The sequence below is a fragment of the Macaca thibetana genome, chromosome 3 (genome assembly GCF_024542745.1).
Source record: "Macaca thibetana thibetana isolate TM-01 chromosome 3, ASM2454274v1, whole genome shotgun sequence".
In the NCBI taxonomy this organism is placed as follows: domain Eukaryota; kingdom Metazoa; phylum Chordata; class Mammalia; order Primates; family Cercopithecidae; genus Macaca; species Macaca thibetana.
The window spans coordinates 150,583,923-150,726,244 of record NC_065580.1 but is presented as its reverse complement, the minus strand read 5'-3'; the positions used below and the strand labels follow the sequence as shown (position 1 = coordinate 150,726,244).

General features: G+C 46.4%; 2 protein-coding genes and 1 non-coding gene across 10 annotated transcripts in view; all 3 read left to right on the top strand.

Annotated features, from left to right (window-relative positions):
- Positions 1 to 15,992, top strand: part of PCNT (pericentrin) — a 142,007-nt gene extending 126,015 nt beyond the window's left edge. For 5 of the 6 annotated variants that reach the window (XM_050784313.1, XM_050784318.1, XM_050784315.1 and 2 more), the window contains 12 exons: positions 102 to 324; positions 601 to 751; positions 1,569 to 2,255; positions 6,226 to 6,470; positions 7,275 to 7,377; positions 8,410 to 8,583; positions 10,381 to 10,500; positions 11,153 to 11,382; positions 12,801 to 12,877; positions 14,038 to 14,176; positions 14,925 to 15,052; positions 15,521 to 15,992. In XM_050784313.1, coding sequence (XP_050640270.1) covers positions 102 to 324; positions 601 to 751; positions 1,569 to 2,255; positions 6,226 to 6,470; positions 7,275 to 7,377; positions 8,410 to 8,583; positions 10,381 to 10,500; positions 11,153 to 11,382; positions 12,801 to 12,877; positions 14,038 to 14,176; positions 14,925 to 15,052; positions 15,521 to 15,564 — 2,321 coding nt within the window. In that variant the 3' untranslated portion in view covers positions 15,565 to 15,992. The remainder of the gene's footprint in view (positions 1 to 101; positions 325 to 600; positions 752 to 1,568; positions 2,256 to 6,225; positions 6,471 to 7,274; positions 7,378 to 8,409; positions 8,584 to 10,380; positions 10,501 to 11,152; positions 11,383 to 12,800; positions 12,878 to 14,037; positions 14,177 to 14,924; positions 15,053 to 15,520) is intronic. The other variant, XM_050784317.1, reaches the window with a different exon arrangement.
- A 12,762-nt stretch (positions 15,993 to 28,754) lies between these two features.
- On the top strand, positions 28,755 to 139,216 carry DIP2A (disco interacting protein 2 homolog A). 3 transcript variants are annotated; one of them, XM_050784322.1, is made up of 39 exons: positions 28,755 to 29,076; positions 59,519 to 59,590; positions 65,245 to 65,364; positions 71,788 to 71,907; positions 73,359 to 73,610; positions 78,987 to 79,115; positions 84,505 to 84,624; positions 86,694 to 86,891; positions 97,459 to 97,550; positions 100,818 to 100,928; positions 102,224 to 102,347; positions 102,701 to 102,810; positions 103,261 to 103,363; positions 106,042 to 106,106; positions 106,261 to 106,354; positions 107,297 to 107,416; positions 108,861 to 108,975; positions 110,742 to 110,881; positions 114,001 to 114,137; positions 114,806 to 114,886; positions 115,772 to 115,899; positions 118,660 to 118,774; positions 119,430 to 119,631; positions 120,577 to 120,686; positions 120,767 to 120,847; positions 123,057 to 123,180; positions 123,463 to 123,584; positions 123,710 to 123,821; positions 124,840 to 124,949; positions 125,795 to 125,925; positions 126,431 to 126,599; positions 127,046 to 127,216; positions 128,629 to 128,658; positions 129,513 to 129,574; positions 130,437 to 130,494; positions 132,687 to 132,761; positions 134,574 to 134,748; positions 135,434 to 135,557; positions 136,244 to 139,216. In XM_050784322.1, exons 1-39 carry the CDS (start codon positions 28,986 to 28,988, stop codon positions 136,494 to 136,496), a joined length of 4,746 nt encoding a protein of 1,581 aa, XP_050640279.1. In that variant the 5' UTR covers positions 28,755 to 28,985; the 3' UTR covers positions 136,497 to 139,216. The 3 variants fall into 3 exon arrangements, with proteins under 3 accessions (XP_050640279.1, XP_050640281.1, XP_050640280.1); XM_050784324.1 differs by lacking the exon at positions 73,359 to 73,610; XM_050784323.1 differs by lacking the exon at positions 128,629 to 128,658.
- LOC126951783 (U6 spliceosomal RNA) lies at positions 93,627 to 93,731 on the top strand. The gene has a single exon (XR_007724645.1). It is a non-coding gene; the product is annotated as a U6 spliceosomal RNA (small nuclear RNA).
- Positions 139,217 to 142,322: the final 3,106 nt, after the last annotated feature.

Genomic DNA, 142,322 nt, shown 5'->3' with positions numbered 1-142,322 from the left:
ATAAACCCCACGTCCCCATAAGTCTGTCTCTAATCAGGTGTCACGTGTGCAGCATGGGGAGCTCATGGGGTCCTGTGTTTCTGTTCTTTCGTCTTTCTCAGTTGAACTGCTGGTCTATAAAGTAGAGCAGGAGAAGTGCATCGCTGGCGACTTGCAGAAGACGCTGAGTGAAGAGCAAGAGAAAGCAAACGGCGTGCAGAAGCTCCTGGCGGCGGAGCAGAGTGTGGTGCGAGATTTGAAGTCCGAGCTCTGTGAGAGCAGGCAGGAGAGTGAACGGCTGTCCCGGTCCCTCTGCGAGGTGCAGCAGGAGGTCCTCCAGCTGAGGTGCGCCTGATCCACCTTCCCTGGACACTGGCAGGAGTCTCGCCGTTGTGGCCACGGTTTTCTTGACGATGAAGGGAAACAGAACCTCTGGTGGGCCGTAGTTGGGCAGCCCCAGGGGCACCACGCCCTGCTGTGCCTGGGTTGATAATCCTGTGGTGGGGGGTGAAGCACATGCGCGCGACCTGGCAGGGCTCTGCCTCCCCTGCTGGAGCTCCCAGCCCCCGGGAGCACACTCTCGCCCATGTGGTCAGAGTGTTCTGTGACGTCTCCACGCAGATCCATGCTGAGCAGTAAGGAGAACGAGCTGAAGGCCGCGCTTCAGGAGCTGGAGAGTGAGCAGGGGAAGGGGCGTGCCCTGCAGAGCCAACTGGAGGAGGAGCAGCTCCGGCACCTGCAGAGGGAGGGCCAGAGTGCCAAGGCCCTGGAGGTAACAGGGCGTCAGGGCAAGGCAGCCGGCATGGGCCGAGTCCACTGGAAGCCTGAAGCCATGTTCCTCTTTCCTCCTCCTTTTCCTGTTCTTCATGGCAGTGTGCCCAGTTGACAGCAGTGTGAGGTAGCAAGATAGGGCTGTGTTTTCAGGTAAAATTGCACCTTGGGGTAGTGGCAGCGACCACAGGGCATACTGTGCGATGACCCGTGATGGCACGATACCCCTGCTCAGAGCCCCCACTGTCCCCGAGCACTTGCTGTGGAGATGGACACAGCCTCCTCGCTGGCCATCCAGACAGAGCGCAGCCTCAGAGGTCTGTGCACTAGGCGGGCTGGTGGTGGGGGCCCTCTGCTTTGTATGGCAGAGGCTCAGCAGGCATCCTGTGGCTTCCAAGCAAGTCTGTGCCAGTTCCGTGGGTTATGACTTTCAACAGCATGGAAATGGTGGTTCCTAGCAAGCAGGGTGTGCATCTCTGAGCCTCTTTGGTGGAGCGATTTTCTGGAGAGGGGGCGGGCAGGGGACATCTCTGAATCATTTTCTGGAGAGGGACAGACAGGGAACATCTCTGAACCCAGGACGCGTATGTGCAGCTACTCAACACCACTTCCAAAAAGAGTATATCATCTCCGCAGTCAGGGTTTTTTGTTACTTGATGAACTAACAAAAAAATCTTATCCCTACATATGGCTAATAGGGTGCATTTCAAAAGGTAGAACTGCTGAGCTAAAGTATATAAACAAACGTGGACAGGAAAACCATGTAGACGCTTTCCCGCTTGATTCGGTGTCTTCCATCGTGTGTGTTTGCTGTCTAGGAGCTGCGGGCGTCTCTGGAGAGACAGCGTGCTCAGAGCAGTCGACTCTGTGTGGCACTGAAACACGAGCAGACGGCCAAGGACAACCTGCAGAAGGAGCTGCGCATCGAGCACTCACGCTGCGAGGCTTTGCTGGCTCAGGAGCGGAGCCAGCTCTCCGAGCTCCAGAAGGACCTTGCGGCTGAGAAGAGCCGCACCCTGGAGCTGTCAGAGGCCTTGCGGCACGAGCGGCTCCTGACTGAGCAGCTGAGCCAGAGGACGCAGGAGGCTTGTGTGCACCAGGACACACAGGCCCATCATGCTCTGCTGCGGAAGCTGAAGGACGAGAAGTCCCGGGTGGCGGACTTGCAGGCGATGCTTGAAAAGGTGCAGCAGCAAGCCCTGCGTTCTCAGCAGCAGCTTGAAGCTGAGGCTCAGGAGCACTGTGAGGCGCTCAGGAGAGAGAAGGAGGTAAGTGCCACCCTGAAGTCGACGGTGGAAGCCCTGCACACCCAAAAACGAGAGCTGAGATGCTCTCTGGAGAGAGAGAGGGAGAAGCCAGCGTGGTTGCAGGCAGAATTAGAGCAGTCACACCCACGGTTGAAAGAGCAAGAAGGACGCAAGGCTTCGAGGAGGAGCACGGAGGCCGGGCAGAGCCCAGCGGCTGCGGAGCGGTGGAGGAAGTGGCAGAGAGACAAGGAGAAGCTGGTGAGAGCCGCCTGCCGGCGGGGCGTCCGCATCTAGAAACGATAAGCAATTGGAGTTAGGATGGTTCACGTGGGGGACGTGAGATGGATGTCTGGCCCTCTGATCTGGTCTGCCCTGGCCTGTGTGCCCCGACGCTGGCACCACACTGCTGTCACTGTAGCTTTCTGGGAAGTATTGAAATCAGGAAGTGATTCCTCCAACTTCGTTCTTCCCTTTCAGGATAGTTTCAGCTCTGTGGGGCTTCTTGCTGTTCCACAGGAATCTGAGGAGTGGTGTTTGTGTCTCTGCAGAACCTGCCACTGGGACTTTCTTAGGGACTGTGTTAAATGAGCTGATTGCTCTGGATAGTATTGACATCTGGACAGTATGAGGTCTTCTGATCCAGGGTTACAGAAGGTGTCTCTCCATTTAATTAGGTTTTTTTTTTTTTTTGAGATGGGGTCTGGCTCTGTCACCCAGGCTGGAGTGCACTGGTGTGATCTCAGCTCACTGCAGTCGCCACCTCCTGGGTTCAAGCGATTCTTCTGCCTCAGCCTCCCATGTCGCTGGGACTGCAGGCGCCACCACCGCGCCCGGCTAGTTTTTGGATTTTTAGCAGAGACGGGGTTTTCCATGTTGGCCAGGCCGGTCTCAAACTGCTGACCTTGGGTGATCCGCCCACCCCGGCCTCTCAAACTGCTGGGATTACAGGCGTGAGCCGCCGCGCCCAGCTGTTTACGTAGGTCTTCTTTAGGTTATTTCAGTAGTGTTCCATTGCTTTCAAAATACGAGTTTTATACTTTTGTTAAATTTATTTACTTATTTTTTGAGGCCGAGTCTCATTCTGTCACTCAGGCTGGATTGCAGTGGCACAAACTCAACAATGTTGAATAGAAGTGATGACAGCAAGCCGGGCGCGGTGGCCCACGCCTGTAATCCCAGCACTTTGGGGGGCCGAGGTGGGCGGATTACTTGAGGTCAGGAGTTCGAGACCAGCCTGGCCAACATGGCAAAAGCCTATTTCTACTAAAAATACAAAAAATTAGCTAGGCATGGTAGTGTGTATCTGTAATCCCCGCTATTCGGGAGGCTGAGGCAGGAGAATTGCTTGAATCCGAAAGGTGGAGGTTGCAGTGAGCTGGGATTGCGCCACTGCACTCCAGCCTGGGCAACAAGAGAAGACTCCATCTCAAAAAGAAACTCTTCGGAGTAGTCGTCGTTTTTTACGTCCAGAGGCCCTGGAGAGCAGGGAGGTGGTTTGGTGCTGCAGACAGTGCGGAGAGCGTGGCAGGGGCGTCTACACAGGACCCCGGCTGAGGGTGAGATGGCGTGTGTGTGTTTGCCTTTCTCCTGGGCAAGGGCTCTGCCTTTCATGAAATGCTCAAAGGAGTCTTTACTTTTTGAGAACTTTCTGAAACCACGCCTGAAGTTTCCAGCCAAAACTTTTAATTTAATTTTGATTATTTATTAAAAAGAATAGTAACACGAGTGCTTAGAAAATGTTTTCTAAGTTGCATTAGTAACTTGCTTTTAGGATGCACCTTGACCTGTATTTTGAGTGAGGTGGCCTTTCCAGAGTATTTGTGGGTTTTTTTGTTTGTTTGTTTTTTTGGTTTTTTTGAGGCAGAGTCTTGCTCTGTCTTCCAGGCTGGAGTGCAATGGCACGATCTCGGCTCACTGCAACCTCCACCTCCCGAGTTCAAGTGATTCTCCTGCCTCAGCCTCCTGAGTAGCTGGGATTACAGGGGCCCGCCGCCACGCCCTGCTAATTTTTGTATTTTTAGTAGAGACGGGGTTTCCCCATGTTGGTCAGGCTGGTCTTGAACTCCTGACCTCGCGATCCGCCCACCTCAGCCTGCCAAAGTTCTGGGATTACAGGCGTGAGCCACCATGCCCGGCCTCCAGAGTGATTTTTACTGAGGATAGTGAATTTGATCTGGATTATAGAATCCTTCTCTAGCTGTAGCCGTAGAAGCCTCCCAAGATAGTGGCATGCCAGAGACAATTCCATCTTTTCTAAATGATGTAATCTCATTAGTTCCTCTGTATCTTACTTTCCTTACTAGAAAATAGAAAAGATAATCATTCCCGTTTAAGAGGCCCGAGCGTCGAGTGAGACGCTGTCAGGAGGGTTGAGTCTGAGCTGCATCCTGGTCACCGCGGTGGCAGGGACGCTGGTGCCACACAGCGCAGGCTCCGCTGTGGGTCCTCTGGGCTGGGGTGGCCTCAGCTCCGTGCTGGGGTTCCCTCCCTGACACGGTGACCGCCTCTGTGTGTGCATCTGGGGCCTCTTCCCGCTGGGTCTGTGTGTATTTTGTCACAAGGAAGCCCCAGCGGCGCTGCTGGGAATCCGAGGCCCTTCCAAGGCTGCTTCGTCCCTCCCTGCCCCATCGTGCAATAGACCTTCTCTCCCGTGGCTGGCGGGAGTTGTGCTCTGGGCAGGGGCTCAGGCGCTTGCTGACATGCTTCTCCCGGGCACCGGCCATGGCCCGTGCCCCCATCCTGCAGAAGGGAAGGCTGCTGCTCCTTGAGGTCTGGCTTAGGAGCCCAGGCCCACGTGGCCACTCAGGCTCAGCCCCAGCGCTGCACTCAGGCTCATGCGTGTGTGCACGTTCACATGCACAAATGTGCCTGTCCGTGTCTGTGTTGGTCTGAACGTCTGGACGTGGGCATGTTTGGGGCCAGGGGACCGGGAAGCGTCATCCTGTCTGGTTCAGCTTCTCAGGCTCCTCTCCTTTGGACCCCGCGTGCTTGCCCTGGGCCTGAGGAAAGCCTGATAGTTTTAAAAACTACAGTGAAAACGCTTACCACTGAATCACTCTGGGGCGTGATTCAGCTGCCTCCGTGCTGGAGGCACACAGAGCAGCACAGCACGAGGGTGTGCAGTGCATTAGGCCGTGGGTCCCAGTGCAGGACCACACAGAGGCCGCCTGCCCGAGGGCCTGTTTCTGGCCTGTGAGGGGCCTCCCCTGTAACGCGGCTATGTGTGTTTTTTTTTTTGAGACGGAGTCTCACTTTGTCGCCCAGGCTGGAGTGCCGTGGCGCGACCTCGGCTCACCGCAAGCTCCGCCTCCCGGGTTCCCGCCATTCTCCTGCCTCAGCCTCCCGAATAGCTGGGACTACAGACGCCCGCCACCTCGCCCGGCTAGTTTTTTGTATTTTTAGTAGAGACGGGGTTTCACCATGTTAGCCAGGATGGTCTCGATCTCCTGACCTCGTGATCCGCCCACCTCTGCCTCCCAAAGTGCTGGGATTACAGGTGTGAGCCACCGCGCCCGGAGCGGCTGTGTGTTTTGGGCTTTTGCCTGGCAGGTTTTTTTTTTTTGGAGCCGGAGTCTCACTCTGTTGCCAGGCTGGAGTGCAGTGGTGCAATCTCGGCTCACTGTAACCTCTACCTTCCAGGTTCAAGCGATTCTCCTGCCTCAGCCTCCCGAGTAGCCGGGTTTACAGGTGCACGCCACCACGCCTGGCTAATTTTTATATTTTTAGTAGAGATGGAGTTTCCCCATGTTGGCCAGCCTGGTCTCAAACTCCTGACCTCAGGTGATCTACTCGCCACAGCCTCCCAAAGTGCTGGGATTACAGGCATGAGCCACCACGCCCCGCCGGCAGTTTTTTTGTTTGTTTGTTTGTTTGTTTGTTTGTTTTGAGACGGAGTCTCGCTCTGTTGCCCAGGCTGGAGTGTAGTGGTGCGATCTTGGCTCACTGCAAGCTCCGCCTCCCGGGTTCACGCCATTCTCCGGCCTCAGCCTCCCAAGTAGCTGGGACTACAGGCGCCCACCGCCACGCCCAGCTAATTTTTTGTATTTTTAGTAGAGACGGGGTTTCACTGTGTTAGCCAGGATGGTCTCGATCTCCTGACCTCGTGATCCGCCCACCTCGGCCTCCCAAAGTGCTGGGATTACAGGTGTGAGCCACCGCACCCGGCCAGCAGTTTTGTTTTTGGACACTGACGTGAACGTCTTCTCTATCTTTTTTCTGCTAACAACAGCGAGAATTAGAACTGCAGCGTCAGCGTGACTTGCATAAGATCAAGCAGCTTCAGCAGACGGTGAGAGACCTGGAGTCGAAGGACGAGGTGCCTGGCAGCCGCCTCCACCTGGGTTCTGCCCGCAGGGCTGCTGGCTTGGATGCGGACCACCTCCGAGAACAGCAACGAGAGCTGGAGGCGATGAGGCAGCGGCTGCTCTGTGCTGCCGGGCTTCTCACCAGCTTCGCCAGCCAGGCCATGGACAGGTGTGCACCTGCGCCACTTGGTGCTTGCTGGTCCCTTGCAGCCACGCCTCTGTCAGAGACCCCTCCCGAGGGCTTGGGTGCGTCTGGTGTGAGGCCCCTGCTTCTTTATACTTAACGCTGTAGTCCTCTTCCTGGGACTTTCCTGAGGGATTCCAGATTGGCAGGATGGCATGTTCATATTCTAACGTTAGAGAAAAAATTCTGTGATTCAAACTACGCCTGGTGTGGGGCGTCCATGTTTCTTTGAGGGTTGGCTTGGTTCTCTTTACACTGTGCAGTTACTCACAACCCACAGGGTTGGGTTTGGAGCCTCCTGTGCCCCCCCCGGCTGGCGCTGCCCAGTGTCACTCAAGGCCACTCACACCCAGGATGACGATCGTGATATTTCATATGGGCAGAAAGAGTAATGCTAATGTTCATCTTTTTCCCTATACACAGAAACTCAGCAAATACAGTTCTCCTTTCTATACTTGGACTTAATGTATAGAGCAGCATGATTTCCCTTAGGACAGCATTTTAAATCATTAATTCCAGAGGAAAGCCGCGGGGCCTGGCAGGCGGCGGCTTCCCGTACTCAGTGGTGAGTCTCCTGGCTGGAGGTTTCTGAGCTCTGCAGAAGCGTCCACCCACAGGCCTGTTCCCCCTGGGCCTCTGGCTCTGCCTCATGGACGAAGTGATTGACACACAGGCTCTTCAGGAACCTGTCTTCTCCTTGTTTCTCTTGAGCCAAGAGTTCTTGTTTAGTTTTGGATAATGGTCACTTGGGGTGCATATGAACCTTTAAGTGCCCATTTATTTTTACAGGACAGTTAACGATTGGACATCATCCAATGAGAAAGCAGTGGTGTCGTTACTGCACACGTTGGAGGAGCTGAAGTCTGACTTGAGCAGGCCCACCTCCTCCCAGGTAAGGGGTGAGCGCCCCCAGGTCCCTGCCCCGGCTCCTCCCGCAGAGGGGCCCTCTCGGCAGCTTTGTGGTTTCTTTTTCATGCCGCCCAGTTGTTCTTCCTCCCTTGCTGTCTTCTCTAAATTCATGGTTGCTATCTGGGTGAGTGGGTGGGATCGACCCTGTGGGCCGAGTGGGGACGGATGTCCTCCATGTCCTGGGGCACTTGTGTGGTCTTCGGGGGCTGAGCCCTGCTGCCCATGGAATGCTGTGTGACTGTGTGGACGCTCCCCAGTGCTGCTCACTGTGCATGACCTGAACACTCCGCCGGCTGCAGTCAGGAGGGGCTGTGGTTCTGCTCCGGTGCTGGGCTGATGTTCACCTCCACCTGGCCCTGCCTGCTGGCTTTGTGTTTGTGTTGATGGCCTTTGCTAGAAACAAAAACCCAAGTCCTCCTTGGAAAGTCTGAGCTCACCGTAAGCTGCCTCTGAAGGAGGTGGGAATCTGGCTGCTGGTATCAGTTCCTGATGCGGGTTCTGTGGCATTTATGAAATCATGACTTTTATCATGGAACCCACGCATGTGAGGTGCAGGGGAGCTGCACCACTTACCCTCCAGCCCCGCCAGCCGAGCGTCGTCATGGGTGGTGTGCACCCTGCCCCTGCGTTGGGCCCTGGTGACCTTCCAGTGTGCCCACCCTCCGTAGGCTGAACGTCCTTTTGAGGGGAGAAGTAAGAAACCTGTTTTGAGGGGCTTCACATCCGCCCCCTTGGGATGAACTAACAGCGATCCAGCCACCTGTCAATTACAGTGCTGTGAGAACAACCAAACGGGCTGTGCTTTGTGACAGGCCTGCATTGTTCATACAGGCCAGCTTTATGCAAAGTCTATGATTCTAGGACTTCTACAATTTTCTGCCAGCCCCACAAGCTTCTTATTGAACCCCAGACACATTAATTACAATCCCTAGAAATAACTGTTGACAAAAAAACACAAATAATGTGCATGGCCTTTAACAACAAATTCTTACGAATTTATTTTTTTTTCTCCAAGAAAAAAATGGCAGCAGAGCTGCAACTCCAGTTTGTGGACGTCCTGCTGAAAGACAATGTTTCCCTCACGAAAGCCCTCAGCACGGTGACCCGGGAGAAGCTGGAGCTGAGCAGGGCCGTGTCTAAGCTTGAGAAGATGCTGAAGCACCATCTGCAGAAAGGCTGCAGCCCGAGCGTAGGTGTCTGTGCTTAACTCTCACCTGCCTCACCCTAACCCGCCATGGTCCAGAGCAGCTCCACCCCACAAGAGGCCAGGCTCCGTTTAGGGATCTGGGGATGTGGGCGTCAGCTTCTCCCTCACCGCCGGGCTCCGTTGCCTCTGTCTGAAGCCTTGCTAAATGTTGTGGGATGTTTGACCATCTCAGCCGACTTCCAGCTTCACCACAGACAGCGTCCTCACTGACCCTGACCACTACTGGATGTTTGGTGCATGTTCATAAAAGAGTATTTTGACTAAAAATATTATAATCTGATTGAATTTAGAGTTTTATTTAAAGTGACTTATAATTTTTTTTTTTTTTTGAGACGGAGTCTTGCTCTGTTGTCAGGCTAGAGTGCAGTGGCGTGATCTTGGCTCACTGCAACCTCCGCCTCCCAGGTTCAGGCAATTCTCCTGCGTCAGCCTCCCTAGTAGCTGAGATTACAAGTGCCTGCCACCACACATGGCTAATTTTTATATTTTTAGTAGAGATGGGGTTTTGCCATGTTGGCAAGGCTGGTCTCAAAATCCAGACCTCAGGTGATTCTGCCTGCGTTGGCCTCCCAAAGTGCTGGGATTACAGACATGAGCCACCGTGCCCGGCCTAAAGTGATTTGCAATTCTCCTAATGGTATAGTTGGATAGAGTTATTTTCTGGAATGCCTGATTTTTTTCTTTTGTATTTAGGCTGTTTTGTTTGTGATTTGCTTTTTTATAACTTTTTAAAAAATTATTTTTAAATTTACATACAGTAAAATTTGCCCCTTCCTGGTGTAGTGTCATACAAGTTCACACACGCACACATCCCTGTAACCTTCATAAGTAACCACCATTCACAGAACACACAGCAATGGCCCCCTCAAAAGAGCAGCAGGCACCCCCGCCTGCCGCAGGCCCTGGCTCTTTCCTAGAAAGGTGTGTCAGTGGAACTAGAGCATCTGGGGCCTCTTCAGCTGGCTTCTTTCACTTTTTGGGTTTTTTCTGAGACAGGGCCTTGCTCTATCTCCCAGGCTGGAGTGCAGTGGAGCAGTCACAGCTCACTGCAGCCTTGACCTCCCAGGCTCAGGGATCCTCCTGGCCTGAAGTGGTGTTAGCAGCAATCTGTGCACATCCTCCTGTATACTCTTAAGTCATCTCTAAGATCACCTGCAGCACTTGATTCGGTGCTTAACTCTCACCGGCCTCAGCCTAACCCGCCATGGTCCAGAACAGCTCCACCCCACAAGAGGCCAGGCCACGTAAATAGTTGTTGTGAATAGTTGTTATCCTGTATTGTTTAGGGTGTAGGGGCAAGAAAAGAAGTGTATGTGTTTGGTGCAGACACATCTTTTTTTCTGAATATTTTTCACCCACAGTTGGTTGAATCCATGGATGCGGATCCCACAGCTGTCGAGAGCTGACTGTGATTGTAGTTATCAGTGGCTGGCATTTCTAGGACCAGAGAATATGAGTGTTTAAGGCTTAAAGCTTTGAATTTGGGGTGATTTTACAAATAATTAGTTTTCTGTTTCTACTAAAATGTACCTTTTTTGCAGTCATACTTCAGCAAGTGGCATGTCGTAATTACTCCATGTTAATTCTTTGACTGATCACAGCACGGCGTAACCTAGGCCCTGCTGAGGGGGTGCTGAAGATGAGGAGGGCCCAGTCGTGGTGTGGTCAGCCTGGCCTCCCTGCACACGGCATTCTCCCTAACCTGCCCCTGGCTGCCTCTCTAAGATATTCTTGTTGACGAGCAGCTCTGTAGACAGTGTGGGCTGTGCTTCCTTACAGAAGTCGGAAAGGGCTGCTTGGAAGCCAGACGAAACGGCTCCACAGAGTTCCCTGAGGCGCCCAGACCCTGGCCGGCTTCCACCGGCTGCCAGCGAGGAAGCACACCCCAGCAACGTCAAGGTAGGAACAGTGCCACGAGTATAGAACTTTGGTGCTTTTTAAAGTCCTGGGTTTGTAAATTGCAGGCAAAGTATTTTGGGGACCACAAGGTTCTCGTCTGCCGGTGTAGCAATCACATCACTAAAGGAAAGGAAGTTCACAGAATAAACTTCAGCTTGAATTTTGGTTTAGTTGTGCACACGTACTGAGTTTCTATGCTTGTTAAGTGTGGAATGTGGAAGGCTTTGACCAAGTCAGCAAATGGCAGCCTCTGCAGCCTGAGGGAGGCCTGGCCCAGGGACTTGCCGGGATTTGGCCCAAGCTCTGCTGCAGTCTCCTGGTGGCACACAGGCCCCACCCTGTGACGTCCATCCCATGCCCAATTTGGACCTTACCTAAGAGGTTAAATTCAAGAAGCCTTCATAGGGGCCCATTTGATGATGCTGTGGAGAGAAGCTTGTGGTTCTAGATCTTGTCTGACAAACACAAATTGGTCTTTGAGCAGAACAGCAACGTTGTTTCTGGCCACAGATACTGTTGCAAGGCCGATGGCCTCTGTGATGATTTGCTGAGAAAAAACAATCTGGCTCTTTGGAGAGAGCTATGGTGTAAATGTGCTTTGTCAGCAAGACAGGCGTCTTTCCTATGGTAAAATCTGTTTTTTTTCTTTTAGATGGAAAAATTGTACCTGCATTATTTGAGAGCAGAGAGCTTTAGAAAAGCTCTGATTTATCAAAAGAAGTATCTTTTGCTGTTGATTGGTGGATTCCAGGATTCTGAACAAGAAACACTCTCCATGATTGCCCATTTGGGGGTATTTCCTTCCAAAGCGGAGCGGAAAACCACATCTCGCCCTTTCACACGGTTCCGCACGGCCGTCAGGGTGGTTGTTGCCGTATTGAGGTAAATGCCATGACATCCAATCAGCACGTCCGCGTCTGTCCCCGTGAATGGGCAGCACGCTGCATGGTTTTTTGGTGATTTTATTCCTTGAAACTCTATAATATGTTCTCTTTTTAAAGATGAATGGCATTTGAGGCCTTAGAGAAAATACAGATGATGAACTTGTCTTCAAGAAGTCATGTGTATGAAGCTGTCACCTTCTGAAACTAAAGATTTAAGGGCACCTTTGTATTACAGAGGAACATCTTGACTTTTAATGGGTTTCGTGCCACAGTTTTTTCCATTTCATAGTTTTAGAATGTGCTGAATTTCGAAAACTGCTTTTCCGCCTAAACGCTGTGTGGCTGTGCCTGCTCCCTGACGCCACAGTGTTCCCTGAGGCCACACACAGGCCTGTCTGGAGGAGCAGATGCAGCAGAGAGTAGCTAGGAGTCCTGTTCCTTTCAGAGACCAGGCGCCAAGAAGTTCCGTCATCGCAGCTGCGGGCTGGGCTGAAGTGGGGTGCAGGCGAGGCCTCCTGGGGTGCTGTGCTCTCAGCTTCTCTGGTCCTGGGGCACTTTTGTCTCCTCGGCTCTGAGCTCCCCTGACCGTAGGCCTTCACTGTCCATCCTTTCATCCACCCATCTGTCCATCCTGTGTTCGTGGGGAGAACACCCTGCCTGAGGAAGCATTTTAGGCACTAGATGGGGGAGGTAAGCGGACCCAAGTCCTACCTCCAGGGTCTTCCTGTCGAGGAGGGATCATTTGAAGGCAGCAGTGTCCCAGACAGGAGCAGTCTCTGTGTACCTGTGAGAGCACTGCCTAGGGTAGCTGCCACCAAGGGGCCTTCACGGGTCTCATGGAGGAATCGGCAGCGTCTGCTGTGCCTCAAAGGAGGGAAGCCGCAGGCATGATGCTTGTCCCGAAGGCCATCCTAGCAGGACGTCTGGGGCCGTGCACCCTGACCTGCATGCCCTCGTCACCTGCACCCTGCGTGCTTACCATCTGACGGACTCCTGCGAGGGCTGGGGTGTCCGTGTTATGAGCCTGTCCGCTGGCATCTGTGACAGGATGAAGACGCGAAGGTCCTGCACACCAGGCCGGAGCAGTGTGTGTTTCCTAGTCACTGGTGTGGCTGCTGACTTTGAACTGGAGTCGTCCTGAGCTGGGCCACGGCGGGTGTCTGGGGAGCCGGATGGTCCGTGGTGGGGCTGCAGTGAGGCTTCGTCAGGTGGTCGGGCGTGGGAAGGTCTCTGCCGCCAGCAGCCCTGCAAGCACTTTGGATGTGTGCACCCGGCGTGCAGGGCCCAAGTCCACAGACTGGCCAGCCTTAACGTCAAGGCCCCATTCTGCTTGTTTGATCACAGTGGGGTTTTCATTGCTCTTTCCCTTCCTGTTTTGCCATACTTTTAAGTGTGTCTTGTCTCCTTTTTTTGTAGATTACGTTTTTTGGTTAAGAAATGGCAAGAAGTAGATCGGAAAGGAGCTCTGGCACAAGGCAAAGTCCCTCGCCCAGGTGGGATTCCCGCTGCCGTTGGCCGCTGGACTCACAAACTTTTCTTCCTACTGTTTGTAGCTTTTTCATTCACCTTTGGGTCATTTTTCAGTGTTGATGGGGATGTAATAAAGCACAGTAAGAAAATCCGTGAATTCCGTCAGGGCAGTCGTTCAGAGGGAGGGTGCGCCCAGCACAGGGAGGTCAGAGCTCACGTTAGCTATGAGCACAGTTCACAGGGGCATATGGTGATGGGAAATGCTGAGATGCTCAATATATTGATTCTTTAATAGTGTTTAGCAAAATGGTCTTTTTTATTCCCCAAATCAACTGAAACTCACTTCACGTCTCTTTCCTTGTAGAGCATCATGCTTATTTCTGGCTCACTCCCATCTTTGTCTCAGGAGTTCTCTGCCGTGCCATTGCCCCCCATAGCAGAGAGCACAGCTGGCTGCACTTAGCACTGAAGGAGCCGGCCCCAAAGCAGGGCATTTCCAGGGGCTCTTGTCCCAGAGTGGCAGGGGATGGGCCTGTGGCTCCGGGCCTGTGGGGCTTAGGCTGCCTGAGCCACTGCTGACCAGCACTGTAACTGGGCATTCCTGGAAGTGCCTTACCAAGTTGTTGTTTTTAGAGACAGGGGCTTGCTGTACCATCCAGGCTCGAGTGCAGTGGCACAGTCACAGCTCACTGCAGCCTTGACCTCCTGGGCTCAAGCCATCCTCCTGCGTCAGCCTCCCCAGTACCTGGGACTGTAGGCGTGAGCACTGTGCCTGGCAGCTATGTCAGCGTCGACTCCACATTTTAATAGTTGCTTCTTGAAATTAAAATGCTTTGATTCAGCCATCAGGAAAGTTTGCCCTTCTGAGTCATACCTGGTGGTCTCCAGGGTTCCTGCCCCTCCCTCCTGAGCCAGCTCCTCAGAGCTGATAGAGGCGAGACCCCCACCCAGGTCTTGAGACCCCCCCGGAGATGGGCTGCTCCTGCGGATGCGGATAATCAAAGCTCAGGTTTCTTCCAGAGCTTTTAAAAAGATACTGTAACTCGAGTACTTTAAAAATGTCTTAAAATTGCCATACAGACTCTTAAAAGCTTATACATTTAAAATTTTGATAGATGGGCCTTTACTAAAATGCATCCATTTCTTTTCCTAATCCCTTTGTTGTTAAATAATTCTGGGGAAGGGCCCCGAGTACGACGGCCGCAGTCTCCACCCAGAACCAGAGAGTCCCCCCCAACCCGGGATGTGCCCTCAGGCCACACGAGGGACCCCGCCAGAGGTCACGGACTGGCAGCAGCAGCCTCCCCACACACTGGGGGAAGGTCAGTGTGACGCCTTCAGGCCCTGTCTCCTGCCAGGGCTCTCCTCCCAGCCGACATAGGGCCTCAGAGAAATGCATTTTTAGTTCTGGCTTCGGCCCAGCCCAGAGCAAGGCAGGAAACTCTCCAGCATGAGTCCATGAGGGCCTAGAAGTCCATCCCCATTTTGGGGGAGGGCCTGCTTCTCTGGTGGCTGTGGTGCCCCAGAGCCCGGTCCTGCGATCTTTACTGAAAGAGTAAATGGTGGCCGAGGGCCCCTTTTGTGAGGGATGTGCCCAGGTGAAGAAGGCATGTTGCCTGCCCTGAAGATACTTGGAAGCTCTGGGCGGAGGGAAAAGGGATACCCCTGGTGCTCCCTGGGCCTGGTAGAAGGCTAGGAGGAAGGACGGCTGAGGTGAGGACTGAGCAGGGCAGGTATCACCCTGACAAACAGTTTGGGAAGATCAGGAAAGGCAGGTGAGACCTGGTGCAGAATCCAGGTTGGGTAATAGATACATTATCGAAGATTTAGCAAATAAAGTAATATACAGTAATCTTGACTCAACTCTGGAACATTGCACAGAAGCCGTTAAAGCACTCTGTGACACTTTTTATAAGGAAGGATCTGAAGGAGACGGCCCTGAAGTCACCCATTCCCATGGGTCTGGTTGGCGGGGCTGGCCCCTTTCTTCTCTGTACTCACTCACCCTGGCTCCATCTGTCAAACTCAACTTTTTTTTTTTCTTCTCTTGGTGTGCTAATTGGTTTGAAGAGCCACTCCATCCCCAAATTCAAGATTAGAAAGATCCCTGACTGCTTCTCAAGATCCAGAACATTCCTTGACAGAGTATATTCACCATTTAGAAGTGATCCAGCAAAGACTGGGAGGGGCTCTACCAGGTAATGCAAGTCCTCGCCAAGTATTTATTAAGCTGGTTATCACTGTACCCTGGAAAGGTAGGGTCTGTCAAAAGATGGCTGGTATTCAGCTTAGTAACTCAAGTTTCAGTCTGAACAATCAGTGTCACTAATAGTATTAGCATAGAGGTTATAAGTGAAGATTCTCACAGAAGTCTAAGCCGATGTACTCAGCGATACGTGCTGGGGTCAGTTTGACTTAATCACCGTCTGGACTTCTTTGTCCTTTCTCTTACATTGATAGCGAACATAAAGATTATATTTCGACCAGGATATAATTTGTTCAGTGTTTCTTAAATATCATAATTTAAACCACTGTATATTATAATTCATATTTTTACCAAAATTTACATGAATTCAGTGATAGTGTTTCAAAATTGTGAAATTCTTTTTCAAAAAATCTGTGAAGCCTTGTAACCAATTTGCTGCCTCATTTTTATTTATGTGCAGATTCTCCTTCAAAGAAATCCTGCCACCAGAAGATTAAACAGTGAATAAAATGCCATGGCTGTTACCTGCGACAATTCTATCTGAGGAAAAGATTTGTTTTTCCCTTTTCCCAAGGAAGCTCATGGGACAGCATGGGCACTACTCTTCACATGCGGTGACAGCAGCCCCAGATGCCTTCAATTTAGTGTCCTCACCTTTATGCATGACTGCAAAGCCAGATGGAGCATTTTCTATGGAGCCTCTGTATGTTTTAGGCCTGTGACTTTCGTGAGGTGACAGGTACTCACTCCAATGAGCCCTGGCTGTGTGCTGTTGTGTGTCTATCAGCAGATCCATCCTTCCTGGATACACAGAGAATGGCTTCCTGTTGTTTTGTTTATTTTCTTAACGTGCACAGATGGAAACTTCATTTAAAAATAAAAACAAAACAACTCAAAAAGGAATAAAATGTAATCACTGTTTTGTTTGTGAATAGCCCTTGTGTTTTTTCCATTTTATCCATTTTATCAGTTTGCCCTTCTGACTAAAAAATTGAGCAGAGAGTTTATGTCAAACTCATGGAAGTCAAAAAGTTTCAGTGGAACTCAAAGCATTCTTGAATAGCCACTTGACTGTTGTTTACTCTTAATTGGTTTCTTATTTTCTTAAAGATGCTGCCACTATGTATCCACCTCTCATGGCCATGCCATGCTTTTTTTTTGAGACGGGAGTCTGGCACTGTCACCCAGGCTGGAGTGCAGTGGTGCAATCTTGGCTCACTGCAACCTCCACCTCCCGGGCTCAAGCAACTCTCTTGCCTCAGCCTCCTGAGTAGCTGGGATTACAGGCACCCACCACCACGCCCTGCTAATTTTTGTATTTTTAGTAGAGACAGTTTCACCATGTTGGCCAGGCTGGTTTTGAATTCCTGACCTCAAATGATCCATTCTCCTCGGCCTCCCAAAGTAAGTGCTGGGATTACAGGCGTGAGCCACCACGCCTGGCTGGCTGTGCTTTTTTATGTTTCATTCATACTCGCTTAGACTAGACAGTAATATCTAGCCAAGGACCCTTTACCCAAAAATGTACTAGGTGGGTATAATTATTTTTAGAGACAAGGTCTCACTCTGTCACCCAGGCTGGAGTGCAGTGGCGCAATCACAACTCACTGCAGCCTTGACCTACCGAAGAGCCCAAACGATCCTCCTGCTTAACCTCCCAAGTAGTTGGGACTATAGGTGCGGACCACCACGCCTGGCACTAATTTTTGTATTTCTTTTAGAGACAAGGTTTCACTTTGTTTCCCGGCCTGGTCTCATGCTCCTGGCTCAAGCATTCCTACTGCCTCTGCCTCCCGAGTAGCTAGGACTACAGGCAAACATTGCCACATTCAGCTAATTTTTTTCTTTTTTTTAGTAGAGATGGGGTCTCACTCTGTTGCCCACACTGGTCTTGAACCCCTAGCTTCAAGTGATCCTCCTGCCTTGGCCCCCCAAGGTGCTGGGAATACAGGCTCAAGACACTGTGCCCTGCCCTAACTTCCAGTTTATTGAAGGAGAAATAAATGAAACTATGAGGAAAAAGATGAACGTGGGCTATTCTACAGTTAACTGCCCTCATTTCATCAAAGAGACAATGGGATGTCAATGTGAGGAACCTGTTCTAGGTTAAAGAAGCCAAGAAGCTGTCAGCCGGGCGTGGTGGCTCACACCTGTAATCCCAGCACTTTGGGGGGTCGAGGCGGCCAGATCACAAGGTCAGGAGTTTGAGACCAGTGTAACCAACATGGCGAAACCCCATCTCTACTAAAAAAACAAAAATCAGCTGGGTGTGGTGGCGGGCTCCCATAATCCCAGCTACTCGGGAGGCTGAGGCAGGAGAATCACTTGAACCCGGGAGGCGGAGGTTGCACTGAGCCACAAGTCCTCAGTACCAAAAGGTGCCAGTGAAGACACTAGATTGCAGATAGAGATGTTCCTGTTTTGTGTATAAGCCACCCAGTTTCACTCAAAAATTGGGATCAGTAGCACCAGCTAGTACAGTAACCCCATCCCTGGGTGTTGGCTTAGGCAGCAGTCTCAACTGCTAGTTCAAAGTTCAAAATATCACCCTTGTATCTGGTAGAAGCAGCCCTCCCTTGGGACAGCAGAGTTCAGAGTTACAAGATGAGAAGCAAAAATTCCTTCTGGGGTTACCTGGCATAACAGGAGGAGGGGCCATTCGTATCTGCAGCCCTTAGGTTTCCAAGCCAGCATATGCTGGCTGTGGGAGAAGTAGCACTAGGTATTGTTCAGTCAAAGCCCATACCACATCCTGTGTTACAGCACTCCATATTGACGGTATTGTCTCCAATCTGGCATCATAGTTGAGCCTTCGGGAGGCCTTTCCACCATCCACTAAGTGAGCTACTTCTGACTGATAGGAGTTTGGGGTAAGATGAGGGCATCGCACAGCCACATGCTCAGAGCCACACTTACTGTCAGAAGAGTTTTCTGGTTAGAAGCGATGATGAATTAGGAATTTGGGAAGTCTGCAAATGAGTGTTGGGCAGAAAAGCAATTCATATGCAGAATAGGAATGAATAGATGCAGGGGGACAGCAGAGCTGGAGAACTGCATGGGAGCCTGAGGTACCTGTTCATGCTGCCTGCTGCCACCTCCCTGACCTGCTGGAGGTTTGTCTCCTTTTCCGACACCATTCTCTAACACCAGCTGCCTGTCCTACAGTTCCATTCTGACACTACCTAGAATCAGAATGGACAGAGTTTCCACAAGTTAAGGACAAAGTCCTTCAATTTTTATTTTATTATATTTGTAGAGATGGGGGTCTCCCTGTTGCCCAGGCTGGTCTCGAATTCCTGGGCTCCCAAAGTGCTAGGATTACAGGCGTGAGCCACAGTGCCCAGCCTAAAGTCGTTCAATTCTGATACTACCTGGAGTCAGCACAGACCCTAAAGGCTAAGGACTCAGTCTCCACTTCAGACATCAGCCACAAGTGGTGTTCCCAGGCTACTGCAATTCTGCCCAGCCAATTTATAAGTTTGTGGGGTTTTCACCCCCACCCCCGTAGGTTTAATAATTTGCTAGAATGACACAAAGTACTATTCTTGGGATTACCAGTTTATTATACAGGGTACAACAAAGGAACAGCCAAATGGAAGAGGTGAGCAGGACAGGTATGGGGCCCAGAACTTCTGTGTCCACTGCAGGCGTGCTGCCCTCCCAGCATTATTGGGGGAACCCACCCCCAATATTTCAACATAGGTTCTTTCTATTTTTCCCTAAGGGTCGGCTGGTCTGAGAAATAGAACAGAGAGAGGAATTTTACAGCTGGGCTGCTGGGGGTGACATCACTTGGTGGTAGGACCGTGATGTCCACCTGAGCCGCAAAACCAGCAGGTTTTTATTAAGGACTTCAAAAGGGGAGGGGGTGTGTGAACAGGGAGTAGGTCACAAAGATCACATGCTTCAAAGGGCAAAAAGGAGAACAAAGATCACATGCTTCTGAGGCCAATAAAGATCACAAGGCCAAGGGCAAAACCAAAAACTGGTAAGAGTCTATGTTCAGCTGTGCATGTATTGTCTTGATAAACATCTTAAACAACAGAAAATGGGGTTTGAGAGCAGAGAACCAGTCTGACCTCAAATTTACCAGGCAGCATTTTTTTTCCCCACCCTAAGCCTGAGGGTACTGCAGGAAACCAGGGCGTATTTTCAGTCCTTATCTCAACCGCATAAGACACACACTCCCAGAGCGGCCATTGATAGACCTTCCCCCAGGAATGCAATAATTTTCCTAGGGTCTTAATATTCCTTGCTAGGAAAATAATTTAGGGATCTCTCTCCTACTTGCACGTCCGTTTATAGGCTCTCTGCAAGCAGAAAAATAGGGCTCTTTTTGCCTGACCCCGCAGGCAGTCAGACCTTATGGTTGTCTTCCCTTGTTCCCTAAAATCGCTGTTATTCTGTTCGTTTTCAAGGTGCACTGATTTCATACTGTTCAAACACACGTTTTACAATCAATTTCTATAGTTAATGCAGTCATCACAGTGGACCTGAGGTGACGTACATCCTCAGCTTACCACGATAACAGGATTAAGAGATTAAAGACAGACAGGTGTAAGAAATTATGAGTATTACTAGGGAAGTGATAAATGTCCATGAAATCTTCACAATTGATGTCCCTCTGCCGCGGCTCCAGCCAGTCCCTCAGTTCGGGGTCCCTAACTTCCTGCAACACAGCACAACCCAGAACCTCCCTAAGCCTCACTGTCCAAGAGTTTTTAATCAAGGCCTCATTACACAGTCATGATGGACTGGATTACTGATCACATGATTGAACTTAAACTCCAACCCTCTCCCCTCTCCAGAGGTTTGAGGGTGGGGCTGAAAATCCTAATCCTCCAATCATGTGGTTGGGTCCTCTGGTGTCCAGCCCTTATCCTGGAGGGGCCCCACCACAATCACCTCAAAACCCTGAATAGAAAACTTTTACTGAATGCACCTGGGATGGTGCCTGATATGGTTTGGATCTGTCTCTGCCCAATCTCATGTTGAAATCTAATCCCTAATGTTGTAGGTGGGACCTGGTGAGAGGTGACTGGATCACGGGGACAGTTTCTCATGAATGGTTTAACACCTGGGTGCTGTTTTCAGACAGTGAATGAGTTCTCACGAGATCCAGTTGTTCAGGTGTGTGGCACCTCCACCCTCTCTCTTCTCCTAATCCAGCCATGTGAAGTGCCTTGCTCCCCCTTTGTCTTCTGCCATTATTGGAAGCTTCCTGAGGCCTCCCCAAAGAAGAAGCCACTATGCTTACTGTACAGCAGAACCGTGAGCCAAATATACCTCTTTTCTTTATAAATCATCCAGTCTCAGGCATTTTTTTTTTTTTTTTGAGACAGAGTCTTGCTCTGTCACCCAGGCTGAAGTACAATGGCACAATCTCGGCTCACTGTAACCTCTGCTTCCCGGGTTTAATCAATTATCCTGTCTCAGCCTCCCGAATAGCTGGGACTACAGGTGCGTGCCACCACACCCAGCTAATTTTTGTATTTTTAGTAGAGATGGGGTTTCACCATATTGGTCAGGCTGGTCTTGAACTCCTGACCTCAGGTGATCCACCAGCTTTGGCCTCCCAAAGTGCTGGGATTACCGGCCTGAGCCACCACACCTGGCCTCAGGCATTTCTTTATGTGAGAACAAATACAGTGCCTCACAGAGAGATGCTGATTCTCAAAACCCAACAATACCACCTTAATTGCCTGCAGACCCCTAAGACTCTGATCCCAATACAGCCCACAGAAGTATGAGGCATACTATAGGAGGAGATAGCCTATACAACAAATCATTAAACTGGACATAAACAACAGCATTCCACTGAAACTGGAAACAGTATACACAAAACTATGCCCAAACAGATTCACAAGGCGTAAGTGTGTGACCCAAGTGAGTGGCCAAATGCATGGTGCCACCTTTTCTACTTCACACCCCCTCAGTCTACATCTGTGGTTTCATGGGATGCTCCCTATGACCAGTTGACAGAAGAGGAAAAAATACAGGTTTGTTTTACCAATGGATTCATACCGTATGGTGGCATGAACTATAAATAGCTGCTACACTAGTGGCTCACACCTGTAATCTCAGCACTCTGGGAGGCTGAGGCAGGCGGATCACGAGGTCAGGAGATTGAGACCATCCTGGCTACCATGGTGAAATCCCATCTTTACTAAAATACAAAAAATTAGCTGGGCATGGTGGCGAGCACCTGTAGTCCTAGCTACTCGGGAGGCTGAGGCCGGGGAATCACTTGAACTCGGGAGGCAGAGGTTGCAGTGAGCTGAGATCGCACCACTGCACTCCAGCCTGGAAGACAGAGTGAGACTCTGTCTCAAAAAACAAATGAACAAAAAAATAGTTGCTACACTAGTTTAGGGTTGGATTTTTGAAGATTTCCAGTTGGCAAAACTTGGGAGGGTACAGCTGGTGGTCCATCTTATGTGGAAAGGAAGGTGTCTGAATTTACTGATCCACAAGCATTCCTGTGCAGTTACTGACTGTCCAGCTGGTCAGTAACAGAAAAAGATTGCAAAGAATGGTTTCAAGGAAGGCTTCAGTGCCAGGCTCAGTGGCTCATGCCTTTGGGAGGCTGTGCCTTTAGCATGTTGTCCCAGTGCTCTGCCAGGCACGGGGGCCCATGGACACTACACTTCCTTGGCTATAAAGTGAATCTCATTTGAAATGTTACGTGATTGTGTCAGTGAAACAAACACTCCTTAAGCCTTGCTGGCTGACACTTGTGAGTAGGAGAAGACAAGCCTTGTATCTGGAATATGAGACTATTCTTGTGCAAGGTGAACCACCAGCCCTTCCAGGATGGGAGAGTTCCAATACAGTAAACTCTCCTTATAAAACGGGACTCTGTCTGAAGACCTCTGTAAACCTGGATGTTTGTGCTCCTTGATGAAGTGACCCACAATGGGAGTTTAGCATTGGTCTCTTTTGCTGGCAGGTTAGATATTCAGGGGCAGCGAGATATTAACCAAAGCAGGGTAGATCGGCTTTGGTTAGAGAACCCATGCTGTTAGGCCCATGAACAGCCTCCAACTCCATCACCCTGGCTACCTTGTCCATGTGCCCATCATGCCAGTACTGCAGTGGCCAGTAAGAGATGCTGTCCAGTATCAACTAGCTGAGTCAACTGTATACTTGGTTGCATAATGCTTCTTCCATGGATGCTCTCTGGTGGGCATTAACATTATATACAAAGAACATCATACTTCGTGCCTATTCCGACCACATAAACCGACCACACACCTCCTTATCTCCAACTTCCAATTGTTTTCTTTCCAGGCCCTCTAGCACTGCCCATGACCCCATGTATATTCTCACCTTGGGCCACTTCTTCCACAGACAAGTGGATGACCAGGAGTTCTGCCTGAAATGCTGCCTACTAAGAGGATACGCCCTTATCACCATTTTTCAAGGTCACCCCTGAGGAGGCTATGATGTCGCTATTTTCATTCTGAACTCATACTGAGCCAACCCATTTATACACCATGCTCACAATGTTTACTCCTGTCAACCGGTTGTAAGGGCCTCCTCACACGGTCACAGGTGTGAAATGACATTGTGGCTGATACAACAGTTCTGGAAGTCATGTGCATCTGTGCTCTACAGCTCCTTTGGTAACCTCTGTACATTCTCATGCTCAATCTTGAACATACTACTTCCATATTATGAGGGACTGTTGCTGGTCCCAACTGATGTTATGACTTGGTAGTTTAACACGTAACAGGCAGTTCTGGCTGCATGGTCATCTGGTGGCTTATGGTCCGGTGTTCCATCTCTGTCAGAGCCAAGTAGCACGCCAGAAGATAGATCTACATCCCCCTGCCCCCAGACACACAGAATTCTCTGCTCCAGGTGGCATGACAGAACCTCAAGAGTTCTGCATTGTGAATTTCCCACTGGGCATGTCAGAAACTCTACATTGCATCATTCTGCACCATTAATAATGCCAAAACCTTACCTGTTAGACTATATGGCCCAGGCAATAGCATTACTTCATCACAACCCAGAGCTACTGTACAGACTTTTCCAGTCCTGGGCTCTTTCCAAAACTGGCAATCTCCCAATTCCACTAGTATTTGGACCAAAGCAGTATTCCCAGGTGTGGGGTATGCTGCCTCCAGAACCTAAGGCAAGAACTAGTTCAAGAACCAACAAGTGTTTTACTTTCTCAATGGCAGGAGGTGCAAGAAGCAATAATTCATTAGCTTTTGGAAAGGATGCCCTAGAGCACCCCTGACCAATGGAGTCCTAAAAATGTTAGAATGTAGGAGGCTCCTAGATTCCTGTAGGGTTTATATGCCACTCTCTGGAGCAGCTGTCTCCAGGATCTTCTGCACTTCTCATCTGGCTGATCAACATGTCACCGATGTAAAGGAACAATGTAATATTCTACAGGATATCTAGGTGGTCCAGATCTCTTTGGATTATTACAGAGAACAAGAGAAGTAACATAACCTTCAAGCAAAACTGTATTTTAATTCCATGCAAATGCAAAATGTTTTTGATCCCTGACAGGTACAGAAAAGAACAAATCCACCTAGTCAACAACTACCTACCATATCTGGCAGAGAGGCTATTAGGGATCCTTTTTTTTTTTTTTTTTTTTTTTTTAAGATAGAGTCTCACACTGTCACCTGGGCTGGAGTGCAATGGCATGATCTCGGCTCACTGCAACCTCCACCTCCCAGGTTCACAGGATTCTCCTGCCTCAGCTTCCCCAGTAGCTGGGATTATAGGTGCACACCACCACACCCGGCTAATTTTTCATATTTTTGGTAGAGACAGGGTTTCACTATGTTGGCCATACTGAACTCCTGACCTCATGATTTGCCCACCTTGGCCTTCCAAAGTGCTGGGATTTCAGGCGTGAGCCACTGCGCCAGCCAGGGATACTTCTTAGATGAGTTTGTAGCAGTGTACCCAAAACAACTACTGGTTGACAGCAAACAGAGTAGGCTGTCATTCTCCAGGATCCTTGTGATTTCTGCAGGGGTCACGCTGGTAAATTAAACAAAAATGCTGGTAACCACCACTTGCATCACTTGAATCCTTAAAAGTGGCACTTATCTCTGCCATTCCACTCTGGGATAATTGTTTTATAATCGTGGTAGGGGATGGGGCAGTTTCAGGTTTCTGTTTGGCTTTTTCCATTTTATCTAACTCTACAGGTCAAGGACCTGGAATGAGCATTAACTGCCAAGTATGTCAATGTCAATTATTCACTGGAAGGCTAAGAAAATGATCACTACATCAGTCCACTAGGTCTATGGGTCCGCTGTAAGCTGGACCTTTAGCAGGACTCCATCAATTACCTGGCCACCATACGCAGCCACTCTAACAGAAGGGGATGATGCTCTAGGTGTCTGGACATCAATTTAGACCCTGTGTCCACAAGTCTTCCAAATGTTTGGCTAATCACTTTTCTCCAGGATGTAGTTATCAAAAGAAATTGCTATCAGACCCTTTGGAAAAATACCTGGGGATTCATTTCTGTGTATACTTGTACAGTTATAAGTCCTTCTTCTTGGTTATTTGGCCACCTCCCAAGTAATGTTTCCATTTCTGAAAACTGGCTCAGTTCCAGAAACTGGACATGGAATCCTGATTTTTTAAAACTGGGACAAGCATCTTGATTTTTTTATTTTCTTCAATTGAGACAGAGTCTTGCTGCGTTGCCCGGGCTGGAATGCAGTGGTGCAACCACAGCTCACTGTAACCTTGAACTCCTGGGCTCAAGTGATCCTCCCACCTCAGCTTCCCAAAATGCTAAGATTACAGGCACAGGCCACCGTGCCTGGACTGATTTTTTTTTTTTTTTGCCAGCTGAGTAGTACCCTCCTTAGCTGCCCATCTATTTTGCCTCCAGGGATGCCATGTTTATTAATCAGTTCTATAACCATACAAGTGAGGCCCCCTTGGCTGCCGCTCAGACCCTGCTGGCTACTATAATTGCAGTCCTCTGACTTCTATCAGCTAAGTGTTGCCTTTGGCTTCTTGGTTTTTTTTTTTTTTTTTTTTGGTCCCCATTATGTCCCAGAATGGCTTCTTTTGTCTTAAGATCCCATCATCCCCAATGCTATCACCCAGCCAAGTTCTGGAACAGCCTTTCTATTGTCATTCTTGCCTACAGAGATGAGCCATCACCGAATATTTTAGTGACATCAGTGCCCCTTTCATCATCCTATGCCTAATGATCTTTATAAATGATGTGTTATTTACACCTTCATGTGGAAAATGATCATCTGGAATGTCTTCTAGACGCACGGAGTATATAAATTTCAGCATGCCACACTCCTTAACCTTTTACTGCCTTCCACCACTGTCTGCCATAGCAATTTTGCCGTTTCAATTTTGCTTACCATGGCCCATGGTTTTTTCCAAGTGTAGTGTTTTAAAAATACATTGGCAAATTTTTTTTATATTCTTCCCTTTAGAAGTTGAAGCCTAATTCCTCTCCCTTTGAATATGGGTGATTTAGTGACTCATTTCTTCCAAATAGGAAGTATCCGCAGTGATGGTATGTAACTTCTGAGAATGGTTCAGAAAAAGGATACAGCTTTCTTTTGTCCTTTGTCTTTAGATTGCCCTTGGAATCCAGCCATCATATTGTGAGGAAGCCTCGGCCACAGGGACTGGCCACGTAGGGGTGGGCTGGCTGACATCCCAATCTGGGCTGCAGCCAATCTCCAGTATCAGCTGTCAGACATTCGAGCAGATGAACCTTCACTCACTCCAACCTCTAGCCTCTGAGCTGCTCCAGCTGAGGCCTCAGACACCATGAATAGAGACAACCAATCCCCACTATGTCTGACCCACAGTAACCTAGAGATAATAAACGATTCTTGTTTTAAGCCACTAAGTGTGGAGTAATTTGTTAGGTAGCAATAGCTATACCACCATTCTAGGACCTATCCTTGCAGGAAGTCTGCAGCCAGTCTTTGCCAAGGTGTTAAATCACATATTTCAATAAACACATCTAGGCAAGTTTACATTCCAGCTCCCTTCATCAAGCACCCTCATAATCCAGCCCCAAACTCTCCCAGCTCCTGTCAGTACATGTTGGCTGGGTGGTACAGCTTGTTATGGGCTGAAGTGTGTCCCCCTCAAAAGATGCTGAAGCCCCCTAACCCCTGGTAAATCTGAATGTGACATTATTTGGAAATCGGTCTTTGCAGACAGCTTAAGCTAAGATGAGCTCATTGGGGGGGCCCTAATCAGTATGACTGGTGTCCTTCCAAAAAGAGGTCCATGTCTAATGACCTTTGTCAATGATGTGTCATTTATGCCTTCATTTGGAGACACACACACACAAGATGACCATGTGAATATAAAGGCAGGACTGGGGCAACGCCTCTATAAGCCAAGGAACACCAAAGACTGCCAGCAAACCACCAGAAGCTAGGAGAGAAGCATGAGACAGATTCTCCCTCCCAGCCCCAGAAGGAACCAACTCTGTGAACACTTTGATCTCAGACTCTAGCCTCCATAACTCGGAGACTGCCTAGTTTGTCTGCTAGTTACTGAAACCCCAGCAAATTAGTAACACAGTTCTTTTGAGGGGGAGGGAGCTATAGTCTCTTTTCTATCTCATTGTTTCCAGCTGAATAATGCAAAAGAAACAACCATAAGTATATATCTACTGTGCAGTAAGTGGTGGGAGGGAGGAGGAGGAGTGCCAGGTTAGTAGGAGAGGTGAGCCACCCCGGCGGGCTTCAGGTTCAAGGCAGGCCAGGTGTGATGGCTTACTGGAGCCAAGGAGTTTGAGACAAGCCTGGGCAACATAGCAAGACCTTGCCTCTACAAATAATAAAAAATGTATCTGGGCATGGTGACAGGTGCCTGTAGTCCCAGTTACTTAGCCTAAGGTGGGAGGATCGTTTGAGCCCAGGAAGTTGAGGCTACAGTGAACCATGATCCAGCAACTGCACTCTAGTCGGGGCAACAGAGTGAGACACTGTCTACAAAAAAAAGGTTTAAGGCAGTTTGGGGAGTCAAAATCTTTGAAGGCATCTACACGGGTATCTCCAACCCATGTGTGATGTTTTATTTTTTTTAAAGACAAGGCCTCATTCCTGTTGCCCAGACTGGAGTGCAGTGGTGCAATCACAGCTCACTACAACCCTGACTTCCAGGGCTCAGGTGATCCACCCACCTTAGCCTCCCATGTAGCTGGGACCACAGCCGTGGCCACCATGCCCAGCTAGTTTTTTGTGTTTTCAGTAGAGACGGGGTTTTGTCATGTTGCCCAAGCTGGTCTTGAACTCCTGGACTCAAGCGATCTTCCCGCTTCGGCCTCCCAAAGTGCTGGGATTACAGGTGTGAGCCACTGTGCCCGGCCTCATCTTTTCTTAGCAGGGCTCCAAACTTAGTGGAAGAGGATTGCCTTGTTTGGGTGTTTTCCTATTTTTGGAGTTCAGTCAAACAGGGATGTTAATTCCTGGGTCTGGTTCTTGTCTTTGGCCTGCTGCAGTAAATGATGCTTCTCTGTATGCAACAGGACAGACTTACTGGCTTACAACTGTATGTTGCTTGCCTTCAGCTGACCACTATTCTTAAGCGACTCGGTGGCACTAAGCAATAGCTATCCAATCCCTTTTTCCTTCTTTTTACCACGTTCAGCATATATGAAATGTCTGACACTTCACCCACTCGTGCATTCCATTTCACTACTTCACCCTCCTACTTCACTACTGGTGAGTGAGTGATGCAGCCTCGAATCCCATCTTCTCACCAGCTTTACTGTTGCAGAATGGTTTCTCCAGAAGCAGATGCCGCGACTGAGCGTGGGGTACGAGAACGTCGACATGGTATCTACACCTGTGAAAGGAAGGGGAAGGAAGCAGGACTGGACGGAGGAAGAAGGGTATGCAGGTCCCGCAAAGCTTTGGCCAGCCTCGTGCGGAGCTCTGGAACAAGAACTGCTGAAGTTGGCAGACTCGGACACTCCTGCCTCAGTAACAGGCGGGCGGCACCGGGGCACGGCCACGGCCACGCTCGCACCGTCAGACACACCCCCACACATTCGGGGAGCAGGGCCTTCAGGAGGCGGCGGGGCCCTCTCAGTCTAGCTCTGCCAGGCCCCTCGTCCGTCCTCCCGCCCTCCAAGGTCACCTCGCGGTCCGACATGGCTGTTGGGGCTCCCTCGGGGCCAGCGACGTGTCCTTCTAGGGCTATTTTTTAAAACAAAGCGTGAACACAGGCAAAGGCACGAGAAAGGTGCCTCGCCGCCACCACGGACTGCGCAGCGTTTGCGGTCAACACAGCCCGAAAGCGAAGACAGCGGTCAACGCGGATGCGCCACGCCGCGAGGACCGAGGAGGAACCCCGGGAGGGGCGGGTCGGGGGGAGGACCAAGCGCGGGGCCACCAGCGGCGCCGGGGAGGTCAGCGCCAACGCCCACGGGCTGGTCGTCCCCACGCAGGCGCCTCGGGCCGCAACTCGACGGCCCGGCCCAGTCAGACCAGCCACCCTCACGCCGGCCCAGCGCAGAGCCTGTCGGGAGCGGCGCTCTCCCGCCTCTCCCAATGGGAGCCCGGAGCGGCATCGACGCGTCTTCGGGCCAATGGAAGCGAGGCTCTGGTGTTGCTGGGCGGGGCCGGGAGGGCAGCCCACGCGCGAGACCCACTGCGCACGCGCCCTCGCTACCCGCCCTTCCCGCCGCGTACGCGCTCCCGCGTAGGGCCGGCCGGGCGCTCAGGAGCGCGCGGGGCGGCGGCGGCGCGGAGGAGCCATCCGCGCTCGTTCCCGGGCGGGTGCGTTGCCGCTCTGGGCGCGCCCCTGCCCCTCCGCCTCCCGCTCTTCGCCTGGCGGATGTAGGTTGTTGGCCTGAGGGGAGCGACGTAGCCGTGGTGTGCGCTGCCGCCGCCAGGCCCGGTCCGGTTCCAGCCTCTGCCCGGACGCTAGCCGGCCTGGCCATGGCTGACCGCGGGTGCCCGCTGGAGGCGGCGCCGCTGCCTGCAGAGGTGCGGGAGAGCCTGGCTGAGCTGGAGCTGGAGCTGTCTGAAGGTGAGCCGGACCCCGCCCTCAACCCCCACGACCCGCCCTCACCCGGGACCCCCGCGCAGCCCCTCGCTCCGGGACCCCGCCCTTCACCCCCGGGACCCCCACGCGGCCTCTCGCCCCTGGGACCCCTGGCCCTCAACGGAACCCCGGTTCCTGTACCCCGGGACCCCAACCCTCGCCCCGGAGACACCGTTCCTCAACCCCGGGACCCCGCCCCTCACCCGGGACCCCAGCACGGCCCCTCACTCCGAGACCCCTGCCCTTCACCCCCAGGATCCCCGCCCCTCACCCCCGGGACCCCAGCGCAGCTCCTCACGCCCGGGACCCCACCCCTCCCCCCGGGACCTCCTGCCCCTCACCCCCGGAACCCCGCGCGGCCCCTCACCCCGGGGACCCCACCCTTCACCCTGGGAGTCCCGCGCTGCCCCTCCGGACCCCCGACCGTCAGCCCCGGCACCCCCGCGCGGCCCCTCAAACCAGGGACTACTGTCCCGCCTCTCATCCAAGGACCCCACCTCCCCCTGGCCCCTCACACCTGGGACCCTTACTCCTCACCCCAGGACCCCAAAACGGCCCTGCACCCAAGACCCCCGACTGGACCCCCACATCGGGACCCCTGCCAAACTTCTGGAGACCTTTCCCTATACCCAGCTGCTCCCCCCATGGGATCCGACCCCAAGGACTGGCTTTGACTAGGTCGTTTGGACAGTTGTGAGAATCTTGAGAGGAATGACCACTTTTGCCCCAAGGTGTGAGCCCTGCTTTTCTAAAGGTTGTAGGTCTGGGCTTGGTCTGGGCTTCACTGGGGTGACTGCGCCCGTTGTCTGCAGGCAGCTACTTCCCTCGGATCTGGGAGCCCTTGCCGCGCACCTGATACTCTAGGAGCTGCACCCTGTGCCTCATTTTATTATCTATAAAGCGGGGTTATAACAGCACTTTCCATTTTGGATTGTTATGAGGCTAAAATACTTTAATGTATGCAAAGCACATAACACTTAGGAGTTGTTAGCCCCCTCATGGAATTTTTTAAAGTAAAAAAAAAAAAAAGTCCTATAAATGGTTGGTTGATAAAAATAGACTGGAGTAATCTGGCTTCAGAGGTGGTGGGTGGCATTTCCCATTTGGATGTTATCCCTTTCAAGACCTGTGTCCTGATATTCCTTTTGGCTGTCATTAGGAAAGAGTTAAGTTCTCCAGTGTCAGAAAGGACTTGCAGTCCTTGAAGAAAAGCATGTAATTGATTCTTACTCTGTTTTTGAGACCTAAATGCATTTTCGGCTTTTAGAATCCATTTTTTAAATAATCTTATTATTCTTAATTTAAGTTTCAGATTGATAACATTTTGCTGGGTCTGGGGTAGTTATTTCTCAAAACATCTAATTTATATGCACTAGCATATAGTTAGTCATTTAATCCTTACCAACCTTAGGGAGGTAGATGCTGTTGTGATCTTGTTTTACATATAATACAACGTATACTTGCAACTATTTTGAATTCAGCATTCAGCTTTTTAAAAATGTTGTGGTATGTGGCATGTTTTTTTTTTTTTTTGAGATGGAGTCTTGCTCTGTCGCCCAGGCTGGAGTGCAATGATGTGATCTCGGCTCACTGCAACCTCTGCCTCCCAGGTACAAGTGATTCTTCTGCCTCAGCCTCCCGAGTAGCTGGGATGACAGGCGCTTGCCACCATGCTAGGCCAATTTTTGTTTTTTAGTAGAGTCAGGGTATCACCATGTTGACTAGGCTGGTCTCAAACTCCTGACCTCAGGTGATCCGCCTGCCTCGGCCTCCCAAAGTGCTGCCTCGGCCTCCCAAAGTACAGGCATGAGCCACCGTGCCTGGCTTGTGGCACATTTTTAAAAATGGAAGTACAGGCCGAGTACACAGTGGTTCATGCTTGTAATACCAACACTTTGGGAGGCCACGTTGGCTTGGAGACAAGAGTTCAGAACAGCTTGGGCAACATAGCAAGACTCTGTCTCTACAGTATTAAAAAAAATTAGCTGGACGTGATGGTGTGCACCTGTAGTCCCAGCTACTTGGGAGGCTGAGGCAGGAGGATCACTTGAGCCCTGGAGCACTCCAGCCTGGGCAATAGGACAAGACCCTGTCTCTCACAAAAAAAAAGGAAAAAAAAGGAAAGAAATGGATGAATTTGAGAATTCTTGGTGATTAGATGCTCTTTAGGCAGTCTGGCAAAATTAAATTAGGAATGGGTTTGACAGGATCTACTGTACCGCATTTGTTAAGGCTCTTTAGGGAAAATCACATATATGCGGTTTAGATTCTATAGATTTCAAACATATTTTTGCATATTGCTCCTAATTTCTGCTCCAGTGTATTCGTTATTCCCTCAGTTTTTCGTTGTTTTGTAGTCGTGTTTGAGTGCTTGCTAGGCATGGACAATTGAATCCTTTCCTCAAAGAACTTTATAATTTGTGCGACAGAACACAGGTACTTAAATGAAAGAAATGTTTCCTATCTGTTGGATCCATTTATGCTCTTGTCATCTTAGAGATATGTAGGGGATGTATAGATAAGTAAAGGTATAAGGTTATGTAATGTGGAGAGGAACCTGGAAAAGTAGCGTAAGCTGAGAAAGGGGGTAAACAAAAAAAGTATAAGGCCCATAAATAGTGGCTCAGTCCTGTTATGTCTGCATATTGGGAGGCCGAGGCAGGAGGATCACTTGAGCCCGGGAGTTTGAGACCAGCCTAGGCAACACAGGGAGACCCTGTCTCTTCCAAAAGGAAAATGAAAATAAATTTGCTGGACATGGTGATGTGTGCCTGTAGTCCCAGCTACTTGAGGGGCTGAGGTGGGAGGATCACTTGACGAGGTTGTGAGCCTTTTTAGTGTCACTGCATTCCAGTCTAGAAGACAGAGTGAGACCTCATCTCAAAAAAAAAAGTGTTAAGGGGAAAAGACAGCAGAGAGCAGAGTAGTAGAGTGGCAGCCGAGGAGGTGGAAGCTCTGGCTTCTTGGCTTCTTTCCCTGCTCCTAGACTGGCCTGACATTTTCTTTTGGCCACAATAGGTCAGTGATTACTTAGGCGCAGTCACACGTGGACCTGCTTCCAGGGCGCTTCCACAGGTTAATGCTGGCTTCTATAGTTTATATTGTGGTGGTGGTTGACGTGGGGTCTCCCTGTTGGATTTGGAGATGCTTACTGATAAGGACTTTGTTTTAGGCAGATTTTTGGCATTTTCACACAGTGGTGGGCATCTGGTAAAATGTCTGTGAATCTCCAATGAATTATAATGTCTCTAAACTTGGGTTTAGTCAGCTGTAAAAGGGGGTGAATATCAGCTTTATTGACATTCCAGGTTTACTGTCGAGATTCAGTCAGATAATGTATGTGAAAATGCTTTGAAACTGGTAAGGTGTCTTATTTATATAATTAAAGGGAGATATTAGTAATAAGTTATAGTGCTGAAACAACCAACGTTAGTGTTTCATTGTTACTATTTTTATATATTGTCAAAATAGTATAACTTTTTTATAGCATTCACATTTATCTGAGAAATTGCCTAAAACTTAGAGTTGTCACTGTGCTGGTAGGTTGGAAGGAAGAAGAAGCTTAACAGTTACAAAGATGCTGTCTTCAACAGAACTGGTAATGAGTGATACCTGAATAATCTAGAAAATCCTGCATGCCTTCCCCTCAGCCTGTTGAAAGTATCCCCTGCCTTTCTTCATACCTCACACCTGGCCTTATTCTCCAACATCCTCACTCATTCTCATCATCAACCATTGTGATTGGCATTGGCCCTGAGGGAAAGTTCTGGTAGAATGCTATGATTTCTTTCTATAGGGCAAGTTTGCTGAATTTCTGTTATAGATTCCCAAGAGGGAAATAAGGCATAGCTGTGTTCGTGCTCCTTAACTTTTCTGGCTGTTTGCCCTCTTGACTCAGGAGTCTGCTTCAGATTAAGATGAAGATGAAGAGTAGAAGTACATGGAACCCGGCCGGGCGTGGTGGCTCAAGCCTGTAATCCCAGCACTTTGGGAGGCCGAGACGGGCGGATCACAAGGTCAGGAGATCAAGACCATCCTGGCTAACACGGTGAAACCCCGTCTCTACTAAGAAATACAAAAAACTAGCCGGGCGAGGTGGCGGGCGCCTGTAGTCCCAGCTACTTGGGAGGCTGAGGCAGGAGAATGGCGTAAACCCAGGAGGCGGAGCTTGCAGTGAGCTGAGATCCAGCCACTGCACTCCAGCCTGGGTGACAGAGTGAGACTCCGTCTCAAAAAAAAAAAAAAAAAAAAAAGTACATGGAACCCCACTCTTCTTAAACCCCCTGCCCCCTCAACCATGAACACATAGAGAAGAATTCTTACATGTGATTCCTGAAAACCTATCAGGATGTTCATTGATGAAAGTGAGATCATTAGAGGCATAACCTTGGTATTTAAAGAAGAATTAATTCCAAAACTTTTGTGCTTTGCCTGTTACTGTAACAAATTACCTTGGACATACCTCACAGCTGATTTTGGCACACCAGTGCTGTACAGTGTCTTGGAGCTATTGCTGTTGAACTGCTTTTAAAACATGGACAGTGGCATTTTGTTCTTTGTTTTAGTGGACTGCAGTGGGTTAGAGAGGAAATTTCTACACAATAGGCTACCTTTATCCCGTTCCGATTACTTTATTCAGGTTAATAGGTGTATTCCATAGCTTTAACTTTAGTCTTTTTCTTGATTTCTTATATTCTAACAATGCAGGACTTCCAGTCTAGATGGAATAAAATAAAAAGGGGGAAAAACTCTGTGGGTATACAGTAAGAGACTTCTCTCACAAAGCTTTTTTCCTCTTCAACTGTCTTTAATTTCTAAAATCTGGGATATAATTTTTTTGTTTGTGTGTGTGTGTGTGTGTGTGTGTGTGTGTGTGTGTGTGTGTGTGTGTGTGTTTTGAGATAGAGTCTCACTCTGTTGCCCAGGCTGGAGTGCAGTGGCATGATCTTGGCTCGCATCTTCCACCTCCTGGGTTCAAGCGATTCTCCTGTCTCAGCCTCCCAAGTAGCTGGGATTACAGGCACGCGCCATCACGCCTGGCTAATTTTTTGTATCGTTAGCAGAGACAGGATTTCACCGTGTTGGCCAGGCTAACCTTGAAATCCTGACCTCGTGATCTGCCTGCCTCAGCCTCCCAAAGTGCTGGGATTACAGGCGTGAGCCACTGCACCCAGCCCATAATTCTTAATTTTCAGAATGACAGCCTGTCATTGCCTTTGTGTTAATAAACGTTTGTTGTGCTTCTTAACTATTTTGTGGTATATAAAAGTTCTCATGTTCAGCCAGACGCAGTGGCTCAAGCCTGTAATCCCAGCACTTTGGGCGGTTGAGGCGGGTGGATCACCTGAGATTAGGAGTTCCAGACCAGTTTGACCAACATGGCGAAACCCCTCTCTACTAAATACAAAAAATTAGCCGGGCGTGGTGGCACACGCCTGTAATCCCAGCTACTTGGAATGCTGAGGCAGGAGAATTGCTTGAACCCGGGAGGCAGAGGTTGCAGTGAGCCGGGTTTGCGCCATTGCACTCCAGCCTAGGCAACAAAAGCGAAACTTTGTCTCAAAAAAAAAAAAAGGGTTCTCATGTTCTAATTCTACTCATCTGTCAAAGGCCAGCCCAAATGCTCTCTCAGTCTATTTTGTGTTGTGTTTGTGTTCTGTAACAGAACTCCACACATAGGTAATTTACAAAGAAAATTTATTTCTCACAGTTCCAGAGGGCGGAAGTCCAATATTAAGGTACTAGCATCTAGCAAGGACTTTCTTGGCGTGTCGTCCCATGGTGGAAGGTGGGAAGGCAAGAGAATGTGTGGACGAGAGAGGAAGGGAGCCAAACTCATCCTTTTGTCTGGAACCCATTCCTGATAACTAACCTATTCCTGCGATAACAGCATTAATCCGCTAATCACCTCTGTTCTGCCTCTCAACACTGCAGCATTGGGCGTTTTCTTTTTTATTTATTTATTTTTTGAGACGGAGTCTGGCTCTGTCTCCCAGGCTGGAGTGCAGTGGCGCGATCTCGGCTCACTGTTGGTATTCATGTCTTTCTTTTTTTCTTGAAGAAAACACACAACAAATGTCAGAATATGAGATAGGGAATTTCTCCTGGAACAACATCTAGATTATTTTCTAGAGCACTTTAGTTACGTGGTACGTAATGACGATAATTCTTCTGAACACAATTCAGAATTTGAACCAATATTTGTTGTTTGAGGAAAGCAGAATTTCCCTTGAATGATGGATAAGAATGGTGAGGATCTTTATAATATAGAATAAGTTGCTGAAAAAAAACTTTGAGGGAATATTCAAAGCACGCTCTTATTTTGAACCTTCCTTGATCATCTCTAATGTGACTGCTTTCTCAGAACTCCCATGTCATTTGTCCCCTCTTTTGGAGTTCTTGCTGCTTTTTGTTTTTGCATTTGTTTTCACTTATTCAGTGTCCACTGTGTTCTAGGTAATATTTCAGCTGTCAAAAGTCAGATTTACGGCTGGGCATGGTGTAATCCCAGCACTTTGGGAAGCTGAGGTGGGTGGATCACCTCAGGTCAGTAGTTCGAGATCAGCCTGACCAACATGACGAAACCCCGTTGCTACTAAATAAAAAAATAAAAAAAAAAATTAGCCGGTCATGGTGGCACATGCCTGTAATCCCAGCTACTTGGGAGGCTGAGGCAGGAGAATCACTCAAACCCGGGAGGCGGAGGGAGACTATTTTTATAATAATACTAAGATGCCATTTCTATTTTGATTGTGTTGACACGTGTACTGATGGTCCAAAAGCAATCGTAGGGAAAACTGCTGGCACTTTAATGTAAATTGAGGCAGGGACTCCAAGTGGCACTAACAGTCATTATTCACTACCTGTCCACTTGCAGTTTTAAAAAAACAAAAAGGGCTGCTTTCACTTAAACATACCCTGATGAAGCAGTAAACATTTTAAAAAATTTTGGCCTTTTGTCTTTACATGAGGAAATGGGAAGTACGTGAAGTGCTTTTTTTGCTGCACAAAGAGGGACAGTGCCTGTTTTGAGAAACAGCAGTTCTCTAGTTTGAGTTGTAAAGCGAACTAGCTACTTTTATTGTGAAATGCCATTTTTGCTTGAAAAAGTTGGTAGCAGACAATCTGCAGTTATTGAGACTTGGGTATTTGGTGGACATTTTCTGGAAAATAAATGAAAGAAAATAACTGACAATTTATGACCAATGATAATATTTGTGCTTTCAAGCAAAAATCAAAATTTTGAAACACTTTTATCTGCTACCTTGAACTTGACAGTTTCCCAATAGTTAAGGACTTCTTTGATGAGATTGGTGACAATATAATGAATATTTGATATTATATAATGAAATGTGTCAACATTTGGAAGAGCCACATAATTCTGTGAACTGATATTTTCCAGCTCACCATCGCACCATGTTACAAAGTCATAGTGCATGGGTAAAAGATTCACTCAAAAGATAGACCAATGGATTTTAATGTAATGATACGAAAAGTTCACTGATAGAGTTTTAGATTCTACATTACAACTTTTTTTTTTTTTTGAGATGGAGTCTTGCTCTGTTTCCCAGGCTGGAGAGCAGTGGCGCGATCTCAGCTCACTGCAACCTCTGCCTCCCAGGTTCAAGTGATTAGCTGGGACTACGGGTGCGTGCCACCAGGACTGGCTAATTTTTGTATTTTTAGTAGAGATGGGGTTTCACCATGTTGGTCAGGCTGGTCTCAATCTCCTGACCTCGTGATCTGCCTCCCTTGGCCTCCCAAAGTGCTGGGATTACAGGCGTGAGCCACCGCACCGGGACCCAACTATTTTTTTTTAAGAGACTATCCCTTGCCTGGTTTTGGTGTTGTATCAAGGAAAAGTGTCCACAGTGATCTGAAAAGGCTGCTGAGACACCCCACCCTTTTCCAAATGCATGTCTGTCTGAAAAAGGCTTTGATTCATAGACTTCAACCAAAACACCACACAGTGCAACAGATTGGATGCAGGAGCAGGTATGAGAACCCATATTGTCTTCTCTGAAGCCAGAGTTAAAGTGACTTGCAAAAATGTGAAATAATACCTCTTCTCACTAAATGTTTTTGTTTTCAGAAATCTTTTATTTTTAGTAAAAAATATTATTTACCGGCCGGGCGCGGTGGCTCAAGCCTGTAATCCCAGCACTTTGGGAGGCCGAGACGGGCGGATCACGAGGTCAGGAGATCGAGACCATCCTGGCTAATACGGTGAAACCCCGTTTCTACTAAAAATACAAAAAACTAGCCGGGTGAGGTGGCGGGCGCCTGTAGTCCCAGCTACTCGGGAGGCGGAGGCAGGAGAATGGCGTGAACCCGGGAGGCGGAGGTTGCAGTGAGCCGAGATCCGGCCACTGCACTCCAGCCTGGGCGACAGAGCGAGACTCTGTCTCAAAAAATAAATAAATAAAAGTAAAAATTTAAATGAGGTAAGTATTTTAAAAAATTCACAGTATTAGTTTTTTGTGTTTTTTTTTTTTTTTTTTTTTTTTTTTGAGACAGAGTCTCGTTCTGTTGCCCAGGCTGGAGTGCAGTGGCGCGATCTCGGCTCACTGCAAGCTCCGCCTCCCGGGTTCACGCCATTCTCCTGCCTCAGCCTCCTGAGTAGCTGGGACTACAGGCACCGCCACCACCCCCGGCTAGTTTTTTGTATTTGTAGTAGAGACGGGGTTTCACCGTGTTAGCCAGGATGGTCTTGATATCCTGACCTCGTGATCCGCCCATCTCGGCCTCCCAAAGTGCTGGGATTACAGGCGTGAGCCACCGCGCGCGGCCATTTATTTTTTATGTTTTTTTTAAGATAGTGTCTTGCTCTGTTGCCTAGGTGCGAGTGCAGTGATGTGAGGATAGCTCACTGCTGCCTTGAACTCCTGGGTTCAAACGATCTTCTTGCCTCAGCCTTTTGAATAACTGGAACATAGTAGCTGAAAGACATGGATGTCATCGTCTATTTCTTTATATATTTTATAACATTTTAAAGCTATTGCTTAGTTTAATAAATATTTCAGTTTGTGTATGTAAGGACAATCAGGCATTTCGATTTATAAAACATGTTTGAAAATCTTTAAAAATTATACATACTGACTAGTTGACTTGTATGTTACACTAGCAAAATTTATTATTCATGATATGGGAATACCCTCTTTAGAGTTTTTTTTTTTTTTCATAGTAAATTATCCCAGTAAAAGTGTCTCTTTACAAAAGTTTGATTTCTAAGTTTCTTTAAAAATATCAGCACCAGCTGGGCACAGTGGCTCACACCTGTAATCCCAGCACTTTGAGAGGTCGAGGAGGGTGGATCATTTGAACTCAGGAGTTTGGGATCAGCCTGAGTAACATGGTGAAACCCCATCTCTACTAAAAAATACGAAAATTAGGGCCGGGTGCAGTGGCTCACGCCTGTAATCCCAGCAGTTTGGGAGGCCGAGGTGGACAGATGCCTTGAGTCCAGGAGTTTGAGACCAGCCTGGGCAACATGACGAAACTCCGCCTCTACTTAAAAAAAAAAAAATTGCCTGGCATGGTGATATGTACCTGCAATCCCAGCTACTCGGGAGCCTGAGGCAGGAGAATCTCTTGAACCCAGGAGGTGGAGGTTGCAGTGAACTGAGATTGTGCCACTGCACTCCAGCCTGGGTGACACACAGAGACTCTGTCTCAAAAAAAAAAAAGCCAGGTGTGGTGGTGCACACCTGTAATCCCACCTACTCTGGTGGCTGAGGCAGGGAGAACTACTTGAACCTGGGACTGGTGGAGGCTGCAGTGACCTGAAATTGCACCACTGCACTCCATGAGACCCTGACTAAAAAAAAAAAAGAAAATCAGCACCAGAACAAATCCTACACAAGCCCACTTGTATCAGGAATTTAAAATATTCAGACTCATAGAAGCAGAGAGTAGAATGGTGGTTGCCAGGGACTGGGGTGGTGGGAGAATCTGGAAGGTGTTGATCAAAGGGTATGTAGTTTCAGTTATACAAGATGAGTATCTCCTAGAGAGCTGCTATACAGCTAAGTGTATATAGTTAACGATATTGTGTAATTAAAAATTTGTTAAGAGAGTAGATCTCATGTTAAATGTTCTTATCACAAACAAGAAGAGAGGAAGAAACTTTTAGAGATGATGATTATGTTTATGGTGATGGTTTCACAGGGATATACTTATCTTTAAACTCATCAAAATTTATACATTAAATATGCACAAGTTCTTATAGGTTAATCATATGTCGGTTTAAAAAAGAAATATCAGTGATTTCCATTTTAATATCCTAAAACTTTAAACATGCTTCATTGCCAGCTATTCTGTACCTGTTTAGTTCCTGTCTTTCTTTCACCGCTTAAGGTTAAACTTCACTTTCTGTTTGAGGCTCTGCCTTCTACTAAAGCCCCCTTCTCCCCTATCTTCACAGAATAAAGTGCCTGTGCTCTGTATCCTTTTAAAACTTGTTGTATCACTCTTGTAGGATCATAATTATTTGTTCATGATTATTTGTTTGCCTGTCTTTTCTATACTATTTTACAGGGAACATTTCAAGAGGAAGGTTTGATCTGCTCATCTTTCTGTCTCCAGCACCTTGCACATTTTAGGCATTTCAATGGATGCTTATTGAATTAATAAAAGTGAAAACCTCACATGGTGTTTATTCCATTTCAAATAAAGAATCCTCTGTAAATGGTTTAATACTTAGCTTTTTTTTTTTTGAGACGGAGTCTCGCTCTACCGCCCAGGCTGGAGTGCAGTGGCCGGATCTCAGCTCACTGCAAGCTCCGCCTCCCGGGTTTACGCCATTCTCCTGCCTCAGCCTCCCGAGCAGTTGGGACTACAGGCGCCTGCCACCGCGCCCGGCTAGTTTTTTGTATTTTTTTAGTAGAGACGGGGTTTCACCGTGTTAGCCAGGATGGTCTCGATCTCCTGACCTCGTGATCCGCCCGTCTCGGCCTCCCAAAGTGCTGGGACTACAGGCTTGAGCCACCGCGCTCGGCCAATACTTAGCTCTTTTACAGCAGTTTTTCTAATTCAGTGAACCCATCAGCAGGATAGATGTGTGCCTCAGGGAGCCGTTGAATCAGAATGTGGTCTTTGTTGCTTTAAATGACCAGAAAGAAAAAAACTTAGGGGAGACTGAGATAAGTGCACTGTTGCTCCTGTCTTCCTGTAGGATCCAGGCTAAGCTGGAGAGGCCTCACTGGTGTGGAGCTCGATGACTTACATCTAATCTATCATTTGTTTGGGGCCCATGAGGGCATAATCCACTGATGGCCTCATCGCTGTGCTGTGGGTCCACACTGCCCTCAAGCTGAGGCTGTGCTTCCTATAGCAGGAACACCAAGGCTGTTTCTCAGGAGTCCTGATGATAGTCCTGATGAGAACTTTGTCTCGAGGACTCCTCATTGACCTGGCCGGAACTTTCTTAGTGCTGCCTTTAGTCTCAGACTTTTTCTGTCCGACCTGCCTTCCTTTCCTCCTCCCCTGGCAAACATCTACTGGTTCCCTCCCCATTTGCCCTCAAGGGCGTTTTCCCACATAAATCTCTTTCACATCTAATCCTGTGATAGCATCTGCTTTTCAGAGGACATGAACTGCTACAGGGGGTCACTGATTAGACCCACGCTACAAGGGCTGATTTATATCTGGCGTTGTAGGTTTAGATGTTTGTCTCCCTTATTAATAGTCTGCTCTTCAAGGCTGTACCTGGCACACAGTTGTTGGTCAATATGTATTGAATTATTCACTCTTCTCAGGATGCTGTTGCCTGTGTCTGACTCTGGTTTAGTTACCCATTGTGAAGCTTCATGAGAGCAGGGGCCAAACCTGCCTTGTTCCTCTGAGTTTCAGGCACCAGAGTAGGCTTATGCATTGTCCATGTCCAACTCCTCTAGCTTGCTGAGTCTCCCTCTATATGACTTAGCACCATCTACTTTTCTTTAGGAGCACTTACTGTAAGGAGTGCAATAAATAACTGCAATAAGTAATTATCCCAAGTATTAATACTTCTGATATTTCTGTGTCTTGTGTTGATCTTCCCCACTTGGGGCAGTCCAAAGGACCTTGAAGAGAGTGACATTGCTGTTCTGCTCAGTGCTGGCCAGGCCTGTAAACTGCCTTGATCTCTCATACCATGCACTTGTTGACAGAGAGTAAGAAACATGCTGTCTTTAGGTGCCTTCTTTCCCAGGGGCAGGCCCTCAGCCAAGATGTATAGGGTGTTTGTGTGTCAGGATTGTGCAGTCCGAGACAGCCAATAAATTGGTCATTTAGTTCCCTTCTCTTTGACCTTTAGTCTCACAAAGTGGAGTGAATATACGTGCAGGACTTAGAAGTTGGAAAAGAGATTCAGAGATGGGGGCACTGGTCTGCTGGAGTGCAGACTCTGCCTGATGATGTGCCTTCACGGAAACGAGCATGAGGGAGTGGAGTCACCCCCGTGCCTTGTGTTCCCTTTCATGTAGTGTGTCCTCAGTGAGCATTAGCCATGTGTGACTGCTTCTCTCATCATCAGGGCAGGTCAGGGGCCAGAATGCGTGTTCCATCTTTTCAGAAAAAAGATCGAATTCAAGAGCTGCAGTTTTGTTTTTCAAATCACATATTTAATCTTTTAATGTATTATTTTGGCTGATGGGATATACATTTATTGAGTATAAAAATGAATTCAGGCCGGGTGTGGTGGCTCACACCTGTAATCCCAGCACTTTGGGAGGCCAAAGCGGCCGGATCACCTGAGGTCAGGAGTTCGAGACCAGCCTGGCCAACATGGAGAAACTCCATCTCTACTAAAAATACAAAAAATGGGCTGGGCTCAGTAGCTCATGCTATAACCCCAGTATTTAGGGAAGGCCGCGGTGGGCGGATCGCCTGAGTTTGGGAGTTCAAGACCAGCCTGACCAACATGGAGAAACCCTGTCTTTACTAAAAATACAAAATTAGCCAGGTGTGGTTGCACATGCCTGTAATCCCAGCTACTCGGGAGGCTGAGGCAGGAGAATCGCTTGAACCCAGGAGGTGGAGGTTGTGGTGAACTGAGACTGTGCCATTGCACTCCAGCCTGGGCAACAAGAGCGAAGCTCCATCTCAAAAAAAAAAAAGGGGGGGGCGGGTCAGGCGTGGTAGCTCACGCCTGTAATCCCAGCACTTTGGGAGGCTGAGGTGGGCGGATCACGAGGTCAGGAGTTCGAGACCAGCCTGACCAACATGGTGAAACCCTGTCTCTAGTAAAAACACAAAAATTAGGCAGACGTGGTGGCGCGTGCCTGTAATCCCAGATACTCAGGAGGCTGAGACAGGAGAATCTATTGAATCCGGGAGGTGGAGTGAGTGGAGATCATACCATTGCACTCTAGCCTGGACAACAGAGTGAGAGTCTGTCTCAAAAAAAAAAAAAAAAAAAATTAGCCAGGCATGGTGGTAGGCGCCTGTAATCCCAGCTACTCGGGAGGCTGAGGCAGGAGAATCGCTTGAACCCAGGAGGCGGAGGTTGCAGTGAGTCAAGATGGTACCACTGCACTCCATCCTGGGAAACGAGCGAAATTCTGTTTCAGAAAAAAAAAAGAATTCATGTTATTTGGTCACTGTTCTATGGTATAAATGAAGACAGGAAAGAAGTGAATTAGGGTTAAGCTAATGGGAAAATTTTATTCTGCCAGTAAATATTTTGTTTATTTAGTCTCGCTCTGTTGCCCAGGCTGGAGTGCAGTAGCACTATCATAGGTCATTATAGCCTCAAACTCCTGGGCTAAGCTATCTTCCGCTTTAGCATCACGAGTAGTTAGGACTACAGGTGCACTCTATTGTGCCTACTTTTACAGTTTGTTTTTAGATTCGGAGTCTCACCACATTGCCCAGGCTAGTCTTGAACTTCTGGTTTCAAGCGATCTTTCCACCTTGGCCTCCCAAAGTCCTGGGTTTACAGGCATGAGCCACTGTGCCTGGACTTGTTTTTGTTTTTACAGATTTTTTAAGAACAGTCTTAGTTTCACAGCAAAATTGAGAGAAAGGTATGGAGCTATCCCATATTCCCCCTACTCTTATATGTGTATAGCCTCCGCCATTATCAGCATCCCAGTAAATCTTTTAAAACTCATTTTTGCTGTGCAGTGAGCTTGCTTCTGTGTAGGACTAACATAATCCTTGTGGTTCAATCTTTACACTTTAAATTAGCTGACATTTTCAGTATTGCACTTGCTGTTAAAAAGACTAGGAAATTATACACTGCTTAGCAAAGAAAACTGTATAGTCAATGAAGACACAACACTTAAAAATAGCTGTTACTTCTATTGTGTATTGATAGATAATTACTTAGAGTAATGTACCCAAGGGTCTCCCTTCCCTTTTCACACAGGAAATGCATGGCCTCTGTTCTTCGGATTTCCTGGGTTCTTGAAGGCAGCAGCTAAAATTATAGCTGGGAGACGGTGATCATGTGGGGGTTTCCTTTCAGACTTTGTATTAATCAGCTGTAAAGAAAGAATAGAAATCCTGTGTCTTTCTACACTGAACTGTTCATAATTTAAGAGTACCATTTTGGAAATAGCAGAAAAAGAACTTTTACACTCTTTCAGATTTTAGAACTTTCTCTGCAGTATCTTTAGTAAAGAACCTTTAAATTAAGTCTCTGAAACAAAAGGACACAGTTGTTGGTATGCTGAATCCCTAGCCCCAGTGGATTATATTTGAAGATAGGACCTTAAGGAGATATTTAAGATCCAATGAGGTCAAGGGGGAGGGCCCTCATCAAGATTGATGTCCTTACAAGACAGGGAAGAGACACCAGGGATGTTTGTGCATAGAAAGGCCATGTGAATACATAGTGAGAAGGCAGCTGTCTGCAGGCCAAGGAGAGAGGCTTCACCAGAAATGAACCCTCTGGCCCCTTGATCTTGAGCTTTCAGTCTCCAGAACTGTGAGAAAATAAATGTCTGTTGTTTGAGCCGCCCACTCTGGTATTCCGTTACGGCAGCCTGAACAGACGGGACACTCAGTGTGTCATCCTGTTGTTTAACAACATTCAACAGACTGAGTGCCAGGAGGCTTACAGTCTCGTGGGGGCTGAAAGACATGTAAACCGTGGCAATGTCGTGAAATGTGTAGAGGACCCAGTCCGCCCAAGGGGAGGTATCATCAGCCCTGGGTGAGCTGGGCCAACAGAGGAAGTAAAGTTTCCTGGAACTCTGTTTTGAAAGCATGTGTGAGAGGGTGGAGAAGGAGGAGCGGGGATGGACATGGAGACAAAGGAAGGTGAGCTGAAGTTGAGTGGGCCAAGGAATTCCAGGCAGTGTTCCATAGGCAGAGGAGGAAAGGCAGGGGCTAACTGTATTACAGCAGGGCTCACACGTCCTAGTAAGGAATTCGGACTGGATTCTCTGGAGCCTAGACAAACTGGTTGAAACAAACTTAAATTCCTCCCTGTAGCTGGTTGGGTGTTGTGGATGTGCGAGGTGACCAAGAGTAAGGCAGGAGGGGTGCTGGTACCTGTTGCCTCTAGAATGGCACTGTTTAGAGCTTTCTGCAACGATGGGAAAGTTCTGTGGTGTCCAGCATGGTGACCACCAGCCACATGTGGCTACTGAACACTTGAAATGTGACTAATGGGACGAGGGAACTGATTGTTCAATTTAATTTACTTTTAATTAACTAAAATTTAACCATGCATGGCTAATGGCTACTGTATTGAATGATAGCGAAGTGTATGCTCTGCATAAAGGCTTCCTATTAACAAGAAATACCATGAAAATATATTATATTCCTACCACTGCTCTTGGTAAAGGGGAGAAAATGAGCAAGATGAAAATATGTGTGCACATTGAAGAACTCCGTAAATCTTGAAAACAGACGACCAATTTCCTATTTTTAAGTAAAGGCTATGGGGCAGGAGTTTGAGACTACCCAGGGCAACATAGGGAAACCCTGTCTCTACAAAGAAAAAAAAATTAGCAAGGCGTGTTGGTGCATGCCTGTAATCCCAGCCATTTGAGAGGCTGAGGTGGGAGGATTGCTTGAGATTGAGGCTGTAGTGAACCATGATTATGCCACTGCACTCCAGCCTGGGTGCCACAGTGAGACCTTGTCTCAGAAAAAAAAAAAAAGAAAAAGGCTATGGGGGTAGTTTTTGTTGGGTGCTTTATTTATTTTTATTTATATTTTGTATTTTATTTTATTTTATTTCAATTTTATTTCAATTTTATTTTAGAGACAGAGTCTTGCTCTGTCACCCAGGCTGGAGTGCAGTGGTGCAATCTCAGCTCACTGCAACCTTCACCTCCCAGGTTCAAGAAATTCTCCTGCCTCAGCCTCCCACGTAGTTGGGATTACAGGCATGCACCACCACGACCGGCTAATTTTTGTATTTTTAGTAAAGATGGGGTTTCACCACGTTGGCCAAGCTGGTCTCGAACTCCTGACCTCAGGTGATCCACGCACTTTGGCCTCGCGAAGTGCTGAAATTATAGGCATGAGCCACTGCGCCTGGCCAGGTGCTTTACTTTAAACAGATCTTCTTTAATAAATGATGGAGCCAGCAATCCTCCCACACCCCCCCCCCTTTTTAAAAATATATATTAACAAAACATTTCTGCGTAATCTCTTTTGTCTCTTTCTGTCTCCCTCTTTGATTTAGAAAGATTGTTCTGCAGTGTGTGAAAAGTAGATTGGAGGAGTCTGAAATTGGGGGACAGAAAAGTTAGCTTGAAGAACCCATTGCAGTAATCCAGGGCAAGAGATTTTGCTGGTCTGGATAGGGCTGAGCCAGTAGGATGGAGAGGGCAATCAGAAGTAGAACCAGCAGGCTTTTGTGTGAAGTACACAGTAAAGGAGGGCCTAGGGTGACTCTGAGGTTTGAAACACCTGCCTGGGAGATGATGGTGCAGTAAAGGAGGGCCTAGGGTGACTCTGAGTTTTGAAACACCTGTCTGGGAGATGATGGTGCAGTAAACGAGGGCCTAGGGTGATGCTGGAGTTTCTGAAACACCTGTCTGGGAGATCGTGGTGCTGCTCATGAAGACGTGGAACACAAAAGGAGTGTGAGGCTGCTCTGGGAGATCTGAGAGGTGGGACCCAGAGTGCATTTGGATATATGAGTCTAGTACTTTGTAGAAAGCTCTAGCCTTGGCTAGTAATTTGGAAGTCATTGGCACATAAATAGTAATTAGAGTGAATATGATTACCACATGAGGAGAAATGAATAATGCCAAGAGAGCCTAGGAAAACACTCCGAGGAACCCAAATCCATACGGGAAAGGCAGAGAAGGGAGAGACTACAGGGAGGACTGAAGACGGAGACAGAATGTGTGTGTGGGCATCTGTGCAGCTGAGGCAGGGGAGTGTGTGTGGAGGATTTTCTGGGTCAGTATTCATGACCAATCATCAGGTAAAGATGACTGTACTTCCCCAAATCTCACTGAAATGGTTGAAGAGGTTTTTTTGGTTTTTGGTTTGTTTTTTCCTAAAGACATGAGATCTCACTATGTTGCCTAGGCTGGTCTTGAACTCTTGGGCTTGGGCTCAAGTGGTCATTTTGCCTCAGCCTCCCAAGTAGCTGGAACTATAGCTGCCCACCCCCACATCCAGCTAGGTTTTCAAAATTGAAAAGGAATTCATAGTCTAGATTCTGGGAAATCAGAACGGTAGATCAGAACAGTGAGGATTATCTGATAGGGAGGATAGGATTGGAGCAGATCTGAAGCAGATGGACAGTACATCCTTTGAACAAAGTTGTCGAGGAGGATAGGAGGTGGTAATGAAGAAGGGATCTGGTTTTCATTGGTTTTCCAGAGTCTGCTAATATATTCCCGTAGAAGGTACCACCGTTGTTTGGGGGAAGTGGGCACTCAGAGAGCAGCCCTACGTGTGCCTCAACCAGAGACACTTCTCCACTTACCCTCCTCCTAAGAGTTCAGTTGAACAGAAGATGTGCAGCTGAAAGGTTGGAAAAACATTGAAGTGGATAATATCTAAGTTCTCCTTTCAGTTGCAAGGCTAGTCGTCTAAGTTTTCTAATCATGAATGTTTAATAAGAATTATATCACCATGTGGCTGTAGCTCACCAAGTGATGTTTAAAAGCATTCTTCCATTAAATACCTGCTATTTAAAAATGTTTATTATCTATTTACACACAAACTTGTTAGCCAAGAGCTGTATTTTTATGGAAGAGTCTTGTTGCCTTTCACTGACATTGTTGTCTACCTGTATGTCCTGAACGCATGTTCAGGGTCTTACTTCAGTTAAGAGGGATAATTTAAATAAGCTCATGAGTACTGTAGAAAATATGGCAGATGTTCATATTGAGCAAGTACTCTCTGGTCCTTGGAAAGTGCAGTATAGCCAGCCACAGGCTTCAGTTTGAAAGTCTTTTAAGAGTTAGAAACTTCTGAATGTGGATGACTGCTTCTTGTTTGATTTTTTTCTAATTGTGAAATATTTCAAACATACCAAAAACCTGTGTGAGTCGTGATATACATACCCATGTACCTGCCACCCAACTTTTAAAAAAATGAAGATTTTGACACATAAGCTTCATTTATTTATTTATTTATTTTTTTTTTACAAAGAACCATTATAGAGAGAGTTGACTCCCATTCACTCTCTAATTCCATTTGCCGTCTTCCCAACTTCTCTCCTGAATTTGGTATTTTATCATTTAATTGCATTTCCATATATCCTGAAACAATCGATAGTGTTTTTGCATATTTTAAAACTATGTAAATCATCTTTATAAATCCTTCTGAAACTTGCTTTTTACTTTAATATTATGTTTTAAAAAATATGATGATTATGTTAATACATGTAGCTCTAGCTCAGTCTAACTGCCATGTGGTATTATCTTATATGATTATACCATGTTGTAGTAATTTTTTTCTCCCAAGTGTATTTTTGAAACAAATAGAGGATGAGCAATCTCCAGAGTTGGCATCAGCATCACGCCACAGTCCGCTTAGAGAAGAGTGCCCGAGAAAGGCGCTGGGCACTAGGCCAGAAGCACAGATAGAGACTAGCATGGGGAAGAGCTCAGGAAAAGGAGGGAAATGGAGACAGCCATCAGACAGGGTAGTAAGTGTAGGAGTCAAAGTGTGCTCAGTATTGGAGGAAGCAGATCCAGGGTGTTCAAGGCAGATTTGCGATGAATCTCACTAACATCTTCTAGTCATAGCATCACTCTTTTTTTTTGGAGACAGAGTCTCACTCTGTTGCCCAGGCTGGAATGGTGGAGTGGTACAATCGGCTCACTGCAACCTCTGCATCCTGGGTTCAAGTGATTCTCCTGCCTCAGCCTCCCCAGTAGCTGGGATTACAGGTGTATGCCACCATGCCCGGTTAATTTTTGTATTTTTTATTAGAGATGGGGTTTTACCACGTTGGCCACCATGGTCTCAAACTCCTGACCTCAAATGATCTGCCTGCCTTGGCCTCCCAAAGTGCTGGGATTACAGGCGTGAGCCACTGCACCCAGCTCATGGCATCACTCTTAATCTGGAAGTTGATGTGTCCTTGCTAGGCCATGGATATGTAAAAATGATCATTTAATTTCTCTGTGCATCTGTCTTCACGTTTTACAGTAGTCAGCTATGGGTCACTCCTCATTTTCTTGCCTCCTCCTTCTCTTCCCCTGTGTGGGCACCTCCAGTAGGACCTGTCTGATTGTTTGGGTAAATCTAGCAACGTTGATTTAAGTTACTAGCAACATTGATTTAATTTACTCCTCCCATGGTAAGTCAAAGAAGCACATGCCCTTTTTCCTAATAGAATAGCAAAACTAAAGATTTATATGTATATATTTTTGGCCGGGCGTGGTGGCTCACTCTTGTAATCCTAGCACTTTGGGAGGCTGAGGTAGGCGAATCACCTGAGGTCAGGAGTTTGAGACCAGCCTGGCCAACGTGGTGAAACCTTGTCTCTACTAAAAATACAAAAATTAGCCGGGCGTGGTGGCAGGTGCCTGTAATCCCAACTACTTGGGAGGCTGAGACAGGAGAATTGCTTGAACCCAGGGGGGGCAGGTTGCAGTGAGCCGAGATTGAGCCACTGCACTCCAGCCTGAGTGACAGGGTGAGACTCCGCCTAAAAAAAAAGATTTGTGTGTGTGTGTGTGTGTGTGTGTGTGTGTGTATTTCTTTCTTTTTTTTCTTTTTTTTTTTTGAGTCAGAGTCTTGTCATGTCTCCCAGGCTGGAGTACAGTGCCACGATCTCAGCTCACTGCAACCTCCACCTCCCTGGTTCAAGCGATTCTCCTGCCTCAGCCTCCTGAGTAGCTGGGATTACAGACACGCACCACCACGCCCAGCTAATTTTTTTTTTTTTTTTAGTAGAGACGGGGTTTTGCTGTGTTGGCCAGGCTGGTCATGAACTCCTGACCTCAGGTGATCCACCTGCCTTGGCCTTCCAAAATGTTGGGATTACAGGCGTGAGCCACCACACCCGGCCATCTTTCACATTTAGATGCATAATTCACCTGGAATTTAATTTTATGCATGGTGTGAGGGAAGAGTGATTTCATTTCTATTGCAGTTGGTAATTAGTTGACTCAGAACATTTGGAAGAGGCTGTCTTTCCCCTGCTGCTTTGGGCTGATTTCTGCTGTGTTGTTGCACTATTCCACTTGTTTATCTTAGCACCTACTCCATTCTGTCTTCATATTTGGTAAAGTCTGCCCTTTTACTTTTATTTTGTTTTTCCAGTTTGATTTAGCTAATCTTGGCCCTTTGTATTTCCCTGTATACTTTGGAATCAGCTTGTCAATTTCCATGCAAAAAACTTTCAAGAATTACTCAGGCTGATTCTTGTGATCCACTTGGATAGAAATTACACTTGACGGTATTGAGTCTTCAGATTCATGAACGTGGTATATCCTTTCGTTTCTTTAGGTCTTGTTTAATTTATCTCAGTAATGTTTTAATGTTTTTGGTTTCTGGGTAGTGGTCTTGCACACCTTTCATTAAATTTATTCCTGGATTTGAGATACAGTAGTTTTCACTTCTAGAATTTATGTTCTTTTTTTTTTTAATTCACAATCCTGCATTTTAATTCCCTAAACATATTGATTATGGTTATTTTAAAGTTCTATTTTGTATAGCTTTCTATTATTGTTTTTCATGGATTTTAGTCATAGCTTCTTGCTGCCATATGTGCCTAATTATCTCTGATCAAATGCCAGACGTTGTCTATATAGTGATAATGTGTGACCACAAAGGGCTTACTTTTGCATCTGATAGGTAGATAGGTTGAGAGTACGTGCAATCCAACATCACTTTAATCTACATGTAGAGAAAGTGGTTTGAAACTGGCTCCAGTCCTTACGGGTGCTGCTCTATTTTTAGCTCATACAAAAGATATGGTCCTTCTAAGTCCCAACAAACAACCTGGGATGCTTTCCAGGGCACCTCCTCCTCGATGAGCTCTCTGAGTCTGTCAGAGTTCCACCCAGTTCAGCAGGCGCCTCCTCCTCGATGAGCTCCTGGCTCTCTGAGTCTGTCAGAGTTCCGCCCACTTCAGCTACTTGGTGATTACTTTTTGACTTGACTTGGCCTTCAGTTCTTCACTTCTGTAATGTCTTTAGATTTAAAGAAAAATTTTAGTGCGATCTTTTTAGTTCCCATTGGAAGAGTTGGTCTGAGTGCTATAATTTTGTCAGTGCCATAAATGGAGTTCCTATGTGTGTGTATGTATTCAGTTTAATGAACATGTTTTTCATATTTTATCAAAAACTTCGAAATGAGTATTTACTAAATATTTTAAAAGTCTGCTTTTAATTACAAATGAATGAGACAATGGACATTCAAACACTACTGCGGAAGCATCTCTGCACTCTTCAGTATTAAGCATAATAATTTATTTGTTATTATTGTTTTTTTAAGGTCTCATTCTGCTATTCAGGCTGGAGTGCAGTGGTGCTATCATAGCTCACTGCAGCCTCGAACTCCTGGGCTCAAGCAATCTTCCCACCTCAGCCTGCCTAGTAACTAGGACTATAGGCATGTGCCATCACAGCCAGCTAATTGTTTTTTCTTTTTTTTGTAGAGACAGAGTCTCTTTATGTTGCCCAACGTGGCTTCTATCTTTTGGGCTCAAACAGTCCTCCCACCTTGGCCTCCCAAAGTGCTGGGATTACAGATGTGAGCCACCATGCTTGGCTGCATAAATAATTTAAATTGCAGTCAGATAGGCTCTGCTTTTGTGTATTAGATCTGCATATTTAAGACCCCTGTGTTTGGAAACTTTTAGACTTGAAAAGTGAAATCTCTACATGCTTATATTAAGTATAAGAACAACTGTTATCAGTGAATGGTGCCACCATGCAAAATATTACTCTTCACAGATTTTCTTCACCTGTTGTTCTGTGTCACAAGCTTGGAGACTGCCTATATTTTTTTGTGGCATCTGTCTTCAGTTTTTATTGTGGTCAGGTATTGTATTAGTGTGTTCTCATGCTGCTGACGAAGACGTAAAACGAGACTCGGTAATTTATAAAGGAAAGAGGTTTAACAGACACACAGTTCCACATGGCTGGGGAGGCCTCACAGTCATGGCGGAAGATGAAGAAAGCAAAGGGACATCCTACATGGTGGCAGGCAAGAGGGTATGTGCAGGGGAACTGCCCTTTTATAAAACCATCAGAGCTTGTGAGACTTACTCACTATCCAGAGAACAGCATGGGGAAAAACCTGCCCCCATGATTCAGGTACCTCCCACTGGGTCCCCCCCACCTTGAACATGGGGATTATTTCAGTTCAAGGTGAGATTTGAGTCGGGAGGACACAGAGCCAGACCATATCAGGTATGGATCATCCCTCATTTTATTGTTTCCTCCTCCTCTGTGTGGGCACCTCCAGTAGGACCTGTCTAGTCCAGTGGCAGCTGGGGGCTTTCCCAGCTGCCATGGCACAGAGGCCTTGCTTTGGGATCCTGGGTAAGCTTGTGTGGCCCAAGTTGGGACCTAGTGGACTCTGAACCCCTTCTTTGGCAGCAAAGCAAAGGCCAACACCTTTCCAAAGGAATAAACACTGGCAGCTGTGTCCAGCTCACTTGGGTCCAAGGTCTCTGGTGTGTATCTGATTTCTGGCTGGTGCCCACCTTGGAGGTGGTCAAAGTGACCTGACCAAAGGCAGACTGTACTGTACTGGATTGGAACCTGCGGGGCATTTGGAACTCCCAGCCATTGTGTCATGCCCTTTTGGGGTGCTTCTTCCTTCGCCACGCTTGGTCCATTGTGGAGTCACCCAGCTGCTAGTTGCGTGAAGTACTTCTTTGTCAGACTCTCCTTTCAGACTCTGGAAAGCTGATTTGCTTGAGCCCAGAAGTTCGAGGCTGCAGTGAGCTATGCTACCGCGCTCCGGCCTGGGTGGCAGAGCAAGACCCTGACTCTAAAACATAATAAAAAACCAAAAAAGAGGAAGAGCAGCACCATCATCCCCAAACACTCCTCATTTATCCCTCTGCAGTCTTCTGGTCTCCTAGCTTATCTGTTCCCTATCCTTATGGGTGTATCTTTTCAGAAATGTCCTATAAATGGAATCAGACAGCATGTAACCTTTCGAGAATGGCTTCTTGATCTCAGCGTAATGTATTTTGAAATTCATTCACATTTTTGCAGGTATCAGTAGTCTGTTCCTCTTTATTGCCGAGGAGTTTTCCATAGTATGGTTATGTCACAGTCTCTATCCATTCACTTGACATCTGGGTTGTTTCTAGTTTTTTGGTGATGAAGAATAAAGTGGCTATAAACAATTGTATACAGGTTTTTATGTGAACACAAGTTTTTACTTCTCTAGGGTAGATAATCAAGTGGAATTGCTGGGTCATCTGGTGAGTGTTTGCTTTACTGTATATAGAACTTCCACACTGTTTTCAGAGTGGCTGTACCATTTTGCATTCCCACCAGCAATATATGGGTTTCTATTGCTTCACAGTCCTTGTCAGCACTTGACATTGTCAGTATTTTTGAAGCTTTAGCTGTTTGAATAGGCATATAGTGGTATCTCATTATGGTTTTGTGTTTCTTAACAGAAGGAAAATGATAACAGCAGAAATCAGTGAAACTGAAAACAGAAAAAACAATAGGAAAAAATCAGTGGGGCCGGGCGCAGTGGCTCACACCTGTAATCCCAGCACTTTGGGAGGCCGAGGGGGTTGGATCACTTGAGGTCAGGAGTTCTAGACCAGCCTGGCTCACATGGTGAAACCCCATCTCTACTAAAAATACAAAAATGAGCCAGGCGTGGTGGCACACACCGGTAATCCCAGCTACTCAGGAGGCTGAGGCAGGAGAATCGCTTGAGCCTGAGAGGTGGAAGTTGCAGTGAGCCAGTTGCGCCACTGCACTCCATCCTGTGTGACAGAGCAAGACTCTGTCTCAAAAAAACAAAAACAAAAAACAGTAGAACCAAAACCTGGTTCAGTTTGATAAACCTCTAACAATACTGACAGTGAAAAAATACCAATTACCAAAGACACAAATTACCAAAGTCAGGAATGAAAGAGGCCTATCTGTATAGGGTGCACATACATTAAAGCATGGTAAGGGAGTACTGTGAACAACTGTATCCATATCTGGTCGTATGCCCAATAGATGTTTCAGGCAACGATGGACCGCATATACAACAGTGGCTGTGTGAGATCACGATAAAGCTAAAAATTCTTACCACCTAGTGACCTTGTAGCCATTGTAACACAACGCATTACTCACATGTTTGTGGTGATGCTGGTGTAAACAAACCTGTGCTGCCAATCTATTAAAAATCTAGTCCATATAATTATGTGCTGTACCTAATACTTGGTAATGATAACACATGAATGTTACTGGTTTTTGTGTTTACTGTACAATTTATTGTTATTTTAGAGTATATTCTTATTATATTTTAAAAAGGTTAACTGCCAAACAGCCTCAGGCAGACCCTTCAGGAGTTATTTGAGAATAAGGCTTTGTAATCATAGGAAGTGTCAGCTTCCATGCGTGTTATTACCCTTGAAGACCTTCCAGTAGGTTAAGATGTGGAGGTGGAAAGCAGTGTTACTGATGACCTTAACCCTCTGTAGGCCTAGGCTAATGTGTGTGTCTTAGTTTTTAACAAAAAAGTTTTAAAAGTAAGAAAAAAAAGCCCCAAAACAACAACAAAAAAAAACCCCACAAAACTTAAAAAATACAGAAAAGCTTGTAAGCTGGGCATGATGACTCATTCCTGTAATCCCAACACTTTGGGAAGCCAAGGTGGGAAGATTGCTTGAGACTGGGAGTTGGAGACTAGCCTAGACAGCATGACAAGACCCAGTCTCCACAAAAAATTTAAAAATTGGCTGGGTGTGGTAGAATAGCACCTGCAGTCCTGGCTACTCAGGAGGCTGATGTGGGAGGATCGCCTGAGCCCAGGAGTTCCAGGCTGTGGTGAGCTATGATTCTGCCACTACTCCAGCCTGTCTGTTCAGAGACACAGCAAGACCCTGTCTCTTAAAAAAAAAAAAAAAAAAAAAGTAAGGATATAAAGAAAGAAAATATTTTTGTACAGCTATACAATGTGTTGGTATCTCAAGCTGTGTTATTATAAAGGTTAAAATGTTTTTTAAAAGCTGCAGTAAGCTAAGGTTAATTTATTATTGAAGAAAGAAAATGTTTTTCTCTAAATGTAGTGTAGCCTAAGTGTACAGAGTATTAAGTCTACAGTCATGTACAGTAATGTCTTCACAGTCACTCACCCCTCAGTGATTCACACAGAGCCACTTCCATTCCTGTAAGCCCCATTCATGTTAAATGCTCTATACAGGTGTATTATTTTTCATCTTTTATACCATATTTTTACTGTACCTTTTCTGTGTTTATAAATATATATTTTGTTGTTGTTGTTGTTTTGTTTTGGTTTGGTTTTTGAGACAGAGTCTCACTCTGTGGCCCAGGCTGGAGTATAGTTGCACGATCGCAGCTCACTGCAACCTCCACCTCCCGGGTTCAAGAGATTCCCCGGCCTCAGCCTCCCAAGTAGCTGGGACTACAGGCACACGCTGCCACACCTGGCTAATTTTTTGTATTTTAGTAGAGATGGGGTTTCACCGTGTTGCCCAGGCTGGTCTCGAACTCCTGAGCTCAGGCAATCTGCCCTCCTCGGCCTCCCAAAGCGCTAGGATTGCAGGTGCAAGCCACCATGCCTGGCCTAAATATTTTAAACACACAAATACCATTGTGTCACAATTGCCTACAGCATGTAGCGCAATAACATAGTGTACAGGTTTGTAGCCTAGGAGCAACAGGCTCTACCATACAGCGTCGGTGCAATCGGTTATACCATCTCGGTTTGTGTGTGTAGACTCAAATGATGTTTGTACAACAGTGAAATTGATTGACAATGCATTTCTCAGAATGTACTCCCATCGTTAAGTGACACTGACTACTTTCTCTCTCTCTCTCTCTCTCTTTCTCTCTTTCTCCTTCCTTCCTCTCTCTCTCTGTCTGTTTCTTTTCTTTCTTCAGAATCTCTCTCTGTTGTCCAGGTTGGAGTGCAGTGGCGTGATCTTGGCTCACTGCAACCTCTGCCTCCCAGGTTCAAGTGATTCTCTAGCCTCAGTCTCCTAAGTAGCTGGGACTACAGGCGCGTGCCACCATGCCCAGCTAATTTTTCTATTTTTAGTATAGACGGCGTTTCACCATGTTGGCCAGGCTGGTCTTGAACTCCTGACCTCAAGCGATCCACCCACCTCAGCCTCCTAAAGTGCTGGGATTACAGGCGTGAGCCACCGCGCCTGGCCCACATGACTATTTTCAACATCTTAGATGAAAGGTACCAATTTCTTGAAGGCCACAACCCCCCAGAACTCATCAATAATGAAGCCAAAACCTGAATAGTCCTATAACTACTAAATAAATTAATTTCATAGTTTAAAACCAGGAAAATAAACCTGTAAGACCATATGGTTTCACTGGCAAATTTTATGAGACATCTAAAAAAGAAAACAATTCTGCATAATCTCTTCCATATATTTTAAAACATATTACTTTGAAATAATTTTAGACTTGAAGTTGCAAAAATAATACATGGAATTCATCTAGTTACCCCCAATAACATCTTATGTAGCCATTATACATCGTCAGAACCATCTTCCGTACATTCTTAATTACAAAGGATTATGTGTCTAAAAATTTTAAAGAATAAAAGTATATGAAGTAAAAAATGAATCTGTCTCTCGCCCTACCCAAAGACAAATCACTCCACAGGGGAAAATGCTGTTAATAATTAGTTGTGCATCCTTCCTGGACATTTTCTGTGTATATACAAATATACACAACTACTAAGTAAATATACAGGCTTAATTTTATTTGATCAGAATGGAATCTTTCTATATATATATTGTTTTTCAACTTGCTCTTCTTACCCAGTAGCATACCATGAATCCATGTAAGTGATGTCTAACCCCAGGCCCCACAAATAACAGGATTTTATTTTATTTTTTAAGATTGACAGAATCCTGTAGTACGGATGTTTGGCAGCATATTTATTTTGTTTTGGCGACAGACAATTAGATTGTTTTGCCTTATTTGCCATCACATATAGTGTGCACTACTCATCCTTGTTCCTGTGAACTGAAGGGGTAGTTGAGTGCTTTTGAGAATGGGTTTTTAGAAGTCGTGTTGCCACGTGAAGGACTTGGTGATATTAGTTCGGATTTGGCGTCTGTGATCCTGAGGGAGATTCTTCTGCAGCAGTGGAGTTTAGCCAGAGCCACATTTCATACGTCTGTGATGCAGGTTAATTGCCTCTCCTATGCACATGCGCATTTGAAAATTACTGCCTTCTAAACCTTAAAAAGTTGTGTGCAAGTTGAAGCTTAATAAGTGAAATTGCACAGGTACATGCTGAACCTGATGGGGATTGTCACTGCGGCACTGAGCGTGTTGGTGTAGGCGGTGGCTGGCTCTGGACCTGGGGGTGTCCAGTGACGGGGTGAGGGGTGAACAAGGATGATGGACTTCCAAGGGGCACCCGGGTCAGTGCAGTAGATCAGGTGTGCTCATTGCATTGAGGAAGGGTTGGTTTTAAAAATGGAAGGCTTAGGGAAGAAGACAGTCATTTATAATATAATGCCATTCAGGTCAATTAAAAATACACAGACACAAAGCAGCATGAGTTCTGCAGAATATATTCTAAAAGACACTATAAAAAAGTTTCCAAAAGACACTGTAAAAAATTATAAGAAAATATGTCTAAAAGACACTAAATGCAAAAAAAAAGTTGTCTGAAGGGATGGAACACAGTGGGGGCACAGGGAATAAATAAATGGAAGGACAGACAGATAAGCATAAGAGGCGTGGGAGGAGCCAAGTGAGCTCATAAAGCAGAGGCTCTGTGCAGAGGGCAGGGCTTGGGTGCAGTGCAGGGTGGAGTAGGTGGGGAGGTTGTGGTAGACTCTGGGCCAGAGCAGCTGTTTGGCCCACAGGCTGTGGCTCAGGCTCTTCTTCTGTAGGATGGCATATTAATGCCTACTCAGAGGCTTCCACTGAGGCTTGACTTAGATGTCACATATTCAACGGTGTCAATCTGTTCACACAACAAATCCTACAATAAAAAATTCATCTAAAGGAAATACTCAGTTGTGTACTCAATAAGCGACATCAGCCTGGAATTCATCTAACGGAAATACTTGGTTGTGTACTCGATAAGCGACATCAGCCTGTGTCTTTTGATTCACAGCAGCCTTACTGCTTTGCTTGTTTGTTTTGAGAGAAGGAAGGTCTTACAAAACACTAAAAACTCCACCATGTTCACCCAGAGGACAGGCTAATCATGAGAATTGTAATATATATTTCTGGTCTAAATAAAGTCTTCAAAGCATCACAGATCCACTGTTAGAACTTCCAGGTATGTGTAGGAACCCAAATAGTGTGCTTAGGTTAAGAAGTGTTTCCATGATGTTGCGTTTCCTACCTCATTCCTAGGTGGTTCAATTTGTTTTCAGGCTATTTTTCCTTATGATAATTTATTGGAACAGCCATCTTTTTTCCTCCTTTCCCAAGGACACCCCTTGGCCTGGGAGGACTTGTGTTCCGTGGGTCCCTTATTGCAATACTTGTGAAACTTGAACCTGCACAGGAATGACTGGAGGGTCTCAATAAAGTGCAGTTTTGGATTCTGTCAGTTGGGTGTGGCCTCAGAGTCTGCGATTTTGGCAAGCTCCCAGGGGATGGTGATCACAATTTTTAAAATTTGAAGTATTATTTATACACAGTAAAATTCACCCTTACTCTTCTGTAATGGTACAGATTTTTGACAAGTGCATATACTCATGTAACCACCACTACACTCCCGACGTAGAGCAGTTTCACCACCCTCAAAATTCCCTTGTCCTTTCCTCACCACCCTCAAAATTCCCTTGTCCTTTCCTCACCACCCTCAAAATTCCCTTGTCCTTTCCTCACCACCCTCAAAATTCCCTTGTCCTTTCCTCACCACCCTCAAAATTCCCTTGTCCTTTCCTCACCACCCTCGAAATTCCCTTGTCCTTTCCTCACCACCCTCGAAATTCCCTTGTCCTTTCCTCACCACCTCGAAATTCCCTTGTCCTTTCCTCACCACCCTCGAAATTCCCTTGTCCTTTCCTCACCACCCTCGAAATTCCCTTGTCCTTTCCTCACCATCCTCGAAATTCCCTTGTCCTTTCCTCACCACCCTCGAAATTCCCTTGTCCTTTCCTCACCACCCTCGAAATTCCCTTGTCCTTTCCTCACCACCCTCGAAATTCCCTTGTCCTTTCCTCACCACCCTCGAAATTCGCTTGTCCTTTCCACACCACCCTCGAAATTCCCTTGTCCTTTCCTCACCACCCTCGAAATTCCCTTGTCCTTTCCTCACCACCCTCGAAATTCCCTTGTCCTTTCCACACCACCCTCGAAATTCCCTTGTCCTTTCCTCACCACCCTCGAAATTCCCTTGTCCTTTCCTCACCACCCTCGAAATTCCCTTGTCCTTTCCTCACCACCCTCGAAATTCCCTTGTCCTTTCCTCACCACCCTCGAAATTCCCTTGTCCTTTCCTCACCACCCTCGAAATTCCCTTGTCCTTTCCTCACCACCCTCGAAATTCCCTTGTCCTTTCCTCACTGCCAGACCCTGGCAACCACTATCTGTCTCTGATTCTATGGTTGTATCTTTTCCAGAATGTCATAAAAATTGAGGATTCCATATACAGCCTTTTGAGTCTGGCTTCTTTCACTCAGCAGCATGCATGTGAGATCTATCCAAATTGCCGTGTGTATCAGTAGTTTGTTCCTTTCTTACTGCTGAGTGGTATTCCATTTTATGGGATACTATGATTCCATCATAGTTTATTTGTCCTATCACTTCGTGGAAAGACATTAGTGTTTCCAGTTTTTCAATCATGAATTAATTTTTAATTCTAAAATTTTGCAATTGTAGAAGAAATGTAATTCTTTTTTCCATTGTTGTTTTAGGTGACATCACTCAAAAAGGGTATGAAAAGAAAAGGGCAAAGCTGCTTGCACGTTATATACCGCTTATTCAAGGTAAGGTCAATACACTCAGATGTTACATAGCAATTATATTGTTTTATAAGACTTGATTTTTAACTTGTTTTTAGAGTTTAACATTTGTTAGCAATGTTAAACCAAGTTTAAACACTGGTATATGTTTATTATTGATGGAGACAGGGTCTCGCTGTGTTGCCCAGGCTGGTCTTGAAAAATATGCATCTAATATTAATAAAATTCAAAGGCATAGATTATAATTTAAAGCTCTGGCTTGATACAGATCTCAGATCTCATTCCCAAAGAGGATTTATTTTATTTTTATGATTATGAACAGCCTGCACATTTCCTTACTGGGGCTAGAGCATCCATTGTAAAGATGTCGGTTCTTGCCACATTAGATTGATTTGTAGATTCAGTGCATTCATCATTTCAATAGGGGTGTGTGTGTGTGTGTAACTTAACAAGTTAGTTCTGAGATGTATATCCAAGTATAAAAGGTCAAGAGACCCAAAATATGTTCAAAAAAGAATGAGGCGAGAAGATTGGCCCAATAAGGATATGAAGAGTTACTATAAAGCCATTGTCACTAAGACAGAGTGGACAGCTCAGACAGATGCATACGTGCGTGGACTTTGCACATGGGAATAGCGGTGTGGCAGGCATGGTGCTGGCATAGTTCTTTGTCCATATGTAAAGCACATGACATTGGAGACAAAAATCGGTTCCAGATGTATTCGGCCTAAATGTGAAAGATCTTTAAAGCCTTTAGAAAATCTTATAGGAAAATTGTCACCATCTCAAGGTAGGATTTTTTGATGTCACTGAAGGTGCCAAAAAGCAGGAACCATAAAGGAAAGGATTAATTGGACCACATTAAAATTAAGAACTTCTTTTTTTCAAACGTCATCATAAAGAGATTGCAAAGACAAACTACAGAGTGTGAGAAGATAGTTGTAACACAAATAAGTAGTATCCAGAGGCCAGGTATGGTGGGTCACGCCTGTATTCCCAGCGCTTTGGGAGGCTGAGGCGGGGGGATCATGAGGTCAGGAGTTCAAGACCAACCTGGCCAACATAGTGAAGCCCCGACTGTACTAAAAAATACAAAACTTAGCCGAGCATGGTGGCGCGTACCTGTAGTTCCAGCTACTGAGGAAGCTGAGGCAGGAGAATTGCTTGAACCTGGGAGGTGGAGGTTGCAGTGAGCTGAGATCATGCCACTGCACTCCAGCCTGGGAGACAGAGTGAGACTTCATCTCAAAAAAAAAAAAAAAAAAGAAGAACTAGTGTCCAGAATGTACCAAGCAGTGCTGTCGAGTACAACTTCTTGCAGTGACGGACCTGTTCTCTAACTGCATTGTCCAGTATATGAAACACCAGCCATGTATGATGATTGCACATAAGAGACAAGGTCTCACTCTGTTGCTCAGGCTGGGGCACAGTGGTGTGATCATAGCTCACTGCAATCTCAAACTCCCGGGTTTAAGCAGTCCTCTCGCTTCAACCTCCTGAGTACATGGGATTACAGGTGTGCACCACCACACCCAGCTTATTGATTGAGATGGGATCTTGCTATGTTGCCCAGGCTGGTCTTGAACTTCTGGCTTCAAGCGAGTTTTCTGCCTCAGCCTTCCAAAGTGCTGGGATTACAGGTGTGAGCCACCACACTTTCCCTTAATTTAATTAGTTTAAACTTAATAGCCAGAAAGTTTCCCAACATGATAAGAAAAAGTCTAGTAGAAAAATGGATGAAGATTCAAATAGGTTATTTCATAACAAAAAATCCAAATAGCCAGTGAGCAAATGGAAAGATGTTTAACCTCACTAGTAATCACAGAAAGGCACATTGTAACCACAGCCAGCTATCCTGTTGGAGAGGAATCGATCGGTAGGATGCAGGCAGCTAGGATTACATAGTAAAGTTGAAGAGGTGCAGCAGTTCTTCAGGTACATATTTGCCCTAGAGAAACTCCTGTTTGTTTGCACCTTATTCTCTTGTACAAAAATGTTCATTATATCTGTAAACTGCCAAGAACTCAAATACCCATCAACAGAATTCATACAGCAGAAAGCTAAAGACCCACATGCATCAGCAAGAATGAATCTTGTAAACATCGTAGGGATGAAGGAAGGAATTACAAAGGCATATAGCCAGTACAAGCTTAAAAAAAGATGCCAAACTGAGCTGTTAATACTTAGGGACCTTGTGTGGTGAGTCCAGACAGAGAAGGAAATGGTTTTCACAGAAACCAGCACACCATTTCCTCATGTAAGTTAGATTGCAGAGGGTCACAGGGACCCCTTAAGGCACTGAGTGTTTTGTTTCGTAGCCTATGTGGTGGTTACATTGATTGTTTGTTAATAATATTCTTAAACTGTATACATGCTTTATATTGCCTGTATTGGTATGATATATTTTATAACAGATCAACAACAAGAAGATTGATGAGGCTCTTTGTGTGCTGATATTTATTCATCCAAAATAAAAACAAACTCAGAGTAAAATTGGGATTGAAGGAAACTATTAAAATATCTTTAAAGCCCATTTGTCCAAAATCACCAGCAATCATCAAACTAAACAATCAGATACTGTAGCCATTTCCATTCCAAAAGAGTTAACAGAAATGCTGGCCAGCCCATTCTTATTACACATTATGTGGGTGGTCACAGCTGATGCAGTGAGATGGAAAACAAAGCAGAATAAATATTAGAGAACAAAAGATAATCATCTTTAAATATAGGTGATATTATTTTATACCTTAAAAACTCATGTGACTGCTCATGTAACTGTTAGAATTAGTAAGTGATTTTGGTTTGATAGATATGAAGATAGAAGGCAAATATGTGACTTTTCTGTAGCAATATTTCTTGTTTTCAAATATGAAAAAATCTTACTCATAATGAAAACAAACTGTCAAATGCTTATTAATGCATTTAGTAAGAAAGAACCTATGTTAGGATCGTAAAATCTATTTGAAAGAAATAACCAAGACCCTAATATGTGAAGAAACATATCAGTTTCCTAACTGGAAAAACTTAATACATCCTATAAAACTGGCAGATTCCGAGTTAATGTGTGAACATAATGTAGTCCAGTCTGAATACCAGGCCTGAGGTTTTCCTAAACCTAGGATTGGAAATGACCCATTAGAAGGGGCAAAGTTCTGAGAGTAGCCCATCAATTTTTGAAAAAGAACACTGGTGATAAAGGACTGGCATTTGAGATGCTAAACTTGATTGTGTACGCTTTATAGTCACAACAGGAGGATGTCAGTGTGCAGAGTACACAACTCAGTCAGTGAAAGAGAAGAAGTCCGGAAGGGATTTGAGAGGATGTGAAGGAGGAAGGGTTAATAGCTGGTACTGTCCTTCTGCAGGCAAGAACCCTCTTCCTCCTCCCCAACTTTAGTGAACATAAACTTCAGAATAATTAAAGTTCTAAATATGTTTTTAATTATAAAAACATACAATTCAGGAGACTATTTGAACACCCCTTTTAGTAGGAATTGTCTTCATAGGCAAGATAGGAGACCTGGAAGCTAGAAAGGAAAAGATGGACAGGTGTGACAGGCTCCCTAGAAATGAGAACATTTCAGAATGACTGAGCTGCTACACGCCAGGCCACAGCTCTGTGTGTGTACACAGTTCAGGGTGTCCACAGCAGACAAGGAGTGAGGCTTCCTGGTCTTTTAGTGGGGGTCTTTAGTTGGGTGACATAACAGAAATCCAAAGGACAGGAAATGTGGATAGGCAATAAATATTAAATTTTGTTCAACCTCAGTGGTAGATATGGAAATGCAAATTAAAAGGCACCATTTTTCTCTTATCACATTGGCAAAATTCTAGAACTTTTTATAACATCTAGTGCTGACAGAGAGTGGGGAAATGGCACTTTCATACATTGCTTGTCAGAGCGTGAATTGCTGTAACCTTTTTGGAAAGTTACCTCTTCATATCTGTTAAGTTAAAAATATATCTACTCCTTCATCCAATAATTTCACATTGGGTCGTGTATCTTTGTTGAATAAATGAATCTATCTCAAAGAATAAAAGGATGCATATTTTGGAATACAAGTGTAAGGAAGTCCATTTGTGTATACGTCACTTTACAGCATGCTTGTCTATCATCCAAAAGGTGTAAGACTCGGTATTGTCCATTGTGAACTTTAAAGTTGTTTTATCCAGTCACAAAAAGCCAAAGTCAGTAGGGCTCTGCTCAATATGTGTTTTGTACACACACACACACACACGTGTGTGTATGTATGCTCACATTTTGAAGGGCTAATACCAATTTCTGTAGAGAGTGTTCCCATTCTCCACAGCACTGACCACCCCAAAATGTACATAGTACTTGAACAACATCAGCAGCATCTGTTCTGCTCAAAAATGTGCAGTGCAGGCCTAGCTCAAATGTTACCTTGTCCCTGTCCACAGAGCCAGAGCTGGGTGCTCAAGTCCTGGGCCAACATCCTGTGAGGGCTCCTCAGTCACAGCTGTGGCTGTTGGGGTGAGGAGACTCCTGCTGCCGAGCACCTGGCTCCCCAGCCCTGCCTGTGTCTCCCTCTGTCCTCGTGTGGCCCCTCCACTGTGGGGCTTAACACTCTAGACTTGGTGTGTGGTGTTGCAGAGAGCCAGGTAGAGCTGTGTCGCCTTTCACCACCAGCCTTGGAGGTCACCCAGCATCACTTCTGCCACACTGCGCTTGTTGGGGCAGTCACTGACCTGCCCAGGTTTGAGGCAGCATGGACTCTGCCTCTTCAGGGAGTGGTTAGGGCTGGAGGAGCCAGTGGGACTGGAATTCCTGCTGGCCAATTTTATGAGACATTTTGAAACAAAGGCTAAAGCTAAACGCATATTTTTGTTGAAGCACAGCTGCAGGTTTTGCTTTGTGCTGTTTGCAAATGTCAGCAAATTGGTTCAAATGATACCAGGGATTTTGTTTAGTGACTTGAACAATTGCTCCCCATTCCTTCACTCACTGTAATGTGTCTTGTGGCCAGGGGACCACTGCCCGGAGAGTGGCGGGCCTGGTGAAGGAGTGTGGAGAACAGTGTGCTCTTCATTTGTCCTGATTTGGAGGCAGAGCAAGTGGGCGGTGCAGCAAGGGCAGTTGGCCTGGCCTGAGCAGGTCCCAGCCTCTGAGCACTTTGTGCCCTGACGCCATCATTCTAATGCCCCTCTCGCTCTTGTCTTCTCTGCCTTTTCACTTTTTTCCTGTTTCTATCAGAGGGCTAGTGGTGGACCCCAGTGGTGGTCTGGTGAGCTGTTTCTCACTCAGGGTTTACTGACACTGTAGAACAATGCTGGGGACAAACAGCACAGGCCATTTCAGACTTAGAAACACAGTTCAGAAGTGGGCTTTGGGAGGGCTTTCTACCACGGCTCCCACCCCTGATGTGAGCTGCCATGTGCTGTGCTGCCGAGGGTACAGGGCCAGCTGTTTGATCATCACCCTTCGTGCAGATGGTGCATGAGAGGCAGGGCAGGGTGATGTGGGGAGAGGAGAATATGAAAGTGGATGTTGCCCTTAACCCACAGCATTCATGCGTCTATCACTGACTTCCAGATTAAAGGCTCTTTGATAGAGTGTATGCAACAGATGAGAAATGTAAGCTGTTTTCAATGGATTTTTTTCATAATTGGAAAAGCAAATTGTTCACACAAGGTATTCCCATAAAATTGTGTTTCAGGAATAGACCCATCTCTACAAGCAGAGAATAGAATTCCTGGGCCCTCACAAACCACGGCTGCTGCACCCAAGCAGCAGAAGTCTCGGCCCACCACCTCGAGGGATGAGCGCTTCCGGTCAGGTAGGGTCACAGCCTAGGCAGTGGGGAAGGTGGGCAGGCCTGGAGCCCTAGGACTCTCGCCATGAAGTCTTTCAGTTATTTTTTCTTTGCCACAATATCTGCCAAAGAAATTATTTTCACATAAGCAGTAATGTACATCATCATATTTTTTTCAAGAAAAACATTTAACCTTCACGTAACCACGGTCTGTTTTAATGCATGGTGTAGCTTTAGTGGCACTTTCTTAGGGGATGGCTACAGAACTTTCTAGAGAAGTCTTCTCTCTCTTACTAGAATAATTTCTTTAAAACTTTTGTATGCTTTTTACTTTGAAATTGATACTAATAATTTTTGTGCTTTACAGATCTGCTTTACTGCTAGGTGTAGGTGTTTTAGTGTTTTTTTAATTTTGGAGATTTCCTTCCAATTAAATTTGTGCCACTCTGTTTGGCAGTGCTTTTATGAATATTTAAATTTGTCTCTGATATTTTACTGGAATTAACAGAATAGCCATTGAAAAAAATTCACTTTTTTTATTATAGTTTATGTATTAATAACTTGAGCACGTTATCTATTTAATATTTTCACCACTATGTGATTGTATATTTTCTTCACATTTAAGCTCTTTTGATAGGCCTTTTTCAGAAAAAATTTTAATAGGGATAATTGTCGTTTTAAGAATACTGAAAACGAAGATTAATATTTTCAATGTTTTTTCAACAGGGAGTATAAAGAAATAATCTAAGAAATATTTGACCAGATAGGCCGGGCGCGGTGGCTCAAGCCTGTAATCCCAGCACTTTGGGAGGCCGAGACGGGCAGATCACGAGGTCAGGAGATCGAGACCATCCTGGCTAACACGGTGAAACCCCGTCTCTACTAAAAAATACAAAAAACTAGCCGGGCGAGGTGGCGGGCACCTGTAGTCCCAACTACTCGGGAGGCTGAGGCAGGAGAATGGTCTAAACCCAGGAGGCGGAGCTTGCAGTGAGCTGAGATCCGGCCACTGCACCCCAGCCTGGGCGACAGAGCAAGACTCTGTCTCAAAAAAAAAAAAAAAAAAAAAAAAAAAAGAAATATTTGACCAGATAATGTCTTACCAATTTGATATACATTTATAAAAAACTTTATCATGTGGCAAACAACTTCTCTGATTATGTAAATAATAATGTGCTTAGTGTTATATATGTAAAAAAAAGTACCAAATTTAAGGACAGAGGTAAAAATCACCTGATACCTCTGAATCCTGAGATGGCTGCCCTCAGCATTTCACTGAGCACTGTTGTCCTCAGGCCTGGATGCAGATGCATGCACACGTGTGCCTTCCATGAGACTGGTCCTAGGAAACGTCTCCTCCCTTCTGTCCCTCCGAATATTCTACATGTCCTGGCTCTTCTCCCCAACCCTGTTCCTGCTCATGGAAGTGATGTTAATAAACTGGTTTCTGCCCTTGTGAAGTTTATACTAGGTATATTCTTTATCTTTTGAATACGGGTCTTTTATCATAAATAGGATTTGCCAATATTTTCTCTCAGGCTGTGATTTATCTTTGTGTTTCTTTAAAGTATCTTTTGAAGACCAGAAGTTTTTAATCTTGATGAAGTCCAAGTTATTTTTTAAAAATGGATGGTGCTTTTGTTCTTGTGTTTAAGAAATCTTTCCCTAACCCAAGATTACAAAGATTCTCTCTTGTGTTTTCTTGTACAAGTTTTATAGTTTTAGGTTTTTTAGTGCCATTTTAGTGCCCTTAAGTTTGTGATTTTTTTTTTTAGTTAATTTTAGTGTAAGTACAAGGTATGGATCATAGTTTATTTTTTTGCATGGAGATATTCAACTGTTCCTGGACCATTCCTTAAGTCTGTGCTTTCTCCAGCGAATTCCCTTTGCACTTTTTTCTAAAAGCAGTTGCACGTAAATGCATGCATCTATTTCTGGACTGTCTGTTCTGTTCTGTTGATCTCTTCATCTGTCTTTATGGCAAAACAGTGTTCTCTTGATGATCGTACCTTAATAATAAATGTTAAAATCAGTAGTGTTAGTCCTTTAACTTTGTTTCTTATCCGTGTTCTGTTGTATGCGTCTTTTTTTCTTCTTGCACTTTTAAGATTTTTCTCTTTATCACTATTCTGTGGACTCGATTATATCCTCTCTGAAATTCCTATATTGAAGCCCTAACCCCAGTGGGATGCTATTTGGAGTTTGGTCCTTTGGGAGGTAATTAGGTTTAGATGAGATCATGAGAGTGGGGCCCTCACAGTGGGATTGGCGTCCTTATAAGAAGAGGCATTGGCCAGGCGCAGTAGTCACACCTGTAATCCCAGCACTTCGGGAGGCTGAAGCAGGTGGAGACCAGCCTGGCCAACATGGCAAAACCCCATCTCCACTAAAAATACAAAAATTAGCCAGTTGTGATGGCACATGCTGGTAGTCCCAGGCGCTCTGGAGACTGAGGCATGAGAATAGCTTGAACTGGGAGGTGGAGGTTGCAGTGAGCCAGTATTGCCCCACTGCACTCCAGCCTGAGTGAGACTGTCTCAAAAAAAAAAAAAAGAAGAGGCACTAGAGCTTGCTGGCCCCCGCCCTGCCCCATCACCCTATGAGTAGAATGGTTAGAAGGCAGATGTCTGTAAGCCTAGAAGAGAGCCCTCACCAGACACCAACCATGAGGCACCTTGATCTCAGACATCCAGTCTCCAGTAAGAAAATAAATTTGTGTTGTTTAAGCCACTTAGTTTATGCTGTTTTGTTATGGAAGCTGAACAGACTAAGACGCTGGTATTGAGTGATTTGATTGTTATGCGCGTTGGCTGGTTTTGTTATACTTGGGGTTTGTTGAGTATTTTTGGATCTGTTGTTATACCCTATCATGTTGCTATTATCTATATTTTTAGTTCTAGGTAGTTTTTAATCTATACTTATTTTCCTTTTTTTCTAAGACAGCAATAATGTTTAAAGCAGGGGAATCATAGTAACTTCCAAATCCGTCACAAGGGTCTCAGTCTGTTTCTTGCTCTCTTTTTGTGAGCGCCTTTTTCCGTGAGCGTTTTCAGTTAAGTCCTTGTGTGGAAATGCTTTTCAAACCTTGTATGTCTGATAATATTTTTATTAAATCTTCATGTTTAAATGATAATCTGGCTAGATATAAAATTATAGGTTTAACACTTTTTTCTTCAAAACTGTTGCTTTTCTGTGCCTGGTGATCCTACTGAGTACTGTCAATCTGTTTCTTGATCTTTCAAGGTGATTTACTCTTTTTCTCTGGAAGCCTTTAGAATTGTTCTATGCCTTTGATATCCATAAGTTTCCTTTATCATATGTATAGGTGTGAATTCTTCACCTTTCCTGAGTAGGAAAAGGTTTAACCTGGCCCTACAAGCCATTTAAATGTGAGATTTTTAAATGTTTTCAGACATTGGTTGGGGAAAATTGAAGCGTCTACAAAACTGGTCATCTTTGTGTGATAGCTCCCCTGGACCCATCGTCGAGCTCCAGAAATTCTCGGTCATCCATGCCCTGGCTTGGATTAATCTGTACTCTACCTGCTTCCTCCCTTCCCTTATGGTTTTAAAGCAAATCTCAGATATGTTATTTCATTTAGATGTCATAATATTCTTGATCTCTGTCATTTTCATGTCGTAATGGTCTTGGTCTCTGTATCTGAAAAGATTGTATTTCTAAGAAATAATGCCATTATCACAAAGTTATTAACAATAAATACTTCCTTAATATCAAATATTCAGCCAATGTTCATATGGCTTCAAAAGAACAAGTTTATTTGGACCCAGGATCCAAATAAGAGCTCACATTGCAGTTGGTTGGTAAGTGTTTCAGCCTCTGTGAAACTTAGCTTGTAGGAGAAGCTGAGCTATGTTTGTCTGATGGTTCCTCTTGGTGTCTCTGACATGCTTTTTAGCTCACTAGAGCTGATGAAAGTCAGGTTACAATGTTCAGCTGTTTACAAGACTCACGGGCGGCCCCTGTTCCTCCACCAAGAGGCCTGTTGGGCCTGACTCTTGCTCTTTGCTGTGGTGCTTGGAAGCTAGTGATTTTCTCAGTTCTTAGATTGATGATTTCCTTTGGGCTGCAAAATGGTGAAATTTAGATTCTGACATTCCTTCTTCATTCAAATGCCAGAATATTTCCATAAAGAGAAACTTCTGTTATTTACAACTTGGTACAGGAAAGTCAAGATGAATATTTAATTCTTTCCATTTATTTACTAGTTTTCAGAACAATAGGTTGAGTCACTGGCCTCCTCCAGTGGTAACCAATTGATTTTGTTTCCTCTTTTCCTTTTTCTTCTTTTATCAGTATCATATTTGGTGTTTCAGTCCATTCTAGTATTTCTCCTTATCGATACTCAGATTGTCCCATTCTTCGCCATTGGGAATCTCTTCAAATTGGCTTGAGTTGTTTGACCACTTCCTGGTTGGCTGTTAGGATAAGAAGTTCTAGGCTCATCCTGGGCATTTCTTCCCCTGCTCCAGAATCTGCCATTTCTCAGGTTTTTTTTTAACGTGAGGATGGTGTTTCAAGAGCACAGTCTGGGCACTAGGGATGCTGATTGCTGTTGGGCTGATTGTGGTTTGTAGACATTTTCAATGTACAGAGGTAAGACACACTTTTAAAAGACAAGATACCACATTTGTTTGTAGTGACTGCAGGGTCTGTACTTCATCTCTTTCTCTCCCTCCCTCCCTTCATCCCTCCCTCTTTCTCTTTTCTCTCTTCTCTCTCCTCCTCTCCTCCTCCCCCCTTCTCCCCTCCTCTCCCCTCCTCACCTCCCGTTCTCCCCTTCTCCCCTTCTCTCTTTCTGTCTCTTTCTCTCTCTCTCTCTCTCTCTCTCTCTCTTTCTCGACAGAGTTTCACTCATTTCCCAGGCTGGAGTGCAATGGCGCAATCTTGGCTTACCACAACCTCTGCCTCCCGGGTTCAAGCAATTCTCCTGCCTCAGCCTCTCCAGTAGCTGGGATTACAGGCATGAGCCACTGTGCCCGTTTTCTCTCTCTCTCTCTCTCTCTTTCTTTTCTTCCTTTCTTCCCTTTCTTTCCTTCTTTTTCTCTCTTTCTTTCTTGGGTTCTCACTTTGTCACCCAGGCTGGAGGCAGTGGTACAATCATAGTTTACCGCAGCTTGGAACTCCTGGGCTCAAGTGGTCCTCCAACTTCAGCTTCCTGAGTAGCTGGGACCACAGGCGCATGCCACTGCACCTGCCTAATTTTAAAAAAAAAATTGGGCAAGGCGCGGTGGCTTACGCCTATAATCCCAGCGCTTCGAGAGGTGGAGGCGGGCAGATCATGAGGTCAGTACTTCAAGACCAGCTTGGCCAACATAGTGAAACCCCATCTGTACTAAAAATACAAAAATCAGCTGGACGTGGTGGGGGGCGCCTGTAATCCCAGCTACTTGGGAGGCTGAGACAGGAGAATCGTTTGAACCCAGGAGGCAGAGATTGCAGTGAGCTGAGATCACGCCATTGCATTCCAGCCTAGCGACAAAACAAGACTCCATCTCAAAAAAAAAAACTTTTTTTTTTTTTGCAGAAATGTGGTCTTGCTCTGGTGCCCAGGCTGGTCCTGGCCTCAAACGATCCTCCTTCCTCAGCCTCTTAGAGCGCTGGGATTACTGGCATGAGCCACTGTGTCCAGCCTACCTCTTTCATCTACATTTGTATCTCCTCTCCCTTATGAGTGTCCAAGCTCTAGGGATGGTAGAATCAGACTATCAAGTGTTTTAATTTGCCATATCCCACAGGACTCACGAAAGATCTGTATGACAATGTCCTCACTGCTATCAACAATATGAGAGAGTTAAACATTTTTTGTACAGTTACTTTTGTTCTTATTAGATATTTCTGGAAGTAGAGGTTGACCAGTTTAACTTCGGTGTTTCAAAGTCAGCTGCAGTAGTTTAAACCAGGGGTGTCCAATCTTTTGGCTTCCTTGGGCCACGTTGGAAGAATAATAATTGTCCAGGGCCACACATAAAGTACGCTAACACTAATGATAGCTGATAAGCTAAGAAAAAATTGCAAAAAAACCTAATAACATTTTAAGAAATTTTACGAATTTGTAGTAGGCTGCATTCAAAGCCCTCCTGAGCTGTATGAGGCCTGTGGGAGGGGCCTCATTTGTTTGTAGGGGTTGAACAAGCGAGGTTTAAACCAACAAGATACACATTTAGGCTCATTTGTTTCGCTTTATTTTCAATTTTGGGGATTTCTCTTTTATTCAGTTTTGGTTTATAATATGGAAATATTTACATGATTTCAAAGTTAGATCTACAAACAAAGGAATATTTAAAGAAATCTAGGACTAACAAGTGGGATAGACAGAGAGAGCTTCTGTTCCTTTTACCCCCACTGAAAACAAAGACATGAAACTTAATTTGTTACTTTATAACCAGTCTTGTAAAAAGTATTTTTACTGCTGTCCTTCCTGTGTAGATGTCCACACTGAAGCCGTGCAAGCAGCTTTGGCCAAATACAAAGAGAGGAAGATGCCTATGCCTTCGAAAAGACGTTCTGTCCTTGTGCATTCATCTGTGGAAACCTACACCCCTCCAGGTATTGATAAACAATGTCAGGAGTGGCTTTTTTGAGTGTTTCACAGGCCTGATGTTAACCTATTTACTTCCCATTGAGTTGGAATATCCGTCTGGCCTGTAGTATAGATTGGACACATTTGGAGATTAAAAATGTTTGCATATGCTCATATTCCTTACCTGAAAATCTATGGTGCACATAGTATTCTTACCCAAATGGGTACTTGCTTTCTATAAGACTTTTTGTGTGGATCTTAATTTCTTTTACTAAGATGCTATTTATGTTTTTTAGTAAAGAGAGGAACCTAAAACACTAAGAGGAACCTAAAATAAGCACTAAGCTAAAGCTTTCTGAATTAAGAATTTTACAGTTATTCTCATCTCAGTACCTATAACTTAACAGGTTGTAACCAGGACTTACATGCAACAGTATAAGACTATTTGGAAAGTTTTGGGGTTGATTTTGTTGTTTTATTATTGGTACCATTAGAAATGAAAACTTTTATATGAGGTTTCTCTCTAGCAATAATGTATTTTAGTCTTCCTTTTAAACTGTGCAAGATGTTGATAGTGTCTAATGACTTTATATTCATGAACTTGCATTGTTGTATATTTAAAGTAACAAAAATAGTGACACCCATTTTTAGTTTGATGCATTTGGAGATACTACACAATAAAACCAAGCACACCAGATTCACAAGATGATTTAGTGGTTTTGGTAACACTTTCTTGCTTAAAAGAAGTTTAGTGTTGAAAAAAATCTTAGAAATGACTGTCAAATTATTGTTTTTATTAAACATAGCTATAGACACTATCCAATTTTAAAATAATTTTTTAATAATTGTAAAACCCATAATAAAACACTCACTCATGCTGACTTGAAGAAACCTTAATGTACAGTTAATTTTGTTGACTGAAGCCATTTGCTTGGGGAAGGAGTTGTTTGTAGAGCTAGTTCACCTGACTCCCCTGAAAGGATGCATGTAGACCGGGCTGCGGTTCTCCCGTGGCCACCGTGTTGTTGCTGGGGCCGTGCACAGGCCAGGAGGCCTTCTCATTGCCTCCAAGGTGTAGGGCCGGGCCCGGGCTCGCCCCCGGGTGATGCTGACTGGTGTGTGGATATGGCGTCTGACTCTGTGGACATGCAGTGCAGCACTGGATATTCACGGGACACCCCCACTGAGGTAGATGCCGAAGCCGTTTGGGAGATCAGAGGCTGTCTTCACTGAGTGTGTGTGGTGCCCTGTGGCTGAGTTCTCTCTGAATCATTTTCCCCACAGTAGGGCTCCTTGCACGCCCTTCTAGGTTGAGGGTGACCTTTGAGCTGACTCTGTGGCTTTGTCTGGGCAGAGCTGTGCCAGGTGTACAGAAGCATGCTGCACACAGGCCTGGGAGGCTCCAGTGCAAGTGGGAACTCCGTCCTCCTCTTGATTCATCCCGATATCATGCCTGTCATCGTTATTTTAACCACAGACACGTCGTCTGCCTCAGAAGATGAGGGCTCTTTACGGCGACCCGGGCGACTCACCTCCACTCCGCTCCAGAGCCATTCCAGCGTCGAGCCCTGGCTCGACCGGGTCATTCAGGGCTCGTCCACCTCATCCTCTGCATCCTCCACCTCATCTCACCCGGGAGGGAGACCCACCGCCGCTCCCAGTGCTGCAGCCACGCCGGGGGCCGCCGCTGCCACTGCTCTCGCAGGCCGTGAGGCCCACACCCACATAGGTCAGTAACAAGCTGCTGCGGCCCCGGTGCCAGCAGAGCGGGGTCAGGAGTGTCCAGGACAGAGCAGCAGGTAGAGGGCACCTGAGCTGGGCGCCACCCTGCAGACTGAGCTGCAGGCCTGAGTGCTCTCCAAGTGACTGAGGTCACACAACCCAGATAACCCATGCTGGCTTTTTCTGCCTGAGACATTAAATTGATTTTGAGCTTTTAATAATTGCACTTGAAAGAAATGGGATAATATTTGGTTAATTCATCATTTAGATTAAATCCCTAATAACCTTTTCAACAATACAGCTCAGTTGCAAATTTTTTCCCCATCAAGACCTACCTTATTTTTCATCTGGGAAATGTCCTTTTGGTAACAAAAGTAGTTCTTGATACTTCTTTAATTTGGCAGTCCTAGTCCTTTGAGGCATGGGGCATTTCTCATAGTCCCCCAGAAGGGTGTAGTGTTTCTCAGTGTCATAACAGCTTCCTGGTCTTGAAGGGGTAGCTGGTGCACACAGCAGGTGCAGGGGTAGATGGTCAGCACACATCCATACCTGCTGGTGGCTGTGATCATCACCCTTGACCTGGCTGCCTCTCTGTTGTCTGTGCCTTTGCTCTTGGCTCTATGTTCACAGCTGCAGGGCCATTGGTTGTCTCTGTACCCGGCTGGAATTCTGAGGTTGGGGTAGACGGCTGCAGTGTGGTCTGGCTTTCGCTCCTCCAGATACCAAGTTAGACAGCCTTCGGCGTGAAAAGGTGTCAGTCAGAGCTAATCATATGGATGCATGGATCTTTCCCAAATCATAGAATCCCTTGGATTACATTCATCTTAGACATGAAAAAAGTGTAAACCTTTCATCCTTTGAAATTATATTTTTTAACTAAAACAGCCGCATAGTTAACTGTATGTAACTGGCATGTGAAACCCACACACACTCTTGCACAAGTACCATAAAATACAATCAGTATTGTTGAAGACTCATCTTAATCCCCTCCTTTTTTTCCCAGATGAGGAAAGAAGAAAAAAAGTCCGGTGATTTTAACTTGCTTGAGATCGCACAGCAGCCTAAGTGGTGAAGCCAGGGCTGATACCAATTTTCTTGATTCCTATTCATTTTCTTTGCTTTTAGTTGCTTTTCTGCCAAAACTGAAATGGTGACACCCGTGACATGCTGTTGTTTGTGCTGGGGTCCCCATGGGTGCTGAGCTTTTTTCTAAGACCTTGGTCATTTGGCTGGATTGGGGAAAAGTTGGGTATGTTGAGTGGCCAACAGCTTCTGACTCAGCATCCTCCGTAGGGCGCATCACTGTTGCTCTTCATTTTTTATTTGTTTGAGTCAATACATCTGTTTCCATTAAACATGTGTCCTTCTCCTGAGGTGTCAGTCTCAGATGAAAGCTTGCAGTGCCCTGCTCTGTCTCTAAACTGCTTCCAGCTCATAGAGGAACGCCAAGACTACCAGGGCAGCAGAAGGCAGCATTTTCCACAGAGAAAGCTCCTCTTTGGAAAACAGCCTGCCCAGATATTTCTGTGGCTTTCCTGGGTATTCCATGGCCAGAGGTTGCTGCCCACGTTTCCTCAAGGAGCTGTACAGTCCATACCTTGAAAACAGTTTTTGCACTATTGTTTTCCTTCTCTATTCATCATTGGTGATTTAACTTTATAGAAATACATAGTTAACTCCAATTCTGAGGCAGGGGCAGGAAAACAGTAATTTTAAATGTTCTGTTACCTCATTTCTTCTCCCAGAATCTCCTTTCTAGGTGAGATGGTCCAGGAGAGCAAACAAAACATTTGTAGCTTGAGTTTATTAGCCATTGCTGAGTCATCTCAACACCGTTTCCTGGTGGGTTAGAAATAAAAGCTTACTCAGCATGAAAAATTAGCCACAGTTCAGAATGTTTGACTATATAGCCCTCAGCTTTCCAGTTAGAAGCAAAGCATTTAACTCTGATGTGTGTTTGAATTAGATGTTTTCATTCTCTGAAAAGGACGTGGCTGCAATTATTTAGAATGTAGGTTTATGACCTGTGTTGATGGAAGACAGCTCCTGACTCCTGCAAATGCAGCTGTAATCATCTCTTCCTTTCCTGTTAGTCCTAGCGTCAACATTTTGTGATCAATTCTAACAAATTTTTTAAAAAGTTCTTAACTTGGACTTAATTTAATACCTTGCTTACAGGATTGCAATTTTCTACAGATTGTAGCTACCCACATCCTAAATGTTGGGCATAGTTAATTTGAATTTCTAAATCTCAAAAACAGTCAACTTCCGTCTTATTACAGAAATCATCCTTTGTTTTAGTTTCTAACACTAGATGTGTCTTCAATTTAAACTAAGGAAAGAAACATGAAAAGAGGAAGAATATATTAAGTAAAACATTTGAGGTAGAATGTATCAGGTAAAGATAATTTTTAAAAATACCACTTTCAGTTTTGGATTAAGGAAATCAAATATATTAAGCATTTTTATATGAATGTAAATACCTATTTTTAAAAGCAATACTTCTAATTATAGTTTTGTTTTGTTTTGAATGTAGTTTATGTTTATTTTTATGCAGCTGTTTGTTTTTTTTTTTCTTTTTTTTTCCCCCCTAGAGACAGGGTCTTGCTCTGTCACCCACACTGGAGTCCAGTGGCATGATCATAGTTCACTGCAGCCTTGAACTCCTGGGCTTAAGAAATTCTCCCACCTTAGCCTCCTGAGTAGCTGGGACTATAGGCAAATGCCAGCATGCCCAGCTAATTTTTAAAAATTTTTTGGAAAGATGGGGTTTTTACTATGTTGCCCAGACTGGTCTTGAACTCCTGGGCTCAAGTGATCCTCCTATCTTGGCCTTTCAAAATGTTGGGATTACAGGAATGAGCCACTGCTCCCAGCCATTATATAGCTATTTTAAAAACTACTTGTAGTACATGTGTGTATACCACATATACCTTTTTTTCCCTATATACTTTTAAAATCATTTATTCTTTTTGCTGGATTTGGAAGAGTGGGGAAATTTCTTTTTAAACTAAAAGAACGTCCTGATAGACATACTTTAAAATGCTAATTTGATCTGCATCAGGCTTTTTTAAGGGTTGTGAAAAATCTTAACAGTTTAGATTTTTTCAGAAGGTATATTCTGCTATGCAGATAGTGAGTTTGTGCTTTCATATACTTCACAGCTTTATACAAACCTAGTAAAAAGTTACTGCTTTGCATTGTACCTAGGAATACCACAGTGATACTAATAGGTACCTTTGTTAAAATATTAAACATTACCAGTTGTCTCTACCTAACAGATACTAGTGCTGATTTTTTTTTTTTCTTTTTTGAGATAAGATTTCACTCTGTGGCCCAGGCTAGAGTGCAGCGGTATGGTCCTAGCTCAGTGTAACCTGGAACTCCTGGGCTCCAGTGATCCATTCACCTCAGCCTCCCAAGTAGCTGAGACCACAGGTATCCGCCACCATGCCCAGCTATTTATTTATTTTTTTAAGAGATGGAATCTCGCTATGTTGCCCAGGCTGGTCTCAAATTCCTGGGCTCAAGTGATCCTCCTGCCTCAGCCTCCCAAAGTGCTGGGATTATAAGTGTGAGCCGCTGCACAGCCAATGTTGATTCTTTTTTTTTTTTCTTTTTTTTTTTTGAGGCAGAGTCTCACTCTGTCGCCCAGGCTGGAGTGCAGTGGTGCAATCTCGGCTCACTGCAACCTCCACCTCCCGGGTTCAAACGATTCTCTTGCCTCAGCCTCCTGAGTAGCTGGAATTACAAGCATGCACCACCACACCCGGATAATTTTTGTATTTTTAGTAGAGACAGGGTTTCGCCGTGTTGGCCAGGCCATTCTCGAGCTCCTGACCTCAGCTGATCTGCCTGCCTCAACCTCCCAAGGTGTTAGGATTACAGATGTGAGCTACTGCGTTGGCCCCAGTGTTGATTTTTATAAGTGGACAAGCATCTGTGTATTCATTATTGTGACAGAACACAACGTCTGTAAAGACACAGTGCCTTTCCTAGTGGTAGACCCAATTATAACCATAATTCCTATAGGAACTTATAGTCAGCCGCATTCTGAACAGATAGGCAGACCGTACCATGGAAATAAAACACAAAAATGTACATGCAGACAATGGAACGAGTGACTTTTACACATGTTCCACATCGAATGTCTGTTTTTAAATGTTACACCAATTCTACTTTAAGAACTTGATTGTGGCCAGGTGCGGTGGCTCACACCTGTAATCCCAGGACTTCAGGAGGCCAAGGTGGGTGGATCATTTGAGTCCAGGAGTTTGAGACCAGCTTGGCCAACATGATGAAACCCCGTCTCTACAAAAAATACAAAAATTGGCCGGGTGTGGTGGCGCATGCCTGTAATCCCAGCTACTTGGTGTGCTGAGACAGGAGAATCGCTTGAACTCAGGAGGCGGAGGTTGCAGTGAGCCAAGATTGTGCCACTGCACTCTAGTCTGGGCAGTGATAAAGTGAGACTCCATCTCAAAAAAAAAAGAACTTGATTGTGGTCTCTTAGTTTTGCAGATATTTTAACTGGCAGTGGGGAAAGTTTTAATTTCTGTAGTTGTGTTTTTTTAGGACTGCAAAGGTATGGTGTCCAACATACTTTTTTGGGGGTTGTAGTAGTTTGTATGAGCCTGGCTATGTTTTTCATAATGTTACAAAAAAATGTACCAATGACAATTGATTTCAAATTTGTTTCTACTTCCTTGGGGGAATTTATTTCTTTCTGTCTGTCTTTTTGTCTGTCTTTCTTTCTCTCTTTCTCGCTCTCTCTCGTCACTCTGTTGCCCAGGTTGGAGTGCAGTGGCGCGATCTCGGCTCACTGCAACCTCCGCTTTCTGGGTTCAAGCGATTCTCCTGCCTCAGTCTCTCCAGTAGCTGGGGTTATAGGCATGTGCCACGACGTCCGGCTAATTTTTGTGTTTTTAGTAGAGATGGGGTTTCGCCATGATGGCCAGGCCGGTCTCGAACCCCTGACCTCAGGTGATCCGCCTACGTCAGCCTCCCCAAGTGCTGGGATTACAGGCGTGAGCCACCGCGCCTGGCCCCTTGAGGGAATTTCTAACTGAAATCTCATCAGGCCATTGTGACAGGCAGGTTTACTCTGTGCCTGTCTGTGTGCTGAAGATGGTGGTTCTGAGTCTGGATCTCTTTGAGTATTGAGCCACCCACATGCACGCAGATGTCTACATAACGTGTCTGGGAGTTCATAGGGTCCTAGAATGCGTTTGGTCAGCCAAGAAAACAAAATTAATGAAAATACCACACTCTCCCCACTTAGAGCTCAGCTAGTGGAGCTTTAGACTAATGGGGTTTGAAGAGCAGCTTAATACTCATTTGACTTAACAGCCACTTTCATTTTGGGTGTGTTTTTCAAAAGCAGATCTGCATTCTGCCCCTCCTGATGTCACCACGGGCCTCGTGGAGCATTCATACTTTGAGCGTCCGCAGGTGGCTTCTGTGAGAAGTGTTCCTCGGGGGTGCAGCGGGAGCATGCTGGAAACAGCAGATGGTGAGCATGCCTCTCTTTCTCCTTGTGAAACGGCAGAGCACAGGTTTTGTCTTCGAGTATTGAACACAGTTTTAATGGATTCAGTGTAGCAAACCCAAGCCAACCATCAGTTTTAATCTGTACAGATAAATGGAAACCAGTGTGTGCAGTTAATGTTATGGAAAGCATCAGGTGGAGAAATAATTGGAAATATCAATGGAATTGGTCAGAGGGGGAACAAGGAGAGTGGGGAGGGAAAAGACTTCCAAATTTAGATAGGATGCAAAAGGAGTTTCGATCTGCAATATAGTAGGGAAATGAGAAGCTGTGGGAAGTTTCTTTATTTAGATTCAATGTGGCAGACAGAATGACTTAGTCAGTGCAAGTGCACACACCCACCTGTGACAGAACAGCCCCTACACTCTCCATCCTCAGCAGCCTGTGAAGTTGGTACAGCAGCAGTCATGGCTTCCCACGTACAGGCTCAGAGATGTCGGTGTAACTTTCATCGTGTCCTCATTTATACCATTTCTTTTTGAAATAGTCTTCAATGTCTTATCAAAATCATGTCATTTTTTTCCCCAAAATAATAAATAAAAATTCAGAGGAGCTCAGAGCTGGGGCCTGTCATATATTTTGGTACTCCCAAACAGGGTGTCAGATTTTGTCGAGGGCTTTCATCTCTTTGTCCAGAGGCAGAAGAAAAATACTGAATCAACATGAAGCAGGCTGTACATTGGTTAGACATGTTTTTAATTGAATTTATTACTCTTTATATTTTAAAAGATTAAGAGTTTAATGAAAGGGTAATTGACATAATGAATTGCACATATTTAAAGTGTACAGTTTCGGCCAGGCACGGTGGCTCACACCTGTAATCCCAGCTCTTTGGGAGACCGAGGTGGGTGGATCACCGAGGTCAGGAGATCCAGAGCAGCCTGACTAACACAGTGAAACCCTGTCTCTACTAAAAATACAAAAAATTAGCCGGGTGTGGTGGTGGGCGTCTGTAGTCCCAGCTACTCGGGAGACTGAGGCAGAAGACTCACTTGAACCCGAGAGGCGGAGGTTGCAGTGAGCTAAGATCATGCCACTGCACTCCAGCCTGGGCGATAGAGTGAGACTCTGTTCTCAAAAAAATAAACAAAAATTAAAGTGTACAATATTGTAAGTTTTAGGACATTGGTACACCTGTGAAAGCATCACTACAATCAAGATAATGACCATATCCAGCATGCCCAAAAGTGTCCTTGTGTTCCTTTTTTTGTGGTCCTCCCTGTTCGGATCCTTTGGCTCTCCCCGTACACTTCAGGGAACCACTGATTTACTTTCTGTCACTTTAGATTAGATTGCATTTTCTAGAATTTTATATAAATGGAATCATACAGCATTTACGTTTATGGTCTGGCTTCTACCACTCTCCATAATTACTTTGAGATTCATTCATGTTTTGTGTCAATAGTTTACTCCTTTTCATTGAGTAATATTTTATTAGATGGATGCACCACAATTTGTCTATTCACCTGTTGATGTGCATTTAGGTTGTTTCTAGTTTGGGGCTGTTACAAGTAAAGCTGCTATGAATAATCAATCTTGTACAAGTTTTTCCATAGATGGGTACTTTCATTTCTTTTGGGTCAATACCTGGAAGTAGAATGGCTGAATTATATTGTAGGTGTATTTTAACTTCTGTTTTGGGGACCGAGTTTCACTCTGTTGCCCAGGCTAGAGTGCGGTGGCATGATCTTGGCTCACTGAAACCTCCCCATCCTGGGTTCAAGCGATTCTCCTGCCTCACCCTCCCGAGTAGCTGAGATTACAGGCATGTGCCACCATGCCCAGTTAATTTTTGCATTTTCAGTAGAGATGGGGTTTCACCATGTTGTGCAGGCTGGTCTCAAACTCCTGGCCTCAAGTGATCCACCTGCCTTGGCCACCTAAAGTGCTGGGATTACAGGTGTAAGCCTCCATGCCCACCCTATTTTTAACTTTTTAGGAAACTGTCACGCTGTTTTCCAAAGTGATTGTACCATTTTACATTCTCATTATTAGTAGTGAGAGTATTCCTCCACACCCTTTTCAACAGTTGGTATTATGCTTAAAAAATTTTAACCATCCCAATAGGCATGTAGAAATACCTCATTACCGTTTCAATTTGCACTTTCCTAATGGCTGATGGTGTGTTGAGCATCTTTTCATGTACCTATTTGCCATCTGTGTATCTTTTTTTTTTTTTGAGACAGAGTCTCGCTCTGCTGCCCAGGCTGGAGTGCAGTGGCCGGATCTCGGCTCACTGCAAGCTCCGCCTCCCAGGTTTATGCCATTCTCCTGCCTCAGCCTCCCGAGTAGCTGGGACTACAGGCGCCCGCCACCAAGCCCAGCTAGTTTTTTTGTATTTTTTAGTAGAGACGGGGTTTCACCGTGTTAGCCAGGATGGTCTCGATCTCCTGACCTCGTGATCTGCCTGTCTCAGCCTCCCAAAGTGCGGGGATTACAGGCTTGAGCCACCGCGCCTGGCCCCATCTGTGTATCTCTTTAGGGAAAGTATCTGTTCATACTTTTTGCCTTTTTTTTTTTTTTAATTGTGCTTATTTCCTTTCTTTTTCTTTCTTTTTTTTTTTTTTTTTTTTTTTTTTTTGAGATGGAGTTTCACTGTCACCCGGGCAGAGTGCAATGGTGCAATCTTGGCTCACTGCAACCTCCACCTCCCAGGTTCAAGCAATTCTCCTGCCTCAGCCTCTCGAGTAGCTGGGATTACAGGCACGTGCCACCATGCCTGACTAATTTTTGTATTTTTAGTAGAGACAGGGTTTTGCCATGTTGGCCAGGCTGGTCTTGACCTCCTCATCTCTGCCTGCCTTGGCTTCCCAAAGTGCTGGGATTACAGTGTGAGCCACTGTGGCCAGCCAAATTGTGCTTGTTTTCTTACTGAGTTTTGAGGGTTGTTTATTCTAGATACAAGTCATCCCATATGAGGTTTATCATTTGTATTTTCTCCCAGTCTGGCTTGCTTTAACAGTGCCTTTCAAAGAGGAGATGGTTTAAATTTTTATGACATTCAGTTTACCAAATTTTTTAATGGATTGTGCTTTTGTGTCATACCTAAGAAATTTTTGTCTAACCCAGGGTCACAAATGTTTTCTCCTTTATTTTCTTCCAGAATTTTATAGTTTTAGTTTTTACATTTAGCTAAATAGTTCATTTTGAGTTAATTTTAGCATAAGTATCAGGTATGAATCAAAGTTTACATTTTTGTATGTGGCTATTCAGTTGTTCTAGCACCATTTATAATAAAGACCATTCCTTCCCCACCAAGTTCCTTGGCATCTTTAATGAAAATCAGTAGACCATGTTGGAGAGGGAAGGGTCTATTTCTGGGCTCTGTATGTTGTTCCATTTCCTTATTTATCTGTCCTTACACCTTGTATAGCCATGACTACTGTGATTTTCTTTTTTTTTTTTTTTTTTTTTTTTTTTTTTTTGAGGCAGAGTCTCGCTCTGTCGCCCAGGCTGGAGTGCAGTGGCGCGATCTCGGCTCACTGCAAGCTCCGCCTCCCGGGTTCCCGCCATTCTCCTGCCTCAGCCTCCCGAGTAGCTGGGACTACAGGCGCCGCCACCACGCCCGGCTAATTTTTTTGTATTTTTAGTGGAGACGGGGTTTCATTGTGTTAGCCAGGATGGTCTCGATCTCCTGACCTCGTGATCCGCCCGTCTCGGCCTCCCAAAGTGCTGGGATTACAGGCTTGAGCCACCGCGCCTGGCCAACTTCGGTGAATTTTCTTAAAATTCTTGAAATTATACAGTTGGAATCCTCCAACTCTGCTTTTTCTCTTTTCTTTTCTTTTTTCTTTTTTTCTATTTTTTTTTGACAGAGTCTTGCTCTGTCACCCAGGATGGAGTGCAGTGGTGTGATCTTGGCTCACTGCAACCTCTGCCTTCTGGTTTCGAGCGATTCTCCTGCCTTAGCCTCCCAAGTAGCTGGAACTCCAGGCAACTGCCACCACTCTTGGCTAATTTTTTTTTTTCTTTACTGCAGGTGCACACCACCAACCTTGGCTAATTTTTGTATTTTTTAGTAGAGACGGGTTTTTGCCATGTTGGCCAGGCTGGTCTCAAAATCAAGTGATCTGCCCACCTTGGACCCCCAAAGTGCTGTAATTACAGGAGTGAGCCACTGTGCCCGGCCCCCGCTTTTTTTTTTTTTTTTTTTTTAAATAGCGATTCTGTTGCCCAGGCTGGAGTTCATTGACATGATCATGGCTCACTGCAGCCTGAAACTCCTGAACTCAAGCAGTTCTTCCTCTACAGCCTCCTAAGGAGCTGGGACTGCAGGCACAAGCCACCACATCCAGATAATTTTTTATTTTTAAAATTTTTTGTAGAGACAGGGTCTTGCTATGTTGACCAGGCCAGTCTTAAACTTCTGGCCTTAAGCGATCCTCTGCTGCCTTAGCCAACCAAAGTGCTGGGATTACAGCCATGAGCCACTGCTCCCGGCTGGCAAATGACTTCTTTTTTTTTTTGTGAAGAAGTCTTGCTCTTTCACGCAGGCTGGAGTGAGTGGCGCAATCTCGGCTCACTGCAAGCTCCACCTTGGGTTCACACCATTCTCCTGCCTCAGCCTCCCGAGTAGCTGGGACTACAGGCGCCTGCCACCACGCCCAGCTAATTTTTTGTATTTTTAGTAGAGATGGGGTTTCACTATGTTAGCCAGAATGGTCTCAATCTCCTGACCTCATGATCCACCCACCTTGGCCTCCCAAAGTGCTGGAATTACAGGGCCATGGCTTCTTAACATTACCATGGAATAGTTGTGACCTCATAAACTTCCTGAAAGGGTCTTGGATGCCCCAGGGGTCCCTGGACCATTTAAAAAACTGCTAGTTTAGGCTGGGCGTGGTGGCTCATGCCTGTAATCCCAGCGCTTTGGGAGGCCGAGGCAGGTGGATCACAAGGTCAAGAGATTGAGACCATCCTGGCCAACATGGTGAAACCCTGTTGCTACTAAAAATACAAAAATTAGCGAGCATGGTGGTGCACACCTGTAGACCCAGCTACTCGGGAGGCTGAGGCAGGAGAATAGCTGTAACCTGGAGGCGGAGATTGCTGTGAGCTGAGATCACACCACTGCACTCTAGCCTGGCAACAGTAAGACTCTGTCTAAAGCAAAAAAACAAAAACAAAAACAAACTGCTAGCTTAGAACAAGTCCTGTTTCCTGGAAGGCATTCAATAAGTGTTTTCTAAATGAATTAATTCCAAAATGACTGTCCAGTGGGGCCCACACTTGGACGGATTTGTAAGCTCTGATGCATCGTGTGGCTTGTTCTTGGGCCTTAACACCTGTGTCCACTTCTCCAGAGGTTGTGATGTGTCCTGGCCTCAGTGCTCCTCTGTCTTTCCCGTGACAGGTGTCCCTGTGAACAGCAGAGTGTCCTCCAAAATCCAGCAGCTTCTTAACACCCTGAAGAGGCCAAAGCGCCCTCCATTGAAGGAGTTCTTTGTGGATGATTTTGAGGAATTGTTGGAAGGTAAGAGTTGTCCAACTTTGAGCTTTTGTGTTTGTATGAAAAGGGTGGCCATGAAGTTGAGAAACAGGGCAAATGTATATTATACAGGGTTATTGCTATATATATTCTGTTTCCAGACTCAGTGGTCACTGTGTATAATGGTAAATTTAGAATCACATGACTGCTTCCTTTATTTGAGCAGGTAGAAAATTTACTGCTCATATTCAAGTGACTTAGCATTTTGTAAAAATACTTCTAAGGTTTTATTTAACTTACATTATTTAAATTTTTAATTTAAACTTTAACTCTGAAATACTCATCTTGTGGTTTTAAAGTGTTCAATTTTCAGCATAGATTTGGCTGCTTTTCAGAATTTTAGCCTCATATATGAATGAAATACATATTTAGAAAGAAAGAATATACATATATTTTTTAAAAAGAAAACTAACAAGAAGCAGAAACCAGAAATGAAGCCAGTACAAGCGTGTGAGTGTGTTGTTAGAGCCCCGGGACCCCCATGCTGGTCCCACTCTCAGACCTTGGTGGTTTGTACAGTGTCACTGCTGGCAGCAGACCAGCCCAGGGTCTCCTCCACACCCCAGGATTAGACAAAGGTTTTAGGAGATTATTTCCCCTTTGTAATCAGATAGTGTGTATTAGTCAGGGTTCTCTAGAGGGACAGAACTAATAGGATCGATGTATATATATAAAGGGAGGTGTATTAAGGCATATTGACTCACACCATCACAAGGTGAGGTCCCACAATAAGCCGTCTGCAAGCTGAGAGCAAGGAAGCCAGTCTGAGTCCCAAAGCTGAAGAACTTGGAGTCCAGTGTTCGAGGGCAGGAAGCATCCAGCACAGGAGAAAGGTGTAGGCTGGGAGGCTAAGCCAGTCTAGTCTTCCCACATTCTTCTGCCTGCTTTTGTTCTGGCCACACTGGCAGCTGATTAGATTGTGCCCACCCAGATTGAGGGTGGGTCCGCCTTTCCCAGTCCGCTGACTCAAATGTTAATCTCCTTTGGCAACACCCTCACAGACACACCCAGGAAGAATACTCTGCATACGTCAGTCCCATCAGGTTGACATCAGTATTAGCCATCACGCAGTGCCTTTCAAATTCAGAGTTTGTTGGTGTGAATGCATCTTAGAGCAGTGTTTCTTACCACTTGGGCAAATTTTGGTTATACAGCTCCTGGAAGAAGATTAAAGTAATTCTTTTTAAAGTAAAAAACAAGATTAAAGTAATCTTTTTCCGGGAGCTATATAATCAAATAATCTTTTTTTTTTTTTTTTTTTTTTTTTTTTTTTTTTTTTTTTTTTTTTAAGAGACAGAATCTTGCTCTGTCACCTAGGCTGGAGTGCAGTGGTACGATCTCAGCTCACTGCAAGCTCCACCTCCTGAGTTCACGCCATTCTCCTGCCTCAGCCTCCCGAGTAGCTGGGACTACAGGCGTCCACCACCACACCTGGCTAATTTTTCTTTTTTTAATAGAGACGGGGTTTCACCATATTGGCCAGGATGGTCTCGATCTCCTGACCTCATGATCCACACGCCTCAGCCTCCGAAAGTGCTGGGGTTACAGGCATGAGCCACCACGCCTGGCCTATAATCATTTAATCTTTTATGTGTTTTTCTTTGAACATGGTGATAGTTGTTTGGATCCCTAGGCTGACGTGGTGGTTCTGCTTGCTTTCCTCCTGTCTGAGTGGGCCACCAGGTCCTGTCCCCAGGCTACGGATACCTGGCTGTTCACTGCTGTGGTGCCGGGGGTAGTAGAGGTGACACAGACCTGTCCAGAGGTTGGGAAAGTGGGAACCACTCCAAGGTCACCTTTGTCTGTGAGGCTGTGGTCACCAGGATGGTGGGTTGTTTTTAACTTTATTTCACAACCATCATCATCCATGACTAAAGCTCCTGTAATCCTTTGGTTAGTTGTCAGTGATTGTGATGCAAAGATCTAAACAAATTATTGTAAGCTTTTTTATAGTTGGGATTAAAAAACAGTATTATAAGCTATGAATGCTTAAAAAGAGAATGTGTTCATGGTGCTCTGAATTGCTGATTTTAAAATTTTGATTTTGCTTGTAGTTCAGCAACCAGATCCAAATCAGCCGAAGCCTGAGGGAAGCGAGACGAGCGTGCTGAGGGGGGAGCCTCTCACTGCAGGTGTCCCCCGACCACCGTCACTGTTGGCCACCTTGCAGCGCTGGGGCACAGCACAGCCCAAATCCCCCTGTCTGACTGCCTTGGATACGACTGGGAAAGCCACCTACACTCTCACCTATGGCAAGTGTTAACAGAAAGCGCTTGTGCTTGTGAGTTAGCTGTGGAATGTCACACACGTATCACAGCATAGACATACAGCTTGACAAATATTCCTGAGAAACCAGCACAGCTGGCAGATCAGTAGAACATTGACCTATATCAACTACCCATTTCTCCAGAGGGCCCCACTTACTGATGCGTGGTGACTGCCATTGCTCTGGGCTCGAGTGTTTGGAGCGTTCTATGTATGCATTCTGACCCATGTAGTTTAGTTTCGTCTTGTTTTCAACTTTGTGTAAGGGGAATCATGCAGTATGTATTTTTGTGTATGTGGCATCTTTTGGTTCCATACTATGTTTTCTTTTGTAACACAAATAGTAAGCATGTCTACAGCCTGATGAATCCACAGAGTGGACGTGGTCCTGTCATCAGCACTCCAAGCAGAAGTGTTGCTAGGTTCAGAGCCCCTCACGCCCCCACACATGAAGGGTAACTGCTGTCCTGACTGCGCACACTGTTGGCTTTCCCTGCTTTTAAACAGGTGTTCTTTAGTTTATTCTCATCAAAGGGTATTATTTTATCGTGTGAATATACTAGAACTTATTTACACACTGCCAAGTAGATGGACATTTGTGTCGTTTCCACTTTGGGGCTATTGTATATAGTGCGGTTAGGAGCATGTTTATGTGAGTCTCTTGGTGAGAATATGTAGGCGTTTGTGCCAGGTATAAATGCAGAAGCAGAATTGTTCAGCATTAGGACATACTGCTGAGCAGTTTTCCACAGGCAGTGCAGCAGTTTTCACTCCCACAGACAGTGAGTACATGAAGAGTTCCAGTTACTCTTTTCTCACCAGCTTGTGATATTGTTTATTTCGTTACAGTCTTTGTTATAGGTGTGTTGTAGCACAGGCTAATTTGCATTTGCCTGGTGACAAATTATTTTCATATGCTTATTGATTGGCATTCCATTGAATCTCTAGTTCAATTTGAATAGAATTAATGTTTTATAGGTTGAGAACATCCCAAATATGAAAATCCAAAATCCAAAATGCTCTAAAATCTGAAACTGCTTGAAGCTGACATGATGCTCAAAGAAAAAGGTCATTGAAACATTTTAGATTTCTGATTTTTGGACTTGTGATGTGATGCTCAACTGGGAAGTAAATATAATGCAAATATTCCAAAGCCTAAAAAAATTTGAAATCCCAACACTTCTGATCTCAAGCATTTCAGATAAGGGATACTCAACCTGTATTACAATTATGGAATCTTCCGGTTTATGACTATGGAATGTTTTCCCCTTTTTAAAGGCCTGCTTTAATTTCTCTCAGTGATGTTTTCATACTTTGGAATACAGAAGTCTTGAGCATCTTTTATTAGATTTATTCCTATTACAAGTGCTATAATTTTTCATTTTCTCTACTGATTTGTTGCTTATATATATAAGTGCAATCTATATTGTTATTATTTTAAAATGATGACTTTGTGCCAGGCGCGGTGGCTCACGCCTGTAATCCCAGGACTTTGGGAGGCTGAGGCAGGCGGATCACGAGGTCAGGAGACCAAGACCATCCTGGCTAACATGGTGAAACCCCGTCTCTACTAAAAAAAAGTACAAAAATTAGCCGGGCGTGGTGGCGGGCGCATGTAGTCCCAGCTACTCGGGAGGCTGAGGCAGGAGAATGGTGTGAACCCGGGAGGTGGAGCTTGCAGTGAGCTGAGATCGAACCACTGCACTCCAGCCTGGACGACAGAGCGAGACTCCGTCTCAAAATAAATAAATAAATAAAATAAATAAAAATAAAAAATGATGACTTTGTATCCAGTGATCTCACTGAGTTAGCTTATTAGTTCTTCGTTTACTCATAATTAGTTGTTTGTCTATATATCTTTTGTATTATCTGTCTACAAAAATCACATTATTGGTGAACAATGATAGTGTTATTTTGTCCTTTCCAATACTTATACTTTTATTATTCTTTTTTTTTTTTTTTTTTGCTTTTTTGCACAAGCTAGAACCTCCAGTACAGTGTGAAATAGAACAATGTTGAAGAGTGGGCATTCTTGCCTGTTTTTCCATCTGAGGAAAAGCCTGTGGTAATTAAGTATGATGTTTTCTGTAGTTTTGTTTGCTTGTTTGTTGGTAGAAACTCTGTCAGATTAAGACATTTCTCTTCTCCTTGTTTGTTAGAAGTTGTTATCATGAGTTGGGACTGAATTTTGTCAAATGCTTTCTCTGCTGCTAGCAAGATGATCATATGGTTTTCCTCCTTCATTAATTTGGTGAATTATTTTGATTAATTTTCTAATGTAAAGCAGCCCTTCATTTGTAGAATAAATCCCACTTGGCTTTAATATTTTACCCTTTTAGCTATACACCCAGGTTTGATTTGCCAATAAGTTGTTTAGGATTTTTACATCTGTTTTCATTAGAAAAATTGTTCTGTAATTCTTTAAGAAAGGCGCTCATTGCCAGGCTTTGATGAGTATGGCTAGCTCACAACCTCCAACTGTTAAATCAGCGTTCAAATCTAGGTCATGCTATTGGCAGGGCAGTCCCTGGCCGATGGCCAAGTAAGGCAGTGGGACAAGGGCCTACTTTCTGTTAGCGTGGACTTTCCTTATAAACAGCACTGGACTTGTGGAGACCGTCAGTTCTACATTGTGGCTTGACAGCTCCTCCTGCCCAGTCTTGCTACCTGTCTTTTGCTGTCACAGATTTGTATTCTCTAGGAATCCTTTTGACTGCCTGAGCCTGTCTCAGCGTCTGCTTTGCGAAGAACCCAGCCTGTGACACACTTCTTTTTTTTTTTTTTTAACGTTCTCCTTGGCTTGTAGTTTGTCTGCATTTATATACAGAGTGTAAGATATCACTACCATTGTGTTTATTTTTTCTTTTTTGAGACAAGGTTGTGCCCGGTCACCCAGGCTGGAGTGCAGGGACGTGAGCTCGGCTCACTGCAAACTCCACCCCCCAGGCTCAGGCGATCCTTCCACCTCAGCCTCCCTAGTATCTGGGACCACAGGCACACACCATCATGCTCGGGTCCTTTTTTGTATTTTTAGTATAGTCGAGGTCTCGCCGTGTGGCCTGGGCTGGTCTCAAACTCCTGAGCTCCAGCAGTCTGCCCGCCTCAGCCTCCCAGAGTGCTGGGATTACAGGCGTGAGCTCCCATGCCCGGCCCATTGTTTTTTGTTTGTTTGTGTTTTTAATCAGTCGTACATTTCTATTCTTTTACTATGTACATTCCTTCCTGCGATTCTATATTTTCCTGGGTAATCATTTCCTTCTGGCCTGTGGAACTTCCTGTATGTTCATTATACTGTAGGTTTGCTGGCAACTTCATTTTTTAAGGTTATATTTCATGGTTATTTATCTTCTTTCAGCAGTGCAAAGGTATGGTTACTGGCTTTTGAGAAGATGCCAGACCATTGTTACTCTCTTGACAGTAATGTGTATGGCTGCTTAAAAAAATGTTCTTTTTCTTTGAATTGCAGCCATCTTACTATGACATATTTAGAGGTGATGTTCTTTGAACATTTCCTGTGATGTTCTTTGAAATTTTCAAGATGTCCACAGGGCTTCTTGAATCTGTAGAATGGTGTCTTCTATCTGTTTGAGAAAAATTATAGCCATCTTCTCTTCCTGTATTGCTTCTTCCTCATTTTTTTCTTCTCTCCTTCTGGGACTCCAGTTACACTTATACTTTTTTCACACATGCAAAGAGCTGTGTATTCCCCTACAACTGCCATTAGCTACCTCCAAAGTATATTTCCTACCTGGTTACTATACTAAAGCTCTCTCAGAATGTGAAGTCAAAACCGTCACATAACACAGTGCTGTACAACAGAGCAGAGCCTTAGATTTTGAGATTTTAAATTTTAAATTTCTGGGATTTCATGAGGAAAACAGAGGTTCTTCCCAAAATGGGGTCTGTGGTGCCTCCTCTGTTTCCCCCAAGGAGTCCCAGGCTGTTAAACCTTGAATATCTGCTTTTAAGCTGACTTTTAACCATAGTGCTCTTTTATTTTTTTATTTTTTTAATTAGTTAATTTTTTTTTTTTTTCCGAGATGGAGTTTTGCTCTTGTTGCCCAGGCTGGAGTGCAGTAGCGCGATCTCAGCTCGCCACAACCTCTGTCTCCCTGGTTCAAGCGATTCTCCTGCCTCAGCCTCCCGAGTAGCTGGGGTTACATGCATGCACCACCATGCCCGGCTAATTTTGTATTTTTATTAGAGACGGGGTTTCTCCATGTTGATCAGGCTGGTCTCAAACTCCTGACCTCAGGTGATCCACCCGCCTCGGCCTCCCAAAGTGCTGAGATTGCAGGTATGAGCCACCACGCCCAGCATTTTTTTTTTTTTTTTTTTTAATTTTTTTGAGGTGGAGTCTCACTCTGTCTCCCAGGCTGGAGTGCAGTGGCGTGATCTTGGCTCACTGCAACCTCCGCCTCCCAGGTTCAAGCAGTTCTCCTGCCTCAGCCTCCTGAGTAGCTAGGATTACAGGCGTGCACCTGGCTAATTTTTTGTTTTTCTTTGTATTTTTAGTAGAGACGGGGTTTCATCATGTTGGCTAGGCTGGTCTTGAACCCCTGACCTTGTGATCCACCCATGTGAGCTTCCCAAAGTGCTGGGATTACAGGCATGAACCACTGCACCCAGCCCATAGTGTTTTTTTAAAAAAGTCCTTTTAAATCTCTTATTACCCAACTTCAGCCAGCATTTACGGCCAATATTTCTGAGTTTGGAACTTTACCAAAGGTAACCTCCTAGGTGAAAACAATAAACCTTGGCCAATAAGCTGTAGTATTGGGCACTTGGACTATTCCCAGAAGTCCAGAGCATCTAATTCTGAGCTTGCAAAGGTTTTTAACTGCTCGAGATAACCTTTAGAGCTAACTACAACACGAACCCTCAAATTGCTGTTCACTCGATGGTGGAAACCAAGAGAAAGTACCTCCATGTAGTTACAAGTCAACTCCCAAGGACATTTTTCAACATGTGGTCTCTGGGCAAGATGAAGGAGCAGACAGTTGCCCTGAGTAACAGAAAAGATGGAAAAGAGAAAGGGAGAAAAGCATTGCCTATAGCAGGATGGGAAAGGTGAGGAGCTCAGGGAGGCCAGAGAAAGACCCACCCATTGCAGCGACACTGAATCAAAAGTTCAGGTGGCCATTTGTCAGTAATGAAGGGCTCTTTTCCAGCAGTCCCATCAGCTCTGGAGTTTCCCCTTTTGGGGAGAAAAAATGCTCCCATGTTCCATGATCCTGTACATGCCTAACCTTGTCACCCAAAGCGGTCAGCAAAGAGTGCAAGGCAGATTAATCCAAAGAGAATAGTGGTTAACGTTCTGTAGTGCCAGATCCATTCTTGGCCGAGAGGGACTTTACTGAAGGGGGGCCTCTAACCCCCTGTATCTTAGGAAGGACTGTAACCTTCCCAGGTTGGGCCTCGAACACAGGTTTGTTCAAGTGCCCTTGCCTTTTATTAAGAGGGGCCTTTAACCCACTCTGTCTTAGGAGAAATTCTGACTCCCCTAAGTTGGGCCTCTAACCCAGTTCCATCCTTTACCCCGGTAAATGCACCCCACTTACCCAAAGTCGGCCATTTGGTGCTGTGGTCTTACTTCCTTCGGGTCGGGGGTCTCCTCAGTATTACCCCTTTGGAATTCACCAGGAAGATGTTACCAGAAAGGGATCCTGTTTAGACCCCAAGAGAGGCTTCTTGGACCTTGTGCAAGAAAGAATTCAGGGCAAGTCAATATAGTAAAGTGAAAGCAAGTTTATTAAGAAAGCAAAGGAATAAAAGAATGGCTACTCCCTAGGCAGAGCAGCTGCACGTTTTCTAATATAGGATCATTTATAGGAATTTTTTATATTATATTCTGGATACCAGCCCTTTGTCAGTAATACCTTTCAAGAGTTCTGTCCCACTTTGTGGCTGGCTTTCCACTAATGGTAGCTTAGTGAACAGAAGTTCTATCCATCTTCTTTTCTTGCATGATTTTTGCTTTTTGTTTTTTTGTTTTGTTTTGTTTGTTTTTTGAGACAGTGTCTCACTCTGTTGCACAGGCTGGAGTGCAGTGGCGTGATCTTGGTTCTCTGCAGCCTCTGCCTTCCAGATCAAGCGATTATTATGCCTCAGCCTCCCAAGTAGCTGGGACTACAGACGTACACCACCAGGCCCGGCTAATTTTTTGTATTTTTAGTAGAGTCAGGGTTTCACTGTGTTGACCAGGCTGGTCTTGAACTCCTGACCTCAGGTGATCCACCTGCCTTGGCCTCCCAAAGTGCTGGGATTACAGGCGTGAGCCGCCATGCCTGGCCCGATTTTTGCTTTTTGTGTTCTCCTTAAGTGCTGTTTCCCTTGGCTGAGATCAAAACATTATTCCATTAATTTGGGAAAATGCTGTTGTTTTGCTGTTCACATTTCGGTCTGCCATTCACCTGGAATGCGTTTTTGTGAATGGTGTGGGACTGGGTTCCAGGGTTCATTGCTAAAGAAGGATAACCAGCTGTCCCGTTCTGATCTAAGGAGAAGACAGCCCTTGCCCCACTCCTCTGTGGTGGCACATGAGTCCTCAGTGAGTTGTCCACACACGGGTGGATCTGTTTTGCTGTTCTCTGTTTTATTTCATTGATTTGTATTCTATTCTTTGTGCCCATACCACACTCTCTTGATTGCCGTAGTTTTATAGTAAGTCTTGACATCTGTAGCGAAAGCCCGCCGTCTTGTTTTCTTCAAGAGCATCTTGCATGCTCACTGTGGCAGCACATACACTAAAACTGGAATGATGCAGAGAAGATGAGCATGGTATCTGTGCGAGAATGACACACATTTGTGAAGTGTTCCATATTAAAAAAAAAAAAGAGTGTCTTAGCAATTCTTACCCTGTGCATTTCAGGATCCACTTTAGAATGAGCTTGTCAGGTGTCACAGTATACTTACTGAGATTATGAGCATTGCTTTGAATGAGTCTAAAGAGAATTAATGCCTTTTCATTATTATTGTTGTTGTTGTTATTATTATTATTATTATTATTTTGAGATGGAGTTTCGCTCTTATTGCCTGGGCTGGAGTGCAATGGCGTGATCTCAGCTCACTGCAACCTCCGCCTCCCAGGTTCAAGTGATTCTTCTGCCTCAGTCTCCTGAGTAGCTGGGATTACAGGCGCCTGCCACCACGCCCGGCTAATTTTTTGTATTTTTAGTAGAGATGGGGTTTCACCATGTTGGCCAGGGCTGGTCTCGAACTCCAGACCTCAGGTGATCCACCTGCCTAGTCCTTCCAAAGTGCTAGGATTACAGGCGTGAGCCACCGCACCCGACCACCTTTCCATTACTGAGTCTTCCAGCCCTTGGACATCTGTCCCTCCATTCAAATATTTTTTACTTTATCTCAGTAATGTGTAATTTTCTGTGGGGAGATTTTGCATATTTCTTGTGACAGTCTCAGGTACTTAGTGTGTATGTGTTTTAATTTTGCGGTGGATACTTTCATCAAAAATTTTTATTTACTTTTTTTTTTTTTTTTTGAGACAGAGTTTTGCTTTGTTGTCCAGGCTGGAGTGCAGTGGCACGATCTTGGCTCACAGCAACCTCCGCCTCCTGGCTTCAAGCAATTCTCATGCCTCAGCCTCCTGAGTAGCTGGGATTACAAGTGTCTACCTCCACACCCTCCTGATTTTTTGTATTTTAGTAGAGACGGGGTTTCACCATCTCACCCAGGCTGGTCTTGAACTCCTGAGCTCAGGCAATCTGCCCATCTTAGCCTCCCAAAGTGCTAGGATTACAGGTGTGAGCCACTGCGCCCGGCCTATTTACTCTTTATTGCTAGTATGTAGAAATCAAATTGTGTTTTTATGTTGATATATTTGGCAGCCTTGCTGAATTCAGTTATGGAAGATTCATAAACTACATCATCATGTCATCTGCAAATAATGGTAGTTACATTTCCAGTTGTTCAGCTTTTTCTCCCCTTTTGCATGGGCTAAGCCTTTCAGTAAAATGCTGAAAACAGACATCCTTAGCTTACTTCTCTCAGAGGGGAAGCTTTCAGTAGCCAACCATTATGATATTTCCTGTTGGATTTCTAAAGATGCTCCTTTTCACATTAAGGCGGTTTGTTTCCTTTTCTGAGTTTAAGAAGGATTTCAAAAATCATTTAAGATCATTTTAAAATCATGAATGATTTAAATTGCTTTTATTTTCTTCCATCTATTGATATGATTGTTTTATTTTTCACCTTTATTTTGTTAATATGGCAAATTATGTTGATTTTCTGTTGAACCTCTTTACATTCCTGGGATAAAACTGACTTGGTCATGATGCATTATTCTTTTTATGTACAGCTGGATTCAGTTTGAAATTCTTTATGCATTACAATTATTAACACCTTAAATTGACTTTTTAAAATAGGCTAAAACAGTGGTTTGAGTTGAGTTTTGTCTTTGTTTGTTTGTTTGAGAGGGAGTCTCACTCTCGCCCAGGCTAGAGGACAGTGGCACGGTCTTGTCTCACTGCAACCTCTGCCTCCTGGGTTCAAGCAGTTCTCCTGCCTCGGCCTCCTGAGTAGTTGGGATTACAGCATGTGCCACCACTCCCAGATAATTTTTTGTATTTTTAGTAGAGATGGGGTTTCACCGTGTTGACCAGTCTGGTCTCGAACTCCTGACCTCAGATGATCCACCCACCTCGGCCTCCCAAAGTGCTGGGATTAAAGGCATGAGTCACCGTGCCTGGCCTAGTATTTTTTTTTCCTCGTTCATTTCTCAGGTCCCCCAGTTCACTTACTTCATAGTGTTGCACCTGAGCTTCATCTTATTACACGGGAAATTGAGCGCTCACTTGCAGGGCATGGCTGCTCAACCTGCTTGCAGTTGTACTGCAGGGACTTGAAGGGCTCAATAATGACTTTGTGTTGCTTCTTTGATAGGCTGCTTGGTGGGGGTGTGTTAAGGCTTCTGCAGGTGTGGGGCTTAGACTCATATTTCTCAGTCTTCCTGTCCCATGGTCACCCCTGCCTCGTGTCATCCTCTCCCGACACCCCCCGTCCTCTAGGCTTTTCCTTTCTCTGGTGTCCTGTCTTCCTCAGTGAAGCTCTCCCCTATTGAGTGCTTATGAACATAGCAGCTGTGCCAGGAGGGTGTGTGATGGGAAGGGCCTCGGAGTAAGAGCTGGTTCTCCCCTATTGAGTGCTTGTGAACGTAGCAGCTGTGCCAGGAGGGTGTGTGATGGGAAGGACCTCGGAGTAAGAGCTGGTTCCTGGGCCCTGTGGCTGGTGTGAAGTCCCTATGGCTTTCCAAGTAAAGAATGGATGGCATTGATACCCGGATCACCTTTGGATCTGTTGCTTTTGTTTATATTGTCTCTTGATTTTTGGTCAGGGGAACTTCTCTTTGGGGATGCCTAGTATTTTAACATCTTTAATTTAACGTATTAAATTGGGAATTTAATATGTTAAAATAAAGATATGACCCATTTTGGCCGGGCGCGGTGGCTCAAGCCTGCAATCCCAGCACTTTGGGAGGCCGAGACGGGCGGATCACGAGGTCAGGAGATCGAGACCATCCTAGCTAACACAGTGAAACCCCGTCTCTACTAAAAAATACAAAAAAATAGCCAGGCGAGGTGGCAGGCGCCTGTAATCCCAGCTACTCGGGAGGCTGAGGCAGGAGAATGGCGCAAACCCGGGAGGCGGAGCTTGCAGTGAGCTGAGATCCGGCCACTGCACTCCAGCCTGGGCCACAGCGCCAGACTGCATCTCAAAAAAAAAAAAAAAAAAAAAAAAAAGATATGACCCATTTCATGAATTGTTGTGAAGATTAAATGAATTATGTACTACTCTTACAAATGATGTAATTGAGGGATATTTAATGTCATGAAAATCCATTTACACTGCAGTATTAATTGGAAAAGTAGGGTGAAGTATCTCATTTCTTGAAAATTATGCAGACATGTATACGTGCTTATATGTGTATAGTCGTATATGTGTGCACACATATGTACATATACATATGTATACCAAATACTGACTTTTTTCTGCTGGCTTTTTTTTTCTTTTTTTAAATAGTGTCTCTGTTGCCCAGGCTGGCTCTCACTACAACCTCCACCTCCCAAGTTCAAGCAGTTCTTGTGCCTCAGCCTCCCGAGTAGCTGGGATTACAGGCGCATGCCACCACGCTGAGCTAATTTTTTGTATTTTTAGCAGAGAGGGGGTTTTACCATGTTGGCCAGGCTGGTCTCAAACATCTGGCCTCAAGTGATCTGCCTGCCTCGTCCTCCCAAAGTACTGGGATTACAGGTGTGAGTCATTGCACTTGGCCTCTGCTGGCTCTTCTGTAGTCCAAATTTTCTATAATAAAATCCTGTTTTGTTTTTGTATTAAGAAAAATAAATCTGTAAGTTATTTTTAAGAGCCAACAATGATGTTCCTTACAACATTGTGCAGAATAGTTATTAGATGGAAACTACCTAAATTTCCACTAATGGGATAATGGTATATTATGGGGTATTTTGGTTTCTACGTTAAATGTTAATTATTTGTTTCTTAACTTTTACATTGCTTAGTGTTTTTATTTTGTTTTAGGTAAACTTTGGAGTCGGAGTTTAAAACTAGCTTATACTCTACTTAATAAACTGACAAGTAAGAACGAACCTCTGCTTAAACCTGGAGACAGAGTAAGTAACTAGAATGTCACTTTGTTGGAATGAGCAAAAGCAGAGACTTCGATAATCTGTTTCATTGAAATTAGTGTTCCATCATTTAGTTAGAATTACAGCATTAATAAAAGGGATTTAAAATCAGCAGTGAATGCTGGACGCGGTGGCTCATGCCTATAATCTTAGCACTTAGGGAGGCCGAGGCGAGCGGATTGCCTGAGCTCAGGAGTTTGAGACCAGCCTGGGTAACATGGCAAAACCCTGTCTCTATTAAAAATACAAACAATTAGCTGGGCATCGTGGTGCGTGCCTGTAATCCCAGCTACCTGGGAGACTGAGGCATGAAATCGCTTGAACCTGGGTGGTGGAGGTTGCAGTGAGCCAAGATCTTGCCACTGCACTCCAGCCTGGCGACAGAGTGAGAGTCCGTCTCAAAACAAACGACAACAAAATCAGCAGTGAAAAATATGGCAAAGTGGCCGGGCGCGGTGGCTCAAGCCTGTAATCCCAGCACTTTGGGAGGCCGAGACGGGCGGATCACGAGGTCAGGAGATCGAGACCATCCTGGCTAACACGGTGAAACCCCGTCTCTACTACAAAATACAAAAAAACTAGCCGGGTGAGGTGGCGGGCGCCTGTAGTCCCAGCTACTCGGGAGGCTGAGGCAGGAGAATGGCGTGAACCCAGGAGGCGGAGCTTGCAGTGAGCTGAGATCCGGCCACTGCACTCCAGCCTGGGCGACAGAGCAAGACTCCGTCTCAAAAAAAAAAAAAAAAAAAAAAAAAAGAAAAATATGGCAAAGTTTGTGATGTAGAGTAAAGCAACATTCTTTTCCTGCACTCATTGTTTGTCCAGTGTTTCTTCATCTTCTTTTCTGTTTGACTTCATATATGTTAATATTAAAAATGTTAGATTCCAGAGCTTAGAATTTATGAATTAAAATCTAAAGTTCTGAAACCTTGCTATGAAACTCTGTATTTTTATCTCTTTCCCTATTCTATGTGTCCAGGTAACCTCCTTGTACCTATCTGCCAAAATGGGATGCTAGAGGCTTATTCTCTTGTGCTACACTGCCCTATATGGCTTTTGGGGCTATTTAAATTAGCAAAAATTAAATAAAAAATACAGTTTCTCAGTTGCACAAGCCACATCTCAGGGGCTCAGTAGGAGTGTGGCTCGTAACTACAGTATTTATAGCTCAGAGGTAGAACATTTCCGTCATCATAGAAAGTTCTTTGGGGCAGTACTGCTGTCGGGAAGCTGGCCCGGACCCGAGGGCCTCTGGTACACTGGAAAGTCCAGGGTGGAAAACAGCTGAGAACATGGTGAAAATCAATACACCAGTGAAATCCCGTAGTGAGAAGGTCACCTGTGTCAGATCACCCAACAAGTGAACTGCAGGTTAAAAAGCTGGCAGACGGTTCCAAGTAACTCTTTCAGTGCCTAACTCTTGTATGTGAACTATTAGCCAAGGACTTTTAAGAAGGAAATGTCAGTATGAGAGAAAATACCAAAAGACAAAGAAAAGGAAAGACGGGAGGGAGTGAGAAAGAGAGAGACAAGAAAAGTAAGGAAGGAAGGAAAGAGGAAGCAAACTTGAAGGAAAGCTAGATATAGAAAACAATGTTTCTAAAAAGTGAATATTAATATTCTTGGAAATCAGATGAAGATGTTTCATAAGTCAAGAAAAGGATGCCAGTAGGAAAGAGAGATGGAGAGTTTAGTAAAATAGGACAAAAAGACTCGATCAAGAAGACTCAACACGTGACTGATAACTGGAGTCCAGAAAGAGAAAGGAGAACAGAAAGTGAAACATTTTAAATGAATATAGTAATTCAGGACAATATCTCAGACCTGGAGAGTGTAACTATTCAAGGATACACACCAAACACATGCCCATAATATTGCATAATACTGGGGTACAGAAAAGAATCCCAGAGCATTCAGGGGAAAAGTAGGATGTACACAAAGGATCAGCAATGACAGTGGCTTTTGGGATTTCTCATTGGTAAAACTGGAAGAGAGTGGAGTGATGCTTCAAAAATTCAGAGGGAATACAATTTTTAACTTACAATTCTATTCCCAGAGATTCAACAGATTTGAGAATGGTATAGCCATTTTCAGACATGCAGGACTCAGAAACGTTTGGCTCACGAGCACTTTCTTGGCGAGTTCTTAGAAGATGTCCCTCAGCCACATAAGTGAGTAGGGTGCAAGCAGGGGGACCACAGTGGATATCCCCAGGACGATCACTGGCAGCAGTCCAGGGAGCAGCACAGCCACCATCAGGAGAACCAAGACCCCAGGGTGGGGTGGAGTCCTCAGCACCCACCATCAGGAGAACTGGGACCCCAGGGTGGGATGGAGTCCTCAGCACCCACCATCAGGAGAACTGAGACCCCAGGGTGGGATGGAGTCCTCAGCAGCAGGGGACATTCACGGCTCTCCTGAGTGGGTGGTTATTTGGAAAATGATACTGAAGGATATTTGACCCATCTGAGGGAATATTTTAAAACAAATTAGCTAGAGAATACACAGAAAGCAACACAAGTAGAAAGAAAAGAAAGGAAATGTGTACTTGGCTATAAAAATGTAAACAGTTTAAGAATAATACTTTATGATATGTTGTGCTCATAGATGAGATTTTATGTAACGCTTTAGAATGAATTTAAGGATCACTAATTTTCTTGAAAAGCTTTCTTACAAGGATAAAGACTTTCAGATGCTTTCTTGACTTACAAGAGAATCTCCGTGGTTAGGTGAATCATAATAAAATTGACAAGGTCACAGTGATTGAGTTGAAGAAACTGGTGGCAAATTCTGCCTCCTATAATATTACACTTTATAAAAGTGAACAGAGCTCTTCGTAACAAATTCTGTAAAAATATACTTTCCCTACCAAACATCTAGTCTCAAGGTTATAGGTTACAGTTCTGGGCAACCACTATTAAAACCAAATTTTGAAGGAGAACCTTGCCCTTTTCAACAAACAAACTTGTTAGAAACTAAATTTCCAGACCTCAAGTACAGAATATAGATACGGCTTAAATTTTGTCTTACAAAGTGAACGCTTACTGGTTATTCATTGTTGTGTGTTCTCAAAGGCCCTAAGTCAGCAGTCTCTACTCAGTTAAATAGCTATTTGGACTAGTCCCTTATGGTTTCAAGCACAATTATTACAATATTTGGGGCTTACAAAAATTTTATTTTGTAACTAGCTTTTAATTTAACTAGATTCTGTAAAAATTGGAAATTTGGAATATTCATTTCTTTGTACTGTTGTAGGTGGCGCTCGTGTTTCCGAATAGTGACCCTGTGATGTTCATGGTTGCATTTTATGGATGTCTCCTGGCGGAGCTGGTTCCTGTCCCCATAGAAGTGCCATTAACGAGAAAGGTAGCAAACCCATGGCTCAGGTCCCACATGGTTCACTTCTGAACTTCATACCCGCGGTATCTTACTTCCTTTTCACTGAGTGTGGGCAGGCAGCAAGCAGCTGTCTTGACAGAGGAGAGGAAGCTAGCGGTCGACAGGCTGGCCAGGACTCAAGAGAAATCAGATGCCGTTTGGTCTGACTCTCTTCTTGTTGGTGAGAGGGTCACTGAGAACCGTTTTGCTGGTGATGCTCCCACACCACACTCCTATGAGGTGGAGCTGTTCTATCATCTACATGAATTTCCCACAGAAATGATAGCCAGTTTTTCCTTTAATGAATAGAATTATGGTTCAATAAGATTTTGTTAAACTTTTCCTCAAAACCATATGTTTATAGAAAATAACTATTATTTCTTAGGGATAAATGTATCATTACAGTGATATAGCTCACTTCTCAGTGGCAGTTTTGAATAAACGAGATGGAAATTATCTTGTGTTTCTATTCACTTACACGACAGTAGGCAGTTTCTGTTGCTGATAAATTATTAATGTGCGGTCTTGCTTATCTAGGTATCTATAACATTTTGAATATAAATATCAATAATCTGATTACTGAAAAAAAATATCATTTAGGAGTAGACAATGCCTGTATTTGAGAAAATCAGCTTTCTGTCATCCTGTCCCAGAATTCAGGCAGTTGTTAACATGAGCATTATCCACAAATATTCAAGAATCCCAAAAGTAAAATTAGCAATTAAAACTAGTGTATCTCAAAGGATAATATATTATGAGCAGGTATTTGAATGCAGTGATTCTTAGGAGTAAAACTAGAGATTTGTCAAATTTATATGAAGAAAATGACAAAATACTGCTGAGGGACACAGAAGACTTGGCTACAAGGAAACGTGTTTCTGTGTGGAAATAATCAATATTGTTAAGGACCAGGCCTCTCCAGATTAATTTGTAAATTTCAAACATGATTCAATAGAAATTTCAATGCCATTAATTTTGGAGTTTGTTAAAAATGCTTCTAAATGTCATTTGTAAGAATGAACTTTGAGAAATTAGCCCATTAAACTTTATATTTCACCACAAATAGAAAGCAAAATTATCTTTTAAATTTAAACATAGTTGTCACATTTTAATGAAGTATTTCCATGAAAAGATCGTATATATCAATAATAGGACTGAATTATTTTGGAAGTTTTGTGAGGGATGAAAAAAGATCTGTTCTGTGCATGGCCTGGAGCACCCAGGGTCTGGGTCTGGGTCTGCTGTGGGCACCCCACCCCACACTGTCACTCTGCTTTCTGCAGGACGCAGGCAGCCAGCAGGTCGGGTTTCTGCTGGGCAGCTGTGGAGTCTCCTTAGCCCTGACCACAGACGCTTGTCAGAAAGGCCTCCCCAAGGCACAGACGGGAGAAGTGGCAACTTTCAAAGGTGAGGCCTCCCAAGGGAAGAGGAGTCAGTGTTCTGACTGTGGTCTGTGTTAAATGCATGGTGTTCCAGAAATTAAACATGACTGGATCTTCAGCAAAAGTGATCCCTTGTTCAAGGCCTTGGTGAATCTCGGTTTTCATCTGGCTTCATGTCTCGACCTACACTGTCTGATATGGTAGCCACTGGCCGGATGTACCTTTTTAAATTACATAAAATGAATTGAGACTAAAACTCGCACTCGCACTCCTTAGTCACTCAGTAGCTAGTGCTGAATGTTGGAGGCGCAGGCTTTGAGTGTGGGGAGCAGATGCCGCTCTGACTGCTGGCTGTTGTGTCCTGTCTGCGTGTCACAGGTTGGCCTCCCCTCTCCTGGCTGGTGATTGATGGGAAGCATCTAGCCAGGCCCCCCAAGGACTGGCACCCTCTGACCCAGGACACAAGGACTGGGACCGCCTACATTGAGGTAATGACCGTTCCTAACTCAGAGCATCTAAAAACGTGTCCCACAGGCTTAAGTCGTGCTTTTCCTAAGAATATAAGTTACTATTCTTTTTTGTTGAATTTCGGCCTAAGAGTTTTATCTCTGCCCCAGAAATACAGTGTCATATAGATGGTTGCTCAGACCCTTCCAGGTTTCTCTCTTATCTCATTCTCTCCTAACTGGCTCCCTCGGGATGCAGACAGTTATGAGGGAGCCCATGGCGCATCATTGCCCTCGGGCACCTGCCCAAAGGAGCCACAACTTCCACTGAAGCATCCCCTCAGGGGCCAGGGCTTGCCATGCACCTGGGCCTAGCAAGATGATTAGAGGAGAGACACTGACCACTTCTTTTGAAGATTCTGTCAGTCTCCATTCTGTCTGTTGTCACCTCTAGAAATACCACATCATGTTTTTTTCCTTGAAATCTTTCAGTATAAAACCAGCAAAGAAGGCAGTACGGTGGGGGTCACAGTGTCCCACGCATCCCTGCTGGCACAGTGCCGGGCTCTGACCCAGGCGTGCGGGTACTCAGAAGGTAAGGGCTCTCAGGGATGGGGTGGTGGCCCCTCCAGCCTCACACAGACACCTGACCTACCTCATTATGTGACTGTCGCTGCACCTGTCAAAACCACCCCGGGTGCCTTTGCCCATTAGTCCAGGTCTTGCCAGGTAGGGAGATGCACCGTCGTTAGCATGCTTATGGGGTCTCTGTGGTTGTGCTGGCCAGGAGGGCACACGGCATCTCTTAGCAGAGTCCAGGCAACCCCATCAGGCTTGTTTTCAGTAAATGCACATGGATGTTGGTTTTATGGAACATGGAAGCTATATCCCACTGATACATTTATACACAGTGCTGGGTTCACAGGCCTGCCCTGGGGGACTGGCTTACTCTGTGACATACTGAGGGTCAGGGTATTCATTCAAAAAGAGGAAAACACTTTTAGTTTTCTATTACTGTATCTGTGACTGTAGTTTTGACCTTAGCTGTCATGCATATAAATATATGATTTATATTTTATATTTATCTTTATAAATATATAACATATATTTATATTTATATATATAACATATATTTATATTTTTATAAATATATAACATATATTTATATTTTTATAAATATATAACACATTTATATTTTTATAAATATATAACATATTTATATTTTTATAATATATGGTTTATCTATATTATGATTATAGATGATCTCTTGGTAAAGTATAGTCAGCACCTGATTTACTTCAAATGTCATATACTTAGGGAAATATTTTTAAATTAATATTATTTAATTGATAAGTACTAATTGTATATATTTATGGGGTACACCGTGACAGATAATTTAAAAAACTGTAAAAATGGACTCATAGTAGTTTTCTTACATTGTAATACTGGAACTGAACAAAGCTACAAAGTGAAATTGAATGGTTTAAATATCTAAAATATAGGTGTTTAGGCCAGGTGCAGTGACTCATACCAGTAATCCCACTACTTTGGTTTGCTAAAGCAGGAGGAACACTTGAGGTCAAGAGTTTAAGACCAGCCTGTACGACATAGTGAGACCCTGTCTCTACAAAAAAAGGGAGAAATTTTAAATAAAATTTTAAAAAAGAAAAAAATAGGTGTTTAAAAGCAAGGGGGTAAGTTGAGGGCACAGCTAAAGCTTTTACTGGAGATTTGGAAAATGATTTTAGGTATTTTTTAAGGGCTTTATTAAGTTTAAAAAGTTAGATCTTTCAGATGAAGCCCCATGACTTTCTTTGTCTTCAGCCCAGAGCTAATCTTACATATGTCACCTATAATTTGGGTTCTTTAGCCAGGCGTGGTGGTGTGTGCCTACAGTCCCAGCTACTCGGGAAGCTGAGGTAAGAGGACCGCCTACGCCCAGGAGTTTTGGGCTGTGCCAACCAGGTATCTGCACGAAGTTTGGCAGCAACATGGTGACCTTCTAGGAGTGGAGAACCACCAACTTGCTAAGGAGAGGAGAACCGACCCAAGTAGGAAAGGGAGCAGCAGGTCAAAACTCCCGTGCCGATGAGTAATGGGATTGTGCCTATGATTATCCACTGCACTGCAGCCTGGCAACATAATAAGATCCCGTCTCTAAATAATAACAATAATAATTTGTGTTCTTTAGCCAACAGAGAAAGGATGTTTATAGTACTGTTATTCATAGTGCAATAGCATTTCCTGGCACACAAATCAAACTTCTCCTATTCACCTTTGGAGTGCTGTGGCCTTTGGCGAGAAGCCAGGTCTGCCCATAGCCCCAGGCTCTGCCTTTCTGCCTGTGTGAGGTGGGAGCCAGATCTTAGAGAGGACTTGGCCGAGTGCTCTGAGCAGAGAGCTGTGCTGGGAACCCTCAGTACTGCTCTCCACTCCAGCGTCCTAAAATGTGTTAGCTGCGTGTCTCTGGATGAGAAAACGGGCAGAGGAAGAGTGACTTTCTGAAGGGTGATGTGAACCACCAGCTCTTATAGAGGAGAGATGCCGGATCACGGTCTCTGGGTGTGAGAATTGAGGAGATGTGTAGAGTTGAGAAGTAAGAATATCCCTGACAGTTTTTCATCCCCACCTCTTGATTCTGAAAAGAATACCCCATCAAAATACCTGATGAAAAGATGTGGAGAGGCTGGGCGCAGTGACTTAACGTCTGTAATCCCAGCACTTTGGGAGGCCAAAGCGGGCAGATCACTTGAGGTCAGGAGTTTGAGACCAGCCTGGCCAACATGGTGAAATCCCTTCTCTAGTAAAAATACAAAAATTAGCCGGACATGGTGGCGCATGCCTGTAGTCCCAGCTACTTGGGAGGCTCAGACGGGAGAATTGCTTGAACCTGGGAGGCGGAGGTTGCAGTGAGCTGAGATTGCTCCGTTGCACTCCAGTCTGGGCAACAGAGTGAGACTCCATCTCAAAAGAAAAGGAAAGAAAAGATATGGTGACACCTTGTACAGCTTCTTCAGTATGTGATGTTCCCGTGCCTTGTGATTAGTGCTCAGCATGGTTCTCGGTGTTAGTTGCATGACTTTCTACTTTTATGTGTTTCCAGTAATAGATAACCAAGATTATTATTAATTGGTATGTGGTATTTGGAAATGCTATATCTGTTCCCTGAAACTTACGTGTTGATGATGTACTCACCTCAGAATTTCTCTAGAAAATGCATAGGGCTTATTGAGAGGGTTGCTCAGTGGTTTAACCTTCTTTGTCTACTTGCAGCGGAAACATTAACAAATGTGCTGGATTTCAAAAGGGATGCTGGTCTGTGGCATGGAGTGTTAACAGTGAGTGTTGTTTGCTGATGACTAATTGTTGGAACAAGGGATTGAGATGAACCCAAGCCTCTGCCTGAAATGTTGGGAGAGTACATTGGTTTTGTTTTGCTTTTTCTGGTGTGGCTCGGGCCCACTCGCCCTGAGCGTGTCTGCTCCCCCCCAGAGTGTCATGAACAGGATGCATGTGGTCAGCATCCCCTACGCGCTGATGAAGGCCAACCCACTCTCCTGGATCCAGAAAGTGTGCTTCTATAAAGGTAACGGATACCATCGTCACGGCACTCACCCTTCTTTAGAGAAATCTCTTGGAACTGACCTTTGGTGATTAAGAACAAATAAAGCTGAGATGTGGAACTGCAGATGTAGGCTGAGGAGCCGTGGGATGTCTTTCTTGGTCATACCCTTGCCCAGGAGTATGGGGGCTTTCTCTGCCTCGGGCATAGCCCTCAGGGTTTCATGGGTGATGTGGTAAGTAGGGCCACTTGGTGGGGTCTGGGCCTTGCTTCTCTCAGCAGTTGAGGTGCCTCTGGGGACCAAGCAGGAGGCCCCAGCATGGCCACACCTGCACAGTTGGCAGTCTGTGTCTCTGCCCTGTGGAGCTCAGTGGCACTTTACCAGCCACTGAGGCACTGGATCACCTGGGTCACCCATGTTGCCTTGTTCTACCTGCTGGGCTGTGCCCCTCTGGACATGTCTCAGAGCAGTGTGGAGCAGCAGCTGTCTCTTGTCTGTCCTGCTTTATGGAGGGAAACTGAAACTTGGGTGGGGGTGGGGGGATTGCTGGATTCCACATGCTAGCCAGTGCAGGAGCCAGACTGAGACCTGAGACTGTCTGTTTAGCTCCTGGGGTCCTCACACTTCTCAGCCAGCACCAGGGGTTTGGGGAGGGACAACGTGAGACGAAGTGGGCACATAGGAAAAGAACAATATGGAGCTTCTAAGAAAAAATTAACGTTAGGAATGGATCTGAGCTTTTGATGTCTAAATTGTACCTCGGAGTTGATTTTTGTGGAAAAAGGTTTGAGGGTTAGACTGCATGTGAGAGAGGGCTGCAGAGAGCTTCTGACCTGGGAGCTAAGTGTTGTGTCTGTGTGTGTACACCTTTGTGTGGGATGAGGTACACGTGTCTATGGGCGTGTGAGGGTGCCAGCCCTCGTGACACAGGGATGTCTGATGTCTGTGCCATCCTCTCTCTGCAGCTCGGGCCGCGCTGGTGAAGTCGCGAGACATGCACTGGTCTCTCCTAGCTCAGCGAGGCCAGAGGGACGTCAGCCTCAGCTCACTGCGCATGCTGATTGTGGCCGATGGTGCCAACCCATGTAAGTGAGTCTGTGTGGCTGGGGCATACCCCTCACAGTGTCCCCTTCTGCAGACCAAAGTAGAACACACTGAGAAGCAAAATTGAGGCGTTTGCGCTGCCAGTGTCATATAGATACACATGTCCCATCATTTCTATGACACGGAACATCTTGTTGATTCACTGGTTTATCTCATGCATGTTTATTAGGCCACTAAATTTAAAAGCAATTTTAATATGCTTGATGAAAGGTACATGCCTTAATGAGAGTCATCTTTCTTAAGAAATTACCAGATTGTGCTGTGGCCTGGGGTTCCTGTTTCTCTTTGGTCCTATCCCCAGCCTCTTGCCCTTTGTCCTGGTGCACCCACATCCCTGGCTTCTGGCTTAACTTCTCCCACCAGGACCCAAGCATTCTCCCTCCTGGTTTGCCTAGATGTTCCCCACGTCCTCCCGGGAGGGGCTCCCTGTGGCTGCTGCCTGAGCACGTAGGACCTCCTGCATGCGGTGGTCCCAGTGAGCACCTAGGACCTCCTGCGCGCAGTGGTCCCAGTGAGCACCTAGGACCTCCTGCGCGCGGTGGTCCCAGTGAGCACCTAGGACCTCCTGCGCGCGGTGGTCCCAGTGGGAACTGCTTTGTCAAGGCAGCAGGTGTGAGCTCGGGGGCCCAGGACTGTCCAGGGTCGGACTCAGTACCTCCTCTGGGGAAGCCTCAGGTGATGCTGGTCACACAGGGGCTCCTGTTGCAGCACATACCTGTTGACCAGGTATTAGGGGTTTTGTCGTTTGTTAACCTGCATCGTTGTCTCTGCATTGGAGACTACCCTGGATCAGAAGCTGACGTTTCATCTTATCCCCTCTCCAGTGTGACCAACACCCCTGTGTCCCCCATCTCTTGGGAGAGCACCCCACCTTTAGCACCCCCAGAGCCTCTTATTCTCTTGGTCCACACCCAAGCCAGGCAGGGCTTGCTTCTGGATTCTGCAGTGCTGCTCAGGTCTCTGCGTCTCCACTCCATGCCCACCGCTGCTTTGTGGTCCACACGGTGGAGTTGGAGTGTGCGTCTCCCCTCCAGTGTCTCTTCCCGTGGCACTCCCCGTCGCCGCACTTGATCCTAGCAGTGCTGTGCGGCCAGTCTACCGCTGCATGCAGCGCCCTCCTGTCCCTAGGGACGCCCCTTCTGCCCTTTGGAGCACCAGACCATTCGTGGCTGACTTCCTTTAAAGACACCATCTCCCTTGAAGAGCATGAAGTCTGAGGGCGCCTGTGAAGGGACCCCTTCCTTCTGCTGATGCAGCCCGGTGGTTCCGATGGCTGCAGGCTGTGCTGACTTGAGCATGTGCAGCCACCTGCCGTGGCCTGGTACACCCCTAAGAGCATGTGCTCCTTTTGAGTCAGTGGCCAGCCACCCCCTCCATGCTGGCCCGCAGTTAGTGCTGGTGTTCCACTCTTGTTGCTCTGTGCAGGGTCGATCTCCTCCTGTGACGCCTTCCTCAACGTCTTCCAGTCCAGAGGTTTGAGGCCGGAGGTCATCTGTCCTTGCGCCAGTTCTCCTGAGGCGCTGACTGTCGCCATCCGCAGGTAACCTCATTCCTTGCTATGTCTCGTGAGCACTTAGTTGAGTCCTCTGCATACAGCTGAGTTACCCTGGAGCTGTGCCTTGCCTGTTAGGATCCAGGCCCATTTGTATGGCAGCACCTTGGTGCCTGGCTCCCCACTTTTTGCCAGCTTGGGTTTGCGTGGGGAATTGGGTAGCAAGACTGGGCCATACTCTGGATTCTTGCAGAATGCCGGCTCACGATTTTCCTAAGTGCTTCCTAAATTAGAAAGGCCTTGTCATCTCATCTGTAGCTGTAGTAAACATTACAACCTAGGAACTCTTTCTTACTCTGAGGCAGTTGTCGGTCAGCCGTGGAGTCTGTGGGAACCATTGACCTTCCTGGAGAAGCGCCCGGCCTGGTGCTTAGTGCCCGGCCACCCACCTCCCGGGAGGCCTGTGCTGCTCTTGTGGAGGTTTTCCTCATGTCACCTCTCTCAGCCTGGAGGGCACGTTGAGCCTGCAGACTGCCCTGAGTGTCCTTGTGTGTGGGTGCGGGCTTGGCCCTTCCTGTGCTCCTCACCCCCCTCCTGAGGTTTCCTTTCCCCTCATCTCACCTGCCCCACCCCCAGCTCCATCCTGGAGGCAGAACTCACTGTGCTCACAGCTGAGGTGTCTTAGCCTCAGTTGTAATCTTGTGTTAGCGTCATATATTCATAAATGGTATGTATTTCCACACATGAAAGTAATCTTAAGTTTTTATAAGTCACCCTAACTTGGCCAGGCATGGTGGCTCACGCCTGTAATCCCAGCACTTTGGGAGGCCCCGGCGGGTGGATCACCTTAGGTTAGGAGTTCGAGACCAGCCTGGCCAACATAGTGAAACCCCATCTCTACTGAAAATACAAAAAATTAGCCAGGCGTGGTGGTGGGCGCCTACAGTCCTGGCTACTCGGGAGGCTGAGGCAGGAGAATCGCTTGAACCAGGGAGGTGGAGGTTGCAGTGAGCCAAGATGGCGCCATTGCACTCTAGCCTGGGCAACAAGAGTGAAACTCCAATCTCAAAAAAAAAAAAAAAAAGTAACCCTAACTTTTTGATCACTTAACATTAAAAAAAAAACTATTGTCGCCTACAAACTATAAATTATTCTTCATTCTTTTGTTCTGTGGTGATTTGTTTTGTGCAGCTGTATAATTTTTTTCTTATTGGAGGAAACACTAACATTTGTTGCTCAGGGTTCCAGTTACTATTGTGTATCACAAACAACAACAGTCATTTTATTGTCTCTCATGCTTTCTGGGGGCCAGGAGCTTAGGAAGGCCTCTGCCAGGTGGTTCTGGCTTGCAGGAGATGGTGTTTGGACAGGAGCGGTGAGGGGCTGAGACAGCCTTGTGTGTGTACCGTCTCATGCCCCCACCTGGTCTCAGAGTGGGCTGCTCTGGGCTTTCTTGCAGTGCAGTGGCCTCAACACAGTCATTCTGTTTGCCTGGCCTTGCAGGGCTCCAGCCAAGTGTCCCAAGACAATCGGGTAGAAGCTGAATTGACGGTTTTGGCCTGCATTAGAAGTCACATGGCATCACTGCCACTGTCGTCACAGGCCCTTTTCCCACTGAGTGGAGTGTTGACGTCACATTGCAGAGGGGCATGTAGTTTGGAGACATTGCAGCATCTTTAGAACATGCGTTTCTCACAAGTCTGTAACATGGAGCAGTGGCTTTGGTGCAGAATCATGCTGCAGGCAAGGTGGCCCCACTTCCCTGGAATTTTATCCCCCTAGTCAGTTAACCCCATGGTGGTTTTATTTTCTAGGCCACCTGATCTGGGAGGACCACCTCCAAGAAAAGCGGTCCTGTCAATGAATGGTCTAAGTTATGGTGTTATCAGAGTGGATACTGAAGAAAAGTTGTCAGTCCTTACTGTTCAGGACGTTGGTCAGGTGATGCCTGGAGGTAAGGGACATAACCAGAGTGGGTCTTTGTCCATGACTGATTGACGTAACAAAAAGGGGTTTGTTTTGTTTTGTTTTGAGATGGAGTCTCGCTCTGTCACCAGGCTGGAGTGCGGTGGTGCGATCTTGGCCCACTGCAACCTCCACCTCCCAGGCGATTCTCTTGCCTCAGCCTCTTATAAATGCTCCAGGCTTCATAGTAGTGCTCTAGAAGCAAGCATGCAAGTAAAAGATTTTTCAAGAATGTTTTTCAATGTAAATTGGAATTTTACTTTGTAAAATATTTGCTCAGTTTTTTCCCTCGCTTTGTGTTAAGTTTAAAGATAAGCTAAAACATAAAGATGTGTGTATGCCCTGTGCAGCTCACTTACAGTTCTTTGATGTTTGGGAAGATGGTGATAATAGCTCACTGCGTTCCAGGCACAGGCTTCATACTTCACAAGTGTTGAAACATTTAACCCCATGACAACCATGTAAAGTGGGCAGCTCTGAGGAAAATGGTAATGTTTGTGAATAACTTGATAATTAGGTTATCTAAGTAAGTTGTAGCAAGCATGTATCATGGTAGAAGCCTCATGGAAGCTTCCCAGAAATTCCTCCTATGTCAGAAAGGCCTATGTGAACTGTTCTGCAGAAGTCGACTCTGTAGGCCTGACCATCATGTTAGATGTTGGAGGTTTTCCTTGCCAGCCTGAGGCAGAATCTGGCCTGGCCCTGGTGATAGTCGAGTGGAGACACTGTCACATGGTCTGAGGCTGCCCTCCTTGTAGCCACCCCACAGCTACTTCAGCTTTCCTGCCCCCCTGTGATGGCCCTTCTGGGGTTCATGGGCAGCTGTCTGGGCCCCTTTTGGTGACTTCTAGAGGCAGGGCCCCATCTCTCGGTGCAGTCTCCCCCTTTCCAGTGCGGCCCTGACTGTGTTAGGGGTTGCAGGCACTGCGAGAGGCTCAGCATCCTGGCCCTTGTGCCTGCAACTCTGCCTCCTGCAGGCGGCTGTGCTGACGGGCTGTGGCTGCTCAGACCCTGTCTGTGGGTGGTGCTGGCAGCCCAGCCATCTCTAACCTGGAGCCTGGGGCCAGCTGGTGCCTGATCCCTGTGTGTGCACAGATGCTGGGTCCTCACTGAATAAGACTGAAGCGTTTCAGCCTATGTTTCTGGCTCTACTTTTTATTCATATGAATAGCATCATTTTCTTCCTGTAATTCTTCTCAGAAATAGAACAGTCTTTCACAGTGCTTGAACCTGTGGGTAAAACATTTTCACACATAGCAATCATTGGGGTGTCACTTATTTACGTTATGGGGAAAATACAGGTAACTGTTTAAACTTCCCTGGAAAATCATGATGAGGTCGTGATTCTGAATGAATCTAAGGAACATCTGTAGTTGTGCGTGTTTTATTTGTAAAATGTGGATTAGGACATGACATGCGTGCGCAGCGCTCCCCCAGGCATGCACGCAGCACACCCCCTTCCCCAGGCGTGTACATAGCACTCCCCCAGACATGAACTCAGCGCACCCCCTCCCCCAGGCGTGCACACAGCACTCCCCCAGGCATACATGCAGCACTCCCCCAGGTGGACCTCTGTTTCCCATGACCCTCCACAGCCCCCAGGCTGTGCCGCTTGTTGTGGCACTGAGCCCCATGGTGAATCCTACGGGTGATTTGTCTTCAGCAGTTTTTTGATCTGCCCTGTGGAGGCCTGTAGCATTTGTGTTCACTATGGTATCAAGTGTGTTGTGGTGCTTTGTGGCTTTTTGTGACCTTGCTTAGTCTCTGTGTGCTTGTAAGTGTTGTGTGGCACTGACGGCCGCCTGGATGGCCGCCTGGAAGCACAGACAAGCACCACCTTCCATATCAGCCAAGCACGGCTGCATTCTCTCTGCGAAGTCTTTTATCTGATTTGTGGCAAGAGGCAGCAAATACCTGGTTGTCTCTTTCTTTCTTTTTACTGTCTTTGAAGATGAGAATACATTAGAAAAAACTCAAGAAGAGGCACAGGAAGGACAGTTCCTAGCTGACCCAATGGGTTAATTGATTGCTAAGTAACCAAGTTTTGTTGAATGGACCATTGCCCATTTGTTTGTGCGTCTCATGCTTTTGTGTGAGGCTATTTCTGGAGGCCTTTCTGTGGCAGAGCTGGGGACTGGGCAGACGAGATCCCTTGCGGGAGGGGAAGGCAGCAGGTCGCTGAGAGTTGGGTGGGATGCACTTAAGTAAAAACAGAACTGGGTGATGGGGCTGTGGGAGGAGTCACGCTGAGGCCTGAGACATCCATGCTCCATGAAAAGGCGCATATGTGCAAATTGACCCCCAAATGCGGAAAGAGCCGAGAAACTGAAGGAGGCAGAAGGATCGTGTCAGTAAAGGGTGGTTCATTGGGGAACTTAACAGATAGAATCCTGGTCTTGAGTGGCTGCAAGACAGGTAGATGTCTGCGCTGCAGCCCTCCGGACCCAGGGCCTTTCTCTTGGGGAAAAGCATCTGCGCTGTGGAAAGAATGTGCACGTGGCTGAGGGAGCGCCCTGGGCCTCATAGCCTGTGGTGTGTGCAGCAGCATCAAGGTCGTTTTGGAGGTTAGGGAGAACTTAGTAGGTGTTTCTCCATGAAGACGTCTTAGAGGCACTCCTGGACCTAAGATTAGTCTGGAGTCGCCTGGTGGATTAGCATTAAAATAAAGTTACTAGAAAGGGGGCAGGCATGGGCAGAGTTCTGTCAGGCTCTGGAGAGGAGCTGGTGTCCCAGGCTCGTGTGGTGGTGATGGTCAGGAGCCAGGGCCGGCAGCACCCCCCGTGGACCCGAGGGAGCAGTATGACAAGAGGAGGCACAGGGTTTATTTATCATAGTAGAGGAAATATTTTGTCAGCCCGGGCTTATTACATGAAGGATGTGTTGTACTTTCTGGTCACCTTACATTGATTATAAAAAATATTACATATAAAATATGAAGACTTACAGCTAGGTTGCATGTGTATCATCCGTATCATAAAACTCCTTATAAGAAGATGCTGTGTATATAACATCCTGTTTCCGTAACTGCACATACAGCAGCAAGGAGATCTTTGTGAATGATCCATTTAAACACGTTCTTTATTATGTTGAGTTTTTTTCTCATTTTAGCTAATGTATGTGTTGTGAAGTTAGAAGGTACCCCTTATCTTTGTAAAACTGACGAAGTGGGAGAAATATGCGTCAATTCCAGTGCAACTGGCACAGCCTACTATGGATTGCTTGGAATCACGAAGAATGTGTTTGAGGTTTGTCCCTTTTCCTGACTTTCATGTTGAAGTTAAGTTCTGTGAGCACTCATGGGGCCCCAGGTGTGCTGGGTGCTGGGGGATTGCAGAGGCTGCAGGGATGGTCTTTCTCCACACAGGCCCTGCTGGGGCTGTTGGCACATGGCCTGCACACTCTTGTGTGTCCTCCCAGAGTGAGGGCAGGGCCAGGACCAGGCACGCTGTGGAGAGCTGGGAGTCAGCGTGCTTCCCACAGTCCTGCATGGGAGAAGGGCGTGTGGGTGCAGCCTAGTGGCCGATAGGAAGGCACTCACCGTGGCCCCAGGGAAACCACCCCTCTGCTGCGTTTGCATTGTTGTGATGTGAGTTGTTCAAGACAAGTCTAGTGAGGTCAGGGGAGGCCAGGCACCCAGAGCAGCGGTAAAAGGGATGCTTGTGTCCTGCCTCAGGAGGCCTGCCCAGGAGATGGAGCAGCCAGGCCAGAGAAACTGGGCCTATGCAGGGCCAGCCTCCTTTTTCCCCCGACTGGCAGGTGTACACATGGTGCTACGTCTTCTGCTGCCTGCTGGGTCTTTTTTCCCCCGGCCAGCAGGCGTGCACATGGTGCTGAGTCTCCTGCCGCCTGCTGGGTCTTTTTGGTCAGTTGGTTGGGGCCACAGCCTGATCGTGCCCCTCTCCACTCTGTGCAGGCAGTTCCGGTCACCGCAGGAGGAGCACCCGTCTTTGACAGGCCATTCACCAGGACAGGCCTGCTGGGCTTCATCGGGCCTGTGAGTATGTCCTCCTGTACCAGGACTGGCAGTCAGAGAAGGTAGGGGGTGTGGCTAAGGGACACCTCGCTGCAGTCCTGCCCTTGTCCCAGCCATTCCTGACCTCCCATGTGGCCTTGGTCGGTTGTGCTGACCTCCCTGCCCATCAACCCTACCTGTGTGCAGGGCCGTCCACACCTCCAAGACCAGTGCACAGTCCTGCACACAGGCCCAAGTCGGGAGTCCCTGGGGTGGATGAGGATGTTTTGCTTTTTGTATGGATGGCACGTTCGAGAGTATTCATTATATCATTCTTTACCATTTTGGATGTCTAAACTATTTAAAAATAAATACTTCTATTTGTAACATCTTGGTCCAGTGTTTCTCTCAACTGGGCAATTTTGCCCCTTCCCTCCCAGGGGAATTCTGGCAACTTCTGAAGACATTTTTGCTAGTCACAACTCAGGGAAGGGGAGTGCTCCTGGCGTCTAGTGAGTACCTAGAGGCCAGAGATGCTGCTCAGAGCCCAACATTAGCCCAGGACAGCACCTGAGATGGTATTGTCAGCCCAGAAGGTCACTGGTGCCGGGTTTGGGACCCCACCCTTAGCTCAGCAGTTTTCAGTCCTTCGCAAACTCTACCCACAACTTGTTTCCCACTTGTGATCCTTTCCCTTCCTGATGCTGCCCCAGCAGCCCCCATTCCTTCCACACAGTCTGCTCCTCTTCCAAGCCTGGCTTGTCACAGGGCCTGCATTGCAGGTTGGGTCTGTGGGGCATTGACCTGTCTGCAAGGCGCTCGAGGCTCCTGTGCTGTTGGCCCCTTCTTGGGGGGCCTGACCATGGTCCTGGCGCATCCAGCTTCTGCTCTTGTGGGTGGGGTCCTAACCCACACCCTTTCCTTCAGGACAACCTGGTCTTCATCGTGGGCAAACTGGACGGGCTGATGGTCACTGGAGTTCGCAGACACAATGCAGATGACGTTGTGGCCACCGCGCTGGCTGTGGAGCCCATGAAGTTTGTCTACAGAGGCAGGTGATGCGCTGCGGACCCCTGTGCTGGGAGTAGATTCCTTCCATTTACAGCTCGGGAAGTCTTTCTACAGTAGATGGAAAGCCCAGCAAATTTGAATTCACAAAGCCTAAAAGTTGTTGTACATCAGAAAACTCCTAAAGTAAAAGGAAAATAAGAGTTCCTTCAATTCCTCAAGAAAATAAGGTTTTGATGCACAATTTTGGGCAAAGGCTCGAGGGGACAAATCAGAGAGGGAAGAATTGAGTAAGCCTAAGGAGAAGTGGGTCTAAGTTCCTAATAACCTTGGAATGTGAATTAAAACAGAAAAGTGCCATATTCTCTGCAAGACACACAGCACCCTACATTGCCTCTGGAATAAAAATCAACTCAACTTTTCTACATGTGTAAAGCAAGGACCTTAGAGATTCTCTTGAGCAAATAAATAGACATCTGGGCCTATGCCCCTGGGCACCGGGGCTAGGAAGAGAATTTCACTCCTTCTGCTCCCAAGCTCTTTGTCTGGGAGGAAGCTCTTCCCCTAACTGGTCCACTCAACCAGCCGCCTTTTTAAATTTTATTTTTCTCAAGGGGTTGCCTTTTTTTTTTTTTTTTTTTTTTAAATGGCAGGGTCTCACTCTATCGCCCACGCAGGCTGGAGTGCAGGAGCATGATCCTAACTCACTAGAGCCTCCAGCTCCCAAGCTTCAAGCAATCCTCTTAGCACAGCCTCCTGAGTAGCTGGGACCACAGGCATGCACCCCACACCTGACTAATTTTTTAATATTTTTGTAGAGATAGGGTCTCACTATGTTGCTCAAGCTGTTTTCGAACTCCTGGGCTCAAGCAATCCTCCCTCCTTGGCCTCCCAAAGTGCTGAGATTACAAGTGTCAGCCAATGTGCCTGGCCAAGGGTGTGCCTTTTGTTACTCAAACTAAGGTACTTGGGAGCCAGGCCAGACCCTGCCTTTGAGCAGCCCTTAAAGCAATCACAAGGGGATTCTGCAAAGTGGTGTGTCATCATGGTTAGTCTTGAGGAAAAAGCCCAGAGGATGGACAACAGAGAAGGTGGGAGATTGCTCAGGGGACCGGGAAGGGCAGGCTGTGCTCATGCGTGTGTGCGCACGTGTGTGTGTGTACATGTATGTGTGCGCGTGTGTGCAGGGGGAGGGGGAGGGTGGCACAACCAGGGTCGTGACCTGCCCCTCACGGCAGAAATGGGGGACACGTTGGGCAGGTGTCCTTAGGGATAACATCAAGTAGCCCAAACCCTGCTTTGAGGTGGAACAGGGAGACCACCCCCTCACAGGGCCACCTGTACCTGATGGTACCTGGAGATGAAGCCCCCGTCCCCTAAGCAGGATCCTGACGAGGCGAGGCAAGCCTGAGTGAATAACTGGGGCCTGGGTGACTGCATCTGCAGGCAGAATAGCCTCCCTGTCCCGACTAGGGAAGAGCTGAGGAATACAGGAACTTGGAAATGGAACCACAACCAGTTGAGAGCATATGTGCCATTGGAAGAAGAACAATAGAAGATTTGCAACATGAAATAAGATCAAGAAATGCTAACAAAGTAATTGTTCAAAGAACACAGTAGATGGAATACATAGAATGGATACAGCTAGAGAACAAGTTGAGAAGGTGGAAAGTCAGATTAGGGAACTACTCTGGAAGTAAAATAGGAACTTTAAAGGAACTATTAAGAGAGATGGGAGAGAAGGGCTAGTGTCCAGATAGCAAACTCAGGGAGAAGGAATGCATGGAGTGGAGCAGGGATTGTCTGAGGAAGCAGGTGGTTGGGGTTCTCTGGACTGGGAAATGGTCCACAGAGGGCCCCATGGCATGTTGAGCTTATCTGTATTCTCACCATGGACCACACAAAAGCCAAGCAAAACACGTCAGACTTCCCCACAGTGGAACTGGCACAAGATAACAGTGCACCCAATTTATCCAAATTGTTACTTAATTTTGCAGTTGTAATAAAAAATATTTTCAATCATATAAATTTCAGAAGTTTTGACACATAAAGGTCCATACTGAAAACAGTTTTGGTCAAGATACTAAGAGAAATAAATTCAGGAAGTGCTGTAAGATGTATGAGAGTAAGGAGAACTCAATACTAGGTGAGGTCTGTTGTATAAATTGTGTGTGTGTGTGTGTGTGTACACACCAGTCAAGTCAAAGGAAAGGACAAGAGACAGTATATCCATAATATCCCAGAGTCAGAATGGTGTAGATACCCTAACATGATGGGTTTGGTGGGGAGAACATCTTCTTACTTTATAAAGGAAAAGACAGAGATATCAACTCAAAGTCTAAAAGAAGGAAAAGGCAACACAGAACAAAGGAGGACATGTTGAAATTTTTAAGATAGTAAAAACACGTCTAAATATACTAACCTCTATAAATGTGAATAGATTAGTAAAAGAGAGATGCAATCTGTTGGATTAAAAAAATATAATTAATAGAACTTTAGACAAATATTTGTGCACAAGGAAATTTACATCAGATTAAGGAATTTTTTCTTGTAAAAATATGTGTCTCTGGGGCTGTTTTGCTTTGTCCTGAAGTCCTCTCTGTTTTTTGTGACTTGAGATACATTTCAACCATCCTCAAGGAGATTAGAATGATGAGTTACTTTATGAATTTGCAGCAGATAGCCCCATTTGATAGACTGCATTTTAAATATTAGGACAGCCTGCCTCTTCCATTGTGCGGGTGAGAATGCATCTGTGTCTTGTCTGGCCTCTTGCCGTGTGGCCATTTCCATGTCTCATCCCTCAGGATCGCTGTGTTCTCTGTGACCGTGCTGCATGATGACCGGATCGTCCTGGTGGCTGAGCAGCGGCCGGATGCCTCGGAGGAGGACAGCTTCCAGTGGATGAGCCGTGTGCTGCAGGTGGGCACCCGGCATAGCCTATGGTTGGGTGAATCTCCCAAGCTGGCACCCCCACTCCTCTCCAAGCGCCGAGTGCTTGGCTTGTTCCGCCCTGTCCTCCTTGCTTCCAGCTTGTTTATCTGCATTTTTCATCGCAAACTGACAAATTATAGCTGTTTGTGTTTATGGGGTATGAAGTGATGTTATAATTTATGAATACTATATGGAATAATTAATATATCCATCACCTTAATTTTTTTTTTTTCTGATGAGAACATTTGAAATGCACCCTCATAGTGATTTTGAGATGTACATTATTTATGGTATTCGCCAGTCTGTGCAATGTATCTCAAAGAAAAAACTTTCCTCCTCCTGTCTAATTGAGGCTTTGTGCCCTTTCCCCATCGTCTCCTCGTTGCCCCATCCCTCAGCCTCTGGTCTCAGATTTATGGACATGTGCACACAAATACAGTGTGTGTGTTTCCCCTTTCTGAGTTAAATGGTGGAAAACTGCACACACTCCTCTTCATGTTGTTTCCTCATTTAACAAAATGTCCAGAGGGCACCATTTCCTGGCCTGGGGACAGGTCCACAGAGGGGATGTTCATGGCCCCCGCCCAGCATCTCCCCAGGCTCAAGTTGGGGGCCTGTGCCAAACAGGGTCCTTCCCTTTCAGGCCATCGATAGCATCCACCAGGTGGGCGTGTACTGTCTGGCTCTGGTTCCTGCCAACACCTTGCCCAAGGCTCCCCTCGGAGGGATTCACATTTCTGAGACCAAACAGCGCTTTCTGGAAGGGACACTGCATCCGTGCAATGTGCTGATGTGCCCTCACACCTGTGTTACCAACCTCCCCAAACCTCGCCAGAAACCACCAGGTTAGTTGGACCTAACAACAGGATGCTGTCTAGTCTTGACATTGGTAGCAGCCGTGTTTGTGGTTAGGGTGCAGCCCTGCTAGACCCTCTAGTGCAAACAGGTTTGTTCTGGGGCTGGGGTCAAGAGCCAGAGCAAGTGTACACCCCAGAATGATGCCACCTCCTGCGAACCAGCCACGCATGGGGCAACTTAACCACATCACCTCATGGTGGTTTCCACCTGCCTGTTAGGAACCAATTTTAATGATAAACTCAAGGATGGCATCTTAGCTTTACATGGCTAGGAGATGGCTCCCTAGGACTAGAAATGATGCCCAGGATCATACTGGAGCTTAAATTCAAAAGTGCCTCTGTGGCCGTGCTGTGGCATAAGCCATACCTGTCCCCAGGAGCCAGCTGCCCGCCTCGGCCCTGGGACCTGCCACAGACACTGGGTTGATGGGACCTTGGAAATCTCTCAGCAAATGGCCAACTTTCCTTCCCTCATTTTATACATTTAAAAGCTAATTTTAGAGTCTGGTTTAACTTTAATGCAATTTTTCGTTTCTTTGGTCATATTGATTTCCAGTACATGCCAAAGTTTTTTTGTTAATTATTGAACACATATCACTAAATACACTAAACATATTTCCTGATTTATACATAAAGTACAGTAAAGCAAAGTATGTTAAGCATTTTGGTGTGACTGAGGCCAAATCATATCCTCAGAGATACGTCATGTAGTAAACTTCTCGATATGGTGTGGTTTATGTTTGAGAGAGAGATTCTCTTTGTCACTTAGCATAAACCTTGTAGCTGGCTTTCTGAGTATTTGTGTCTCAGCAGAAAAGTTAAATGCCTCATTCAAGTATGTTTTCAAAATAAAAATTGTAACAGAAATAAAGTCACGTGGTGATTATATATGAGAAGTTACCAGCTTCTCATTCAGAATCCCCCCATTTCTAGAGGTTGGACCAGCCTCCATGATCGTGGGGAACCTGGTTGCTGGGAAGAGAATTGCTCAGGCTTCTGGGAGAGAGCTTGCCCACCTGGAGGACAGTGACCAGGCACGGAAGGTGACAGGCCTGTTCCGGGGACGGGTGGACGGGTGTCCATGCCCCAGAGGTGCCAGTGACCAAGTCGCCCCCTCGTGCAGTTCCTGTTCCTGGCTGACGTGCTGCAGTGGCGTGCCCACACCACTCCTGACCACCCGCTGTTCTTGCTGCTGAACGCCAAGGTGAGGCAGTGTTGCACCCACAGGGATTGGAAACACCCGGGAGCCGGTGGAGCCCTTTGCTTGTCTAGTTCCTGATGCCAGTGTCCTGGTTCTTTTCATGGTTAGAGAGTAGTGTGCCTATGGACTCAGCCCCCTTGTCTGATGCAGTTCTCTCTGCCTGCCCTTTCCTTTGTAGGTCCCTTGTTTTCCACACGTTTCACACAGTAGTATTTCTATTGATTTTGTGTTTAGCAGGAAAATTTTCATCAGCTCAAGTTTTTAAAATTAAAAACAGTATACATGTAAATATTCCTAAGTTTGTGAGCTAAAAGGAAATGTTTATTTTGGAAAAAATTAGCCATTTAGAATTTCTACATATGGTTACAACTTTTAAATAACAACTGTTGCTTCCTGTCCTGCTCCTGCTGCTTATTTGGAAATTCTCATGTGTTCCAAGTCCCTGTTGTGTGCATTCCACAATGCTAGGAGCATTCCAGAAGTCAAGAAGGGGAAACTGTAATCTTCATATTCAGGTTGTGGGCAGGAATGCAAAATGTGGAAACACAGAAAGTTAAATAATTTAAAAACCCTGCAAGACTCCCTGTCAATGCACCATACAAGCTGTAAGAACTCTTAAGCTTTGGTGTCATAAAGAGTAGGTCACTGTGGCTTAGAATATGCTGTTCTAGCTTTTGGTGCTGCTCATTCGAATTCAAAAAATACTTAATGATGCCTACAATGTGCACAGTACACGGTAATAAGATTGAAAGGACTCCTCCTCTCAGGAGGTTTAAAATCAGTCTTTCCTGCCGGAAAACACGGTCCGTAAGGGAGAGACTTTGTTTTTCTGGTGTACTGGACGCATCTAGAACCATGCCCAGTAAACATTTATTTTATGATTGATCAAGTTCTAAAGCCTGCAAGCCAGCCAGTGATTTACCATTGACCAAGGTAAAATCAGCTTATGGGGAGAACCTCAATATCAATACAGTGGAGAGATGTGACCTGGAGTGCTGGGGAGGGGCTTTGGATGGAACTGTGTAGCAGGGACTGTGAAGCAATGATGCCCAGTGGCTCAAGGCAGGAAAGGAGGCCAGTGTGGTGGGGGCCAGGTTTACCCAGGGAGGAGATGCAGATAAGGCTGGGGTCACTGGGTTTTCCATAAGGATGCCATGGGATCCCGGGCCTTGGGGGCTTTGAGTCCCAGTCCAGTTCTCAGGTTCTGTCCTGATGGGGCCCTGACTCTATGGACTGGCAAAGCTCCCGGGATTTGGACTCTCAGGATCGGCCCAGCCCTTGTGTCTGGGCACAGCACATAAGCGCGTCCACTGGTCTCTCTCTTCCACTGCCTTCTGTCAGTAGAAGCCACCAGTCAAGAAGCAGGGAGTTTGATGTTACACTGGTCTGCTCTGGAGTTCTATATTCATTAGACTGAATTGCGCTTTTTATCCTCTTAAGAAGGACTAAAAAAGCTGTGAGGCCTGGCATGGGATCAGGGAGGATGAGTTTCCTGAGCAGAGAGGTAGGATTACAAGGTATTTCTGTTTGCACTGAACTGGTCACATGGCCCCAGTGCCCCTCCACAGACAGGGTGAATGAAGGAGCTGGTGCGGTCAGTCCTAGAGGAGACGCACGGACACTCTGAGAAAGCCGGCTGAAGATGACACAGGCCCAGGCTCAGTGCAGGTGACCTGTGGGCTTGCCAAATAGTACAGTTCAGGGATGTTTGCTTATCACTTATTATTTATTTATAACGGTGGTGTATGGAATATTTTATTGAAAAGGCCAGGAAGGTCTTCTTTAGCCATGTGTTTCTGGCTCAGCCCTGGGAGAATGGAGTGCCCGCATCGCTCCCTCTTAGCTGGACCACACAGGAGATGCTTGTGTGCCTGTCCCTTCACTGCTAGTGAGAGAGTACAGATGGTGAGAAAAGACACCAGTCGTGGGCCATGTGTGGTGGCTCATGCCTGTAATCCCAGCACTTTGAGAGGCTGAGGTGGGCAGATCACTTGAGGTCAGGAGTTGGAGACCAGCCTGGCCAACATGGTGAAACCCCATCTCTACCAAAAAAAGACACCAGCCACACGCCTAGGACTGACACATTGTCATTATCATGGGTCCTAATCACAAGGGGTCGTGTGCAGGGCGTGCAGGCGGTGTGCACGCACATCTGCGAACAGCCCGCCTGCATGCACCAGCACACAGATGAGCTCAAAGATCGCTTTCCTAGGGCACCGTCACAAGCACTGCAACCTGTGTCCAGCTGCACAAAAGGGCTGAGAGAGTGGCTGCGGCTCTGATGGAGAAGGGAAGACTGAGTGTTGGGGACCATGTGGCTCTAGTCTACCCACCAGGTGGGCTCACTGTGGGTCTGTGCGCCTGCAGCTCTTCGTAAGCAGCCCCCTACCCTAAGCAGCACCCAGACATTCCCTCCTCGAAGCATCTTCCAAAACTAAGCTCAGCCCCTCCTCTCTGCATGTGTCTACCTCCTCAGCTCAGCTACCCCTCTGGAAACCTGAGAGTCACCCATGCCCTCCCCAGCACCACCTCCTCCCCTCTCTTGCAGGATCAGTGAACAGAGGCTGGTGGGAGCCTCTTGCGACTGGCCTCCTCACAGCCAGTCCTTGTCTCCACAGGGGTGGACCTCATCGCCGCGTTCTATGGCTGCTTGTACTGTGGCTGCGTGCCCGTCACTGTGCGGCCCCCGCACCCTCAGAACCTTGGCACCACACTGCCCACCGTCAAGATGATCGTGGAGGTGCGCCTACCTGGCCCGCGGGTCAGGGTCTGTGAGTGGGAGGCTGCAAGGCTACCCTCCGCTGCCCCCTTTTCTGGGCAGTTCGAGAGGCCCCTCCCACCCACCCTTGGCCCCTCGCCATGCAGGTCAGCAAGTCTGCATGCGTCCTCACCACGCAGGCCGTCACACGGCTGCTTAGGTCCAAGGAGGCTGCTGCCGCCGTGGACATCAGGACCTGGCCCACCATCCTAGACACAGGTGCGTGCCCTCACACTGCCCAGGACCAGTCCCTTTTCCTTTCTGTGTTGTAGGGGTGGTGTTGCCTGGCTGCCGTCCAAAAACACATGAGGCAAGAGCAGTCCTGGCAGGAGCCTGGCTGACAGCAGGGGGGACCCTGTCTCATGTGTAAACCTGCGCTCCACTCAGCCCACAGCAGCCGCACCCAGTCCCAAGTGGTGTGGAGCACAGCCTTGCCCCTCTCACCTGCCTCCTGCTGGCATGGGGGCTGGCAGCTCTCTGAGGCTTTCTGCAAACGCTTTGGGGACACAGCTCCCACCGCGTGCCACCACTCCAGCATCCCTGTCCCCATCATTGGTGAATGCTGTCGTGCCCCAGGAAATGCTGAGGGCCAGCAGGGCGAGGGTCAGAAACCCCCCTGGCTCCCCTCTGCCGTGGACCTGTCTCAGCCTGGGCTGGATGGGGCTGGGCCAGGGCAGCTGGTGTAGGGGAGGGAAGGCTCAGAGCTGAACAGCCGGCCAGGGCCCCAAAGCCTCATGGGCTTGCCTCAGGGGGAGCGGTGCCTGCCCTGCTGAGCCTGTGCCCAGTTGCATCCCGGGAGGCAGTGGTGTCTGGCTCATGGGGCCACGAGAACTTGATGAAGCACGCAGAACCCAGAGCCCGTCCATGGCTATTTTTGCTGTGGTCAGGACTCTGGGCTCATCTGGGCTCTGCCATAGGCTCTGTGGCCTTTGGCAAGTCCCCAGTCCTCTAATCTTTCCTACTGGTCAGTGACGTGATGCCGCCTCTCTTCGCCCTGCCCTGTCCCCCATTTCCACAGGCTCAGTGTGGTCTTGGTGGGACCGGGTAGCGTTTCCATGAAGAATGAAATACGCTTTCCTGAGCACACACAGCCTGCATGGTCACGGCCCCACTGCTGTCTGAGCTCACTCTCTGCAGGACTCCCAAGGACAAATCATGTGTCGCCTCTTGCCTGTGAAAGCCCAGAGCGTTCAGAATACATGCGGGAACGCTAATGTTGGTGTCTCCTGTTTAACAGATGACATCCCGAAAAAGAAGGTAGCGAGCATTTTCAGGCCCCCCTCCCCCGATGTCCTCGCATACTTGGACTTCAGCGTGTCAACCACTGGGATACTAGCGGGGGTGAAGGTAGGTCCTCTGAAATCCTGTTTGCCTCAACCCCTAGAAATCAGGAGGAGTGGACAGAAAGGATGTCAGATACAGGTTTAAACCGGCAGGTCCTTATACAAAGCACAAGGCAATAATATTGCTTCTTAAGATTGGTGTTAAACACCAGTGAAGCCTAAAATGTGATAAGCCTGAGAGTAATGCATTTTCTGATGCATTATGGTCATGTCTAAACTTTCTGATCTATGACTAACTGGCTTCCAGGAACTGGTGGCTTTGAAGAATCTCTTACCTTGCTGGGAGCCAACAGCTCGATTAACATTTTTTAGGCTGGGCGCGGTAGCTCACGCCTGTAATCCCGGCACTTTGGGAGGCCGAGGCGGGTGGATCACGAGATCAAGAGGTGGAGACCATCCTGGCCAATGTAGTGAAACCCCATCTGTACTAAAAATACAAAAAATTAGCTGGGCATGGTGGCGGGCGTCTGTAATCCCAGATACTCAGGAGGCTGAGGCAGGAGAATTGCTTGAACCCGGGAGGCAGAGTTTGCAGTGAGCCGAGATTGTACCATTGCACTTCAGCCTGGGGCGACAGAACAAGACTCTGCCTCAAAAAAAAAAAAAAAAATTTTTTTTAAATTCAATATCCTGAAATTTTGTTTCTAAGATTTTTAGTGTACCATTTCTTGGGTATTATTTAGGTTATATGGGGATTTGAGCCAACCATCTTTTAAGGAAATAAATATGATGTTCGGTAGTCTAGCCATGTGGACAGCAGACGCTGCCATCCACCCTCTCTCCTCGTGCACATCACTGAATTTCATTTCCCCCTTTTTTTTTTTTTTTGAACTTTATTTTATTCCCGAGATGTCTCACGCGGCCACAAGCGCCTTATGCCGCTCCATAAAGCTGCAGTGTGAGCTGTACCCCTCGCGGCAGATCGCCATCTGCCTCGACCCCTACTGTGGCCTTGGCTTTGCCCTGTGGTGTCTGTGCAGGTGAGTGCAGGGCCCCTGCTGCCTGCCAGGTTGGAGCAGCTCGTGTGGCTCTTAGGAACCTTGGCCTTCTAAGGCACCTTTTCTGAGTGTTCAGGAAGCCGATGAGACGTGTGTGAGTGGATTTGTTTGGGGATGAAGTGGGTTGGAGTCTGAGTCTGAAATTGAGTGAAAATACAGTTTTCATTAAATACACTATCCATTATCAGTACTTGGGAAGAATCTGTTTGATTCCTTCAAACACTAGAAAGTAGTGATCCATCTCTGTAAGTGAGTGCCTCTGGAGCATTGTCCCTGGATACTCTCCAAGTGTTTGGAGCAGAGCTCAGGACCCCGTGCCTGCCATCCCCCAACGTTCACCCCATGGCATGTTTTCCACCAAACTCCCCTACTTGGCATCAGAACAGAATCATGCCACTGTCGTGGCTGGAAAAGAAGTGTCCTTGAGGAAGGGAAGAGTGGAGTGCCCGGTGGGCAGGTGGAGCCTCACGAGCCTTCCTTCTCGCAGTGTCTACTCGGGACACCAATCAGTGCTGGTGCCTCCGCTGGAGCTGGAGAGCAATGTGTCCCTGTGGCTGTCAGCCGTCAGCCAGTACAAGGCCCGCGTCACCTTCTGCTCCTACTCTGTGATGGAGATGTGCACCAAGGGCCTGGGCGCACAGACGGGTGTCCTCAGGGTGAGTGCCCAGACCCGGGCTTCTGAGTGTGCTGTAGACCACAGCCCTGGGAAGTTTAAAAACAACAAAACAAAACAAGACTCCCAAGACCCCTCCCTGCAGTTGGAAGAAGTAGAGAAAAACCTTTCCCACTACGGGCCCTGTGTACACATCCCTCCTCCACGGCTCACCTGTCTCTGCAGCTCCACACCCCGAAGGAGAGGCGGGTGTGGGAGGAGGGCAGGGTCCCTGCGAGATGGCAGGGTGGAGGTCTGGCTGTGTGGGAGGGCAGGTGTGGGATGCAGGTCAGATGGAATCCTCTAGCGCGTCCACACTTAGGATGCAGAGAGGAGGTTGTGTCCAGCTCCACCTCTGTGTGCCCACTCGGAGATTTCCCAAGACAGTGCCCAGGGCCCTGGCAACTCACGGGGCTGTGGCTGTGGCCTGACTGCTCCCCCCTCCCGCAGATGAAGGGGGTGAACCTGTCATGTGTGCGCACATGCATGGTGGTCGCCGAGGAGCGGCCCAGGATTGCGCTGACCCAGTCCTTCTCCAAGCTCTTCAAGGACCTGGGCCTGCCGGCCCGCGCCGTAAGCACCACGTTCGGGTGCAGGGTCAACGTGGCCATCTGCCTCCAGGTGAGGCGCTGGGGCCTGTGGTTCTCGAAAGCTGGCTCTTGGCAGCGTGGAGACCAAGCTTCCCAGCTGTTAATGTGCAATTTTGTGCCTGCCTGATCTCTTTCTCCTTCTCTGAGCCTTTGATGTTTCATTTCCACGTAATATTTTAGCTTCAAGAGTTTTATTTTTAAAGATATTCTATTCTAGTTGAACAAAGGCTTATTTGGAAAAAAACACAAATTGTTTTTGAACAGTGACTAATATCTTACCTGTAAGACTCTCTAAGTTAGATATAATACACAGCTAAGTTCTTAAAGCAAGATTGAACTTACTGTTTTAAGATATCTAGCAATATTAAATTGAAACATTAATAAATGTAATTTGTATTGACTCATTCATTTTTGAAACCTTGAAATGTCTTATTAAAAGGAAGGACCAAGTTTCAGGCCAGGAGTGGTGGCTCATGCCTATAATCCCAGCACTTTGGGAGGCCGAGACAGGCGGATCACCTGAGGTCAGGAATTCGAGACCAGCCTGGACAATATGATGAGACCCCATCTCTACTAAAAATACAAAAATTAGCTGGCTGGTGGTGTGTGCCTGTGGTCCCGGCTACTTGGGAGGTTGACGCACTAGAATCGCTTGAACCTGGGAAGAGGAGGTTGTAGTGAGCCGAGATCTCACCACTGCACTCCAGCCTGGGTGACAGAGCGAGACCCTGTCTCAAAAAAAAAAAAAAAAGCACCAAGTTTCAGAGATTAAAGAGCTCATGGCAATTCTGTTTACTGCTTCCTCAGATAGCTACAGCTATTTCTTAGATTTTGTACTAGTATCTCAATTTCCTTTCTTTCTAAAAACATCTTAAAACCAAATAGCTTTTTAGATAACCCTACATATTGAATACCTTATTCACCCACATCGTACAAAAATAGCTGGAAGGAAATGGCACCTGTCCATGCCAGAGCAGGGCTGAGTGCGGGCCTGTCTCTGTTTCCAAAGTGTTTGCTTGGCCTTGTGCCTCCCCGTCACAGTGGCAGTGCACGCAGGGCAGGGTGGCGGCTCTGCTCACACCCTCTTCCCCACAAAAAGACCCCTGACCACTCAAGCCTCACACGCCTGTCACACAGCAGAGATCGGGCCTTTTGTGAGCTCGCTTCCTGCTGTAGGCTGTGGCTGAGCGTGGGTGCCGGCCTGTGTGTTAGTGGCTCTGCGTCTGCAAGCCTGGGGCCTCCTTGCTAGACGTCAGAAGGGTGTGGACGCCACATGTGATTGCAGAAATGAAGTTAATGGATGTTCACGTTTGCTCTTTAAGATACAGAGGTGGGTTTTGCTCTCTCTTTCCCTGTGTTTCTCATGTGGCTGCTGCTTCTGTGTGTGTTTCCTGTGGCTGTCTCCTCCCTGTCTCACTCTGCTGCCTCCTTGGCCTCTGTCAGCCCAACAGGCTGGGAAAGCTGGCTGAGCAGGTATGACCTTGACCTTGACCTTGTTGGTGCCTCTGTGCTTCCCCCTCCCACGAGTTCATGTGACTTTCTCGTGAATTCTAGACAAACATGTTTCTTTTGCTGTCTTACTTTGTTCACAGTGGATATTACTTGACATATTACAAAAGCTCCCTTGTAACCAAATTTAAAAGTAAAACTATTTTCAAAAAATGTTAATGCTCATAGTATTGCCTTGGGAGGAAGGGCTCTGTTTCAATTCAGTGCAGAGGTGTTTAATTCCAGTGCAGACATAGTTTATGTTGTCTGGGATCTTTAAGGGTGATGTTGATCAGCGTACTCATTTAATTTGATGTTCCTTATTGAATAAAATGACACATAATGTCCGTTAGTCGGGATTAATGTTAACTGTAAGGTTCAGAAAGGAAAGGAGTAGAAAGGTGAAGGCTGCCGTCCATCTCACCTGGGTGAGTCTCGGCTGCAAGCAGTCCCCAGTAGAATTAGACTGGTTGGTGAGAGGCCAGGCCCTGCCTGACAGCATGGTGGAAATGCCCCTCAAATCCTAATGGTGTTTTCATCACAGCAGGAGACCAGTGGGAATAGAAAGTTGTTAGAGCTGAAATGTAAAGTGGCATGATTTGGTGTTTTCAGAGTCATTGACTCTTTCAATATTATCAAGCTCTGTGGATGTCTGGATGGAAAGCACCAGCCTGCCTGGGGGACCTCGAACCCCGAGGCAGACTTGCTGCAGGGAGCAGAGCGGCTCCCTTCTTGGGTGTCCCCGGGGGCCGGGGAGGAGCTGCCATGCAGCTGTGCCTGTGCAAACAAGATGAAAGTGAGGCCCCTGAACAGAAGTTCCTCTGCTGCTCTCCTTCCAGGGCACAGCTGGCCCAGACCCCACAACCGTCTACGTGGACATGCGGGCACTGCGCCATGACAGGTAATGTTCCCAGCCTGCCTGGGCCCCATTCATACCCAGCGGCAAAGTGGTGCGGACCAGCTCTGCGCTGACTGTGCACCCCTGGGACCCAGGCATTAGAGGACAGCTGGGCCAAGTCAGGCCTACCCGGGCACCTGGATAGGCACATGAGAGGACAGCTGGCTACACTGGGCCATCTGCACCAAGAGGAAAAGGAGAGCTGTGAGCCTCCTCTTCCCAGGGGAGCTCTGTCTGTCTCTGTGCGCCCGCGTCCCCAGGGCTGCAGTTAACATCCCTTTATCTGTCACACGGCCAGGAAGAATAAGAGTGACCCCTGTGACATTTGGTTGTTTAGAGGGATAGGGACAGACAGAAGACAAGTAATCCGTCTACTGGCAAGAACATTTCTTACCTGATGCTGTCATAGAATCTGACTTAGTTTTCATCTTGATAACCGATGGTGGTGCATACAGCGTGTGCTTGCTGGTTTGTGGTCAGGTGTGTATCAGGGCCTCTCCCAGCTTTGAAGCTCAGATCCCAGTCCTGGGTTCTCAAGTATGGCCACACTGTAGCTTGATGTAAACACTAGGTTTAGCTTACTGGGTGCCAGGGGCCTGCTGGGTTCAAGGAGGACCTAAAAGAAATGTAGAGTGAGCTGCTGTGAGCACATGCGGTGGGTCGTGAGTGCATGAGGGTGGCAGCACTTGGGACCACAGCGTGGTTGGGGTGTCCCTGCCATTCATGGCAGGTGTGCTGTGGAAAGGTTGACATCCTGGCTGTTGTCAGCAGACCCTCAGAGTGATCATTTCCAACCTCATGATCTGCCCTTTTAGACATACCTGTGTAGTGAATTACATACTGAAATTGTTCCCTTGATTTTTAGGGTACGTTTGGTAGAACGGGGTTCTCCGCACAGCCTGCCATTGATGGAGTCTGGAAAGGTAGTGGAAACCAAGACGTGTGCATTCTGAGTTGTGTCTGAGACGTCCGTCTGAAGCATCACCCCGTGGAGGGTGCTGGGGGCTGTGGCTCAGATGAACACGGGCTGACTTCTGGTTGGGGGGGGCTTGGCTGCTGCAGAAGCCTCCTTCCCTGCTTTGTGACTGGGATATAGAATCACTTAGTTACGTCTTTAAACACACGTCTGAGCTCAAAGCCAAGAAAGGGAGAACTTCAGGTACAGGAATAAAGAGCTCCCACTGGGTGGGTGGCAGGCCTCAGGCCTCCGGGGCAGGGCCATGGAGGCAGGGTCCGGCCCACCTACACATCAGTGGAGTGGCCCTGACCCTAAATTGGAGATGGCAAAATCTCATGCCCTAGTTTAGGGTGTCAGCAGGGAAGAGGCCCCCAGAGCCTGTAGAGGATCTGGGGGATCCTGAGATGGCCTGAGGACTCCCAGGAAAAAACTGAGATGCTGCAAGGGGTCAGCAGACATAGGCACAGAACAGCATCCTCTGAATGGTTCAAAGGAAGGAGGTTTGAACCTCCTTTGGTTCAGGAAAGGTTCAAAGGAAGGAGGAAAAGCCACACAGCCCAGGAAGGCGGCATGAAGAGTATGCCAGGCTTGATGTGAGTGGGCAGCTGCTGCACATCCAGCAGGGGCCGCGGGGGCCCTGGTGCCTTCACAACCCCAGAGACCAGAGAAGGAGATTGGCCACCCTGACTCCGTTCATTGCCGTGGCCACAGCCACCTGTGGGGAGTCAGAGACGGGCCCAGAGAGGGACCCAGCCAAGCCACGTGATGTCCAGCACAGACTCCTGCAGGGCAGCAGGGGTGAGACTGGGGACAGAAGGCACAGCTGCTGTGAGGGTCTCGAGGTGGGAGCTACTGGGAGGACGGTGGGACTGGGCTGAGTGTGGGGAGCAGGAGTGAGTGAGTGAGTGAACTCACATGCAGGTGCAGGGGCTTGAAAAGCTCCCATCCCATGTCCTCTGTGACAGTCACTTTAGGAAGTAGACCAGCCGAGAGTGGAGTTGGGTGAACTTAGTGGACAGCACATCTGTGGGAGCCGGGGCTGCTGCATGTCCTCCCTTCTCTGAGCACAGGGACATGTGAGCCGCCATCGCCAGAGCTCTGCATCATCCTTGGTGTAAACTCAGCGAGTTTCCCTGGGTCGTGGGGCCTCCACACCGCTCCTTTCAGTGGCTGTTCCTGCCCTGCCATGTACAGCTGCACTGTAATTGTTTCACTCACCCCCTTTTATTGGACATTCTTTCCTGTTTTGCTGTTACAATCACTTGGGCCTGATAGGTTTGTGTCCTGGAAAGAGCTCTGGTTTTGGGGCTTAGCTGGGACGTGCAGGGCGAAGATGGAGGCTCCAACAGCATCTGGGGAAACAGAACAGTCCCACCCGCTGGGGAGGGTCTGGTGCTGACCACAGCTCACACCTCCCTGTGGCCGGGGAGGGTCTGGCGCTGACCACAGCTCACACCTCCCTGTGGCCGGGGAGGGTCTGGCGCTGACCACAGCTCACACCTCGCTCTGGCCCCTCGTCCCCTCCTCCTGCCAGGAGTGCGACTGCCCCCATTTCATACGTGAGGAAACTGAGGACACAGAACAAGCATCCAGGTCTTGTGCAGTCAGTGGCCCGACCTGAGCCCAGTGAGGGAACGCTGGGACCAGGCCTGGGAGGCCAGGTAAGAAATGGTGGCCTGTTGCCTCTGAACTGGCACAGAGCCAGCGCTCAGTGGTTGGACTGACTCGGAGTCACGGGCAGGAAGAACTTCCTCGTGGTCAGGTTCCTGGCTGAGAACTAGGACAGACATGTGCCTCCTGCAGGGCTGGGCACAGCAGGGTCACTGCACCCCTGGATGTGTGCCCGTGAGGTGCGCTGGCATCACCTGGCTGATTGTCTTCATAGCCTTAGTGACCCTCTGCCCCTCCTGACACCCAAAGATGGGGTCCCGTCTTAGGAGCTGGAGTCATTTTGCTAAGATTCACAACTTATTTCTATTGACATCTCTTTTTCAAAATTCGAAGTCAAATTTGGAGCAGCCTCTAAACTTCCTGACCTGACATAAGCACGTCAGTCCTGCAGGCCAACTTCCGAGGGACGTTATTTTAACGTCACTGAATCAAGAGAGTCTCGTGCCATGTTTTCTTTAACAAGGGACATAGCTCTCCTCCTTCCAGATCCTCCCTGGCGTGAAGGTCATCATCGCACACACTGAGACCAAAGGACCCTTGGGAGACTCACACCTGGGAGAGGTGAGCTGAGGGCAGGGGCCCATGGGAGGGGCTTGAGCTCTTCAGCCTCACCGGCTTCATCTTCCTTCTATTTTTGCTTCAGATTTGGGAATTCTAAACTGTGGAATAACACTTGCCTTTGGGAATCTACCAGAAACCATTTGGCCCTTCCCCCATGTACCTCCCAGACCCAGTTCCTATGTAGGATTTTGGGGTACTGTGGGACAAACTGCCTCATCCCTAGGTTGACCTAACCAACAGAGGGGAACCCCTAGGTGTGAGGGCACTGACAGGTGGGAGGAGCTGCACAGGCACCAGTGGCAGCATGGAAAACAGCTACCTTGTGCAGGACCCAGCAGCTGCTACTTAAAACGTGGTCCCTGGCACCCAGGCAGGAGCACAGACCCGGGGGAACTGGTGACAGAGAACTCTGCTCCAGAAGAGTTCAAGGTCTCCACCTGCCCTGGGAGGTTCGGAGAGCTCAGAGCTCTTGTCCTGAGGGTGCAGGTGGAAGGTGTAGGTCTCCCTGAGAACACGGAGGCTATACAGGAATCCATTGGGTTGAAATGTCTACATGTATTGCACGTATATCTTGCTGTAATTTGGGACAGGCACGACTCATTATTTATGGGCAGCGGTGGCAGCTTGACATGCAGTCATGTCCCGAACGTGCAGATTGATCTGTTGTCATGAGAGCTTAGGACTCACGTTCCTAGTCCTGTCCTCTTGGGGAATGTGCTGTCAAATTGATGTCTTCAGACCAGGCGGGCACAGGCATCATTTGTGGGCTCTGCTGTGAAGCCAGAGTGGGGGCCTCCAGCAAGCCATGCCCAGTGGGAAATCACTCAGCCTCAGCTGGCTTCTTCTGACTGGGACAAGGGTGTGAGCGTGTGACCCCTCAGGTGGTCTTAAACTGTGTCCTGATGGGAAGGTGTCCTGGGTCCCAATCCTGAGTGTGGATGAGTGAGGGACCCTCCCCTCAACCATCCCACTTCTGGACAGCCAAACCCAGGTCTGTAAGTCAAGGGTGTGCCCCCAGGAGATGGCGAGTCTGAGCCAGGAATGGGGACCCACCCCTCATGGCAGATGCTCAAGAGAAATGCCCCTGTTGGCCACCCCCTTCTCCTCTTTCAGACGCTGCCATGCAGGGGCATGTTAGAGCCAGTTGAACTGACTGTAGGTTCTGGGCGGACTCTGTGTCTAGAAGGGCCCCATGACATTTGGTCCTGCAGGCACAGGCCTCTGGTCTCTTGGTCTCTGCATGGATGCACACAAATGCTTACATGTGTGTAGATATGCGGGTGCACGCAAACATGTGAACAGACTGGTGGACACACACGTGCACATGGATAGTGGACGCACACACACACGCATGGGGCTGACGTTAACCCTGGGACGTGCTGTCTGCTTTCAGGGCCTCTGTCTTGCCATGAGTCTGAGCAGCCACATGCTCTCCACTCTGTAGGGACCCTCATTCCTTCAGCCTGTCCCTGTTGTGGAATTTGGGTTGCTTCCAGCCCTCTCTTATTGCCAACAATAGTTGGATGTGAGGAAGGTGGAATTGCCCACGTCTACTTACCCACGTAGGATAGAGTCCTACAGATGCCATTCTTGGGTCAAAGGAAGAAATAGTATTTAAGGAGAGAAAAGTTACGTTTGCTTTCTGTGCCTGTAATTTAACTTAGTTCATAAAATAAGAGACAATGAATATTATCCGCCCGACTTCGTTCGGTGTTTTCTGGAGCATTATTCTTGGCCAATGGATGTCTCGTGACAGAATCTGAACTCGGTGGTTGGTGACACTTCACATTCTTGTCCTCTGGGCCCCACCAGATCTGGGTAAGCAGCCCCCACAATGCCACCGGCTACTACACCGTCTATGGGGAGGAGGCGCTTCATGCCGACCACTTCAGTGCCCGGCTGAGTTTTGGAGACACACAGACCATCTGGGCAAGGACTGGCTACCTTGGCTTCCTTCGACGAACAGAGCTCACCGATGCCAGTGGAGGTGAGGGGTTGTGGTGAAGTCCCACGTGAGTGCTGTGCGGGGAGGATCTGGGCTCCCCAAGAGCTTGGTCACCTGCTGGCACACCTCACTCCTTGCTGTGGTCTGGTATTGTTCAGTGTGGGGGAAAGATACTCTGACAGCGGTGTTCTCTGAAAATACTGGTTTCCCTCCATGACTGCCCCTCGCTATCCTTGGGACCTTGGCCTCTGCTAAGGGGTGGGGGGATGGTGTTGGTGATAAGGCTACCAGGCTCCTCAGGGAGGCCTCCTCCTCTCTGCCAGGCCGGCCTCTCTGCCACTGTGTCTTTACCAGTGGCTTTCCCATGCACAACCCATTCAAAGTTGTGGCCAATGTCCAGAGGACTCTGTGCAGCCACCACAAGCTGGCCAGATAAGGCAGAACTTTTGGTAGCTCCTATAGATAGTGTCCCGTTCCCAGAGATAAAAGTTATTTTTAATAACACGCTCACACTTGCTGTAACTTTCCTGAGGTGGTTCCATGCTGCAGAGGTAACAGCCTGCACTGCCAGTACCTCCATCACCCTCTCTGCATGTGGTGTGGGACCTCATGATGTTTGAGCTGAGACCTCCCTGTGCCTGAGAGCCCCTGGTTGGGCTCAGGATACGAGCCCATGCCTCTGCATGCCTCAGCTTTCTGGGCACGTGTAAACACACACTGTTCACAGGGCGGCATGATGCACTGTATGTCGTTGGGTCTCTGGATGAAACTCTGGAGCTCAGAGGCATGCGGTACCACCCCATCGACATCGAGACCTCTGTCATCCGAGCACACAGGAGCGTCGCTGAGTGGTAAGAGCCCAGGTGGAGGGCGGCTCCACGTGGTCCATACAGCCCTTCCTCTGTGCGTGAGTGCTGTGCATCGGTTGGAGCAGAGCCGAGGACTGCTGGGCCTGAGCACAGGCCTCCTGCATTGTCACCCTGGTCTGCAGTGGAGCTGGGTGCCATGTAGACGAGCCCTGTCTACCTTGGGCATTGCCAGAGGGGGCTGAGGACTTCTTGTGGGTCTTCCCTCTGGATGTACTCTGCACAGCATGGTACCAGAGCACACCTTGCTGCCTTTGTTTGGGTTTGGCTTGTTTTCTTCTCCGTTTCCTTATGAGTTGTAAGCCAAGAGGTTGTCCCCAAACGCACAGGCAAAAGGTAAGGTTTCCACAGGTCTCATCCTGAAGTGTTTCTGCTTTTAATGTGTTTCTCACATGGTTGTGACTCCTGATTCCTTCACCTGTGGGGAACTTGTGTTGGGACAGGTACAGCTTTCAGCATCAGATAATGCTCCTGATGCTCAGTAAAAGCTTTAGTTAGAACAGACATCCTGTAAAATGGATCTGGCCTGATCTTTAGGTTGTGAATAGCCTTAAATAGCTCTGTGACATCAGTGTGCTTTGCTCTTCTTTGTGCCACCCTTTCCCAAGCATTCATTGGCCCCTGTGGCCTGTGCCTGTGTCCGTGTGACCCCATCTGTCTTTCCTCTGCAGTGCCGTGTTCACCTGGACCAACCTGCTGGTGGTGGTGGTGGAGCTGGATGGGCTGGAGCAGGATGCCCTGGACCTGGTGGCCCTGGTGACCAACGTGGTGCTGGAGGAGCACTACCTGGTCGTGGGCGTCGTGGTCATTGTGGACCCAGGGGTGATCCCTATCAACTCTCGGGGTGAGAAGCAGCGCATGCACCTGCGGGACGGCTTCCTGGCTGACCAGCTGGACCCCATCTATGTGGCCTACAACATGTGAGCGCAGCACCCCAGACCAGGTGCCGGAGACGAATGAGCTCCAGCAGTCCAAGGTGATGTGGGAAGACACTGCAGAGCCCACGCACCGGGACTCGCCCCTTCCTGTGCTCTTACAGATCCCTCTCAGCAGTTCCCTGCATCTCCTTTTAGAAAGCACTTCCTGAATTATTTAAAGAAATATTTTGAATCTGCCAAGTACATTTACAAAAACACAGATGCTGGTATTTTAACAGATGGAGAGACAAGGAAAGGAAAGGAAAGGCCTGGCGTGGGCATTGTGAGGAATCACAGGCACCGAGGTTGTTCTCTGCTGTACTGCAAGTTTGCACTTTCTTTAGGCTAAAAATGTAGTTCCTGATTTTTAAAATTCAGTTATTTATTCCCACTTCAAATGACAAGTTCATATATAGAAATTACGGAGAGAAACTTGAGACCATTTACAGAGAGAAACTTGATTCTGGGAAGATAGCAGAGTACAAACCAGCTGCCTCACTTCTGTTTCACAGGGAGGCTGATGGAAAGGAAGCAAGCTGGACCCATCCTCCCTGCTCACAGAGCACTATGGTCACACGCAGTGCCTGCTCTGCCAGTTTCGTTATTGAAAGAGTTGTGCTGGCTGGGTGCAGTGGCTCTCGCCTGTAATCCTATCACTTTGGGAGGCCAAGGCGGGTGGATCAAGAGGTCAGGAGATCGAGACCATCCTGGCTAACACGGAGAAACCCCGTCTCTACTAAAAATACAAAAAATTAGCCAGATGCCGGGCGCGGTGGCTCAAGCCTGTAATCCCAGCACTTTGGGAGGCCGAGACGGGTGGATCACGAGGTCAGGAGATCGAGACCATCCTGGCTAACGTGGTGAAACCCCGTCTCTACTAAAAAATACAAAAAAAAAAACTAGCCGGGTGAGGTGGCGGGCGCCTGTAGTCCCAGCTACTCGGGAGGCTGAGGCAGGAGAATGGCGGGAACCCGGGAGGCATGGCTTGCAGTGAGCTGAGATCCGGCCACTGCACTCCAGCCTGGGCTACAGAGCTAGTCTCCGTCTCACAAAAAAAAAAAAGCCAGATCCACGTGGTGGTAGGCGCCTATAGTCCCAGTTACTCGGGAGGCTGAGGCAGGAGAATGGTGTGAACCTGGGAGGCGGAGCTTGCAGTGAACCAAGATCATGCCTCTCGCCACTGCATTCTAGCCTGGGTGACAGAGCGAGATGCCGTTTAAAAACAAAAACAAAAAACAAAGGTGTGCTGCTTGTCAGCATATATTGTTGTTGTCATGGACACTCAGTAAGTGCCATTTTGGACTGCCAAGTTTAGATGCTTTGTTTCAGAAACATAAGCCAGCATTTAGTTTTAAATCACTTTCCTGGTTTGTAACTTGATGCTGTTTAGTTAAATTGCTAGTTTTCCTAACACTACAATATTAATTCTTCTCGTGGAAGTGTACTGATGTATTATTTTTATTCCAAGTCAGCAGATTTGGAAGCATTGGTGGTAAAGTCTAAGGTTTTCATATCCATAGTGCTGTTTGGTGAGTACCAGCAGTACAGTTGAGGGGAGCAGGGAACAGCGTTGCCCCGTATTGAAGGTGGAGACGGTTACATTCTTCACTGCCTTTCACATTTTGAGTTGTGTGCCTATAAAATTTAGCCAAACCATTTTATTATTTTGTTCAAACTTGACTAAGCTGAGTGATCTAAAATTATACAGAACCTAAATCAGAGAATGTAAAGTCCTTTAGTTACTTCTAAGAATTTGAAGTCAAGCACGAATCTAAGATATAGATTATTTTTATATAGCTAATTAAGAGTATGTTATGAAATTGTTTGGTTTTTGGGGTATTGAGGGTGGAAAATTTTGTGAATCATGCATGCTTCACAGAAACAACCAGGTTTTTCCAGAATTAGTCTGGATCAGTGCCTAACAAAGCTGTTATTAATTCTCCACACATAAACCTGGCTAACTGGGCCAGCTCTCATGTTTTACTCCTGTCTGGCTACAAATAGCACTGTGCATAGTAGCCCTGTTTCCCCATGGTGGACTGTGGTAAAGTATGTTGTGACATACTGGAATTCTAATAACCCTGTTGTAATTATGTACAGAATCTATGTAACTTATTGTTGACATACAGAGGTTTGGGCAGTAGTCTAACGGACATTCCTTACAATAGAATGGCTGGGAAGGGAAAGAAAAAAAAAAGCTACCTAACTCCAATCTTGATGTTGTAGTTTTATAGCAAACAAAAATTGTCAGCTTTTTGTATTGAAAGGTCAGTGGTGGTAAGACAAGGTGTCTTGTAAATTAAGATTTTAAGAAGTGCATTAAAATGTTTTGGAATTACTCTGGGAATTCTGTATATCATACTAAAATTTTTATATCATTATGTTAATAAAAGTTATTGACTTTGTAATTCTGCATTTTGAAATGTGTGAAAAGGGTTTTTAAATTACCCCGAATAGGATGTAATAGGATGTATTTTATTTTGCTTTTTTTTTCTGACTATAAAAGCAATTATGCTTATAGCATAAAATCTAGAAAGCACATTAAAGTATAAAGAAAATTTAAATTTCTTATAATTCTACCTCTGAGTAAATAGCAGCATTCGTATGTGACATAAACCCTCTCAGGGATTTACTTTTTTTCTTTTTAAAAATTTTTTACAAAATTAGGATCAAGTGCTTTTTTAAATAATTTGCTTTTGTACTTAATAAATTATAGACTTTTAAGTCTGTTACATATATTCTTCTACGTTTCAATGGCTGTATTTTACAAGTGTGCCATGAGTAAATGTAGTATTTGCTGTATTGCTGTACATCAGTGTTGTTTCAACAGGACCACAGTGAGCCTCCTTTCAGATGCACGTTTACACTGCCATGATTGCAGTTACTGCCTTGAGCTCAGTTCCTATAGGTAGAGTGAGTGGGTCAGAGTTCACGCCAGGTTTGAAGCTTTGGGTACCTGCTGCCCTCCAGAAGGCAGGGTGACAGCATGGAAAAGGCCTCTTTGCAGTTGCCAAGCAATGTTGGCAGTGGACATGTGCTCAAGATTAAAATAACTCTAACAATTTGATAGGCAAATAAGTGGTGTGTCTGGTCATGTTGAATATGTCCTCATTTGTTCATGGCCATTTTTAGTTCTTATCTGATGTATTTTGTTCAGATTTGGCAGTTTTTATGGTCAAGTTTTTTCATACTGACATGTAGGAGTCTCTATTAAGAATTATAACCTCCATATACTTCGTTTTCTGTGGGTTATTTGTATTTTGGTTCTATTTGTTTTAATGCAGGTGGTTTTTTAAATGTTACATTTATGCAAACTGTGGTTATTGTGTTTGATTTCAGATTATGAATATAGCTGATTTATTTCAAAGTGGTTCTACTGGAATGATCAGCATGAACCAATGGGGAGTCCATGGCAGAGAAATAACTATCCTCCAGTGTTTGGTTGCTGCCACAGTGCTGGCCTTCAGGCTTCCAGGCTGTTCTAAAGAAAAGGCAAGGAGACCTGCTGCTGCCACTGTGTCTTGCTGTCAGTAAATATCCTCAGTAAATCACGTGCATGTTATTTGCCATGTGAGAAAAGAACAGGAGGAGGAAGCATTCCCTTCCTATCTGAGATAATGTTACATAAATTTTGGGTCCTAAAGGGTTAGGGAAGGCATTCTCTATTTAAATTGGATACAACAGCAGTGTTGTGACACTCTGCGTGGCATTCATCCTCTTGTTTGATGTTCAGTTTCAGTAATGGAGAATTAAAAGGAAACTACATGTAAAATTTCAGAATTAATGGTTTTTACATTTTTGCTTATTAGTAAAAAATTTTAGTTGAAGAGGAATGACTTTAAAGTATCTAAGCAGGTGCCTGGACTGTCCTCCCTCTTCCCTCTTGCTGGTCTGAAAGCCTCAGTCACCCTAATCCTCACCCAGGTCTTCCTGAATTCTGCTCTGCTTTTCAGGATTTAATGAGAGAACCTTTTCACATGAGCCAATGAGATATTTCAGAAGGATCATCGTGGAGTTTGCTGAGGGCAGTACAGGGCGAGAAATTGAGACTTTATTAGTGTTTAGTGCCTACTAAGTGTGGGATACATTATTCCCCAGATTCTCAAAGGAACTGAAAAGGCTAGATATGAATATTCATTTCACATGCCACTTAAAAAAAGTCAAAAGGAGCACGAGGGATCAAATGAAGCTTTGAGGGGAAAAGGGAGCACAGAGGTATTGCCACTGACCATCACTGCTAGGTGGGTGTGCCCAGATGCTGCAGGAGGCTCCAGATGGAAATCAGTGGAGTGAAGGCCATCTACAGGCTTTCATGCTCTGGTGGAATGGTACGTAAGTCAAAGACAAGCAATTTTTAGCATTTATGTTATTCATGAAGGGGAAGGATTCTGGGAAGATAGCAGAGTACAAACCACCAGGAATATGTCTTCCCTACCTGGACAGTAATTGCACTGGCAGAATCTGATGTGACTATTTTGGAGCTCTGGAGTCTGCTGATGGCTTGTAACTTCCAGGGCAAGGCTTAGATGGTAAATGAGGGTTAATTTTAGCTCCTGGCACAGTGGCAGCTACCCTACCCCCTGCCCATGGCAGGCAACTGTGCACGTGTTCCAGGAGCAGCTTGCACATGGAGCCAGATCCTTGATTGCTACTTCTGATTTTAGAGGGGCAGATGAGTCCAGAGACCATTGTTGCAGCTCCCCTGATTTTTGCAAACCCCTCTTCATCCAGCTTAAATTACTTCCATTGCTGTGATTTAAAGGCCCAGGACCCTTCTCCCCCAACCCTTCATGTTTCTCATTTTCTCCTTTTGGGAGCCAGACACTAAAGACTAGGATGTTCAAAAGCACCTGCACATACAGGGGGAAGTAGAAAATGTACATGTCCAGGGAAAGGTACAGCTCAGAAAAGAACTGAGAAGACCTTAAAATGAGACCTCAAGCTGATCTTTGACATAGAGACAGCTAAGGATCAATAAAAATAAATAAATAACAAAAACCCCCAGCAAACCCTGGGGAAGAAGAATCTGATTTCCAGATTAACAACATTATTTAATTTTAATGCCAGTTTTTCAACAAAAAGATCACAAGACATGCAAAGAAAAATATGCTTCATTCCAAGGAAAAATGAATAGAAACTGTCCCTGAAAAAGACCTGATCGTACTTGACAAAGACTGTCAAATAACTGTCTTAAAGATGTGCAGAGAACTAAGGAAGATGTGGAGAAAGTTAAAAACCAATGCATGAGGAAAATGGAAATATCAATAAAGAGATAACCTAAATTCTGGAGCTGAAAAGTACAATAACTAAAATGAAAAATTCCCTAGAAGAATCCAAGGGCAGGAAGAGAATCAGTGAGCTTGAAGATAGGACGGTAGAAATTAATGAGTCTGAAGAAAAGAAAAAAAGATTGAAGAAAAATGAACAGAGTCTGAGGGAACTGTGGGACACCATTAAGCAGACCAATATATGCATGTTGGCAGTTCCAGAAGCAGGGTTGAGGGAGAGAGAGAATACTTGAAGAAGTAATGGCTGAAGACTTCCTAAATTTGATGAAAGACATGAATATAAGCATCCAGGTAGCTCAACAAATTCCAAGTAAGATGAATTCAAAGAGACCACCCAGACATCAACATTTCAGAAGCCAAAGCCAGAGAATTTTGAAAGCAACAAGAGAGAAGCAACTTGTTACATACAAAGAATCCTCAATAACAGGTCCCCAAGCCCAGGGCCACAGACCGTTACCAGTTTGTGGCCTGTTAGGTACTGGACTACACAACAGGAAGTGAGTGGTGGGTGAGTGAGCATTACCACCTGAACTCTGCCTCCTGTC

What these genes read in the sequence shown, in the direction of transcription:
- DIP2A (XM_050784322.1), top strand. Translation starts at nt 28,986, where the DNA reads ATGGCTGACCGCGGGTGCCCGCTGGAGGCGGCGCCGCTGCCTGCAGAG. An exon ending in GGAGCTGGAGCTGTCTGAAG is followed by an intron (nt 29,077 to 59,518) that starts GTGAGCCGGACC and finishes TTGTTGTTTTAG; the next exon opens with GTGACATCACTCAAAAAGGG. An exon ending in TGGGAAAGCTGGCTGAGCAG is followed by an intron (nt 128,659 to 129,512) that starts GTATGACCTTGA and finishes CTCTCCTTCCAG; the next exon opens with GGCACAGCTGGCCCAGACCC.